Raw genomic sequence first — 140,346 nt, forward strand, 5'->3', positions numbered from 1 at the left:
TGCCAGACGGCCGCTAAGGCCTTTTCACACACACAGAGGAACCTAAAAAGGAATGATTCACTGGCATAATGCACATGCGTGCGGTTTTATTCACTCACAATCATTGAAATCACTGTCTGGTAAATACCGAAAATGCTGCTTTTTTGCGATATGCTTAAGAAATAAACAGAAATGGCTTCAACTGATTGGTTAAAACAATTCTGTGGACAACAAAGCTCCTCCTCTGTGCTGTATTTAGTTCATATTCATCATTTAGTGGAACGTAAAACTATAAAAACACGGTTCATCGGGGTACGGCCTGACATCTGGTTTTGCCCTCACATGTATGTCATATATATGTTCGTAATGTTTTTTTAGTTCTCTTTTAAGAGTCATTTCAAGATCTGAAAAGTCCCCTGTTCCAACAAAAACCCCACTGATCAACCTTGCACATTTCCAGTCTGAGACAGTGACCAAAAGATGTCAGACGATGTGGTCAAATGCTTAGCTAAACATTGTTGTTACATTCTGTAATAAAGAGAGGAAACCTACCAAACCCAAGGTCCTCTGAGAGAAAGTTATTAATATCCTGTCAGCAGTAAATTAGCCTTACGTGTCCGTGTCCCTTTACCCTGCCTTTGTTTTGTCTAGCAGTGGTCCTTCCACCCCCACCGCTGGATGACTTTGTGTCCCCTGTAGCGGTGAGACCAAGACAGCGTGGTGATAAAACTGCTGACAGAACTGGAGAACAAATTGAGCCCATACATAGTACATGTGTACATGTGCTCGTCTCATGGACAGATGATATATAGACACTGCACTGCTCCTAAATGTGAGAGGAATAAAGCGAGAACGCCTTGGAGACAGAGATACTCAGAAGCCATGGTTGACGGGAGGAACAGTCGGAGGATGGAGAGAGAAACAAACACCGAGAGGCAGAAACGCTGACTGTCTGTGCCAATGAAAATATCAGAGCAGGAGGGGAAAAAGTGAATGAACTGAAGGTGCCAGTCAAAACAGTGTATACCTACTGTATGTAGTGATGCCACACACAGTGAAAGGATCCCCTTGACAACCCTGGTGAGGTCTCCCCGATGACAGGGGCGTTTGTCTGTCTGTAGCAGTACAAAGTAATTAGAGACAGTCTCCAGTAGGTCACAGTTTAGTCTGTAGTGGCCTTAAAAGAGACAGAGTGGGAGTGAGTGCACAAAGAAGAAGATGGGGAGGAAACTGGGACACAAAGGAAATGAAGACGCTTTATTTTTGAGCAGCATTGTGTTCTGTGGTGGAGGAAGCGTTCAAGACCTTCACAGAGGTTCAGACCACAGGGCATAAAATTCATCACCCAGTGATTATTGCAGTGAGACTGTACAGTCACCCTGAACTCCAAACGGCAACATTAACTTTGACTTTACCTTTACTTTTCTAGAAGCACTGGGCAGATAATGTTAAAAATGATCTGGTACAAACAAATAATAAAACACTGTCAGTCATCCAAGTTAAGCCAGCTTGACCCCTTTGTTGCCTTGATGCATTGAAAATAAGATGAACTTGGTCAAAATCCTTAATGTTGTTCTGAGGGTCTTTGACAATTCTTTTTCATAGTTATACTTTTGTTATCATAAAAAAGAAAAAACATGTCTTCCTAAAACCCAAACAGTTACAAAGGCTTTCAACTTCAAAGACAATTTTGACTTTCAAGCAATGCATCCTGGGGGGTCCTGGTGCTTTTGTTTCTTCAAATATATAATTTAATGATGATAATCATGATTTACTGAGATGAAAATGAAACTGAAGCCTAATATGTCATAATATATCAGGTTTGTTTTACAGCTGCGTCTAGTGCCCTCTAGTGGACACAAATCAAATGGGCGACTTCAGGTAAAACAAAATACTGTAACGTAAAAGATAATGAAATAAAGGGTAAAATAGTTTGGATAAATTTTAGTGATTTCTTATGTATTGTGACTTATTGTAAGAATGGTAATGTGTGATTTATATCTTAAGTCTCTATAAACTATGTTTATACTAGTGTGTAGGATAATGTGCTATACACTGCTATAAATGTATATGTGTTAGAATCTTGGATGTATAATTCTGATTAAACTTAAGTATGAATAGGTTCCTGGAAAATATGCTCAAGCAGAACACTTTAATAAATATATGTGGTCACTTTCCCTGTCTGAGACCACCATAATTTTCTGATACTTGACATTTGATAAGCTGTTAAAGCTATTTATATAATATAAAGAAGCAGAGAATAAACTTGAACAATTACAGTATAACACAGGCATACGCACAACAATACGGCATTTACACATATTTTCCTTTGAAAGGGACCAGACTACAACTTGCACTCGCTGTCCAAACTGATGGAAAACTGGGAAGCACTGAAAGCCATAGGACTGAGGAAGTTTTCTCTGCATGAGTGCCATCCCTCAGTGCTGATGTAGGCTCCTGCTGAAGTCTGCATATCCTGCTCGCCGCCTTGTTAACCCAGAATACCCTAATGACTTCCCCTCTTTCACTGCACAGCCACAGCGTGAAGTCATCCATGTTTCCATGTTGTCTGAGGAAAGGAAACGAAAGGAAAGGAAAGGAAAGTAGACAAGGTAATGGATAAGCGCTACCACTAATGAGTATCACCACATGCATTAGACTCATAACCACATTTAGGATCATATCTCACCCCACTCATCTGTAATGTTTCCCCATTATCAGCCCTAAGCTTTACTAGTTTTACAGGCTCCATTTTAGTTGTGGAAAAATAAACAATTATCCCATGTGATTCATTTACTGCTGAATTAACATGTTGACATGAATTAACCACGTTCACTCTCATAATTATTGAAACGTGTTTTTGTTTTCTGCACTTTGAGCATGTAGGTACTGAGTCCTGCAGTTTAAAGGGAACAACTTAAAGCTGTATTTTGTGATTTATTTTACACGAACAAATACCTTCAGTTTGTGTAGTTTGTGTACTCTGCCGCTCTCAGCGCCTGACTCCTCTTGTACTGTGCGCAGGCGGACTCCATGCGCTGGGCTTTGGCGCCCCCTGGCGGTTCGACCTGCTTCGGACGTCTCTATTGTCATTGGTTCAAAACGCCACCGCGGTTTTCTTGACCAATCACAGTGGCTTGACACACTTCTCTCGGAGCCTATTTGGCGCCTCCCTCTTTCGTTGCACACGCCCCTCTACGCCCCCCCTCACACACCCCAGCGCTCACCCCCTGTGATGCCAGCGGCTCCATGGCTGGACCAGACCGTGTCCGTCGAGGCGGCGTTATCTAAAAACCACGCTCGGGTGTTTATTATGGAGCAGCCGAAGTGTTGACTGTGGAAACGGGCTGAGCACAAGTCTGCACATTCGTTGGCTGCTGCTGATTATAATCTTGACCGTCATTATAATAATTCGCCTGCAGTCTCTCTAATCTAATTTGTCTCGCGCTACGTCTCGCGCGCCGTCGTCGTCGGTTTCCCACGGTGTTCGCGCTTCCCCGTGAAGACAGTCGTCTTCGGGATGAACTATGAACGGCGGTGAGCGCGCGCAGCGACGCGGAGACAATAAAGTGAGTGACCGTAATCCATCTGGGAATCGCGAGGGGAGATGAGGACCGTGATGGCTCCGACGAAAGCCGCGCTGCTCGTGTTTCTACACTGGGGTGAGTGCAGCCTCGTACCCATTCCGTCATTGTTTTCATCATTTGCACCGTGCTTATTTGTGAGGGTTTCTGCCTTTGCTGTGATAAATGCACGGGGCAGGCGCCAACATGTGCCCCGCTTCAGTTTATTGCTCATAATCCAGACGTAAATAATGTGACGATCAATAAACAGAAGCAGGTGTTTTCCAGCGTGTGGTTTGTGGGAAGCACCACTTCACACTGTTGATTTGTCATTTACATTATTGTAAACGCTGCCGTTCTGCAGTTGCCATAACAACCAGCTTCAACCATTAATTTATTTGTTATGGTTTATGTTTTCGACCACTCCTTGTTCTAAAACAGCCTTTGTTTTTTTTTGCTTGGCGTAAAATCACTAAAACAGATGTGCCCCAACTACTTATGAAATGACAATAACATATCATAAATATAAGTAAGTGTTATATTGGCTGCAGTGATCAGCTGTTTTGCTTTGGACTGAGAGGCCGCAGTAAATCATTGATTGACATGGTTAGCATGCTTTCCTAACTGTTAGCCCTCTGGGTGTTTATTTTACAGGTAATACACAATTAACTCAATAAATCCAGTGTGCTTAAAGGCAGTCAAGCTGTTTTGCGTACAGGGGCTAGTTGTGTTAGCATCGTGTGGTGGTCCAACAGGCTTTACTCCGTGGGATCCCCTCATCCTCCACCCCTCGTTGCACAGCATCTAATCCAGACAGTATTGAGCATTGTGACAAGCTTTGGTGTCCCCCAGTCCTATCAGCCCAAGCCCAATGTTAATTAGGACTTGATCCGCTTAAGCCTCCCACTAGTCGCCCATGTTATTATCCATGGGTGTGTTGTGTTATTAGGCTGTCTGACACACACACACACACACACACACACACACACACACACACACACACACACACACACACACACACACACACACACACACGGGTGGCAAGGGAAGTGCCGCACCTGTCTAGTCTTTCTAGTTAAGTTTGAGGTGAATATGGTCCTGATCTGGAACATATTCACTTTTTTTTGACTTGTCACCAGCTGCTCACTGTCAAATTGGAAGAAAGGCAAAACATACCTGCGTAGTTTTTGTACATCTGATCACAAGTCAAAACTCCTTTTCTGTAGAGGAAATAATTTACTTAACAATGTGTGTGAGCGGATGCGGAACCGAGGTTTACGATGCTAATGTTAAACTATTTCTGTAATGCTACTTGTTCGATCGTGGGCTCTTATCTTTGACTGGCAGCAAATATTTTTGCTCCTTATCGGGACAGAAAGTAGAAACTGGTAATAGCATGGGAAGTTTTAGCGTCTGTGTTTAAACAGTCAAAGTTGGTTTGAGCCTCTTTCTGACAGATTCTAAGGGGAAGTGGGGTTTGGGGCCAGACAATGAGACTGTAAAGCAGTGAGGAGCTCTTACTTTTCTATTATTTATATAACATCATACATAGACTATTCATGAGAGCAGACCATTAAAATGACTCCTAACGGAAAGCGTCTCCTTTAAATTTAAAGAATGAGGACGGAGGCCCGCTGAGACGAGCATGTCGTTAAACATGGCCGACCCGGCCCTGGCGCTTTCTATCCGCAGCTGTTTAATGTATTGATTCTCCGTCCGCTCAGGATATCGATCAGTCCGTGCACACGACCCGCAGAAGCGGCAGTCGCCGCCGTCTCGGCTCTTTCCTCGCCACCGTCGCTCACGCTCCCGCGTCCTCTCTGTGCTTTTCTGCCACAGCGCTGCAGCGCGCGGCCTGTCGCGACGTAGCCCTGCCCATCGGACCGCTCCACCGCGTCGCCGGCTTCTCCCTGTCGCTGCCCTGCTCCGTGTCGGGCTACGAGGGCCCGCGGACGCAGGAGTTCGAGTGGTTTCTCTACAGGGACGACAGCCGAGGGCGGCAGATGGGGGTCATCTCCACCAGGGACAAGGGATTCCCCTTCATGCCCTTCCAGGCTCGCGTCCGGAGCGGGGAGGTGAGAGTGGAGAGGGATTCCGGAGACAAGGTCCGGCTGGTGATTCAGAGGCTGCGGCCTGAAGACCAAGGGGTGTACGAGTGCTACACCCCAAGCACCGACAGCACCTACCAGGGCAACTACAGCGCCTCAGTGACAGTCAAAGGTCAGAGAGAAGAAATGAGTTGATTTGGGGACTGTTCTTGACCAACACATATGTACAAATATCTATAATGGCTGGATTTTTAACAGCTTTAGCTTAGTGGTCCAAGTGAAATGTATCAGCAGCAAACAGAAATCACATTTGTCCTGTATTTTCCTCCCACCAGGCTCCGGCAGCAGCTCGTTGTAACGCAATTGTCTGTCTCCGTGCGCACACAGTGATTCCCGACACGCTCCAGATCAGCTACTCGCGCTCGCTCACCGGCCAGCCCGTCCCGGAGGGGGCGGAGCTGGCGCTGACGTGCTCGGCCAGCATCCAGTCGGAGCAGCTCACCCACCTGTCCGTCACCTTCGGGAAGCGCGGCGGCGGCGGTGGCGGCGGCGGCCGCGAGGCCTCGCGGAGCCGAGCGGGAGCGGAGGTCAGCACCGTCAGGGAGATCATCTCCATCGACAACAGGCTGGCGGTGGTGCCCGGACACTCGTACAAGACGCGCTACGACGACGGAGACGTCACGCTGGAGAAGAGGAATGGCGACGGCGGCCAGGGGGTGTACGTGATGAAGATGAGGGCGCTGCAGCCGGACGACAGCGGCTCGTACTTCTGTGAAGCTTCACAGTGGATTCGGGATCCCGACCGATCGTGGCAGAAGATTGCACAGAGGACGCTGGATATTGGCAACCTGACTGTCCAGCAACTAGGTTAGTGTGACTCACTGTGCAAAGCCGTGCCAGGGTTTGGTGTTCCCTCCACTTTATACGTAGGATTTCTTCAGATTGAACTAGACCGAGTTGATGAGAAGATATCAAAAGATCACCTCCACTTGCAGGCTGCACTTTTCCCCCAGTTGCCTCAGAGTTTACGAACCGATACAAACTCAGCTGCTCTTTTCCTCCAGCCCATAAAAGTGACATATGTTCTTAAAAACACCGGACCTGACTCCAGATCCATGTCAGCCTCTAAGGCGCAGCATAAATATTATTTTCTCATAAAAAAAGGTTCCGTTACTGATTCATTTCACTTCTTTGACATCTAAGCTCTGATACTGTAAAATAAAAAAACATCTGAAGTTTGTCAGGTCAAATGTGTTGATCTTCCTGCTGCTGGAGCTGAAGAAGTGGCATCAGCCGGCCTGTTCAGTACACTGGACCGTTTCCAGGTTTCTGACTCATGTTGGGCGATTGTGGTACTTACCGTAATGTCTAGTTCGCTTGCAGGATGACTAAGCAGTTAAAGTCGGACCTGTGCATTAAATGTCAGCCTTGATGACAAACGCACCGTAGTATTATCCTATTATTATTGGTTGAGCTGCGTGTTATTCCCTGAACAAATTCATTATCCCTCAACAAAACTATAAAAATACCTATCTCTCTATATATATAATATTTTCCCATTAAGACATGCAAATGCTTACATTCGAAAAGGCGGACCCATCGAAGGATTGCCTTAAAATGAAGGCGAGAACAGAATTAGCTGCCGCCCCTGTCCCCCGCTCGGCCTCATGACTCTCTCGCTGATTATCCTGCTTTGATGCGATTGCAGGCTGGCGAGTGGAATAACGGCCGCCGCTTGGCTCCGTTTTAAATTCCACGTGCCCGCGTCAGCCTGAACGGATTGAGTCACCTTCTCTCCCACCGCGGCGGCGCGGAGTCAGCAGACGGGGCGGCTGCTGCCGGACCGACCCGTCCGGCGCTCGGACCGACCCGTCCGGCGCTCGGACCGACCCGTCTATTGCTCGGACCGACCCGTCTATTGCTCGGACCGACCCGTCTATTGCTCTGACCCACCTGTCCAGCGCTCGGACCGACCCGTCGTCTGGGAAGCTGGCTCACAGGCGGCTCATGATACTTCACGCTCGTGCACGATAATTAATGTCACTGCTTATTTTTGTAGGCAAAGGAACATGTGGGGAATGCAGCTGAAGTTATTTAGGTCACGTTTTCTCCCGCAGTAAAACACAGAAGTTGAAGCATCGTTGTCGTCATGAATGTGTGCATTGTTTTCTCCACCAGACGCAACAGTTCAGTATTTTTCTGTTGTTTGACTCACACAATGGTCTGACACTTCTCCTTTGTTTACACATGTGCCCTGGTTTCAGTGAGGTGGTAAAATAGGACATCACGCACACAAAGAAGCAGTTAAACACGATAGGGACCTGATTTTTACTTTAGCAGATGTTCAGTTTTACTTGTTCTTTTACTACTTTACTTCGTATCACCGCTGTAAACGTTGAACTTTTTCAAGCCCTCTGCTTCTGTCTCCGTCTCCCATCAGCCGAGTCTCTCAGTGTGGAATCCTCACCTAAAGGGGAGGTGACCCCGCAGATCGGCTCTCCTCTCACCCTGACCTGCCAAGTGATGGGGCTGCCTGCTGAGGTCAAGTTCGGCCTGCTGGTTCAGTGGATGAAGAGGGGCTCCGTGGGCAGCAGTGTGGCGGCTGGGGGAGTGGAGGTGCCGTCAGCTCCATCCTCCGACACTGTGACGTGGATGTTCAACTAAAGTGAAATCTGTGAAGCTAACTAATGCTGTGTTCAAAGGTGGAGGTGGCCCGGATGAGCCCGGATGGCGCTGTGAGCTGGGGCGACGACCTCAGCAGAGCCAGCGGCGGCTCTCTGGAGAAGGTAGCCGAGGGGAAGTACTCCTTGAAGCTGTTCTCCGCCCGGCCCTCGGACTCGGGCGTGTACCGCTGCATGGTCAGTGTGTTTGCTGGGAGATGCAACCCTGGCCCGTCCACTCCCGCCACACTCACCCAGAGGTCTGAGGGAATCACTGTCAACCTGAAGACGGAGCGTAAGCGGCTCGTTTTGATCACGTGAGCGGATCTTTCTCCGCGATGACTCATCTGCCGATGTGGATTCATCCACAGATGTGCTGGTCGCTGCTGTGGCTCAGCTGCCGCGCGGCCCCTTGTTGAAGAGAGGCAGCACCGTCACCCTCATCTGCAACGTCACGGTGACGAGCGCAGGCCCCGCCCACGCCCAGGTCAGCTGGCTGCGCTCGCCGGTCCCCGATCCGGTGGCGCCGAAGGACCGGAGCCCGGCGTCGGACCCGCCCGTTGCAGAGAAGCCCCGGCTGCTGGCCGCTCTCACGCACGACGGCGTGGCCAAGATCTACGCCAACGGCAGCGAGGTCAGCGTTGACCGGCTGTCGGCCGCCAGCTACAGGCTGAGGGTCCACGCAGCAGCGATGGACGATCAGGGCTTGTACGCGTGTCACGCCGAGGTGTGGCAACAGGACCCGCATGGAAGCTGGTACAACACGCGGGCCAAAGCCGAGTCCAGTACAGTGACCGTGTACCTGTACGCCAGAGGTCAGTGTGTTTATGCGCTGCATGAATAGTGTGGACGTATTGAAGTATTTATCTGAGACAGCTTTGTTCCCCTTTTTACACTTTTATCCCTGGCTCTCCCTCCTGGAAGCCTGCCCAGCCTGAATCAATCGAGGTTTATGGGGTGTCAGCACTTTAACCTTCCCCTACAACATTTATTCCACTTATTTGTGGGGTGAAAAGTTCAGTGCAGCAGCAGGTCAAAGTGAGAAACTTTGGTCCCACCCTGGAGGACAGCTGCTGTAATTATCACATGTAAAGTAGTTTTATTCCTAACTTTGGTTGGTGTCAAATGCTAGATTAGGTCCAATCATCGTGTCCTACATATTTCCCAGTCCTGGGATCACAAGGCGTGCTTCCTCCCATCATCGAAGTTGTCTTACTTTGTCAAACATTTGCTCGTGTGCCGTTTTGGTAAAGCGGGACGGCCACACGTGGTCGCGTAACTGTCTTTGTTTCCACAGCTGCCGACCTGCTGCTCATCCCGCTGGTGGTCGGCGTCTCCTCCGCCCTGTTCGTGGGCATTCTCATCGTGGCCACGGTGACCTGCTGCTTCATGAAGCGCCTGGCGAGGCAGCGCGCTCGCAAGTAGGCGGCGCGAGGAGCGAGCGGCGCCGCACGCGGGAGGCGGTGCAGGAAACAACCACCGATGCCAAAAAATTCACTTTATTTTACCCTGCACATCTATTTTTGTATCCAAACCTGACACAACGTATTTGCGCGGTTGCTGCAGATGTTCTGTGACACGGTCCGGAGTCCAAAGGGCGCTGCAGTAACTTTGCTGCTGCTTGTGCTTGTGCTTCATAGTTGCAGCGTGTTGTCGCCAGATGCTGCTCATCCTGTCAGATACCGGCATAGTTACACACTCGACCGTTCACGTTGCTGTTTGGGTTCCTTCCTCGAACGTGGTGTTTTTCTTTTCCGATACGTGATCCACGACGTGCACGTGTGCGTGCGTGCGTGCACGGCTCGGCCTCTGGCACCGCCCCCGACGGTCACGTGAATGCTGATGAGCCGATCCGCGAAGGGAAAGTCGGTGTGAGCGTGGACCTTTCACTGCCTGCAGCCCAGCGCCACTCTGCATGTTAACAAAGCTCCTGTGTGTTACTTAATAAGGAAGGCGCCGACTGAGGACTTTCTGAGGCCAAGACCAACTGAGTACACACTTTTAAACACGAGCTTTTCTCAGCTGATATTCTTTATGCTGGTGGCTTTTCTACACGAACCTGTAGAGGTTTGACAAAGAGAAATGGAAGAAATATCCATTGTGCACTGAGTATGTGAATACTTTATGGAGTTTTGGCTGTTTTATTTTCTTAATGTAAGTGAAAATCCTTTGTGTTTGAAATGTTACAGCGGTACCTTATGCTCCTTTAAAGCACTTGTATACAAATGGGACTGGGACCAAAGCCCCTTCATTTTCTTCTCTTACTTGATTTCTTCCAGCTGTGTGTGTGTGTGTGTGTGTGTGTGTGTGTGTGTGTGTGTGTGTGTGTGTGTGTGTGTGTGTGTGTGTGTGTGTGTGTGTGTGTGTGTGTGTGTGTGTGTGTGTGTGTGAGAGAATAATGCTTTTGTTGCTCTCGACAACTGGAACTGTAAAGAAGGCTTCCCTGTTTATGTCACTGAGGAAAGGAGGTTGTTGTGTTGTTCAGGTTGTGAAGGATTCATGCCTCCAGGGTGAGGCTTTCCGTAGAGACATGTATCCAAGCTCAGCCGTATCAATAGATAATTTAGCGCAGCCCTCGTCATAGTTATCATGCGGTAGAGGCCTCACATTTCTGCTCTCTCACACTCTCTGTCGGACAGATTTACAGTGTCTGAACAATTAAAAGGAGCAATTCTCTCCTCCTCTTCCTGTTAGACGTAGCAATTAGGCAAAGTTTTGGTCATGCATATGATAATTTAAGGTTCTTCATGGAAACGAGGAGGAAGGTGGAATTTGTTATTATGCAGTTTGTGGCTTTCCCCCTGAACATGTTTGGTTTTTTCCAGTTTTTCTGAAAGTCTGGCTTCATTGTCTCTATTGTCTGCGTCCCGTTGGGTCCCCTCCACGTCCTCCCCAACCTGTGCTCTAAACCCCGATTATAAATGTTGCTCACGAACATTAGGGAATAAAATCACAGCTCAGCCCGCTTCCTGAGCCACTTTGTTCCAGATCAAGCACTCAAAGCTGATTTGTTCCCCCGCGTTCGCCCGCCACACGATTACACCATTTCACACGTATCCACACGACGCACGTGCTCTCGGCGGCAGCGCGGGTACGGTGGCATTTCAGACGCCAGCGAGCGAGTATCTGCGTGTTCATCTCTAATCCCTGTTTATGGCGCTGCCCTTCCCCCCACCCCAGTGCGTTACAGTCACCGTGGCTCATCCATTCATGTCACTCTGGTATATGCAGCCAAAGCAAGGAAAGAATGAAAGCTGTGCTCTTTAGCTGATGTGAAGATGACTCAGAGCCTTTTGCGAAGGTGGTTGTTCACTCATGCATCTTGTTGCCACTGAAATATTAAAAGGCTGGTTATTGCTCAGTTTGTTCCTTATGGTGCTTTGGCAAAGCTGCCAGTTGAATAAACCACTCTGGATTTATAATGTCTCTTTTTTTTAATTCCTGTGTGTTCCACTGTTATGATAAAAGCCTGTTTTCAGCACAGACTGAATATTTTCATATCCACTGGAGACGCATGAGCTATTGCAGAGCGTTTGGCCGAGAGCGCAATAATCTGCCTGAAAAAGTGTCAAAGCGAGCATATTTTCCATCTTCACAGGATGAAAAACCAAACGTTTTCTGTGGCGGCTGCACTTTCAGAGTCAGAAGCAGCCAGGCGAGGGTTTGTCTTTCAGCCCAAGTGAACTCTGAGACCCTCAACAGCAGTAGGTGGTAACTAATAAGATCTGAGCTTGCTTGACAGTCTAAAGCCTTTGTGATGCTGATTGTCATTTAGTTCAAAAACACTTGCAAAGGTAAATTGGAGCTGCAACAATTAATATTTTAAAAAAGTCCACCAAATGAAAGAGCTTGCTCTTAGTGACGGCTGGTTAATTGTTTCCCTCTTTCTGCTCACTGGTTTTATCATCTCTTTTCTCTGCTCCCTATAACCTTGCAGACCAGTGTTTTAATTGTCTCCAGCTACAACAGACAAGGTTGGTGAGTGAATATAAGCCTCTTTGAAGCCTCGTATTCCTCTTAGAGTCCTTTATAATTATGGTTTCATTACATGGATTCCTCACTTGACAGCAAGCACCTTTTGTTTATGCTCCATCAATTCATTCAGCAAAGATGAAACGCTGAAATGAAGGCTCGCTCTGCGCTCTTGGTATTATGGTATATCAGTTTACAGAACATTACATCACTAATCCTCTTCTTCCTGTATGACTTCAGAGGGACATGGCAGCTAGACAAGCAGAAGCTTTGTGGCAAAATGATAAGACGCTCCACAGCGGTTGCTTTGCATACCTGCTCCCCAGCCAATCCCTGGCCTCCCACAAGCCGCCAAGGCTGGAACAAGCATGGGGCAGGCTGCAGGCCAGGCGTTCTGAGTGAAACGTTTGTACATCTCAAGTACAATAGAGTAAAGCATTTATATTAGGCATATTTAATAATTTTTATATTTTTATTACTTAATAAATATCTTTTTTAACAATGTGCTAAAAGGCAATTAGCTTAATTTAGCTTAGCAAAGACACTAAGCACATCCAGACTCACACAGTTAGCGTTTTTATAGTGATTTATATAGTGAATACACAAAAAAAAACATTTTCTCAAAACCTAATAAACAATATTTTACACTATCAGTATAAAAAGGGTTGATACATCAAACATACAGTATGAATCACACCTGAATAAGGATATACAAGACTGAAGGGTCTGAAGGCTTCATATATTCACATCTATCCAGTCGTCTACATTTAGTCCGTGCTGATTTTCTCCAAGGAGCAAGGCAGTTTTACCCCTTGTAACTGCAGGACCACGACCGAGGCGTCACCAGCTCCCAGAAACTATTCTGTTAACAGAGCGAAACAAGAGGGTTTTACATTGTCACGTTTCTCTTCATCCTTCTGGTAATTTCTATCTCTAATACTTAATATCTATATATTTCACATCCTCATATTATCATGTAATCCCATTTTACAGAATTGATATTTTTAGACAGCAGTTATCTGTGTTAAGCCTCTGTGAATGTGAACGACGCTGCAGCTGGAAGACGCCTTTGCTGGAGACAGAGATGCTGTGGCGACAGTTAAGTACATCTGTGGCCATCTGTCCTGAAAATCCTTCACATCTGTGACTTCATCAAACGTGCGTGGTTGGAAAGGAGGCTTTGCAAGTTGTTAAATACGTCATATATAAGTTGTTAAATACGTATATGTCAGGGTTTAAAAGTGTCTTACACAAAGACAGGTTGTGCACGTGTTTGCAGTTTTGTATATTTGTCGCCTGAGTGTTAACAAGAACGAGGTTACTCACATTCATCAGGTTCCTGACGTCTGTGTGACGTCAAACCAAAGGTTTAATCTACCAACTCCAATATTTAGTCTCACACTGACTAATAATGCGTTTAAGGTTTAAATCTAGTCTCAAAGAGACTTTGGCTCTGAGATTATTAACTTCCCAGCCTGCTCTCCTTCTTTAGAGATCAAGGTAATATTTTGATAATGATGTCATTCTCACAAATAGCTTCACCAGTCAGTTGCAGCCTTTAAGTCATTTCGTACACTATAAAATGTCTCTTAAGGAGAATGAACAGTTGGTTAAATGCATTCAACTAAATAAGGGTCACAAATCTGACTCAGATAAGTTTTATCGACTTTACTTCAGACATTATCCCTGTTTTGCCGCAGTTGTAGTGAAGAGAAGTAAACTTTAATGGAACCTGAGAACGCATTAAAAGCTTTTTAAAAGACGGCTGCTGTCGGACTCATAGCCCCCAGAAAAAAGAGAGAGAGTCCTCTGCAGTTACAGAGGTACCGTACCAGCAGGCGTGTACTTGTACACATACTGTACCTCTGTCCGTGGGCAGTGTATCTGCGCGTACCACTCCTGGCAGTACAGACACACCAGGACGCCCTGGCCCAGGAAGAGGCAGGTCCACATGATGATGTTGAACACGGGGCTCTGGCGCTTGTCGTTCATGGTGAAATTGAAGACCACTGAGGGGGGACGACACGGGGTCAGTGGGACACAGCAGGGGAGAAACGATGCTGTCAATGACTATGGCTTAATGAGTGAGAACAAAATGTGGAAAATAACGAGTCAGTCTCTGAAAACGCCTACCTCTGAATGTAGAGAGACACATTTACATCTTTTAACAGAAAAAGTCAACTCAAGAAGAGTCTTCGAACTTTGTTAGTTACATAATTTTCCACCAGGCACTAATGTTTCTGAATGAAGACGATCTGATTGTGGACAGTTCACTGGATAATAAGCTCGTCCCTCACCTCCGAAGACGGCGAAGAGGAAGAACATGACCGGGTAGAAGAAGCCAAAGCCGATGGCCAAGGCGTATTCATGGACGACGGCGGAGACGAGGAAAACGCAGAGCGTGGCAGCTGTCCGGAATCTCCTTTGCGACAGCTGCAGGGATCGGTCACAGAGAAGAGGAAGATCTGACTACGCTGCAGTGTGAGACGTCTGACTTGTTGACTGAACTGATGCTTTGCTCACCCAGAGGAAGTCTCTGTAGCCGTAATAATACAGCCAGTCATGAACCACCACATTCCAGGTACGATAATAGTTGGCGAAGGACGTAGAGTTCCACCAATCCTGCAGAAGCAGCACAAGATGGCAACACTGCGTTATTGAACAAGTTATCAATATCTAATGGATTTAGATGCTTTGCATTTGTCGTCAGGCTCCAGAAGAGGCCTTTGATTTTAATCAGCTGAATTTAGCGACAGGAAGGTTTCACTGTTCGGAGGGCATCAAACCCGCCTGCTGCAATTCCACTTGTTCTCACCGTCTGGTACAACAAGTGTTGTTCTGCCACAGAACGTCAAGTACACACCTTGTAGAACATTCTGTCAGCAAAACGCAGCAACTCCCCGAAGAGGTTGAGCCAGCAGTGCAGGAAGGCGAAGAAGGCCAGCAGCAGCAGCATAATACCTGAGACAGGGAGATAAGGCATCAGGAACTGTTGCATTCTGGGAATTGCTCCCAGCTGGCTCATAAGAAGATCAGGCTCTTATATCAGCACTTACTCAAAATCGATACGCTTAAAGACTCTTTCATTACCTGTGTGCGACGGCACAACAGCATATTTATTTTATCTTATCGCTGATTTGAATAGGTTGCGGTTGATGGGAAGCACCTGGTAGTATGGACTGAAACACGGCCAGAACCAGAGTCCGCTTGCTGAAAGGCTGTTTGTTCTCGGGCCTGAAGATGGGCATGCAAAGACGCACCAGGATGAAGTATCCGTAAAACAGGCAGCCCAGAATCTAGAAATACACAGATTTTATGTTACATGTATCAACACAAAAGGAAAACACAAATTACAGCTTTAAGATATTTGACTGAGAATATAAACGCCTCCTCCTCTGTGTCTTATAACCATGTTTTGATCTCAATGCCTATGTACAGAAGGTCTAAATGGAGATCAGAGCTTAATCTCACCATGCCAAGAGTGACACCAACATAATTCCATCTTATGCGGGAGTTTCTGTAACGAAAAGGTAGAAAAAAGAAGCACGACGTGACGCTTAATGTCCCCAGCTGTCACGAGGAACAGGGGGGGATTATTACAGTAGCTGGAAATATTGAATAAGCCATCAGGACCTACCGCGGGTACGATTCCCTGTAGATGAGAGTGGGACAGAAGAGGAAGTACAGGTAGCTGGAAAACGTCGGGAGCCTGTGACTTTCTCCTGAAACGCAAAGACAAATCAGAGTGAGACCGTTGAGCTTCCAACGTGTGTCACTGATTTATCTTCTGTTCCTGCGCTTCCTGATCTTTTCCTCATTGCGTGGCATTAAACCAGCCATTAACATTTCCACGCGTCGAAGCCAGAGCTTGTTTTATTGTAGTCCGCTAACTAATGACTGTCTTTAAAATCAAATGACATTGTGCTCCCAAGATCGTTACGCCATTAAGTCAAAGTGTCTGCGTTAAAGCCTGCAATTCCGTCCCCCAATTATTTGCTGTATTTCATTTTAGATGAGATCTTTTTTCTAATTTAAAACATTGCAGGAGGAAGGAATGTTCACCTGGAGCCATTTCACATTCATTCCTATTAATTTAATGGCCACACATGACGGGACACTTAACTTTATTTCCCACTAACAAACTCTAACAATGTGAGGCTGCTTAAACTTTGGGAGATTTATTCTAAGTGGCTTTATTCACTCTTCGTTTTAGACATAAATCTGTAGCTGGTGACCTGCTGAGCTTTGTTTTAGTCATTTATCTGTGGCTCGTGGTGCCAAGGTGAGTGATGAACCCCACACCGTACCTTCCTTTGGTGTATTCCGCATAATAACAGGAACTGTTTCTCTAATAAACGAGTAGCTCTTCATCAGGAAGCGAATCTGAGGAGAATAAAAGTGTCAGCTATTCATTTATCGTGATTGCAGCATTGACATAGTGCCTGAAATCAGAGGCCCTTGTTTTCCTTTAGGCACGTTAGGCAAATGTCAGATTTCATTTGACGTTGAGCAAAACTGCTTGGAATCACAGAAGAGCGAGAGGCGAGAGGTACAACAGGGAACCGCTTTCATCATTTCTACTGTATGTCAAAGTGGACTTTTACAGACCTTGAATTGATTGGATCCCAGACAAATGAGGATGCGAGCTAAGTTTCCCAAAAGCATCTGAGCAGAGGGATTATCTCACCCCATCAAACAGCTAAAATCATCTCAGCTCCAAGGCACTTTGGGGAAACTGCAGCTGGTGTAGCAGCGAGGATGAGGAGGTATTAAGAGTGGGGCTTTGAAGTGGGAGCACTGGGTCTTCTGTCTCTTTTGGTGCCTTTCCAGTTGGAAGGCTCCCGCCTCTGGCCAGCAGGCTTTTCTTATCGCTGTGCTGCCGATGATGGCAGTGAAGAGATGCCTTTCGAAAGCGAATCACCAAACACGATGCTACGTCTACAGTGGAGGCTGCTTCTAGCGCGGGATGGATTTGTATGGATTTCCTGGCTTTTCATGCTCAGATATTCACATATTTGAACACGTTCAGGTCGCTAAGACACATTCCGTGCGTCAGACGGTTCACACCCACCTGTTCCATGACCACAATGAACCGCGACGCCGGCGGCAGCTGGTGTTGTACGGCCACGTAGATCGGGAAGAGTCCCAGCACGCAGGCCTGCGCGGCCGACAGAGCCAGGCCCGTGCCCGCAGACAGCCCCAGCCTGGAGGGCACCGAGTGGTACAAGGAGCCCCACAGGAGCAGGGCGAGGTAGGGGACGAGCAGCGTGTAGCAGAACATCACGGTCCAGGCCCAGACCACCGTCCCCACCCTCCCAAAGGCGTAGAAGAGCAGGTCAAACTCCAGGACCAGCCTGGGATTCCACAGGAAGTCAGAAGGTTCAAATAACCAATCAGTCATTCAATTATTGTTTAACTTGTTAACTTGATGCCGCTTGCTTTAATAATGCATTTGCATATTGCATCATGTCATCAGATGCGCTGAAAGGAAAATGCATCCAGAATGCATTCAACTGAAATCAATGGTAACTGAGAGCAGATGTATTGAATATTTGATTTGGTGCTGAGCCGGCTGCTGGCGCTTGTTTCGACGCGAGGCGTGCGAATTAAACTCACAACCGTGTCTGCAAACAGCAAAGCGGATCATTACCGCGCGGCCCGAAGCAGCAGCGGCAGCAGCCGCCGCTCCGGGGGAATTGATCGTAGCGCGTCCTGCTGCAGCGCGGCCGCGAGAGAAGGGGGTTGTTAAAGGTCTCAGCGCACAGAAAGCAGGTTTCCAGTGTGGGAAGGATGGTTAGACACATACACACACACACACACACACACACACGCACACGCACACACACACACACACACTGACCTGCCCTGGTCGATGTAGTCCACAGCCAGCGTGCTCAGGAAGAAGATGAGCAGAACGGCTAAGAACATGTGGTAGATGGTCCGGATGTGGCTGATCTCAAACAGTTCGCTGAAAAACAATATAATATACAATATAATCACATTTGTATTTGTGTTCGTTTGAGTGCAAAGCAGACAGTAGTTTTAGCTACTGTGCCCTGGGTGAGAATGGAGGCACTGAAGTTACTGATGTCCGTTTTTTCATACTCACTCCAGCAGTGAAGCTCTGGCCACGAACACTTTGCCGTCATCCATCCTCTGAGCTCTGACACAAAGACGGGGTTACAGTCAGTGACTGCTGAGCGCCCTCCATCCACCCACAGGCACCACTCAGCGCGCGTCCTCCTCACCTGGAGGCCGGCTTGCCTGCGCTCCCTCCGTTCAGCCGAACGCCGGCGTACGACTGCATGGACTCCGCTACAGCCTCGTCAAACATGTCGCCCAGCTGATTCTGGACCTGCTCCATGAGTCTTAACTTCACCTTCTGGATGAAAACGCAAGCTTTTAGGCTACGGACGCTCACTAGACCAGTTTGACATCCCACTTTTTGCGCATACAGTACCTGCGTGTGTTTACGCCACTGCCTCAGCCTTTCCTCCTGCACGTCCTCATGGCCCCCGGCTGCAGAACGAGGAGCACAGTCTCAGCGTGACACTGAACTTATTTTACATCTTCCTTATATAAGATAATTACTGCAAATCTAAGAATGGGAGGTAATTTCATCCTAAAATATTTTGATGCGCAGAAAATTTGTGTTTGTAAAATAAGTCAAACTTGAATTCTGTGTGTAGCTGCTTCGTACCGTGACTGGAGACAGCATCAGTCTGAGGGGTCTTGACGTTTCGATGCCAAAGTGTGTTAGGTGGATCTGCGGTTGTCATGGTTACAAGGATTGGGACTCAGTCGGACGGTCCTGTTTGAATCACAGTTGCACCTTTCCTAAGAATAAATGACAGAAATGATGGAATCAAGGCTGTATTATCTCTCCTGAACTCCCAACTTGACTTAACTAAGAGAAAGTGGGATTAGTTGGTTGTGATCTTAGGTAAATACATACATCATCACTTTGTACAGAAATCCTTTGCTAGCCTGGTCTATGACACGACTGAATAACCATAAAAGCTTGTGTGATTAAATGGTCTGTGGGCAGTGCAGCAACAGGTCTGAGTGTGAAGTCGAGGATCTTCAGTGATAAATTGAGATTAAATCAGGTCACGGGCCGGTTGCTGGTACATTGCCTCATGCTAACAGGAATTAATATTCCCGGTGAGCTCCAGTGCAGAGAGGCTGGACTCACACCCGCCTGGTGTTCAACTGTGGTTGCCTCCGTGTGGATGAGGCTGAATGTAAACACATGCGGAAGCTGATGTGCCTGCAGCCACGGAGCCTCACAGGCCACTGAGAGGACGGATGGACGGACGGACGGACGGCGGTGGAGACGGTGCGCCGGTAAAGACACTGCTGTCCTAATCCAGCTGCTCGTGTGGAGAGATCACACTGATGCGATGCTAAAGCGAGCGTTTTTAAACAGAATTGGCAGAATTATGCCTGTGCCATGTTCCTTTAGTGTTTAAAGCATCATATACAATATTAGCAGCATAAATGAAGGAAGCAGTCAGTAAACATTTTTGCTTTTTGTTGAGTGGTTTATTATTTATCAGAGGAACTAAATCAATATTATATTAACATATCTTCAGCAAACTGTAGATGATTAAATCACTTTCCCTCACAAGACACATGGTGAGAGAGTTAGATTAAAGAAGACAAAAATTGTCTACATCTTATTAGAATTACTTATTATATTATTATTATTATAGATATTATTTCTGTTTTTGTTATTTCTGTTGCTCTATTGTTTTAAACCTGTATAGAATAGTTTGTAACAGAACCTACACAGCACGCGATGATGAAGCCAGGCAGGCGTTTGTACTCACTGTGTTCCAGCGCAGGGATCGGTCAGCGGTGCAGGACGGAGCGACGCTGGTTCACCTGCAGTCCTGTCGCTTAAGTGTGTGTGGCTGCGTCTGTGTCACAGTTCATGTGATCGCTGTCCTCTCCTTTTCTCAGCCGCTGTTTTGCACTTTGCCCCTTTGGCTCTGGGCCCTGAGGTCGTCCGCTGCGTGAGGTCATCCAGCGGAAGCGTGGAGTTTGTCCTGAAGCCTCGTTCATTTACGGAGTAGTTACTGTTATCACACAATGCAGTCATGCTTTTATTAAAGCGTTCATGTGCCTTCTACCTGCGTTGGTTAATGTGGGCCAAAGGTTGCAGCGTTTGACAAAGCAGGATGATGTAATGAAACATGGTTCACAAATGCAGGGAGGGAACATAGGTTTTGTCCAGTAATTCTAAAGTTAGAAATTATTCAACAGTACAATTTATGTATAGATTGTGAAAATAATTTATTATGTATTAAAAATCGTGTGTGAAAACCTCCTATTGGGACAGTTTTTGTTGAGACGCATCTGAAAAGCTCAGCTGAATGATTTCAGGCTGGCGACAGGCTGCAAATAGCAAAGTTCACATTTCAAGGTGAGTCGAAGTCAGACAGTGACACATTGTGTTTCATGGACACGTCCAAGTGATGCGGTCAATCAAAACTTCACTTGTTTTCAGTGAAAGGCTCCAAACGAACTGACTGCGTTGTGCAATCACATCCTTTCCTCTCCTGGTTTAGAGTGGACAACGGCTGTGAAGCTCAAACTGAAAATGTCTCGTCACAAACTGTCTAACAGTATGTTGATTATACATTAGTTCAGTGTAAGTCATGCTGATTCTCTGTTAACCTACATTATGGTAGCGTTCAGAGCACGGAGGCCTATGTGGCCTTGGTTTGTCCACCCATTGATTTGTTTTGGATGCATTCACTGCCTCGTTGTTGAGTAATGTTTTTTTCTTCTTTACACAATAATTTGAGCACTAATATGAACAAAGGGCAGAAACTACTTTGATCAGTCTGCGACTAATACGCTGTGTGGACTAATTGACCGTACTCACTTTCATAATGGTGTTAAAGCCAAACGACGATGAGCAATAATGATGAAATGAACTTTTCTTGCACTTCTTTATTGAAATGAATTGAATTGAAATGAACAGTACCGTTTCTCAGCAGCTACAGAAGAGAGTACTGCATGCACTACATCACACACTAGAAACAAATACACAATTGTACAAACAATTTTCCCCCATCTTTCTTTTTTAACCACAGAGTCATTTTTGCATATTTTGGCTATTTGACCTCCCAGAATAGTTTCAGGTACAATTACAAATTAGACAAATGGAACAATTAGACACATCATTTAGAAAATAACTCAGTCATTCAAACATTTACATCTCCGTATACAACCACAGTGCATGTCAGGAGAACATCTATTTACATGTCACAACAGAAAAGAGGTCTTTCACATTCAACACGTGGTTTCGACAGGTTATCAAAACACAGCTCCAGTGATAACGTGGAGGTCTCTGAAGTTCAGCGGCCTTTCTTTTACGGTTTAGAGACAGTCAAACTGAACAGCTGCTGCATTGGACACTTACACAATTGTTAAAAGAAACAATAACAAATGGATCATCAGTTTATAATAAGCTGCAACACAGTGACAAAACATGGTGGTGGTCATTTAGCAAATAACAAAATCTAAGCTACTGAATTAAAGCCTGCACCAGCTTTGCTGTGATAAAAACAAATGCAGATACAAAACAAAGTTATTTGGTGTTTAGTGAATTACTGGTAAAGAGGAATGTTTTAAGTCTGATGTTAAAATATTAGAAATGTTCCAACCTTGAGTAGTTAAAACAAATTCACATCTGGCATTTAATTTACTATAGGTTAATCACAAATTTGCATGGTCTTGCATATGCAGAGGAACATATACTGACCTGTGTACTATCTGTTACATCTGTCTGTCAGATACAGAACTGATTTGTTTAAATGAGATAATGCTCAATATAGAGTTTTACTTCTTCCCCTAAATCTACACGCTGTATTGAATGCCATACAAACATACCAAGCCTTGGTCCCTCCACTGTCACCCTTGACTCTTTCATCCTGACTGGCTGATCAGGAGGTCAACATGGAGAGGCGGCGTGGAGCGACTGACATCAATGTCCCGGACAGTCACTCAATCAACTTATCTGCTGAGATAACTCGGGCTGCACCCAACTTAAATCTGTAGCTCGGGGTCAAAGGACGGACGGCTCATTGGCTGACGAGGTGCTTCTGTATCTGCGTGCGCTAAGACGGAGCTGCATCAGGTCCTGATAACCTACAGTAAACCTGGGTTCACCAGGTTAAACTCCATCGAGTTTAGAGGCTACTATAGAGCAAGAACCGCTGCGTGAGTGCACGGTCAGAGCTTTGGCTTCAGTCGGGAGCTCGTTCATGAACACACTTCAGTTTTAAATGATTTCATTCAGTGACGGAATGAGCAACGAACACTGACATTCAGCAGCATAAGACACACATGACACATTTAACCATGGAAACATGCTTCACACTCAGCAGCTGCTACACAGTAAATAAATATCTAATGAAAACCCATCTTAACTACAGCAAAGGATGAGTAATATATATTTATTTAACTTGAATTTGCAGTATAAAAATAGTTGCTACACACTTCTTTTTTACTCTGCCATGCTCTTGGATGACAACAATGACGGCCCAGCTCACATATGATCGTCCTCTTAGGGATCATTTACAGGTTTAAAGTCTTTTACCAAAACGTAGTCAACATTCACAAGTTCGCCTCTAGTTTGTGTGCAGAAGAAGGTGCTTGTCAGACAACATGGTGCGACCCAAAAGGCAAGACATGCTGCTGCAGCTGCAGTTAACCACTGAATATTTGATCGTTCTATTTCAGACAGCGGTTCCCACTTCCTCATTGGGTAAATTCGGTTCAGCTTTGTCCTGTGCTTCATACCAGAACAAACCGAGGCATCGAGAACCATTCACCATTTACATTATATGCAGATGACATGGAAATATGGGATGTAGGTGTCTGAAATATACAACACCCTGCAAAGGTACCAAAGTACAAAACATTCCCATCATGTGCTCATTCAGGGTCTACATACTGTAAATGTATATGTGTAGTCACCTTTTCCACCTTTTTTGTTATCAGGAAATAGGTTGAGATGAGACAAATCCTAATCAGGGCTTGGCCAGTGTTTTGCATTTTAGTTGGTCTGTTCATTGTGAGTTGCTTTACCTGCCTACGTGGCAACAGTGGCCCGAATGTGAGCAATAATCAGCTGCACTGTTACCATGACTACATATGCCTTTCTAAAATTTCATACTGCAATTACAGGATGTGATGGACAGAAGTGATCCATTCATCTGCAGTGCGTTTCAAAGCTCACTTTAAAAGGTAAAGTGCAGGTTTCATGTTTGTGGGAACATTTGCATCTTCGGTAGAAACAGACTCGGTCATGGAAAGTGGAAGAACAGAGAGCCTGCGCATTGATCACTTCCCCAGTAGAGCAGTCCTTGATCATTTGGACTGAAATGGATTATCACTTCTCACAGCTCATCAACATACAGCACCAGCTGGAATTAAAGGCAGCTGGTGTGAGATCCTCACAGAACATGCATCCACTGTCTGTCTGATAATTGCATTCTGACGTCATATTCATATCCTCTATAATAAGAAACAGATGGAAGTATTGCTGTTTACATTTCCAGTTATACACTCTCAGCCTGTCACATAGCTTAGGTTAAAGATGGGAAATAAGTGGCCAGAAAAACAAACCAGAGGAAGAACAAAGAAGGGGAAGTAGAAACATGAAGCGATTCATCAAATGGTCAGTGATTCTGTCAGTGAGCCCAACAGCGCAAACTAGTGGTTACCTGCAGTACTGCACACATTCTTCAGCACCTCTCCATTTTTGGTCCCTTTTAGTGTTTCAGAGTGATGGGAAAGTGGCCGCAGCAGCAAATTAGAGGTAAGCTGCCGGACGAGGCGTCAGATCTACAGTGCTCGTCAAACTGACACCAACACGTCAGAGCAAGAGGACGGAGGGAGGACGGAAGAGGAGCAAGCAGGGGGAACAGAAGGACACGGGATGGGGGTCTGGTCACAGCAGGTGAGGGAGGAGGAGCGGGGGAGGTCTGGGGGGACGGTGCTCGACTGCATGCAGATTTACAGAGGAAGCCTCGGAAAGAGCGTCAGCCTGCGGAGAGGGAGACAGAAAACAACAGTCAGAGCGAGACATGAGAGAGCACTCAGCGACTCGTCCTCTTAGTTCTGGTGTCTTGGTTGACAGTTGTGTTTGGGAGCGGCGTGCAGCAACTCTGGGGCCAGATTTAGACTGCACCAGATGCAAGTTCACAGCTTGACAGATAAACCTCTCCTATTATGGGAAATTCTTACCCGCAATAGAACTCGATTCTGATTTTAATCAGTTCTTTTACCTATTTCTTGTGTAAATTTCAAAAACAAATGCATCCAACCAATTTCCCTCAACTCTCTCTTTCTCTCGCTCCGGTTTATCCCGAAGCAACATTTTGTTTTTATAAATTTGTATAACTAGGATTTATAGGGTAATTAACAAATGATGTGCGACAGATGCTGTTTGTGGTGCGAAGGGAGCACACAGGAGCCCCTGAAGGCATCACGCACCACGCTGCCTTAAGGCTGAGCGTCCGGTTCCATCACACCGTCCTCCAGGTCCACGGCCCTGTTTGTTTGTCTGCCATCTCTGCTCAGGCCCCATCGGTCGCGAGGCATGTTTTCAATTTGTGCTTCTCAGAGTGGCTCCCATGGCGAAATTAAAGCATGTTTGCCAAGACTCGTCACGTGTGTGGTGTCACTGGAAGCTACGGTGTTTCCAATAAACATGCATGAATATTAAACTTACGATGTAACTTTAATTGAGGAGCATCAGACTGTGTGACATGAATATTTTAAATCTGTGCTCTGGATCATAATATTTAATGCAACTCTTATTTATTATAAATAGAATGGCAATTATAAATGGATGAAGAGGAGCTGTTAATATATCTTTTTGGATCCGTTTCAACATTTGTATTTACGTACATGTGAACAGATCTTATTCCACAGTCTCTGGGTCGCTTCTCACCTGGTCAGGACTATTAGCTGGCTGATGCCTCTGCACGCAGGCAGTAGAGCTTCGCTGGGTCCTGATTGTCACAGACGTCAGTTCTGGACACAGAATTCACATTCAGACACACGCTAGCCAGCGCGGCGGCGGCGGCGGCAGTAGCGGTGACAGCAACAAGGGGGCAGCGATGCAGCAGGAAGAGACAGCAGCGAGGGAAAAAATCAGCCGCGTTCTAGTAATTGGGCTTCACACGCGAGGGGGGATCAGTGCGTGAATGGTGAATGCAGCGGGGGCCGTACAGCGCGCTCCGTGCCCAAAACACAGCAGAGCTATTAAGTTAATCACCTCTGGCTTCGGGAGTAATTCACAGCTAATCTATTCCAGGAGCTTTAATCACTCATCAGTTTAAAAAGCCACATCAACAACACACACAGCGGGTGCTCAGACACGGTGCTGCAGCCTTACCTGTTGTCATTGATATCGGTGGTGTTACCTGTGGGCAGAGAAAGGTGCATGAGGAGGCAGGCAGGTGCAGGTGTGAAGGGCGAGGCGGTGGAAGCGGTGGATTTGTCACGGACGCGGGTGTAAAGTAAAGCCGGCGGAGACGCAGAAGGAGCAGCGTCCTCGAGGCCTCGCCGGTGTGATACTGTACCTGGACAGGTGAGGCCACACAACCACTGGACTGTGTTACACATATACAGAAGGTCAGTGCAGATGCAGCGATGGTGAACTGGGTGTTTACTGCAAGTTGCAAAAGCTCAGGACACGGACATTCTCAGAGGCTCCACGGGCCCAGCTTTTCCTGCCTCCTGTGGTCACGTGTGCAAGCAGGTCTGTCCTTAAACCCCCCTAAAGAGGCTGATACGGCCCTGATTGATTCCTAATCTGGCGCCAGGATCGAGCTTAAGAAGCGTGATTGATCTGTAATCTATACAGGCTCGTCACGATGGAAAACGCTTTCATTTTTCTTTAACTCAGCTTTACATTGATGGGCTTCTGAACCAGTAGGTTTTTGATTATTTAAACAGACGACTATCAGTATATTCCTGCCCGAGGCGTGAGACGGTCCCAAACAGCGCCACAGGAAGCCGCCGGCTTTAATTGATACCTCTGGAGAGCTGGACAGTTGTGCTGTTGTGACGGGACGCTACAGCTGTCATCGCGGGCCGACGCGGCCACTCAGCCCGTCCGCTCCGCTGTTTGTCTGGCTGAGTAATGACGCCGCAGGTCTAATCTGTCTCCTCCAGAGGCCGTTGCTGAGAGGCACAGGCGCACGCTCACCGACACCATGCGAAAAATGAATAGGAGACCTTGTGGTGTGTTTGTGAAGAGAGTCGCCATATATTGTTTGAATACAGGCTGTCTGAAGCTCACTGGCTGTTGACTTGTATTAAATTCCTTCCCCTCATTCACCTGTGGCTCAGATTTACACGTAATGCAACTTTTCCATCAAACGCAGATGAAGGAATCACAGTCGTCACATCATCATATCGCTGCATAATGGAAATAAAACCTAATTCACTCCTGCTTTCTCAGAATCCCAACAGACTTCATCCCAGTGGCGCTCACCATTTTCTGAATCGAGCATCTCGTCTGTGGTGTCGGACCCTTGGTTTGTTGGTTCAGCCGAAAGCCTGCAAGCAGAACCAGACGATTATGTCAGCGAAGAGAAGAGAAATGACAGTAAAAGATGAAGCAAAACAGAAGAGGACCAAAAAATAATGGGCAGAGATGAATCTGTCAAAAAGAGTGAGAGACCAAGGTTTGACAGCTGGCGTTTCCTTTTGGAGTGAGAGAGTGGAGGAGCTGCAATATTCTCACATTATAATCAAGGACGTTGGATTTAGGGGAACGCATGTAAAAGGCTAACTCACATTAGCATAACTACTATTTCCACAGTCAGAGTGTGAAATCGTTGAGAAGATGAGTTACACGAGTTACAAAGCTGTGTGACGTGGAACTTCCTGTTTACTCACGTGTTGTTCTCTACGTCGGTGTCGTGTGCGCCGTTCTGGTTGGAGTCGGCCTCCGTCGGGATGCGCTTCCGGCTCCCGGGTTCTGCGGGCGCTGCGGGTTCTGCGGGTTCTGCGGGCGCTGCGGGTTCTGCGGGCGCTGCGGGCGCTGCGGGCGCCGCCCCCTGGCTGTTGCTGTTGTGGAAGGCGGCTTTGCAGAGGGCAGCCGCGTGCTCGCCGTAGCCGCGGATGAAGAGGGGGCTGGTGGGAGAGCAGGCCGGGTAGTGGCCCGGACGCACGGGCTTGGCTGGAGGAGACAACACACCACTCATCCACTGACGCCTCCATGCGTCCGCCAACGACACAAACGCGCTATTCGTTCTGCGCCAGAGAGGTCGCGCAGTCTGCGGTGGCACAGAATAATACAATTATACTGGGAATCCAAAACCTATTCATTATTCCACAAATGATTCCCAATTGATTTTTATAATCCTCACGAAGATTATCCTCTCAAATCAATAACTCATTTTGAATGTGAATTTAGAACGTAAACAGCTTCAGTAGAACCGGTGATGGAGCGAGCTGGTAATTAAAACGGATAACGCCGCTCGTCTAATCAATTGTAGGATCATTGTCTAATCCGCGTGCACACAATTAGTGTTTCATAACTCCACGCCTCACTTCACCCGAACCGGACTGCGTGACCGGTGCGCGTGCATGTGCGTGAAAGACACAACGGTTTGTAAAATGAGCGGAGGAAAACTCCGAATGACAGAGACTCGCACAGCGGAGGCACGAGACAGGTGGTCGCTTCGCTCCCGGAAGATTTACAGACGCGTTCATGTGCGCGTCCGTCACCGCCATCTTTAAATTCTCCACGTCGCCCCCCGTAAACCGCATCATTCCATCTCACGGATGGCTTCATTCATTGCACGGCTCCTATCATACGTGTGCTGAGATTTGAACGTCATGTACTTGGATGGTATTATTCAGATGACTGCAGAGATAATTAGACTGACAAAGGGGGGCGCGGAGTCGCATTTACATGCATTAGCATTAATACATTTGGGTGAAATTTGGAAGGAATATTAAGATGCTCCAGTTGATCAATTCTCAGTCATGGCTCATTGTTTCGCGAGATGCATAAATATGAGAAGTGCTTTTGTTGTCTCTTTGACTGCGGTGACGCGTGCAGCCGTGCGGTGCGGTGCGGTGCGGGGCGGGGCGGGGCTCAGGTCACCTATCTGAGCCGCGTGCGGCCGGCGGAACGGGTGGCGCGCCCTCATCACGTCTTTGATCCGCTCCACCTCCTGCTGGTAGCGGTGGCGGTCCTTCATGGCCCCCTCCTTGGCCTCCTTCAGCGCCCCCTCCAGCGCCTTGACCCGCTCGGCCGTGGAGCGCAGGCGCTTCTCCAGCTTCGGCAGCTCGCAGCGGAGGTCCGCGTTGTCGCGCACCAGCTGTGGCGCAGACAGCGGGGGAAAGGGTGTCAGCGTCACGTGAACGCATCCTCCTCGCAGTTCATTCAGCAGAAGAAACGTGCCGAGGTTTGGCTTCAAGCTAATTAGATACAGCAACACAAACACTGAACAGCTGTTGAAGCTTCAATCACAACCTTCAACGCTACAGTGTTTAATAGTGACTTATTTGATTGGAGATAATTGATTCGCTAATTTTAAACCGGGGCACACGGCACGTTGCCTGTGGGGGTAGAGCAAACATGAACAATCCAATGAGCGAGCACCTTAAACGCGGAGCTGCGACGTGATCACGCAAACTAATCCGGTCCCCGCAGAGACGGCGAGGACGGGACCCGTGGGTTTGTCTGGCAACATTATCACCCACAGAGGATTCACGAACACAGCGGATCCACCTGAGGCGCCGCGGGAGCTGCCACTTTATTGTTCGGTGGCGAGTTTATTTTCATAGATTAAGCTAAATGTTTTCCCGCAGGACGCCAGCGACGCTGCGAGAGAAATCGCACGTGGCGCGTGCAGCCGGACGCACGGGCGGACGGACGGACGGACGCGAGGACCGCGCGGACCCGGCGCTGCGTCCGCCGCCCGCCTCCCGAAGCCCCGTCAGTCTCCACGGGGAGCGTCCTGATTTATGAGCGCGACTTTCCTCCTCTATTCCCTCAGCATCAGCAGGTGGTGGATGGGAAGGAGTCTCCCAGCAGCCGCTTTAGGATTGGTTTTCTGCCTAAAGAAGTGCTGCAGTGCTGCAGCCTGCGCCGATCCGCCGCGCGGGCGCTCGCTGCACCGCGGATGCGCGCGGTCGAGGCCGCGTGATTTGCCGTCATTTAAACGCGTGCACAGCTCAATGCATCACCTGCTTGTGAACCTTGGTGAGCTGGTCCAGGTTGTTCTCCAGAAAGGAAATCTTCTGCTTCTGGGTGATGTATCCTCCGGTGTCGTCAGGCTCCATCTCCGCGCTCTGTCAACGAAAACAGCGGAGCTCGTGCATCAGCGGCGCGGCGCAGGTAGAGTCACGTGCACGCCGACTTACTTTTCTAACTCGAGTCGTGAGGTCCTGAACAAAGAGCTTCCGGAGGTTGTGCAGCGTGTGGAGCTCACGAGCCTGTGGCACAAAGACAAAACGCCGTTCAGTGGATCCGCGGCCTCTGAGGGAAACGGGTGAAGTGGCGGTCACTTACAACCGTCTCCTCCAGTCCCTTGAGGTCCTGCTTTGACTGCTCGTGCCGCTCGTGGAGAAAGCTGCACACACACACACACACACACACACACACACACACACACACACACACACACACACACACACACACACACCCACACACACACACACACACACACACACACACAGTGGAACATTTTGAATGAACTCCTCTTCGTGCACATTATCACCTGAGTCTCAGGATGACTCATGAATAAAGTACTGCGTGAAGGCTGCCCCACTCATGGACCGCTACCCATCTGCCATCTGATGCAACATGCTGCAAAGGTCAGCGCAGGAAGAGGCCTATTAACAGCCAGCCGCTATAGTGATAGGGCAGACACAGAGGAAAACAGTGCGTCCTGCTAATTCCAGCCACAACCTGTGGCTGACACACACGCTGCTGAGGATGAGGACAAGGAACAAACAAAAGGAAGACAAACAGGACGGCGTGAATCCAGAGGCAGCTCGCCCCACGCCCCCATATGGCCCAGTGTTTGAACGCGCGCCAGGCCCGTGCGGCCGCCACTCACGTCAGCTCCTCCAGCTGCCGGCTCCGGTGTCGCTCCTGAATCCTGAGACGCTGGTGTTGGTCACGCAGCTGCTCCAGCTCCAGATGCTGCTTCTGGTTACAGCTGCAAAGGTAGAAGAACCCGCTCACTCTGGGATCTGGACGTCTACTGCATGCAGTGACAACAAAGTCAACGGGCTCCAAGTCGTAAAGTGTGTTTGTGCTCCCGATCTGTGGGGTGGAGGTCTTCCATAGCAAGACTACAGTAGTATTATTAGTACTGATCGTTTACTCTGGTCTGTTGGTGTCATTGTTAAGTATTGGTTGTAATTCTTTCATATATAAATTTAGGATATCACCCCCCAGCTCTGAAAAAAACACCTATATGTGTGAATCATAATCAAACCACAACGTCTGCTAGAGTCACACACTAGACGTGTGAAGACCCCCCCCTCCTCTTCCAAGTCCTTTCTACCTCACTGACGCCCATCCATCCATCTGTTTTCAAGCTGCTTACTTAAATCAGGGACAAGCGGAGCAGCTGCCCAAACGTCTTTTGCTTCACAAATCCTCCACGGAGGCTCCCTGTGACCGGCTCCTCCCCGTCAGCCGGGAACTGCACCTCCTGGAGGATGTTTTCCCCTTCAGTCTCCTCCCTGACGGTCACGGCCGGAGCCGCGCGTCTTCAAACGAGACATCTGAAAGGGCCGTTCTCCCGCCTGCCTCCTGCTGAGGTTCAGCAGCAGCTCCACTCTTAAGTCCTCCCACAGTGCAGCTCCCGCACCCACAGATATTGATTTTAAGCAGCCCTTCTTGCGGCTAAAGCAGGGATTATTCTGCTCTGAGAACTCAAATACTGAGGCCATGTATTCCCAATTTTAGCATTTTCACACTGTGTCTGACTGTGGAGTAGAAGCCCAGGTTTTGGCTCAGGGGCAGACTGAGGTGTCTGCGTCTGTGTCTGCGTCTGTGTCTGCGTCTGCGTCTGCGTCTGCGTCTCTGCACACATGCTTGTCCTGCGTTAAACAATCCCTTCATTTATGATTGTTACACTGATGCACCCACATCTCTGATTTACCACCAAAGCTCCACTGAACGTGGGAACGTCCCACAGCTCCAAGAGCTGAAATGTATTGGAGAAAGCCAAGAATGATCACATTGCACTGACTCAGTTAAGTCGTCGATGATCCTCTGCTTCTCATTGATCTCGTCTCGGAGGCGGCCGAGCTGTTTGCTGTGCGCCTCACGGTGCCAGTCCATCTGCTGCTCCAGAGCCCTCTGAGGGATCAGACAAGGAGAGGGGACGGGACATATGCATGAATGTATGCACCGTAAGAGAGAGGGCGACGCACACACACACATGCACGCACGCACACGCACACACACACACACACAGTAACAACACACACACACACACACACACACACACACACATGCACGCACGCACACACACACACACACAGTAACAACACATGCACGCACGCACGCACGCACACACACACAGTAACAACACACACACATGCACGCACGCACGCACACACACACACACACACAGTAACAACACACACATGCACGCACGCACACAGGCACACACACACAGTAACAACACACACACACACGCACACACACACACACACACACACACACACACACACACACACACACACACACACAGTAACAACACACACAGGCACGCACGCACGAACACACACACACACACACACACATTAACAACACACACACACGCACGCACACACACACACACACACACACACACTGCTGCCAGTGAAAATGAAGTGAACTAACGAGCTAATGAAACTGGAGCAGATACAACAACAACACACACACACACACACACACACACACACACACACACACACACACACACACACACACATACACACACACACACACACACACACACACACACACACACAAATACGAGCAGATAATACCGAAACGCAACCAATGGTGCCGCTGCATCTGGAGGGTTTGTGTTTATTTTAAACGCTTCCCTGATCCAAACCGCTCTGACGAGCATAGTCACACCGTGTTGTGCAGCTACATCGGTACAGACGCTTCCATGCGAACGTTCGCTGGGTGTTGGCCATTAAAGGGACGGTGCTTCTGAAGTGCTGAACAGATGATTGTGTACTTTGGCACATCTGTTCCGACAGTGGCAGCGAAAGCGACTAAGCTGATTCATGGCAGCTAAACCTGGCACTTCCACTAGTAACAGGTTGTAATGGTACTGGTCTCATCTCCAGTTTCACTAAGACAACAGCTCGTCTCAAGATTATGTAAATAGATTTAACAGCTAGTGAAAATGAAACTTGTTCTCTGTTTGTTAGTTACAGTTTCCTCCCATGTTGCACCACAGACACAGATCTGTGGATGCATGTGCACCGTACTGTACATCCAGCCTGCAGTGTGATAAAGGTCATTATACTAATCAGCTCCCGCCGTCGTCATGGTTACCTTTATATTGCAGGAATCCTGGACGGAGGGGTGATTCTGCCTCCCGCTCACGTGTGACACGTTCTCTGAAACGCACAACAATGCATTTGGAGACACTGATAAACCACGATGAGACAAGACAAGACTGAGAGAGCGAAGCGATAAGAGGAAGACAGACAGGAAGTAAACGTGCGTGTATCAAAGCGGTGGCCTGACTCTCACAGCGCCACGGCAGCAGCGCCTGATGTTGACGACGAGGTCGGCCCGGGGCACAATAACATCTATTACTCCCAATAACAGCTCTAGTGTCGCACCGTTCTGATCCGCCATTGATCCGCCGCCGCCGCCGCTGCCGTCGTCTGATGATGTAATTACCGACATCTCCCTGTGTCATCAACACGACCTGCAGCACTTTGCAGTTATCTACTCCTGAAATGATTCAAGCGGCGCCCGGCTCGAGCGCGGAGAGAGGCCAGAATTGATTCACCTGCCCCTTGAATTCGCAGGCGTGCCCGGTTCTGTCAGGCTCCCTGAAAGAAGGAGCCACGTTGCCTGTGGCCTGATTTGTGAAGTGTGTCAGTGTCCTGGGCTCCGGAATCCAGACGAATTTAAAGCGTACCATTACTCTGCCTGGGTTTGGGAGCCAGAGCTGTTCATCAGCATTTGGCCTGTGTTTCTTGACAGAAGGGCTCCAGGCACAGGTTAAAAACGTCCACCGAGGTCAATAAAATACTTTTAACTGGAGCCTCCTTCCAGAATCAGGTTTATGAAGCTGATTTCATGTCTTTTTATGTTTCCGCTTTTACGGGCGCCGTCACAATGCGAACCCTAAGGTCAACGCCTCGTGGAAAGATTTACAAAGCAGAGCAGAAACGTTGGGCAAAGTGCTTGGTTACTGCTGGGCCGTGTTCACGTGGACGTGCTCCTGAGGCCTGATCCATCGACCACACTGTGCATTTGCTCCTGTTTCACCTCCAGTCTGACCCACAGTTGCTTCTGGCTCAGTATTTGAGTCACGGAGGTAAAATGCCTCGACCTCAGGCTGACTTTTATTACAAATACAGTGCTTGATGTTTTATATATACTGTGCCACACAGATCCTCGAACCTCAGGTTAGGATAGACTGAAACATTTTCACCAGCCAAAATATTACACTGTTACAGAACCTCTTGGTTTTGAATGCAAATCATAGTTTTTAGTGTTTTAGTTAATGAGGTTTGCATTTCTATCACCATGAGAATAGGCGTCACGCTACCTTGAGCCCGAAGCTTGGCCACCTCCTCGCTCAGAGAGTCGTAGCGCTCCTCCAGCTGCCGCTTCTTCAGCTCCACGTCCTGCGTGTAGCCCGTCAGCGAGCGGATCTTGGCCTCGTGCTGAAACGCGCAGACAGGAGCGATGAGCCGAGCGCCTCAGCCCGGGAGGCCGCTCAACACCACCGCCGAGCGGATGTAGCTCCCATTGAATATTCATGATGCGGAGTCATTTAAATACTAAGCATAGTAAATTCTACGCCACGAGGGCTTCAGGCGATCACATCACCGCACAGAATACAAAGCACGCGGTCCCATAAGAGTCAGGACAGCGTGCACACACAAAGCCTCCGATGCAGAAATCTCTTATTTCCCATGTAGTCGACGGCTTGAGCACACTTTACATTAATTAGGACGGCGCTTAGGCATTTAAGGTGATAATTAACGTTCACCACTGGCAGATTTCACCGTCTACAGTTTTTTTGTCTGTATCAAACTGAAAAGTCCCTCAGGAGTAGAAGGCTCCGTTCCTCATAGAAGGCGTGTGCAGACGCTACCGGCTGCCCCACATCTCGCATGCGCCGCTCTGCTGCCGTACCTGCGAAACGAGGAGCTGACAGGAGGACAGCTCCCGGCCCGTCTCCTCCATCTTGCGGTGACACTCCGTCTGGAGGCTCTCCAGGTGGCGGCAGCGCTTCACCATGCTCTTCACCTCCGACTTTATCTTGCTGATGTGGAGCCGCGCCACGGTGAACTCCTCCTCCACGGCCCCCGTCATCTCCGCGGGCTGGAGCAAAGCGAGGCGCAGACGACGTTATGGGACGTAAACGCGCATCCGTTAGGCTTACAGCGTCATTGACCAGATGCTGTGATTAAACGGCTTTGAAATGGACTGTGGAGGATGGAAAACGCGCGTCAAGAGCAATCTAAAGATTACAGATGACAGCGGGGATGCCTGAGATGTGGCGTGGGCTGTAATAAATACTCCACACGCAGACTATATTGTATCGTGTCCATCCCTCCACAGCCATTACTATAAACACAAACACTGCCATGTTGTAACCACTCATCGGGATTTATAGACGTCCACAGAAACACTGATAATCGTCCCCTCATGTCTCGAATTTTGAATATTCACCAGCTTGATGTCCTTGTTTCCAACGATGGTGCTGAACTCGCTCAGGTCCCTCATGAGCCCATTGAGGATGTCTGCAATGCGTTTCCTCTGGTGGCTGCTGACCTCCTGGATGCGGGACAGCTCGGCCTCCAGACCCAGGAGGTGAGCCTGGGAGAGGAGGGACGTGAGCAGGAGTTACAATGAGCAGAGGCGTGGGTCATTTAGGCTCAAAGAGCACAGAGACACTTTAACCCACGGCCTTGTTTTCCTTACAGCAGAACACGTCTTTAAGTACAGATCAATGAACTGCTGAGAGATGAGAGTCAATGACGCCAGCACTGGATGAAAGGATCTGAGGGACGGGACAGAATGATGGAGCTGTTCTTTGTCCTGCAGCCAGCTTCCAAATAAAGGTGTTAGTCCAATAGCTCGAACACAATGCAACCATTTAGGATCAATCGAAACTACACATCTGATGAAAGACAGCGAAAGAAGGAGCAGTTGCAGAGTTTCTACCTTGTGTGTGTGTGTTTCTACCTCTGCAAATCCTTTGACCTCGTACGATTGCGCCTGAATTTTTCAACATGATTGACATGAACAGCTGGTGAACGAGACTAAGGAGATGGGTGAGGTAGAATAAATCACACGCATCTGAGTGGAAACGTGGTCGTACTGGAAATACTGACAGAGCTGAGATAAGTGAGCTGCATAATATGGAGGCAGAAGAGAGAGATGAGGATGAGGAGGAGGAGGAGGAGGAAGAGGAGGAGGCAGAATAAACAGCCAGGGCATGAATCATGATGATGTGTGGCGTCATAGTATGTATTATTTATATATAATCATATAAGGGTGTCTGCAAAAGTCTGTGTGTATTTTTTCAATATAGTTTTAATACAAAATCAGCCTCAAAAAAACTTGTATAAGATTGTATTTTACCATAACATTTCACATCATTGCCACCTCTCTTTAAATCCAGCACCTTCTCCACCTCCTTTTTTACACTGAAGGCCCTCGATCACTTTCCAGGTCACTTGTCAAGTCAAAACATTAAGTGAATATAAATATCACTAAATAATTAATGATTTCGATCTGCTCATGAATAATTAAAAGAACAGCAGCAGGGAAACTTAATAAATAGTTAGTTTATTTAAATAGAGATTTATGAAGAGGGGCTGAATGGCTGCGTGATGAATGGAGTTAATCACACTGATGGAAGGAGGCTTAAGTGGACAAACGGATGAAGGAAGGCGTTTAAAGGAGCAGGTGAGCGGCCGTGACAGTGAGTGATGTCACGGCCTCGGGCAGAAAAAGACAGAGGGAAAATGAGTTCGGTGGAGACTGACGAAGTGACTCCGCTGCTTTATTTTTCTAGGTCAATGACTCCATAGTTCTATACGGGGAGGGGGGGGGGTGTTGAACTGCAACACAGCTGAAACGGCACAGGCACAAAGTGGAGAACAGGTCCTAAAGAGCCGCGAAAGGGGCCGACTCCGCTGTAAAACGGGCCCAGAGGTCCCGGCGCGGTTCTGCTGGGCTCCACCAGGCGGAGGCAGGTCCGTGCCGAGTGAGACGACGGAGGGGAGGACGTGGCTAAACGCTGGGCTCACACTCACCCTGTCGGCGCCTCGCGTCAATTCCTGCAAGCGGCTCCTGAGGGCGAGAGGCCGGGGAGGACGCGCGCCGCATGAAATATTGACGCGGTTTAAGGAGGTGAATAATGGTCCACTCAGTCCACTGAGCCAGTCACAATAACTTTATTAGGCCCCAACCTGCTCTCTGTTCTGTTCCACTCAGTCGTTCTTGTCTAAAAGTATTTCTCACCAACTGTTCTGTACGTAGTAACACGCTTCGCTAATAAACTCAACCCACATCTTCTGACCCTTGGAAATCTCCCAATCTTGATGTTTGATGTCCTACAAGAGTCGAAGGGAGACTCAGGGAGAGCAGACACCTGATTTCCCTCTGCTTAATTAGCCCTGTCTCCCACAGCCATTGGTTTCAGTCCAGTAATTAGCCTCGCTGATATACTGTACAGTATTTACCAGCTCGGCTCAGTCAGTTGTTGGATTGTCCACTATATGCTAAGCAGCTCTGCCCTGTGTCGTCCCTTTGTCCTGTGCTTTTCTTTGCTCTGCTGATGTTATCCATCACTTTTTTCCAGCCTTGAGTTATTTTCCTCTCTTTTAGTTTATTATAATACACCATTTCACGCTGCCTGCTTCCCTGCCTGTGGTGTCTGCTCTGGGCTCCATCCCTTGTTTCCATGGAAAACTGACAGCAGTCTTTCTAGAGTAGAACAGATTTAGTCCAGCACTAATTGAAAATGAAGCTCAGCACTTCTGAAAACGCACTAGGTCATAAACAGTCCTGTTAACGGCTGGACGGCTCCTCAAAACACTTGAACATGACTGGCTTTACATAAACTGTGCCATATTTAATCTATCAGCACCGCCGCCGTTCGCCATGAAAATGGGAGTTTGCCTCGAATCTTGACCTCAATCAAGAAACGTCTTTTGCGGCCGCACTCGTCATCATCTGCTCTGGTTCGCCTGCGGTCACGGTCACGTGTCGTCTGAACTATGAACTGGCCGGTTGAGGTTCGAGGAACTCAGTGAGCTGCTCACACCACCTCACATCGTTACTTTGCCTGTATTCGGCGCTTCGACAAACGGAGCGAATCAAAACATTTTTCCATCTTTTTTTATATTTACTACATACGATGTTTACTATATACCTTGCTTTTCCTTCCGTGCAGCTTTCTAATTTGACTCATTAGCATCATCTAAGTGCATTTAGTGGAGCATTTTCCATCAGTGGACTCATTAGCCTAAGATCAGGCTCTAGTCCAGTGCAGCACAAACACCCTGTCTCCACCTACTCCCCCTTTTCTCCATTTCTAGCCCTACTATGTATTCACATTTGTGGCATCAGACATTGAATAAGCGACGCACCATTTTCTTTGAGAGCTCCCCAGCCAGGAGCTTGTTCTGCACGCTCTTCTCCTCCACCTCCAGGCTCTTTTGGTCGTAGTTCACAGCCAGCTCCTCCAGGGCCTGGAGCACCTCCTTCACCTCCGCCTTGGCGGACTCGTTCTCCCTCTGCAGCCGGCCGAGCTCCGCCTGCACCTTCTCGCTGTCTCCTCTGGACGATGCTAGAAGCTGAAGGAGCAGAGATTCATTCAGATCGGGAACGCTGACTAAGAAGAATCTGGTTTATAATGAAGCAAGAAAGAGGATTGTGCAAAAGCAGCCTCTTCATTATTCACAATTCAGAGCTGGGTTTTAATAAACCATGGTCGTGAGGTTTATCCTGTTCTCTTGGTGGTGAGAGACGAGCTTGTTTACAAGCAGCGTTACAAAAGAAAGATGTTTTTTTAAGCAAAACAGACATTGAATATTCATCCTAGTGCCGGTGGCACTAAAAGCTAGCGCTACGTTGACATCACTGCAGTTGATGCATCTACGCCGCTGCCGTCCGGTCTGTCTCGTTTCGCTAAATGCACGTCATTAGGTGCAGATGCTGCTCATGTCGTGGCGCCAGCGCGTTCGCTGCTGTTTGGCCAAATGGATGGAGATCCGCGAAACTGCCCACGAGCCTTGGCCTAGTTACCATGGAGTCCGTTCAACCCGATACAACATTCATGCCGAAATTTCTTTCATCAATTACCATTTGTTCGCCGTCAACTCAGCTGACAACAGGTTTAAAGCGTGGAGCTGCACAGGATTTTCTTCTCCTTCGTCTGGAGGCCTGGATAAACGCAGCTCTCGCGGCTGACTTCTGTTCAAAGTCTGACTCTGATTGCCCCCGTTTGCGCCGCCTGCGTGCAGCACACTGTGGACCGTTTATCCCAACCCACGAAAAGATGAGAGACCCGCGGTCCTTTACCTCCTCCTGGTCGAGCATCTGCTTCTTCAGCTTCTCCACCATCTGGCTCTGGTGGTTGATCTCGTCATCCTTCCAATGGAGAGACACGTCAGAATATGCACTGCACGTCAACAATGTTCTATAGGTGGATATTTGCTGTGTGTTAAATCTATTTTAGTTGCTTGTTAACCGTGAGCGACTCCATAAATTAACCTGTATGCGGAATCTCACACCTGTACATCACACATGCACGTGTGAAAACTGTAGAAGCAACATGGTCTGTTTCCACAGTGAATAATACATGCGTTTCAGTACAGAATAATGCGAATGTGTGTCCCTGTGTCCCCCAGTGGCATCTATTCTTAAGAACTGCACCATTTCTCATTAGTACACTATGTGCCTGATCCTACACTCATTAACATGAATAATACATGTCTAATCCGCTCTTCATGGCATTAGAAAACTCTCCTCCGCTGTTTCAGATCAGTCCTATTCTCATACATGTAAATGGCAGCTTGCAGCATCGTTACTGCGCGTCACCTTGTCATCCAGCTGCTTGTAGAGCTTGCAGATCTCCTCCTCGTACTTCTGACGCTCCTCCTCCGAGATGCGTACGACGATGGAGGAGGCGACGGAGCAGGGGCTGCAGGGGCTGCACATGTCAAGGAGCGGCTCCTTGGCTTCTGGAGACGGCAAGGGGGCATCGTTCGGCCCCTGACTCTGCAGACCCGGCGCAGCAACACACTCACCTTGGTGTTAAAAAGGGAAGTGATAGATGTCAGATGGAACCGCACGTTTTGCTGTTATGCTACAGGTTCATTTATGAAAACAGGATTAGAGGGTTGATCCTCAGCATATTAAAGATTAATGCTTTCAAATGTCAGGACTGAGATGTTGAACAAGCACCACTTCCTATGTAGCAGCGGCAAAACACAGCATAGATATCTAAATACCAGCTGTTGCTTGCCTCTAGTGAGCGAAAACGAAGAGCGGCTCTTTGTTCGCATCCAGAATATTTAGCCAAACCAATATGCTAATTGGCGCCAGAACGAGCTCAATGGCATTAAGAGAACAGACAGGAAAAAGCTTAAGGCTGCAGCGTCCCTGGGCCGTAATGTGCTTGGAGCTTGACGCTCTTAGTCAGCCAGCGTGAAGAGGTTTAAGCTCTTCACGCAGCCATTTCCTATTTCTAGACATGTGTCAAGAAATAGGAAAAAGCAGGAAGCGACCTGAAACTAAATGTCAAGGGAAACACTGTCAATACAGCAGAACAGGGGGAAGTGTGCGCTACGTGTTTGGAGTGTATGACTTCTTCTGCCTTTGTATATTGTCTATATTCACTGTATGTTTTCTTCCCTTTGGGTCGTTGTGGAGCTATTTATGAAGCCTTTACTGAAGCTCGTGACTGGGTTGATTTGACTGGGAAAATGTACTGTTGGTGGGAGGAAGAGGATCAATTTGGTAACCGACTGCGTCGCCCCCGCAGGACAAGGTCAAAGTAATCTATATTTAAGTCATTACACCTAGCGCACGACTTTCAGAGATTAGATCTTCTGTCTGGCTGAACTCGTGCTAATCGATGAAATCAGATGCTGAGGCAATGTCGCCCATCACAAAAAAGCAACATTTCACCCTATGGGGGATATTTTTCTAGGCTGCCGTGAAAGGAGATTTGATAGGAAGTACTTCAAGACACAGCTCTCCTGCCTTTGCACCATCCTTGAATAAAGTGTTGGCTTCAGTGCTAAGATGGAGGTCGGCAGCATTCGTCTCAGGGATTTCCCAGCCTCAGGTGAGCAACAAACAGAGGGAAAAGGGGAGAGAGCGTCGTCGAAATGATCCATTAGGAAACGAAAAGCAGCGGATTGTGAAAGCGACGAGGAGAGAGAGCTTACGGAGGGATCGCGTGCATGTGTGAGAAGAGGAATGAGAGCAGCAACCGAGAAGGATGAAGCAACGGTAGGAATCTCTTTCAGTGATACTGTAGGTGTTCAATAAAGACGCGGTACAGCATTTTTCAAATTCAGCTCAAGCAGTGAGAGAAAAAACAAGAGAGCGGATTTATTACATGACTTGAATGTCAACTGATCGCCGCCATTGAAAGCACTGACATTTAATTTGACCCAAAGGCCGGTGGGTGTGGATGGACAGGGCCCGTGTAAGTTATGACTTTACAGTACTTTACAGTGATTAACCTTTGTTGCGGTGACGATGCACTAATACACAGGGGAGTCATTAAACATACGGCCTGCTCCATGTTTTCCCTGCAGCTCGTTGTGACGGCCCAATTATACAAAGTGTAAAAGTCTGAACAAGGTGAACTGGAACCAGCCAGAAGTGGACGTTTAAGTGTTTTGGGCATGAGGCCAGGACGTCGTTTTGGCTTCTTTCCACCATGTGTCACCATTGGCATGTATTCAGATGAAATCAGACCACGGGCACTGACTCCACAGAGAACGAAGGCCTGCAGTTATGGAGCTGGCAAAATTTCAATCATGTTATTGATTTTCTTTTCCCCATGCATGAAAGGACTCGAGCAAGGGCGAGACTTGTTCTAAAGGCGTCCATCGACTGCAGATGCGCCGTCTTTTAGTGCAAGCCTATTAGGTCTAATACAACTCTCCCATCTAATTGCAGCATCGCGTGCGGCTGATTCTTTCCATTAAACACAGAGCAGGGTCCTAGAATTAATCAAGCAAAGTGATGCAAGGACCAAAAGCACAAATATGTGACTACAGATGAAGCTGCTGGAGCACGTGGATGTTCTGAATCATCATTAAAATACAAAAGGAAAAAGCGGGTTTTATGAACTAAATGGTTTATAACCATAAACCAAAGTTCTGGCCCATGTGGTGGTTCCATATAACTAATGTTATATGGTACAGGTTGCTGAGATACTTAAAATAAAGCTTATCAAAGTAAACCTTATTGCAGTAATTCTGTAGCTGTACTGTAAACCATGGCGCTGCAACAAGGCTTTAATTAATAAAGTTTAAAAGTTTATCAACTTCCTCCACTTGGCAAATAAATAGCCTCCAACCCGCTGCTGTAAATCTAAACTTAATATTTTTACAATAAATAAAAAATCTAAAGCCAAAGGCGTGGGGCATTTTTTTTTACAGTGAGATACTGCAGGTCCAGATTAACATATTCAGTGATTTTGCTGCCAGTGCCTCATCAGAGCGAGTACCGTTCCTCCAGCGGTTCAGCTCAGCCTCCAGTTTCTGAATATTCTCTTTCATTGACCGGTTCTTCTCCTTCTCCTTCTCGTACTTCTTCTTCCACTGCTCCGCCGTGAGTTCCAGATTCACCGATACAGTATTTCTAATGGTCTTGGCACTAATTGGAGCGATGCAGACGCGCAGTCAGAGAGAGAGAGAGAGAGAGAGAGAGAGATGCAGGAAGGAAACAACATTAGAGTAGGTGGAACACACAGTGTTAGAGCATGTCAGCAAGAGCATTTCAGCCCTGGCTGCTCAATAAAAATGGGCTCGCATCTCATTAATTGCTATGCAAATTGGGCTTCTGCCAACTGTGCTGGAAGCTGCATGTGGGGAGATTCTTAATACACGCAACTTACAACGCGTTCATCTCAAGACACGGCAATCATGCGTTTCACGAGAGGTGGGAGTCGACATGTGTCCTTCAATTATTCTCCACTTGTGACACCAATAGGCAGCAGGAAACATTATTGGTGCTGTGGTTCCCTCTGTCAGCTCAGCTATCGCTTCATTTCACAGTCCAGTAAGAAAGTCCAGTTTCCAGATCTGTCTCAAGCTATTTTATCAGATCACACAAAAAACTGTGAACTAATATTACAATAATCAAGGCTGGTATTCTGCATTATTATTATCATTTCAATGCAGTCACTTGAAACAGTGATGATATAAAATCTTCCCATAGTTTGTGAACAGTGTTTAGTATCATGTCACAGTATTTTTGTGTCATATATATTTATGGGAGATATTAGTTGCCGTTCTCGACAGCTGCTGCAGCTGACGCGGGAAGATAAGACACCGAATTTTCTGTTCAATAAATTTCAAATATCCGCTGTGGATCCTGTCACCGCCCTCGCTCGGTCATACATTATTTATTTCCGCCGTCAGACTCGTGTCAGTCTCTATTCAAAGGTTTTATTGGCAGCGGAAAGAGGCCGAAGACGCGGCGCGAGGACGCTTTCCCCCCACGCGCGTCTTCCCATCTGTGACTTTCTTTGACTTGACAGTGAGCGAAAGCGGCGGCGCGCTAACGAGCGAACCGGATGTTCACTCACGAGCGCAGCGCGGCGCGCGCTTAAGATGAGAGGAAACGCCTCAAAAGCAACTTCCATCATGATCAGACGCTACATCGCAACTCAAACCGTGCCTCCAAAGCGGCGCGGGGCCTCAAGGGCCGACACGGAGGCAGCAGCGCGTGGACGACGTATGTGAGTCGAACACATTTGAGCATATTATGGCAAGCCAAGAGGGTCAAAAGAACGGCGTTTTTAAAACGCGTTTTGTCAGGTTGAGACGCGTCTCGTAACGCGTTTTGTCAGGTTGAGACGCGTCTCGTGACGCGTCACAACCTGACATGACGCGTCACAACCTGACAAAACGCGTTACGAGACGCGTCTCAACCTGACAAAACGCGTTTTAAAAACGCCGTTCTAGTGACCCTTGGGGCCCGCCATATGAGCAGAACAACGCCGAGAACGGACGCGCAGTTACCGCTGGCCGAACATCAAGGTGGACTTGGTCTCTGCGTCGTTGTAGCTGGAGGGGGAGCAGCATATGAACATGGTGGTGCGGCAGTTCCCGCCCAGAGAGTCCTGGAGGATGCGAGTCATTTTGCTGTCACGGTACGGCACGTGGGACTTCTACGAAGAGACGAGAAAAGGCGATCAGAGAGAGAGAGATCCTCAGAAAATAGCTGCAAAAAAGACCAAAAGAGCCTTGAACGACATTTCCAATAGGTAAAAATACGTGTTGTGAGCAATAGCAGAGGACAAAGACACAAGAGGTTTCCTGCGGCACCATTCACAATATTACGGTACTGTACTCTGTCAGCCCGTTCATGAAGGCTGCGTCCTTGATTACTGAATAAAAAAAGAAATAGCAGCGGGCCGATGACAGATCTGTGAGGAATTTAGTCCGTGAGCGTTTCCATCAGGTTTACGAGGACTTCCCTAAGCCTTCGTAGTTACATAATAAGACGCAGCGATTTGTCAAATTAGGATGATGGAGCCGGGGAGGACGGTGGCGTGGGCGTGAGTGGAGTGGATTTGAACGTGCGGGTGGAATTGTGGGGGAGCGGGGGACTGAGACGGCAGCTGCAGCGGGAGGGATTATGGGCGAGCGATCCCATCGCTGCTGCAGCAGGAGGCGCGGAATGCCAGCACGGAGCTGGAGCCCGTCCACGTGTTGCGGCTGGAGGCTCTGCCTCGACTTCCGGTTTCAGGCGCTGGAACCGCGGCTCGGACTGAACTCCGGGCGTTCGGATCAAACACGCACCGTTCCTTCGGCCAGCGCCGAGATGACGTTCCCCAGGGCCGACAGAGACTTGTTGATGTTCTTGGCCTCATCCAGCACCGCTCCCTCCGCACCCGTCTTACTGACCTGACACAAATACGCACACACACACATCCCAGGAATTAGTTCATTTCCGGCAGCAGAAGACGGAGGGAGGCCAACGAGTCCTGTCATGTAACACAGTTTAATGGAAATTAACTGATTTGTTTTAGTCTTAACAAAACGTGGATCTCATAGAGACCATTAAGTAAAAATAAACTAAATAACAAACACACCAGCAGCCTCTGAGAGGTCGGTCATCTTTATATAGAGCGTGCACCAGTTTCCCACTCAACCAGTATTACTTTGTATTAGACTCTATGGTGCTGTAGACCCTTTTCCCCTTCAACCCCAGGGATCATCCAGACGACTTAAAGATGCAATCGGCATTTATTAATTACAGTCTGCAGCCACCAGCATTAGTTTTACACTCACACCACTCTATGTAGTATTTTGTATCAATAATATCAACTGTAGGAGCCAAAGGTTATGCTCAGATGGCGTAAAGAAGCAAGATGAAGTCTTCAATGTGACTTTTGGAGCTTTTTTAACCAAAAGCAAACGTTTTATCGAGGGGATAATTTTTCTAAAAGGTTTTGTCTCGTTCATGGACAATCAGCAACTCCAAACCAAAAGCCCCTCGTTCGTCTGCTCCCGTGATGCTCGGACGGAGGCTGTTGTGCGCTATCATCGCTCCCGCACCTTCTCGCTGCCAGCGAGGTCGACCAGGTAGAGCTTCCCGCTCAGCTTCTGCTCCGTCTCCACGTTCTCCTGCTTGATGCTGATGAGGAAGATGCTGTGGCTGCGCGAGCTGTGCTCGTTCATGTCTGAAGGGACGATGCAGCGAGGGGAGAGGAGACACTAATTCAGCCTCCTCGCTCAAACTGCCATTCAATTCATTATCTCTTATGGACACAGCTGCTGAGCAACGTGTCCCCTTTGTGTCATTTGGGTCGACGCTGACTCACTGGTGACGGCGACGTGGCGGTTGGCCTTCCCTTCATCTATCACGTCCATCACCTCCTCGGGGCTCGTGACGAAGCGCTCGGTGCAGCCCTGAGTGAAGAAACACACGCCGCCATTCATTTATGCACCGAGGAGCACGCGAAGGAGGAAACATACTGTTCTGTTTAAAGCTATTCGCATTATGCAGGGATGATACACGGAGGGTGAGCTATGGCAATGAGTTAGTGCGTTTTTAAGACACCGGCTCTGCCAAACGGCGATAAAAAGCGGCCTGCGAGGACAGATTAAAGTAATAAAACACAACGTGGAGGTTGGTCGCTTGGGGGAAGGTAAGCGCCGCATAATGTCATGCACCTGTAGCGTCTGTGCTGTCACAGGTGACATGTCAGCTGTCTACACCTCCCGACATTTGAAACGGTTCTTTTATCGTTTTCCCCCCCGTAACACAAGCCTTCGATGCGGCTGTTGGGACTGCGTGATGGAAAGAAATGAGCATTTGATGCCAAAGTGAATCACATCAAACAGGTAGATGACTCACCTTCACATACGGAACTCTATATTTGTCCTCATGCACTGACAGGTTGGTTTTTGTCACTGGGGTGAGGGGAAACAGAGAGGTCATTTAGGATGCGTGTAAACATGCGCGTCCCTTGATATTTGTGATCGTATTCAGCTGTGTAAAAAAAAAGGTTCCAGCTCTTTCATGCTATTTTTCATGTTTTCTTTTTCTTTTTTTTTTTTTTACAAAGAGGTTATGCAAAAGCCGCATCTAATGTCAATTTAGAAAATATTTTTTCCTGCAAACCCACTTACTGGCCCAAATTCCTGCATTAGTCATTTCACATGTGAAAGCCCTTTCTTGTCGATTCTAATTAAATTTCAGCGGAGTGTGATGCGTTTTTTTTCTTGCAGATTACGTGTGCGCGCACACAGTACATGTGTTTGCATGTTGCATCACCCTGCAGTGACTTTCCTCTTTGCAGATGCCTCCGTGGGGTGTTGTTGTCTGTCGTGCCTCGATTCATCTCACTTGTTGTTGCCTCTTTTTTTTCTGTTAGTTGCTTAAATGTTCCTCGGCCGCCGAGGACTCGGCCGAATACAGATGGGAGCTTTCACCACTGTCTCGGGCTCCATTAAAGATGTAATCACAGGGACGCTGTCTACAGCGCTCTGTCCAGGCCTCTCCATCATTTTACTCTGGTTGTAAATCTCTGTGATAAGACTATGAACTGCCATAGGGCTTCATTGACTATAACAACAAAAACACTAAGCTTTACAGTCTAAAGGAAGGCATCAGGCTGTTTACTTCCTCAATCCAGTTTCATCCCAACTCCTCGAGTTTTCATGCTGTTCTCATAACTTATACTAACCAAGCGCACCTCCATGATTTACACTTCATATTTATTTCTACCTCACCTCAGCAGTAAATAAAAACACAGTACATTGTTGAATGCTATAAGATGCCCCATCTTAAGAAACCCCAACATCCTGCGTCACCGAAGCAGGTTTGTAGCCTAACATGCATAAAAACCAGACGAATGACTCGCTGCTCGTTAAGCCCATTGCCAAGGCTGCAAAGTAATAACTGAAGGTGACTCTTTTGAGCATATTCATATTTTCTACCGTCCCAAATCTCGTATTATGATTCTGGCAATGAGAAGCCATTCATCTGACGGGGAATAAAAGCAGTATTTCAACAAGTAGACATCCTGCCATCAGTAAGTCTCCAGTTCATTCGCCCAATGGGTGAAGCTCTGAGGGCTGGACTCCCACCGGTGCGGCGCTGACAGACAGAAGCACTCAGCAATGCACAAATTGCGTTTTCAGCTCGTGAACCTACCATCGAGCAGGTCCCGGATTTTATCCAAATAGATCTCAAAGTAGGATACCTGCAGCAGAACAAGACAATGTAAGGGCTGATGCTGGAAACAAAAGGGGGACAGACACTATACAGAGAAATAGCCTGCAGATGAACAAGAGATGCTGGATGCTGTACAAGCCAAATGATGCTGCAGTAATCTGTTCTCCTATAGGCCTGGCAAAGAATTATCCTCTATTATAAGACTGCGGCGTAAAAGGAAACAAGCACAACAAATATTGCAGGATTACCATGGTTTATATATCATGATTTATTGATGCTCGGCTGATTCCACTCAGCCCGTCCATGTGAGGATTACATCACAGGCTCAGGCTGAACGTGCATGTACTGTCCAGCCCCTGTACAGAAGCGCCTGTGAACGGAGACCAACCTTTATGTGGAATTCTAGGTTCTCGTCCATGGCAAATATGTGTTCGAATATGTCCTCGGCTATCCTGGGTATGATCCCCATTCCCTGGGGGTCGTGAAGGTTCCCCTGCATGGAGGAAAGAGACACGAGCAGGACATGAAAGCTAGAATAAAGGGAAGCGGAGGGGGCGTTGAGTTAAAATGAAAACGCCTGTTAGTTTCCACACAAGCCTGAAAACGAGGGAGCGAAAGTGATGACGGCGGCGGTTGTGGATACTGTACCATCAGCGAGAGCGGAGGAGAAGATGCGCCACGAAAACAAATACGGGGAAGAACGTGGGTGCATCCATGTGTGCCTCGTGAATTATTTAGCAGTACAGTACCTCCATGGTGTGTGTCTTTCCTGAGGACGTCTGCCCATAGGCAAAGATGGTCCCGTTGTATCCACCCAGCACATCTGAAACGCGGGGAAAAGCAAAGGAGTGTTAGAAACTCCCGACGTGTCCCACCTCTGCTCCGAGGACAGATCGTCCAAGCTTCATGAAGCTGCGTCCACACACAAGTGTGTGGTGGTTTAGCTTGATTTGGTGCCCAATGGTGCGCTGTGCAATAAACAACACTGGAGTCACACGCGCCAGGTGTTGATAGGTTACTCTGGTGGTGGTGGTGGTGGGGGGGGGTTCCACTGCAGCCACTACTAGAGGAGGTCATAAAGCAGCCCGCTGCTGCATGTCATATTGGCAGCACAGTCTAATAAACCCCCTGCGGTAAAAGTCAAACAGGGATAAAAGGAAAACATAACACCCTGAAAGTCCGGCTGCCGCGGGTCAGCTGACCACAGACTAATCACAAAGGCTCTCAGCCGAAGCCATGAGCACCCCCCCCCCCCCTCCCCATCATCTCCTGGGCTGCTTTCACTCTGGCAGCTCAGCGAGATGCCTTCCTGCTTCTACGCCGGTCACGCTGAGAGCAGAACAGGGAGGCGGACGTGTGCGAGAAAAAATGAATAAAGAATGTGTCTGGAATAAAAACAGCGTGAGATGAGATGCAGAGACAGAAACAGGAAGAGACAGCGGGAGAGACCGGGGCGGAGAGCAGGGTCTCCTCCCCGACCACCGCGCTGACACGTTTACAAATCCCACTTCTCCATTCACTCCCTCACTTTCCTGCAGCTCCAAAGCTTGGACTGCTCCAGCCACACAGGTCATGACTCATCTGGCCTGCTTTGTCTTCCTCTGCCTGCATACAGTAGTAATCTCACTCACACAAGTATCCTCTCCCACCATGTCAGTCTCTTTGTCTTGCTGAGAGTTTAATGGAGTTCCATTCTGCTTTGAAGATGGCGGAAAGTTGAGAAGTGAATGGAGCAAAATAAAAGGCAGGAGGCGCAAAGAAGAGAACATCTGACTCTCCCAAGGGGGACTGTCCTCCTGTGAAAAGTGTTTTTATACCGTAGGTCAACGGGAACAGCAGCCAGCGATATGTAAATTCAAGGTGAATTGGCATCCGGCTCATTTTTTCTCTTCCTGCCTCACACGAGCTGTTGTCTCCACTCACCTCTGACAATCTGCTTGGCGCAGGAGCTGTAGACCTGCTCCTGCGTGGCGTTGGTGGGGAACACCTGGTCAAACGCGTACGCCTTCCCCTGTGGAGACGAACACAGTCAGCGACGCGGCGAGCGGATCAGTGTGTGTGTGTGTGTGTGTTTTGCACATTATGTTTATTATTAAAACATCATGTTGAGCCACGCTGCAAAAAAAGAGCCACATCAATATTTCCTTAATGCACAACCAACATGCTTTATGGACACTGAGTCCATCTGGGTCTATTGAGCCTTAATAGCAGTGCACACTCTATATCATGTTAAGAGAGCCAGCTGTCTCCCTCAGAGTGCTACAGTATACATGCAGTATGTGTTCGGCGCTGAGAGCCAGGGGGTGTTTTGAATCAGTGCAGCTCAGCATGAAGTCTTGGGCCAAAAGGCTTTGCAACCCCAAGAGAGGCCACAACTGGGCTGAAGCCATTAAAGGCAGCGTTGAAGCACGTCAAGTGTGAAGCGATGGAGTAGGCAGAAGAAATGGAGTGCAGGAGTGAGACGGAGGGGAGAGACACCGGGGAGGGTGGGAGGAAGCAGACGAGCGACCGCCGGCAGCGGGAAGTCCGTCCAGCAGGCGGCTCCTCAGCCGGCGGGATATTAGAGCAACGCAGCCAGAGAGAGAGGTGCTGATTCAACACACTGGCCTTCCAGTGTAACAGCGAATTCATCAGCAGCATCACTCACACCCAGAGAGTCAATGAAGCATGCTGTCAGACATATTTAGTCCCACATCAGCCAAATTCTGATGACGATGAAGTGAGATCAGTCTCCTCCTTAGTAGAACATGTCCGACTGCTAATTGGACTAATTGTACAGGAGTTGTTTAGGAAATGTCACTAAATATTCAGTTTTAATTGGCATTGCCTTTGTTTCATCAGGTTCATATTTAAAAGGATCTGCATGTAAGCCAGAAGCAAAGAGAATGTTAAGGTAAAGGTAAAATCCACGGCCAGAAAACCACTGGAGGGCAAAACAACCAGTATCAAAGGTAGATAATAAATCCAACATCAGGAAAAGCACAAAAATCTAAAAGAAATTAAATAAAAGCAAAGTTAGAGAGAGATGAACGTCTACAAAGTTGGAGAATCAGCAGTCGTATAGAACTGCACCACATCAAGCTGCACCTCGTTCTTTCACCACAGGCCGATGGGCTCATGCTGCATGTTGCAGGCGTCCCTGTGACTGATACCAAAGTTAATGTAATTACCCAGCATGCTCGGCCCCGGGGTCGCGTCCACGCTGAGAGGAGGAGGCTCCCGACGCCTCCCACCCACTGCACGCGTGCACGTCCGGCCAGACGCTGATCGATGCGTTCGCTTCCCAGCGGTCATTCCAGCGTTCCCTCCACTACGCTGCCGCCATTAACATTATTCATGTCATTATTTACGTCCCCGCCGCTCTCGGCGCTACGGTACATCCTGACCCTGACAATTACTGCCCCATCTTTAGTTGTATTTCTTGTTCTCAATGAGTCATTTGTGGATTTTTCCACACATTTTCCTTCCATTCTGAAAAGAGAGCAGCTGTAACAAGGCAGAGCTATTTCCCACTGGGACTCATTTTTTAAATTGTAAATCATCGTCAAATACACAATTTCGGTTCAGGCCAAACTTATAAAAGGCAAAGAGGACCGAACACTGAGTCCTGACCCATGATTAAACATAAAAAAGTGACTCTGCGAGTCCTAAAATAAAACTCCAGTCACTTTTAGAAGGGAAGATATGTGCAGTGAACTATGTTTCATAAAAACATAAGGTTCTTAACATAAAGTGAAAGTGGCAGGTGTTGAAAAATATTATTTATACGGATTCCCACAAAAATATGTGATCTAACACATCCGCGCTCACTCGCAGTCTTCTATTGCTTATTCCTCACAAGGGTTGCAGACGTACGGGAGGTTGTCCCAGCTGTCAATCAGGAGGGAGGCGGGGCTTACACAGGACAGGAGTCCAGTCCATCACAAGGCCACACATGTACACACACACACACTCACACGCAATTAAGAGACTATATTCATCTTGCACATGTTTGGAAAACTCACCCAGACACAGTGAGAACACACAAACCCCCCACAGAAATACACCAGAACAGAGGGTCAAAGCAACTTGCAATGATTGACTGGTCCTGAGAACCAATCAATCGACATGCTTCTGCGTTTTACTCTTACATCGTCCACAATAAGGAAAAATCCATTTGAGTCAGTGTGTGTGTGTGTCTCTGCCGTTTGCTGTGATTAAGCTGCATCACCAGCCTCTGAACCTCTAAGTGTTACAGCGTATGCTTTCAAACCCTAAACGTGACAACAGACGCGACGGCGCGTCTCTCAGCGGCGTGGACGGCTCCTCCCCAGGCCTCCGTGAGTCGGTTTCTATCCATTAAGCTGCTTTTCAAGTCGCATTCAATTTTAACAATGTGCTTTTTGTCTGACAGCAGCACGAAACAAGTGCAGCTCGCTCTGTCGAGCTGCGGAGCAGAAACGCGAGTGCGGTTCCGCCGCATGTTGTTCCTTCAGCCGCCGCGTGCGTCGGAATAAATTAACAAGCACGTGTGAGCAAATAATCTATGGATTCAAATGCAGCTTCACCACAGTGGAGTCCGGTTCTGTAGCTGCTGCTGCTGCCGTGAACCCGTTATTAGGACCGGAGGCCGACGGTCGGTGTCTCAGCAGCTACACAGGCTCCAGTGATTCTATAACAACCATTTTACATTATAAATCTGTCAAATACCTGAGGCCTGATTCTGCTTTTACCGCTATTTTGACCAACTAAATGTGTTCGCTTGGGGAGTACCCATGTTTTATTGGACTTCTCAAACCACTTAACAAGTTATTACTTGGCTGACTTTATTTCTCTGTTGCTCGCGGCGGCGTTGCCATGGTTTATCATTCTGCCCGGCAGCTCTTGCGCTCAAAGGCCTCGGCGTATAGTTCATACAGAGTAGCAGTAAAATCGTCCGCATGGAGGAGAAGAAGCTTGAGAAAGTGCAGCTTCGTGATCTCTCCAGCCTGAGTCAACATTCCGAGGCTGGTGTGAGTACTGTAGATGTGCAGAGATGGGATGAGCCTCTGTTTCTCAGTCTGTCGAGGGATGCTCTTCGTTTGCCATTCAGCCCTCGTGTTGAGACCTGCTTTATAAATAAAATCCAATGGAGCTCAAGACAAACGCACACTGTGCCGCTCCCAGGAGCTGCAGCGTGAGACACAAGGGAACGTTTCCACACCCACCTCCCACCTTGCATAACGTAATTGCTTAATGACAGAACCCGGAGACGTTTCCCTTCGCTTCCCAAAGAGACTGAACCGTTTTGCTGTGGATTTGACCAAAAGCAGACAAGTTCTCAGCCACAACTGTTCAGGGGCGACTAAAAGCCCGGCGAAGTCGTGTGCTCTGTGTGATCGAATGCATTCATGTCGCATGAAGCAGCTCTTTGCCGATCATTAGTTCCGCTGCCTCCACCGGTACAGAACTCATCGGCTCCCGTGCTGCATGAATGTGATAATGGCATGAATGTAGCTTCCTGCCTGCGTGTCCATCTCTCTGACCTATCGGTGCAGCCACGTACAGAAACACCGGCTCCTTGTCTGTTTAACAGCTGCTTTCTCAATTACGTGCGTGTACAGTGTGTGTGTGTGTGTGTGTGTGTGTGTGTGTGTGTGTGTGTGTGTGTGTGTGTGTGTGTGTGTGTGTGTGTGTGTGCAAATAATACATCCAATTATATTTGTACATGTGGTCATTTTTCATAGCTTTGTGTGCAGTGTCAAACAACCCACGTGCTCCGTCCAGCCTACAATCTGGCACAGAGAGAGCGATCGTGCTCCGTCCAGCCTACAATCTGCACAGAGAGAGCGAAACAACCAGAGAGGGACAGGGGGAGTTAAAAACCGCAGCAATCAACAGAAACTGTGAGAATCCTCGTCGGTGGGCAGGAGCTGAAAATTCCCGAGCAGGGCCAAACAACACCAATACGGCAGAGAGGCAGCGCAGCAGAGGAGGAGAAGGGATGAGAGCGATGACTTGATGAAACAGAGGGCGAAGCACAATCAAGACGGGGGAAAACGTGAGACAAGAGGCGGAGAGCGCATAAGGAGAGGAAATCAAGTGCAGGCGGGGGAGGTGGTTAACAAGGAGAGAGAGAGAGCTGCTGGAGTGAGATGGGGGAGCCGGCCGTGGACAGGGGTCGCCGCGCCGGGCAGCGGACGGGCCCGGATCAGGGTTTGGGCCTCACGGACGCACAGCCTCCGCTCTGGTGTGAACGCACACACGCATCGCATGACGCAAGACAGACAACACAACAGGGCGTTTCTCACCGCTTGACCGATCAGAACATTCGGCCGGTGCCGGTTTCACACTCTCAACTCCATAATCCATGTTTATAGACTTTCACACACAAATAGCGTCACACACTTTGTTGGCCTATTCCCATCATCCACCTCGTGCCCTATAATTATCGCACGCTGCATCCACAGCTGCTTCGGACGTGCTGTGTGTGTATTATTCACGCGGCCCTAAAAGGTCACGTGTCGGAAAAATGCAAAGACGGCTTGTTTTTAAGTGTCGGAACAGATTACAAATGCCTTGGTCGTTTCGCTGAGGCCACGGGAAAACTGCAGTAACTGTGTCCACACAAACAGGCCACCACAGAACCACCACAGGCCTGACATGCTTCAAGTTAAACACACCTACTGCTCCTATTTAGGGACTGTTAAGACTTGTGACATCCTTCATCATCATCATCATCAGTCGAGCTTCAAACCAAATTCCTCCTACTGACCACCGGCAATACAGCAAAACATTTTAGAGGCAGAGCCGGATGAGAAGATGCGGAGATTAAGCGTGACTTCCCCACCTCCCACACACAATGCTGGCCTGACTCACTGTTTGGTGGCGGTGAGTTCAGCTGAGGGCACAGCGGGGAAACGAAGGTCTCTAAGTCTCCGCATCAGCGTAGCCAACAAACGGATCCACTCCCCTTCCTCCCCACACACAGATCCGTGCACGCTGAGTTAGTCCGGCTAAAGAGAGCCTGGCAATGTTTGCTGCATCCGTCAGGCTAATCAGGCTTTCAGCTGCAGATAACAGCATCGTTAGCGGCTATCTGGACACCAGAACGCCCCGCACGCCCGCAGCGGCTCCAGCCGACAATATCCCTAAACATTGCTGTATTTCCTAATTCACTCCGCTGACAAGTCTGAGTGGAGTCAACGAGCGCGGTGCCTGGAGGGCAAAGTGCCTCAAATGTACAGTAGTGAAGACTGGCTGTCAACATCCACTGGTGGTGGTTTGTTTCAACGTTCTCTTGCAGCTATTTTGTACTAATTACAGCAGTTTTTTGTAGCTCTTTTACTTAATCATTAGCTCAGGGAACCGAAGTTTGCCACATGACGTTACATTGTTAACACTTTTCCTAAAAATGTGTCTTGTTTTTCCTGGCTTGTTAAAGATCCGCACGTAGAAGTGGAGCAATTAGTCCCGCATCAAAGTGAAATACGCTGCATAATTTATCAGGGTGAGTGGGGGAAACAGGACCGAGGAGGGGAGAACAGAGGGAAGAGAAGGCCGGGTTTGAAGACCAGAAAACAGGAGCAGCATCAAAGATGAACAGACGCATCTGGATCCAGCTGATGACAGTGAACGGAGCGAAGAGAGAACAAGAAAGAGTGACGGACGCAAACATCACAGCATGAACTAGTTACGAAGACAGAAAAAGTTACAGGCTCAGACAGAAAGGAGGAAAGCCATTTTTATTTCCCCCTATCTGTGAGCTCCATCTTCCTAATTTATGTTTAGTTTGGATCCGGTAGTTCATGATTCAAGGTGCTGGTTGTTCCAAATTCGTTTTTGACCTTTGAAACAGCATTTAAATGGTGCAATTTTTACTTAAAAAAACCGGCATGAGCACAAGGAGCATAAATACATTAAATGACCCCCCTGAAGTTAGATAATAGGACTGGAAACACAGTGGTGCTGGTTAGCGCAGCACATCTGGAATCAGCCAGCTGTTCAAAGGTACCGCAGGTATCACATCTACCAGCGCCTCCAGTCTGACCCCGGCTTCAGCTTCATTCATCACGTCACCGCTTACATCCCTCCATGGCAAATGATACCGGCCACTGACTCATTAGAGTGGAGAGGAGTCAGAGTTCAGAGACAGACATAGGAAATGATTTCCAGTCTCAACAGAGTGGCAACACAGTCACTGCAGACAGAAGCAAGAGAGGAAAGTAGGTGTGAAGGAGCGAGAAGAGATGAAAACGCTTCACACTCTGTGATGGTGAAGACACATCATTATGTGACACTAGAACTGCCCCAGTGCTTTCCTGCAATGCCGCCGACCTACAGTGAAAGTGCCTTTCAGTCATTTACATTACTGATGTAAAGGTGATATTGAATTGAAGGAAGGTATTTGTTTAACGTAAACTAGGATCATCAACCTCGGTTTGAAGTTAAAAGCTTTGATCACGATCCGCGTCGGAGTCTGAAAGCCCAGCTATTAGCGCTCGCCTCTCAGGGAACATGGGATGTCAAAGGAAATATCGGAAGTCTGGCGGAGCTGCAGCCGTCGTCCTCACTGCGGTCGACAACCACCTGCTCTCAGCAGAACCCGTGTGTGCGTAAAGCCAGACGAAATTAATTCGCACGGGATAAAAGATTCGGCCTGACAGCAGCTTTGTCTCCGCCGGCTCCCGCACGGCGTACGGTCGGAAGAGACGTGAAGCGCTTCCCCCCGAAGAAGCCCTGTCATCAGACGGCAAACGCCGCAAAGCACCGCCTCAGCGCTACTGAACGGGAAGTAATCCAATCAACACTCAGGGAACAGGTATGCATTCAATTAGATGAAGTGTAATTTCATCTGAATGTGAACCTTTTCTGTTTTTTAAGAACCATTATGAGTCCAGAACCAGCACCATTTTGTTTCATGAGTGACGCCATGGTAACGGCTGCTCTGTACCAGTGGAGAAATCATCCAGTATTCAAACTGGACTGATTGACAGGAAGAACGATTGCTCTGATTCAAGATCACTAGACAATCAACAGAAGTGCAGCAAAAGCCTATTATTTAGCTTTTTGGTCCAAGTAGCAAATGTAGATCACAGATAAATAGATAGCAAAGCGAACACACTGTAAGTGTAGGGCCCCTGTGATCCAGCAAAGACCCTGCCAGGCATCTGAGGCCTGATGTTGGACCTGTTCCACAGTTCCCATCAAATCAGAACCCGGGAGCTCGACACTGTTGAGCTGCACCATTAGCATCAAGTGGCAGAGAATAAATAATAAATCACAGCACAGACAAGTAACACGGATGAACCTGGAGAAACATAGCAGCTAAGCTACACTATGCTATGCACTGGTGGCAATTTACAAACCCAATTAAGCTAAAAGACTAACTGGCTGGATTTAGTAGCAAGCAGCGTTTTTAATATGCAGCAAGAATCAACAATATGTTACGGAGATGCTCGGCGAGGTAATTTGGAAAATGAAAAGCCCTCGGCAATAAATGGCGAACGACGTAAGGTGCTGCATGCAATGGAATTAATTAAAAACCCGCGGATTTGGATGAGATGAAGTGAACGCAGTAAAAGTGGGCTGGTGGTGATTATCAGTGCGCCCGGTGAGAAGCACAAAGCGGCCGCTGCGGCGGGAGGAGAAGTCTGGGCCGCGGTGAGATTAAAATGAGCTGGAAATCGGTGTTCTCCAAGTCTCTTATGTAATGTTGTCCAAAAAAAAAACTTAAAAATGAAAAGGTAAAATAGATTAACCTCAGTAGGGCGCGCCAAAGGAAGAGCTGTTTGAAAACACGACTCCGCTGAGAAACGACAAAGGCGGTGACCCGCGGCGGACGCTCCGCCGGGTGAACCGTGATTAATTGATGGGAACGCAAGTCGCGGCGTCGCAGAGGGCAGCCACGCGCCGTCTCTCCCGGGGTGCTGGCGCGAGCGCGCGCGTGCGCGCGTGCGTGCGCGAGGCAGGTCGGCCCCGGCCAGCGTCGCGGCTAATGAGCGGAGGATGCTGTTTTAACACCGCCTGGAGCCGCGAGGCCCGGTCGTCACAGCCCGGTTCTGTCACCGGGGGGGGGGGGGGGCGCGTTGACGAACTGGCGCGAGCTTATCTAACCTTGTCACGCGTGCACGCGGCGTAAAAATAAACAGGAGCCGAAGAAGACGGCAGCTAATATCCTGCTTAGCACGGCTGCTGTCTGCATTGGTGTCAGTTTAACGGTAATATGTGACGGGCCTTATTGGTGTGAGTGCTGGGTAGACAGATTAGTTCCACTTGGGTTTAAAGCAGCCATATGCTCAAATCGGCACCGTGTGTTGATTTCTTTCTTAAAATAAAGTCCGTTCCACGTGCTTTACCTCCTCAACCTGTCGTCCTTTGTTGTGCGGAGTAAAACTCACTGAGTGGCTGGATTCAAGCTAGTGACTGACAGAGCTTTTCCCCCTTGACGCCATTAAAACTGGCTGGAAGCCTCCGCTGAACTTAATTAGACGGGAGAGGAGACTGAGCGTCCCCCCCCCAAAAAAAAGCAGCTGCTGAGTCAGGAGGCAATAAGTGGCAGAATCATTACCTCACGAAGTGCAGACGGCGAAAACTACCGCGAATAAGGGGGAGATTGGAGGAGTGGGGGGAAATGAGGGAGCGGCAGAGAGGACGAGGGGCCGGAATGGCAGCGGCTTGCGTCCGCTGGGGAACACGAGCGGATCCTAGCATCCGATCCCATCACGCTGCCTAATTGGACGGGACGCATGGAGTCAGAGCAGCGGCGCCTCCAGTTCTGACTCAGTTCAGGCCGTAGCAGAGCATTGTTGAGGACACGCAGGGCCAGGAAACTATAAATGCCTAAAGGTGCGAGACAGGCGGAGACTTCACGTCCACTTCAGCACCCGATACACAAATGGAGGGAGGTTGAGACGATGAGCGCTGGACCGCGTGACGGGAGGAGCTGCAGTCAAAAGCCAGACGGACGCGTCGGAAGCAAAGTAGTGCCGATTCCCGTCAAGTCACCGATTTCTGTTTCCTGCAGAATTCATTTACACGAATCTCTTTTGCGACTGTCGCCTTCTGAAGAGAGCGGAGCGCAAATAACAATGGAGAGGTTTAGTGCAACATTTAGTCCATTTGCCAAAGCTGCTCTAATCCTCTATTCTCCCTAAAATGTAGGCAAGGTATATTTCAAGCTTCCATCGCTCAGTTTGTGTGGAGGACTTGTAAACACGCAAGGGAGGAGGAGGATCCACGGTAAAAACCTGCGGCGGAAAATAGAAAATCAATAGTTCCTTAATGCACACATTTCATTTTGAGTTTATTAATGCGGGTGGAAGGACGCACTTGATCCTCCTCACCGCCTCTCGCCATCCACAGTAACAAAACACAACAAAACCTAATTGCTGCCCGTGACGACGACCGGGAGGTCAGTGCAGAGGTCACCCACGCGATATAATGAGCTCTTAAACTATAATCGACTCGCAGCCCGAGGACTGACTGTGACAGGGTAATAACGGACTGTTTGCATAACATGAAAAAAGGGACTTGCCTTTTTTGTTTTTGAATTCGGGTCCAAAGCTGCCTCATTAAAATGTACCTTCTAATCGTGGACGGACGCAACGGCCCGTGATGAAACAGAGCTGAAGAGACGGCGCAAAACAAATCCTCCGAGCAGATTTTCAGCTTTTGCCCGCTTAAAATAGTTTTGCACGGAAGCAGAGATGCATCTAATAATCTGCGTTAACAAGTTATGTCATGCTCCCTTACCCCCTTAAGTTAAACTCAGCTGGAGTGTGGCTAAAAATAATGGCACGCGTTCCAACCAACAGCACATGAATGAGCCCAGAAGACATTTGATTTTTGGACGAACGCGATGCTGAACCGCTGCAGGTTCAGAGAAATATTATGCAGACTCCACCTTTTAATCACATCCTGCCACTGCCATGATATCCATACAGTTCCATCCTCTGGAGAGAGCGTACGATTCCAGCAGATCATATCTATACGTCATCGCCTCAAGCAGCCCATGATGGGATTTGCTGCATGTGATGCAGTCGTGATTGTGTTTTTTTTATTCACAGAACCACATCCGAAGCCTGATTTATCGCGGCCGGTCCTCTGTCGCCGGGAGATTAGCAAGAGGACGCTGGAGAATATGTCGATCGGCTGTGGAGACAACACAGAGCGAGCTCTGGGGCCCGTGGGGCGGAGGGGGGGGCTATTACTGTGGGGCCCCGGGGGCTGGAGGAGCGCGCGCGGTGGAGGAAGCCGTCATAACAGCCACGTGGTTTCACGCAGGTCACAGGTGGAGACGGAGCCGCCGGCGTCAGAGCAACCGCACGGACTCGCGCCCACTCATTTCTGGATTTGCAACAACAACACGAATCAATGACTTTTGTGAGCGAACATTTCAGGGATGTCCTCCAGCATTCGCGACATTGATTTTTAACTGCTTGCTGCACTACTGTTTGGCTTCTGCTCCAGAACTGGCCCTGATTGATCAATACTGATGTCGAATAAATGAAGCACAGGAGGTCTAGCGAGTCCCCAAAGCTCAAGTTGATGCTTCCTCCGGTTTTTAGTGTGAAATGCTAAATCCAAGTTCAAGTGACAGTAGAATTCTGAACAGTTTGAGGCCAAGGCTGCACAGATTCATATTTTATATAAGACATCCACCATGCTGGGGTACGCTGTATCTCTGTTCTCCCCAGCATCATTTAGTGCATTGGTTTTATTGGTTCCTATCGCTCCTTCCAGCCACTTCAGGCGTCTTGTTGTAAGAAAACACCACAGAAAATTATCTGTTGGGTGACCACAAAGGAGGATTTTAGTGGCTAAAGACTCAGATATTTCCCTCAGGAGTCGGCGCAGAGCAAATCATATGAACGGTCATAAAGTCAACCTCCAGCGAGTGCAAGTGTCTGAGCACACGTTTCACTGGCAGCTTCACAAAGAGATTAAGCTGATGTGATGTGAATGTTGTGAGGACAAACATCAACTAGTGCTTATTTTGATTACGCTTCTTTCACGTTTAGATGAAGGACCAAACCTCACTGAAAAGTCAGAAGAGATGATGTGCAGAAAAGAAAAACCACACACATGCAGCCGGACTGCGTCTCAGCACACCAACACCAACACAAACACACCAACACACCAACACACAACCATCTTTAATCTCTCAAAGCCCCCCCTCGCGCCACCGCCATCACCACACAGCTCACATCACTGCCTCTGTCAGTCAACCACGTCTGGAAGGAGGCTTCCTGCGGCCGACGAATGTGGGCCCATCAGCGCGGCCCAGATGCCAATTGTTTTTATCAACTGGAATGTGAGTGCTTAGATGTCACTACGGCGACGCTGCAGCGTCCCTACATGCCTGCCAGACGGATGTTTTAAATCCTGATCCAATCTGACTGCTGCAGCATTTCAAATCACTGACTCCTCTGAGGGTTTTCCAGGCCTCCGACAGAAGGGGGAAAAAACCCACTCCTAAAAAAAAAACCACTCACTTCCTGCAGGCGTCCAAAGTAATTACACTGACAAAGCTAAAAAAGCGGCATGCTTCTGTTCATACACACAATCAGGTTCGAAGGCTCCTGCTGCCACATAGAAAGTGCTGGTAGTTTTTTTTCCGCAGTGACAGATAACAGTTCCCTTAATTGGGTAATTCACCCGCACACACGCTGCTCCCAACTGTCATCATCTGTGGGCTGATACGAACCATGCATCCCCGGCCTCTGATGCATCATAGCGAGCAGGCGCTGGCTTCGAATCAATAATTTAACAAAGTGATTCCAAATATTGTGTCAGACTTTTGCACGGCGACGGCGGGGCGTCGCGCGGACGGCGCCATCCAGAGGAGCGACGGCCGCCTCCAAAAGCGCCCGACGTGACAGATGCAGCAATGGACCCCGTCAAGCCGCTGTGATGTCGAGCTGCCCTCCTCAGACAGCAGGAGAATAACATGATAATGACCATTCAGGCTGCTGGTGCTAAATCATGTGGAAGACAAATGGGTGTGGGTTTATCTTGCTGCTGTGCTGGCCTCGGCCCAGATGCTTTACATTTGCACAATGGGACTATTTGCATTTAGAGGACTCCAATCTTGCTCCCGTGCACCATTAACTTTGCTAAATTGTATGTGCAAAGAAAGAAGAGAAAAGAAAAACTCAGGTTTGCCTTCATTCATCTCTATTCGGCGACAGTCGTCAGCCACAATCCCATTACGGAACAGAAACAAACCGGCACGGAATAATTATGACTGCCGTTAGATTTACAGCATCAGTCACACACATTAACGGCAACAGCATCAATCAATGCTGCATAATTTCTCTGACTGATAATCCAGCAAAAATCCATCAGCTCAATAGAGAACGAGCCCAGTGAGGGATCACAAAGGTGGGGTTCAAATCATGAGTTGTTAAGTTCTTTATTTTAATACAGCAAAGCTCGGGCTCAGGGCTTCATTGGTCTGATGCTGGCAAATCATTCAGAATGACACTGAATGCTTGTTCGTGTGGATCTTCTCTACAAAGCTGAGCCCACACAACAGCCCCGCTGCCTTTTAGCGGCGGCGGCACGCGCCTGACTGACGCAACATGCTGATCGGAATATTGATATTGGAGCCACTTGGCCGGTCCGTCAGAAGCCTTTAAGCCCCCGGTCGTGTCTGGCCGGTGTTTGGCGTGTGTGCGGGATGATAAGTGCGAGCCCACGGTGTTAGCGGTCTGCGTGGAAAGGTGAAGGGAGGAGGAAAGGAAAGGGATCGTCGGAAATAACTTACCCCGAGGATGACTGTGTCTTCTCCTTGAAATATTGGGATGAACTTATCTCCTCGGATGATTTCGGACTGGTTTAATGGACGGAATCGACACAACACCTTGATATTGCATTCCGCGTTCGCATCAGCCATTGTGGGGGGGGGGGGGGGAGAAAATTGGACGAAGACGTTGAAGAAGATGAATGTGAGTAAAATATTCCCCGTGCAACGTTTCCCAGTAAAACCAGCGCGGTAAAACCACCGGTTATGAGGACTTCACTGGCTGGAGAAACATTTGGACGAACGTACTACTACTACTTTGGGAGCGACTACGGCCAAATCAATCAAACAAATGCAAAACAAAAAAACAAAAGAAATCTCGTTTTGGAGCGACTCCTGTTTAAAATGTCCCCAAAGCGAACTCCGAGCTGAGCCGTGAGTTGTAGCCCGGGAGTAATCTCTAGTCCACACTGGTCCGGTCGGCGGCGTCTGGATAGGCTGCAGGCTCCTCGGAAGCACGCCTTGCATCGCTGTCATCCCCTGCTCTCTCACTGGAGGCGGGGCGTGGCGAAGGAGCGTCTCTCATCAGCACCACTGAGCAGAGGGACCGAGGAGCCAGTAGACGAGCTCCAACTCTGCCCTTTATTGCTGCAACCGTCGCACTGCTTTGGTTGCCTTTAATGAAAGTTCCAATAACTGGCGCAAAGGCTGAGGGGTGAGTCCATAGAGCGTCTGATGGGATGCTTCAGGTGAGCCGTGGGGTTTTTAGCAGAGCATCCATGTTTCATGCCTGCAGCAAACTGGTCGCCATGGTAATGCTGTTTTGCATGCCTGGGTAGTCAGGGGAAAACCAACGGACTCATATATTCTTTCACACATTCTCCCCCTTGACGCACGCTAACACTCGAGGTATATGTATACAAAAATCTCCAAAATAAATAACAGTCAACAATATCCTGATTTTAAGTAACATACGAGTCTATTGGTTGTTTGCATAACTAATCATTAAGCCCACAATCCAGGAAAGAAAAATAAATAAATTCAATAATAATGTTGAATCTTTTGCATGCATGTCTTTATCAGTCTTGGACTTTCAACATCTTCTCCAAGTTTGCAAAGAGGTGTTATGTTTACGCTTTCCTAACATTAAAGAGGTTCAAGAGAGAAATGTAGTACGTGCATGAACAAAACCACATTCTGGTATTGGTCAGACCTTGTAAATAAAAAAACAATGTTCATTTTAAAATGTGTCATAGCGATGGAAAATGTGTACAATAAAGATGTGATAACAGATGTTTGAATGTTTTTGCTGTTTTCTGTAGTTAATAAAAAACAGCACCATAACAATAGCTAAACTATGTATATATCTATTTTGTCCAGCATAAATTTAGAATTAACTAATTTCAAGTACAACGTTACATGGAATCTGGGGGAATACTGCAGTTTTTCTGATTCATACTGTACTTTAGCTCTGCCTTGATCTGCTGTAATACTTAAGTACTTTAGTTGTACTGGGCAGTTTCCTCCTCAGAGTGAATCATCATCTGAATCGACCATCTTTGCTCCATTAAGATTAAGATGTTATGGCTGTGTCTTTGGCGCCACTGTGTGGTGACTTTGAACTCAACCATGGACTGTTTACTTAATCACGTGCCGTCTGAAAATAAAAATACTAAACGCTTTAGTTGCTGAATCTGAATATTTATCAAATTTAGTATAATGCATTATTATTTGATGTAAACTCGAGCAAAGTGATGCTAAACGGTAAAACCGTGACTGTGACTGTTGAATTGTATCAGTCAAATTTAACGCATGCGTACCTTACGCGGAAACGTTTGTTTTGCTCACACTGATATCCCGTTAATTTGCTTCACGTGTATTTAGCCTATACAGCTCCGCCCACTTGTCTTGCCTTGCAGTAAATTCAACGTACACGCTGTCACGTCAAGCTAGTGACCACATCACTAGCCTGGAAGACTCCACCGGTTGAGACTCTGCTGGCTCATGTATCGCTAGCTTTTGTTTCCTATCGGTCTGTCGAGAGTTTGCGCATTTTAAGAACGTGTATATTTTGTTGCGAGTCGCTGCTCAAACACTTGTTTTTCCGCCGAGAATGGCTGATCCCAAATACGCAAACCTGCCCGGAATTGTAAGTAGCCAATGCTAGCAGACAGATTAGCTAGAGTGCTACCTCCAAGCTACGATAGCCAGGCTAGCTAACGGCTCTGTAGATGACCCAGCTGTTCTTTAATTTGCAATTCTTACACAGTCATAAATGTTTCTTTCTAGTTGTCAACTAATCCAGTACTGTGATGCGTTAAATCAACCAGAAAGCAATGATAACTAAATAATGCTACGTGTTGTTGAATGGACCGGGGCGTTGTCCAGGCTTAACGATAATAAACGGGATGTCTGATCCTATGTATTGTTTACTTCGCTGTTCCGACAGGCCTTTAATGAGCCGGACGTGTACGAGACCGGTGACCTCCCAGAAGATGACCAGGCTCAGTTTGAGTCGGTAAGTATTCGTTTTGCTTCCTCTGATCAGTTTGCAGACCGTTAGCCATCCTTACACTGAGCTAACCCAACAAGCTAACAAGCCAGTGTGACAGCTGATGCAGTAGGTAAAACACTGATCCAATCGATGAAAGCAGGGGAACATTACTCCAAACGTTTAATTACTAATTATACTATTGCATAGGTTGCTAGCACACATTATATGGTACTGTAAGCGCTGTAATCTAAGGTTCATTACGTGTCTGTTTGCATATGTGCTCCCTTTATACACGTTTTAGAAAAGAAATAAGAAGAAAGTGTTGTTCTTCAATATTTACCATGTCATGAGGACATGTACAACCAGCTCCTTGTTTGTTATGCATGATGAATAATTTACTATTATTACTATCAAAAAGAAACAGTAGAGGTTGCATTTCTTCATTCAGACTGCATATTTTGTTGCGTTCCAACAACAAACTGCTCCAGCATGTCCATGTGGTGCCTAGAAATGTCTGTTCTCAATGTCGTCTAACTTGAGCAGTAGTTGCTGCTGCTCTGAACGTGTCAGTGCTGACCATCTGAGTGAATCCTAATTAGAGTTTTCCCTCCGTATGTCCACATTTGTTCTTCCCATACCCTTGCCCCTGTCCTGACACTTCCCCACCCCTCCTGGGACCCTAGTTTGTACAAGTAAGATTGGCTTCATTCTAGTCTGAGAGCTTAATGCCATGCTTTTTATGCATGTTTTATTTATTTTCTCTTCCATTGTTCCTAGCTATACTGAGTGGGGTGAAATGAGAAATATGTCAGTGACCCTTTGTGTTCTTGCAAAGTTTTGATTGTTGTAAAGTGCAAGGAACTGATCATTTTCCTGCTAATTATGTTACCCATCTGCACATAGTAATATTCATGGACCTTCAGCAGCTCTTAAATTTGCTTTTTCACTGGATTGTGCTTTGACAAAGCAGTGAAGGTGTGGCTGTGTGGGAGTGTGATTCAGTTAGGGAAAAAAATAAGCTTTGTCCGTTTATTTTTCTTTAGACATTTAACATTTTGTCTTTTTTTCTAATAAATGCTTTCTTCTTAACATTCTTAACCTGATCCTTTTCAGAACCTTTTTAAACAAATATCTGACCGGTTATTTATTCTAAAAAAGTGTTTAAATGGTTGCGTTGCATATTCTGCATTACATTCCATGTAAGGATGCAACATTTTGGTATTTAACCATACTGGCTGCATTAAGTGGATCAGGTCAATTTGAAAATATCACATTACACAGATTGATTGGATTGTAGATGTTGGTCATACATGTAGCAGCATTTAGTCACAATTTGAAGTGTCAAAGACATTTTGTTTGCTTGGCACACTAGAAAACCTCACTGTGTACCAGGGTCATTTTGAGTAAAATGAATGTTATTACAAGAGTAAAGCTCTCTTTGTGAAACAGAATTAACTCTAGGGTTTTTAGTTTTGTTGTTGTTTCTTACTACCTTTTTAGTTAAAACCCCTTTTGCCCTCCGTTGTGAGACCCCAAATGCCATCCACAAGGGCATTTAGCTACCCTGCGTTATACAGGACTATATATTCTCAAAAGAGAAAGTAATGAGTTGGTGTTGACCATCTTACCGCCCTCAGCTGGGGAAGAAAGAAAAAAAACTGGAGACAAGCTCTGCTTTCTGAACAAAGTGTCTCCAGGGTTTTTGGCTGCAACTTTCACAAGACTGCTTTTCTTTCTTGTCTTTCCCCAACTCTGGCAGGCTGTTGTGTGCATGGCATGTGATAACCACATTAATATGTGTTGTCTCTCTTTCTCTCTCCCCCTACTTTTGTCTCTCCCTCTGCTTGTTCGTTACTTTCTCTAACTCTCTTTGGAAACCCAAGGAGCTGGTAAGAGCCTGACTAACTCTCCTCCTCCCTCCTCCTCCGCATCTTTGTATCTGTCTTGTGATCCGTGTTTTATTGGTCTACCTTTTTTTTCTGTGTGAGTCTTTACTCTTAGCAGTATTTTAGTTCTACCTGTATCCTATAGTTCATTGCTGTTGATCACAAGGAATTATTGATTAATAGTTTTGTGTTCTCCCCCAAATCATTAATCAAAGAACCATATTTAGAACCATAATTCTAGTGGCTTCCAGCTTTAGTTTTACCTTTTTTATTAGTGTAACATTGTAATGTGTATATTTTTTAAATAACTAGAACATTTTGATGTATTGTTGGGATCAATTAGGCTTTGACATAGCTGCACTATCTAATTTTGCTCATGTGTCTCTTGCCTGCTGGTACTCTAAATTATGTTGAAATTATCTGATTCTCCCCTAGACAGCCCTAAATAACGGCTGTTGGAGCTCCTGAAATGCCTTCTATGATTCTGGCTACAATGGATTGTTCACTTTTGACGACATCTGATCTGATAAATATTTACTTAAATACAATTTTCAGTATTTTTTTTTAATCCTTTTTCTGGGGCAGTGATCAACCAAAAGATTTCCTCTCCAATCTTAGCATCCATTCCTTTCACATCTTACCTTGTCAACATATTTCAAGTCTACCTTGGGCTTTGAGACTTTTACTCACTGTAAGACGAGGCTCATTTTAAGTCTTTGCTTTGTCTGTAGTACTAAGCTCTTGTGACGTTTGTGAGGTTCATTTGACTTGAATTTCTGGCGTTCTCAATGACAGGAGGAGCTCTGCAGTGACAGCGTGGAGAGGATTGTGGTCAACCCCAATGCCGCCTTTGACAAGTTCAAAGACAAGCACGTCAGCACCAAGGGACTCGGTCAGTTTGTAGTGTGTCATCCGCCACTCATAACTGATGTAACCTGTTAAGTCTGGTATTTTCTGTGTGTGTTATTATTAACAAATCCAATGAAACAATCAATTGAAGTGATCCTGTTAACACATTCTGTCACTATGTGGCAAAATAATCTTATCATATTGTTTCAGAAAGTGAAATTTACAGGAGAAAAATAATGACTTCAAAACAGAACATTATATTTTCTTGGAGAACTAACCTTTCCTTACATTACGGATTTCACTAAGCCTTTTTGTGAGTTGCAGTAAAAGCCAATGTTCTGGCTCTGTCTGAGTATTATTCAAGCTCCAGTGAGCTTTCTTGTGTGTGTTTCTTGATTTTCTCTTCCAACCCTTGTGTCTATTTCACAGACTTCTCAGACAGAATCAGTAAAACCAGAAGAGTGGGCTATGAGTCAGGAGAATTTGAAATTGTGAGTACTATTACAGTAGTATTCTGTTGAGCAAGGTAACATTTTTCTAGGATGGAGGATGGAAAAACCATTATGCCTTTTCGTTTTTTCTATTTCATTCACATTCACAGCCTACATAGGTGGTGGTCATCATTTGGTTTGGTGATTGTCTCCAGGAGGCTCTTTGTGCAATACTGTAGGCCCACTTTGTGATGGTGTAATGTTTCTGCTCTCCCACATTTGCTTAGCTTGGAGAGGGCTGTGGATCGAAGGAGACACCTCAGCAGAAGTACCAGCGCTTATTGAATGAGATCCAGGAGCTCACTCAGGAGGTGGACAACATCCAGGTGAAGGGACAACAACACATTGATGCACATTCAATGCAACATTCATCTCTCCTAATCACAAGACAACTTTCTATCCTCCTCCCTTCCACAACAACAGTCAACATTTATTAATAAAAGCATTCGTCAACATAATACTGGTGTCATAAGCAATGAACCACTATTGTTGTGTAGTTTCTTAAGCACCCCCCCCTTTTTTTTCCTCTTTCAGGCTGCTACAAAAGAAAGCAATGCAGAGGAGCGCTTGACTCCAGTGGTACTTGCCCAGCAGGCAGCCCAGCTCAAACAGCAGCTGGTTTCTGCTCATCTCGACTCACTGCTGGGACCACAGGCACACATCAACTTGGCTGATCCAGATGGTGCGCTGGCCAGGTGAGGTGAAAGCGAGATGCCAGAAAAGAATCTGGACCCAGTTTTCTGCTCACTAAGTTATCGAATGCAGACAAAGAGAGGACCAGAATAGAATCAGTGGGAGGTTGTCTGTAACTTGTTACACTTCTCTGTAACACATAATAATGTTTTCTTGTGCAGGCGTCTGCTCACCCAGTTGGAAGTGGCCAAGGGTAGTCGTGGCAGTTCTGCAGGAGATAGCAAGCCAGCAGCAGCAGCTAAGGTCCCAGATGGAGTCGTACTCTATGAACTACACAGCAGACCAGAGCAGGAAAAGTTCAATGAGTCTGCCAAGGTATAGTGGGAAGTGGAATTAAGTATCTGGTCTGAGTGCATTTAACAAATGAGCGACTGTTTTAACAATGTGCACAATCTCCACACCTGCAATGTTTAGCCAATGTGTTAATGTTTAAGATTAGAAATGTAGTGTATTTGTATTTGTGGCTTTGGTAAAATCAGATGTGTTTCATAGCTAATTTATGCAGTAAACCAGGAAACTGCAAACAGTGCAGCCGTCTGTGTGTGGGTATTAGTGATTCTTATGCTGTTATACTATCGGTGACAGTATCGCGCTGCCTTAATTTCTCCCTGTAGATGGCAGAATTGGAGAAGCGTCTAGCTGAGCTGGAAATAGCTGTTGGCGCGGGATCAGACAAGCAGGTACACCCAAACCTTTCCCCATGGATCCTCTAATGTTTTTGTCTCATTCACTCCTAATCTCCCATTCTTTCAGCATTGCCACGCTCTTATTGCTATGTATCCATCCACAAAGTGAAATATAAAACATTCTTATTTATGCAAATGAAGGATTGCTGGGACTTCTGAAAATGCATTTTTCTCTTTTTGTGCTCTTGTTGCAGGGACCTCTGAGTGCCGGTGTACAAGGAGCCAGTCTAATGGTAAGGACACAGTGGAAGAGCTTTGTCTTTATATTCATATCACTGTATGTGATGTGCAGCCAGAGAACTGGGTCATACTTCAAAGATGACATCCGTCGCTCCAAGTCTGTTTAGTGCTGCTTTTTAGTTTGTTCTTGTTACAACTCAAAGTGTGCTGTGCAAGCCTGTAAATATTGTGCGTCCTTGTTCCGACCAGGACACCATTGAGCTCCTACAGGCCAGGGTCAGCGCACTAGACTCTGCTACTTTGGATCAAGTGGAAGCAAGACTTCAGGTAACTAATTTAAATTATAAACATGTTTATCTGTGCTTGCCTTTTTCTTGTATATATCATTAGCTATCTTTAAAAAATACGGCATCTCAAAATGGGCATAATTATTTTTCCACTTTGCATTCAGAGTGTCCTTGGTAAGATGAATGAGATCGCTAAACACAAAGCGGCTATCGAGGATGCCGAGACACAAAACAAGGTTAGTAATCTGTGAACCTTCATTAGTCATGTTTGAAAGTGGGAAGTGCAGCAGCCTGTAGCATTTAGTTCCTATGTGACAACTGTTACACAACACTAGGTTCTAGGTGCTTTACCCACCAACATTGTGCTTTTAGATGGTGTTGCTTGAATTCGTGGTCATCACTTATTCCAGATGGAGCGGATGTTTGTGTTCTACTTGTCAGGTGTCGCAGCTTTATGACGTCGTGCAGAAGTGGGATGCCATGTCCACCTCTATACCTCAGGTGGTGCAGAGACTTGTCGCTGTCAAGGAGCTGCACGAGCAAGGTAACGCAGGAGTTGAAGCTGGTTTAGAGCTGCTGCCTTTCCTCAGAGCTTGTCTCCAAGTCATGAGCCTTTTTGAGAGCGGGCAAAGAAGCTTAGTGTCATATCATTTCACAACATCACGTAATAGGGATGTACTCGTGTTTGTAATTGGTTCATATCGTAAGTGCTCGAGGGGCAGACGTTGTGCCAGTAGCGACGGTAACGTGAAAACTTTTTTTTAATTTCATGTTATGGGAAAAGGACCTTGAAGTGACACCCATGAGAGTTCAAGGACGGGATATGTAGGTTAGTGGGGGTGGGATGTGGCAGGAAAGATTCAAAATATGTAGGATGTATCCACAGAACATACAGTAACATGGTGGGAAATAGATCATCTTTCTGGTGCCATCTGTGTTGGTAAGCAAGATGCGAAAGATATGCATCCACAATAAGAACGCTTGTGTGGTGGACACGTGTGAAACAAAGTGAAAAGGGATTCAGCCGGAGAATAAAATTAACCCAAACAATGCTGTTGTATTTTTACAAAAAACTTGAGGTGTTAATGGAATTAGACTAAACCTTGCAGTTTTGTTAAACACCCCCTTGGGGACATGCATGATATTCTATCATTTTATTATTCAAAGCATGAAAGCAAAACCCTGTCATTAATAGTTTATATCGATAATTTATTTCTGAGGTGAGCAAGGTTATTTATCATGCAGCCCTTTCTGCTCTAATCTGTCACAGTCTGCAGCTGGAGTGCTCTTTGCTCAGTAGGGTTTGGCTGCACTGATTTATTTTTCCTCCTTTCACTCCTGATCTTTTTCTAAACTCATTGAAATGTATAAAAAAATCGTTCAGCAGCTATTAGTCACTTTCAGATTAGATTTGCACAATGTCTCCGCCTGTTTGTTTTGATTTGGAGAATGTTTTTAAATCACATTTTCAAGATAAGAACCTTGTTTTGTTTTTTTACCCTTCCTACACTCCTGCCTTTCAACTTGATTCAAACCCTCCTTGCAGCCATGCAGTTTGGCCAGCTGCTTACCCACCTGGACACCACACAGCAGATGATCAACAACTCTCTGAAGGATAATAACAGCCTGCTAACACAGGTACAAAGTTCAAGCACTGTTGGACTGCTGGAGGAAAATAAATCATTCACTTCTAGATTGCTGAATTTAATGACTATAGGATCATTATTGAGGCCAGTGCAACTCACATTTGACTAATTGATGGGCAACAGGTTATTGGCATTTTGTGTAATGTGTTTTAATTTGGAGCTTTTATTATGTCCATCCTTGACAGATACATCTTGTTTTGGCTCCAAAATGTAAAAGCTTACATGTTGAAATGTTTTAATTTGTACTAGCAACCCTCCCAGATGTTCTTTTTATTTGCAGTAACCAAAATCAGAGAGACAGTGAATTCATTTAAATGCTACAACCCTTCCTCGCTTCCCACTCTTTCAACTGTTATCAACTCCCCAGGTCCAGCAGACGATGAAGGAAAACCTTGTTGCTATAGAAGAAAACTTTGCTGCACTAGATCAGAGGATGAAGAAGGTCTCAAAATAAACAGGCCGCGTTCCGACCAGTCCAGGAGAGTGGAACATGGACAAATAGGAGCTGGCTGGAGAGCACAAAGAGGGAATTGGGGTTCGCCTCAGTCCCACAGTTGAGCTCTATTTCTGACTTTGCCTTTTTCACAAAGTGGAAGGTTAGAAAGATGGAATAACAAAAGAGCAGATGTTCTTTCCTTGACCTTCCTCTTGCATCAAAATGATATCAACTGAAAACACATTTCTCCACTATATATGCCACTGATTTCAGACCCCTGTTAAGCTTATTGACTTTTAGACTGGATTGTTTTTATATTGGTATTAAATAGAAAAAAAATCTGTCATTCCTTTTGAACCTCACATTTACGGAATTTGTACTGTATATTTGGTCAAATTAAATGGATCACACTAAGGTTAATAAATGACACTTTAATGAGGTTGTTGACTATATAAAAAATGAAAATCAAGGTTTGTTGTCTTACATTGTTGTAGCAGGAGCACGTTAGTGCAAGTGTCAGGGCCAAATCACAGAACGGAAGCTTGTAAATATGCCTGTGTACCTCATCGTTTCTTCCTGCTCAGTCGCTTGTAACTATAAAATTATGACTGAGACCAGACATCACAGACAAACGTAATCTGCTTTGTCATTACCTACAAGTCAACTGTATTGTTCATCTGTGGTTATGGCAACTGATCAATAAAAGAAAGTCTTCAGCTCAGCTCTGTTTATTTCAGTAGTCATTTTATTGTGGACGTTTATTTTGATTTTTACTTTAGTTTAATTTTCTACTAATGAACCAAACGTTACTAAGCTTTACTTGAGCTATTCAAAGTAGATTAAAGTCTTGTATGTTGCTCTTGGTTGACCTCGTTAGTGCACCTTGCAGGGCTGATGCAAGGTTGCATATTTTTTTTCCATTACCTTATGTAAGTAGCATACAGGTTCCTGTCCGAGTCATCAGCTGTTAGTATTCCAACATATAACCTCGAGTATTCCAACATATAACCTCGATGCCACTACATGTAGACAAGCTGTTTTAGGTGCATGTGAATGTTACATTTGTCTTCTTGGTTACATTCTAATCAGATGCACGCAGATTTTTGAAATAAATAAATATTTAAAGAAATGTAGTGCTAATTTACAAACACTAGATGGCAGCATATGCAATAAAATGCCGAACTCGCACGCGTTCACCTTTTTAAAAATAACAAACATGTGTTTTCCTACTCGCCCAAAACGTAGAAATTCATTCCAGTTTGTTTGCATTTGTTTTCTCAAAGTAATGTAAACTTTATATTTGGACCAAGAGGATTTTAAATGGAGAGAAATTTTTAATATTATTCTTAATGATACAACCTACAATAAATAATCTTCCAAATATAATTATTTTGAAAACGTACCTTCTATCCGAATGAAAAGGTAACTTCCCAGTGAATGTTAATTTGTGAATCAGACACACAATTAAGGCAATTTGCCAAAATTGATAAATCAGTGATTACGGCTACTCGGACCCTCACGGAGTAAATTAACATGACGCATTTGGTGCATGGCTCTGAGGTCAACCTCAAATCCTCCGGCCATTAGTGGGTTTAATATGTGGTTTGAAACAAAGCTGGTTCAGGTTTGATGTCAGGTGACGAATCAGTGGCAAAGGCCACCAGATAAAGAACAGTAAAGTAGGGATCAAGTACTTGTGATGAGTCACTCACCCACAGCAATTCCTGTGGGTGAAGTAACTGCTGCTGCAAGTCACCACAAGCGAGAGCTGCCAAAATAAACCTGGCGACAGAAGGTTTTCATCGTACTTAATAAATCTCACCAGATGTCCTCTTTTGCCAGACACGAGCCCTGGGTGCGTCCACCTCTGGACAACTGAGCTCTGAATTAGGCAAAACACACGATAAGCCCATTCATCCTGCTTCGGCTGAATGCTGCAGCTACAGCCTGGTGCTTGTAGCACGTTTTTCTTTCACTTCGGAGAGGATTAAGTGGCGAGGACGGGCCCCAGCTTTTTTCCGGTATGCCCTACTTGTGGGGGAAGCAGGAGACCGGCCTGCTCGGGCGCAACATATCAAGTGCTACTTGCAGGGAATTAGATCTGGAGCTCCAGCTTAGACGGGGATGCCCCAGATGAGCACAGAGGCCTGCTGTGTACTGTATATCATGTTAAACGGCATCTGTCCTTCTATTTTTGGTGCATCACTGTCAGTCCAGTTAACATACATTTTCACATAATTACCAAACGAGGACTTCGGTTCAGCACTGACAGTCAATTAGAGCATTAAGTAGTTAAAAATTGTAATTTTGTCTCCGACTGCAACTCGTCTTGCGACACTGGTTATGAACTGGTTAGCACAGACAGAGGACGATGAGGACACAAAAATTAATTAGTTACATAAGTACCAGTTACTCTTCTTATCTTAACTATACTGTAAAAATATAGTACCTAATATTTGTCAGCACCGCCCACTAACCTTTACTCCAGTGGACAAGGTAAATATTTAAGTCCTGAACAGAGGCTGTAGTGAGCATCAATTGCTGTAAAATCGCTGTTTCTGGTGCTGATATGGGCAGACTGGGGGGAGAGGAAGAGCCGGATGGAGTAACAGCCTGGAGTGTGTGTGTGTTTTGCTGCCAATAGACCCACCTGTTCAGACAGGCGTTTAAACTTTAATGCCCTACAGTCTCAAGCTTGAACAGGTTTTATCTTTGACACACATTTTGGTGCCAGGAAATGAAGAAATCAAGGCACCGTAGTGGTTCTAGATGGCGATAATAATAGAGGCTTGTTCACAATGGCAGTAAACTAGACAGATTTAAATTGGAAAATAATTTCATTTACCACATTTTTCCTACCTCTGATTTAAATAAGCAATAACAGTTGAATTGAGAACAATACAGAAAAATAAATTGAAGCATGTAAAACTAGAACACAAAAACATCAGACATCAGATGTGTCTGCATTGTTTTCTCCGATTTTCCTGAATGGGTCTGGACAGGTGAGGAGCCTGTAGTGAAGCAGCGAGAGGGACAGAAGAAGTGGGTTGAGGTGAGCGCAGTAAAACAGGGTGGATACCGTTGTGGGGCAGAATCAAGCTGGTAGCGAATGAAAACACAGGAAGACTGATATTATAGGGTGAAGTTAGATGACGATCGGGGTAAACAGGGTTTAACGGACTAACAAGATTGACATTAAGGTCGTCCAAAAGCTCCAAACACAGAATTCTCAACAAGTGGATGTGACATTTAGCTGTTAAATCCTGCCGGGAAGACATCGCACACTGATAACATTCACGTCATTTCTAACTTTACGGGTGCTAAGAAGTTATTTGATGGCTTACTGGTTCAGGTGACGACAGATGGGGAAATAAAATGCTAATTAATTGATTAGACGACTGAAGCACTGGCTTCAGCTCAGACGGACACCGGCATAGGAGGTTTATGTAGTCACAACGTGGACCTGAAGCTTTAAGCTGAAGCAAATATCCCTCTTATACGCCTTCAAATATCTGGCTCATGTCTCAGAAGCACATTTTCAACTTACAATAGATTCATAGATCCATTTGTTTTTAGACCTATTAGGAAATTCTTTCCCAGTTATTAACAATTTCAGTTGGAATGACTTTGTGTGAAACAAAAAAATCCAAACGCACAATGTGAAAGAGCCAGCGAGGAAAAAAAACATTTACTGTATCACCGATAACAGCTGTATCAGTTGGTCTCAGTTTAGAGAGGGGAAGATTTCCGACAGCTGGTGTGTGTGTGTGTGTGTGTGTGTGGGGGGGGGGGGGGGGGGGGGGGGGGGGGGGGGGGGGATCTGGGTGTGGAGCCTTGACCAAGGGCACAGGACAAGAAAGATGGGAGAGCGGTAACTGGAAATTCCCAAAGACTGTTTGATTCTGTAAAACAAAAGAAAACAATAACCAGGATTTGATCACAAAATAACTAAACAAATCAAGATCAACAATCACACGGTTGATTTTTCTTTGTTCTTTTCATCATTGTTCTTGGTTAAATCTGAAAAGCAGCATTAGTTCTGTCTCGTGATGATGAGCCTAAATTAAAACATCTCAGATATTATCGATGTAAAATCTGATGCCTTCATCTGTTTTATGTTTACACTGCACACAGTCTGTATATAGATATAAAGCAGCCCCATTATTACAGTGTGATAAAGTTATGAGGGCAAAACTGGACTATTTGTTCTGTCTGTTGCTTGTTTAGAAACGCATGATGTAATACATGTGTACAGTTGTGTAGTGATTATGTAGGTCAGCTGAAATCAATACTATAAAACAGGAGAGAACAGCAGGAAAAAAGGGCATTTGAGGAGTAAAACATTACATCAGTGCAACTGATCAGTGATGTCTAAATCTCATCTAAGGGCTGGTTCCCACAGGCAGACGATTATCAGCTCGAAGCGCATGTTTACTCTCAGCCAGCGCAACTTGCTCGGAAGTGGAATAAATACAACTATACACAACACCGCGTAAAAGGCGACGAGGTCCGCACAGAATCGAATAAACCCTGCTGGTTTTATTTCTATCACCGAAATCAATTAGAAAAACACGGAGCGCGATAATCCCACTGTAGTGAAACCTCGAGCTGCGCTTGTAAACAGTGTTTTATAATGAATACAACACAGACGCCGGGACTGACAAAACAAACAGACGGCAGGGGTGGAGAGGGAAAGTATGCTGAACTACTCAGCAACAGCCACTCAAGTCGTGACGTGTTCGCGGTGCTTCCTGCAGCGCTTTAACCCGGGTCCTAGAGACAGTATTTGAGCTTTCTATTCGCTACTTGGCGCTGTTGCTATGGGGCTGCGCACGGCGCGCCGTGCGCGTTGCGCCGCGCATGGGAAACAGTTTGTGTGTGCTGAGTTTGGGATTAGGACAGAAAAGTGTCAGGCGCGGGGCGAGGAGCCCGCATCAGCGGCGGAACATGACGAAACGTGCGTTTCATTGTCTGCGCCGTTGTTTACATCCTTAATGGTAAAGATAGGACGCCGCGTCCCACGCGCTGCGCGCCGAACGGCTTCGTGCGTCTCTGACACGGTGACCCCGATGAACTCCGCGCCTCGTCTCGCTACACGTCGTCATTTAAGCTTTATTTGGAACATGTGTGTCGTGAAGATATAAATTTCACGAGAAGCCGCAGAGTGAATAACCTGCCAATATGATCTATACGACGATATTAATTGCAGACAACAAAAATGAAGTCCCTTAAAGCTTATTGTTCTGTTTTGATAACAACCCAAACCGTGTCTATAGGCTTTAATCAGAAGGTTTACAATCATAATACTGAAATAAATTAGGTACAGGTAGTTAATAGGTGCGCAACAAAGGTAACAATAGGAACAAAAGTTTTATAGCGGACTAATAAATTATTTAATGACATTTCATCATCAACAGCTGGAAATATAAACGGGCACGCAGGGGGCAGTCTGTGGCAGGATCACACCCAGCGCCGCAGACGCTCCGCCGGCCGGGCGTGTGTTTACGCGTCTCGCGGAGCCGCAACAGAGCGCGTGTTATGAAACGACGGCGCAGCAGGACGCCGCGCGCGCGTGTGTGCTTCAACACATGTGGCTCGGCGCAAACACATCTGTCTTCCATCACCGCTGTGAAAAGTACCGTTTCAAGGGGAAGACCGGTTCTCATTCCTTTCCCACGTGGATTCACGGAGTAGCGAGCGCGTAACGTCTGAGGCACCAAGTACCTTTAGAAAAGCACCTAGAATCGAAACGCCAATGAAGGATATGGTTGACTACACATTTACTAAAAGCAGCCCGAGCAAATAAGCGATAAATTGATTTATCAGACCGTTTTTTTACCGCAATAAAACAATTCACGAGATTCGGCTTTAGTGATCCGGAAACAAACAATTCTTCGACATTAGATATCCATGCATATATGTATATTTTTAGATTTTTGTTAGAGCCAACACTGTTTAATAAAACATGTTCTGATTCTGCTGGTGTTATCCCCAGCTAGAAATTGGTTGCCAAGCATTGCATCATTCCTTTCATGTGACTCCCATACGCCCCAAATTCGTCCTGGCCGTCTTATGACTGCATCACAATTGCTGCTCGTACAAACTATACAAGGCTAAAGTGAGAACAAGCAGCTGAGATAACCCCGCCTCGGTAACGATTTCCGGCCACGCCATTGGATGTCACCAAGGGAAAGATCTTAACTACGCTCTTCTGATTGGACGGCTGGAAAGTCAGACAGCCTTCGACTTCACGTTGCGATGACGCTACGTACCCATGCATAGTTCGGTTGGCCCCTCTCTCAATATAAACACCGCCGGGAGTTTCCGAAAAATCACATTCAGCCGTCAAGACTGAACAATGGTTAACATGAGCTATCACCAATTTTTACTAAAATATCCACATTCGATTTCAAGACAGTTGAGACGGCGAGCGAATAAAAGAAAAAGGGTAAGTGGAGAGCACGGCTCGTTGTTTTAGGCGGCGCTTCGCTGTTTGTCCAGTCTTGCGGGGAGCAATAGCTGCTCAACTTGAAGTGGCCTGGTGCGAGTTAGTGGAAAGGAAGCAGCGTGTGTGTTTTTGGCTGAAATCCTGGGGCCACTTTTAGATTTACAGTTGTCTTGATCAATCAAGCGGCACGTCGGTGTTTCTCCGCGGACTGTCGTCCCCTATTGACATGTCAGCCTCACGCGGACTTGGGGGAACTTTTACACATCGGAGGCGACAGTGGGCAACGTTTTAGTTTTTGTGTTTTTGCTGCGACTTTTAATATTTCTCAGGTGTTCAGACTTGTTGAGTTTGTAACTTAAACTTGTACAACGGATTTAGCCGTTTGTCTGGTTCTAATTGTTGACTCGAAACTGAACAGCTTTTATTTTTGACAGGCGTCACGTTTTCCTGACATTTTTACAACCGGCTTAAAGTAAATGTCTGTCATTGAATAAATATGTTTCTATTATTTCACCCCATGTTTTCCAACCCAGGTTTTCTTAGATGGAAGAAAAGGAAAACCCATGTTTTTCTTTTACAGTGCGCTCCCTTTTGTTTCGCCCATTCCTCCTGCTGGACTTATTTCCATGACGTAATTGTCTTGGCTTAGAGTGGACATGCATCCATTAAGAGAAAAAACTGCTATCAGTATAAAATAAAATTTAATTTTCCTTTACTTGATTTTAAACAGGAACGCAGGCATAGCTGCACTCACTTGGGAAGTTTACTATTTGATATCAAGTCTCAGAGGATGTTTTTTTTCCTTTGTCATTTATATATAACGTAGTAATTTACATTTCTGGCAATGATACACCTGTGTGAAAAAACAACCAGAGTAAGGTTAAAACACAAATTTATATGTAATTGTAATTGCAGGTACAGTCTACAGGAATTTTCATATAGATGCTGTCTTAAATTTATTTTCCTTAAGTAGAGGACAATAAAATAGAAATAATAAAAACAGGAGACGCGTCTGTCAGACTCAAAGATCAGTATTAGGATTGGACTTGTCGTTTTTAACCACTTGTTTATCGGCGCTGTTTTGTGAGCAGCAGAAAGCAGGGGGCGCAGTAGAGAACATTTTGGTCTTTGTTTACAAAAACTGAAGGCGGATTTTTATTGTTTACCCTAAGATTATAAATCATTGTACTTATTGACAACGTATTTTTTTCATGACCATTTACAGTTTGTAATATTTATTAAGGTTTAATTGAAGGCACCTTTTGATTCCAGACTAAGCCTGCTATGTATTTGTGCAAATCATCATTTTTATTTTGAAATCTCAGCAAATTTCAGCTGTCTGAACAAACATTTTTCACATTTAATACTAACTTGTAAATTTTTTTTTTCTTTCAGAATTGTTGGGACAAGCTATCTCCAACAAATTGGCAGACCTGATTAAGAGACTTGCTTTAGGTAAAATGGTGCTATTCTTTGAATTCTGCATGTTGAAGGGTTAATCACTTTAGTTTTTTATTGTTAATTTCGTCTAGCATTTAGGTTATTTAAATTTATATAGGTTATTGAATCTGCAAATTGCTCTTATTGATCATTTTACTGCAGTACTGTTATTTAATCACTTAGTGTCACTGTTATTCCATTTCACAAATAAGTGTTACACAGTGTAGTGTACTTTGATAGAACAAACTATTCCAAAGCAAACTTATGGTAATATTTTCACTAATGACACCTCATCCTTCAGCCCTACAAACCTACAAACTGTAATTTAACCTGACGCAGAATAGTGAGGATAGAAAACGAACAACGTCTCGGTGTAGTGTGCGTTCGCCCTTACTTAATTTTTCGTGTCTCGTTTCACCCCCAGGTCCAGTGTGAACAGTGTGGCCGAGTATCTGTGTGTTGCGACTGATTGGCGAGATGACTGCCGAGTGGCTACACCTGCCCCCGCCGTACCCCCCTGGCGTGGGGCCGCTGTGTGGTGCAGAGTTGGAGGCGTGGTATGAGGACTTGCAGGATATTCTTGGCTCCGACACGGGAGGGGCAAAAGTGGCACGTGCCCCTACATGCACCGAGGTCAGTGGCACAAAGAGTGCAATGGCTATCACACCTTTGATGAGTGTGAGTGCGTTTGTATGGGGGGAAACTTGATTCATTAACTGCGCAAAATTTACTTTTGTCGTTTTCACAAGCGTATTCGTTTCTGTTTTTTCTTACAGAAGGAGCCAGAGTTTCTGGATGTTCTGGAGAGCTGTTCTCTGACATGGCTGACAGACGGCAGCCAGATGTGGGGTGAAAGTGTTCAGAGGGCAACAGAGGAGGGCCACAGCATCCAACCTGTGCATCACACCTCATCGTCATCCTCTTCTTCCTCCTGCAGTCCAGCTGTTGCAGAGGAGTGGCAGGCAGAGGCTGAAAGTGGGAGAAGTGGAAGCAGCACAGCAGGAGGTGGAAGTGACCTGCTGCCTCCAGAGTTCTTTGAGTTGCTGAGTGAAGGAGGAGCAGGAATGGTGGATGCGAGTGGAGCTGTGATAAACGGTGGATATTACTATCACCACCATCAACACCACCAGCTTAATCATGACCAGCCTCCGTCTCCTTCAGCCAGCGAGGAAGAACTTCCCTGTGTCCCAGATTCTCCATCCTGCTCTTCCTCAGCCTCCCAGTCGCCATCTCAGAATTGTTCCTCTCCCTCTTCACCTGTTTCCTCCCCCTCTGTCTATCCAACTTCCCGCTTAGGGAAACGCAAGAGGACCACAAGTGAGAGGGCCAACGGTGCCTTGTCCTCCTTCGCCTCCTCCACACAGCGCACGTCCTCATCCTATTCGTCTGCCAAAAAGAGTCGGAAAGAAAGAGAGCAAGAGAACGAGAGGAAGGTACAGGAGCTGACGGAGCAGAATGAGCGTTTGAAAGCAGAAATTGACAGGCTGGGAGAGGAGGTAAAGAGGACGCGTAGAGCCCTGATAGAGAGACTAGTCAACACCAGGAAATGAGAGTAAAGGCAGGAATAAAGGTGACAGATTACTTAGAATTGGCTTAAGCTGAGGTGAGAAATGTATAATATGATGATCACGAAATGCCTCTTAGATAGAAATGAAGCAAATGAAAACCAAAGACATATTTTTAAGTAAAAAGGCTTTTTTTGGGGAAAGACAGAATGAAAGACAGTCAAAAGCAAAGCGATGGAAGTTAGGATGAGAAAAGAAAGGAAAGAGAAGGGGCCGCAACAGCACTGCGGCAAATGAAAAGACTCAGCATGTAGAAGCCAAGAACAGACAGCTCTAAGTGCAAATCATACTGTGGTTGTGTTGATTGTTATGTCATTGCAAAAGGATGAAGTGAAATAACATTAAGAACGTTTGATTTGTATGTAGGACAGAAGGAAGTTCAATCAATGAGTGCATTTCAGCATCATGTTATCACTTTGCAATAAATTGTAACTACTAATTTAAAGGGCTACAATCTGGCTTGCAGAGATTATTTGCCCCGATTTTGTGTTGAGTTTAGGAGCTCAGGTAAAGTTTGAAAGTGCCCAGTGTGAGTATGAGAGAATGATCCTGTTTTGGTAGATAAATCATTCCCTTTCCTACTTCTTTTTTTTTTAAATAACCTACGGCTTGTGTGTGTATGTGTATCACAATAAAACAAATAGAACGGCTATACTTAATAAGCTGACCTTTTTCTAACAATGCAGGAATTTGTGGTAGAATTATTACACATTCTGCCCAGCTTTACTATTTTTATATAATGCTGTAAAATATACAATTGTACTGTAATGGCTTGTACTGTAATTTGCCACCATATCAGCTTTTATTTTCTCCTTGTCGTCAAATTATTAATTGTGTAAAAAATATGCATGGCTTTTATTATTGATGGCATCAAATACATGTATTTTACCATAACATTTATTTTATCCTTCATTGTATTCCCAAATTTGCAATAAAAGAAAAATATGGAAATTTCTGCGTCATGTAATCTTTATTGGTTTGGATTTTTAATGACTTGTGTATAAATGATTGCATTTGTAGTAAACTGTAAATTAGAGGTTCTTGAGAAAGAAAGTTGTAACATTTTTAACACAACTCAAATTTCCTGATTGGGAAAAGGCCATTCGTAGCACGTAGAAAAATCTATTTTCCAGAGGAAAATATATTTTGGAAAAAAAAAAAAAAAACTTTCAGTGCTCAACACACCTTCTCATGCTAATATCGTATGCTGACTTCATCACAGGATGAGTATAAAATCAGTTTCTTTTGGTGTAGGGATTTGGAAAAATCCTTCCATTCTGTAGCTGTATTCATTTGACTCTCTCTTTGTGTGTTTTCATTTCCCCGTCGGCCTATCCAGCATTTCATTAGTCCTCGGTGCCAATACCACATTGTCTTAGATCCTGTCACGGCTTTGCCTTAAGCTAATACCCTCATCTCTCTTTTAGTGTGCATCTTGTTCCCATTCTTCACTACCATACCTCAAACCATGCTAGCTGTTCCTTCCTCTGACTAACCTCCAACATTTAGGCTTTCCCGTTTTCCTCCTCACTTCTTCTTGCCCTTCTGTGGTGCAGGCTCAGTGCCTTTCCCCTCAGCCAGAGCCAGCTGTTTCTTAAGGTCCAAGAGTTTGGCCACTTCTGCTGTGATCACCGCCTTTTCTGCCTTCTGAGCTTTGAGTGCTCGCACCTTCTCCCCCTGTAGTAGATAAAATGATGGGGTTGAGTTGATATTTAACTTCTGATTTTATTGGGTACTTAATACCACATAGTTTCATCGCTTTCCTGTCAAATAATGAAGAAAGAATGAATTATGGCGACGACTCACATGAATCCGTCTCAGTGTGAGAATTACACATCTGATTCCCAAATATTAACCGTTACATTTATAGAGAATTTACCTAATAAAAAATACTGAATAAATTATATTAGTATTCCATGACCAGTAATTTTTTCTTGCGTGCACAATTTGGATTTTGAAAAGGTTGTTCATTCATTCAAAATGTGGCATTTGTTTTGCTGAATGGTTGTAAGAACACAAAATAATAAGAAGCAATGCATCCAAAATACTAATTAACTTGTTGTATGAGTTCAAATGATTTGAAACCACACTGGTCGCAGTGGACACAGGAACGGCGTGTTGCCAAACAGTTGGCGGTCTCACCTGTTCGGCCACGGCCTGGGTGAGCTGCCCGGCTTTCTCTGGGTCCACTCCATTCACCGGCGCCGCCGCAGGAGCTGGCACGGCGGCCGGCTGAGTGCTGGCAGCTCTCTGAGCCGTTGTCTGAGGGCGGACACAGACACGCAAGATGTTGGAATCTGAGGCGTTTTGATGCTCATTATTTCCAGAGACTCCTTACTTCATTTCAGACAATAACACTTATCACTCAAATGTTGATGGGATTTTATGACTGAGCGAGCAATGAATCACACCGGACACATGCAGATGAGTGGAAATCCAAAATATGACGCTGTTAAATGAGCTGCTATTGTTAGTGATGTCGCGTGGTAATCTACATTGACACACCAGCAGCAGCGCGGACAGCTCAGTACCTTTTCCTTAGGTGGTTCATCTTCGGGCTTGAGGAGGTAGTTGAGGAAAAGGTTACGAGAGTGATTATTTTTATCTATATGATGGATGCTTGATACATAATTTAAACTTGTATAAATTGTTTGCTCTGTGTCAGGTTTTCAAAGGCAGACGCTCAAATCAACTAATTCTCGCTCATGGAACAGTTTGACAGATTCATGAACGGCTATGCATTATCAAGGCTTTCTTATTTCATTATTCATAAATAGTCAACATATATTACTACAAGACCTGCCTGAACTTTTGCGGACCATTAGGATTCATAAGCATCAAATACCTGCTGTCCACCAAATCTCTTCTTCAAAGCTTCAATCTGGTCAACCTCCAGTTTCTGGAACAATGGACTGACCTAGGAATAAAAAAGATTGACAGAGGGAAGATGATATAGAAAATTAAAAAAAATAAAATAAAATTTGCACAAATATTTAAAAGTTTGCAATTATGGATCCAGCCAAAGGCCGGCATTGCAGAAACTTTGAACCTGAAGGCTCTGCGTTCATCTTTCTATAAAACGAATTGTATATACACAAGTATATACAGTATATATGAGGAATGTGTGATGTTCATCATGACCATCATGCCAGAGTTACGCTAGTGATAAAGGAAGTGGTTGAGAGAGGTTATGTGCTGACATTATTCGTTACTCCATCATTATAGCCTCTGGTACTATACAGTGATAGCAAGCAGCTAACACATAGGTGACCACAATTAGACCTGAGGGGACAAGTGGCCCGGGAGAAATGTATTGTTCGAAGACTGAGGCATAGAAACGAAGTCTGGGCTATTAATCCTACGTGTGTGTGTGTGTGTGTGTGTGTGTGTGTGTGTGCTCACTACAATGTCCTCCAGAGCACTGAAACATTGACAGACTGTTGCATCCTCATTGTATCACCCGCCATCAGCATACCGAATGCTGCTCAGGTTTGTGCGTCTGCACATGTATGAACTGCGGTCGACGTACTTTTTCCTCATCGTACTCACAGTGCCGATGCGGTGGCCAGCTTTAAGGGCACTAACAAAGGCGCCGCTCGTCCCTTGTAACATGGTAATGACGCAAGACTGCGGCGCGTTGAGTTGATCCCTGATGGTTTGGCTGACTGTTGGCATGTATGGAAACAGCATCACTGACAACAAGCAGGCGATGTTCACAGACACACCAGTCACCGTGCCCGCACGCTGCCTGAGAACGACAAACCGAAAAAGCACCAGTCATTGATTCGGAATCACCATGACACTAAATCACTAAACTAAACTAAACTAAACTAGACGGACAGAAATCATCATTGCCACTCTTCCAATTCTCAGTATTTAAAAAAATCTAAACTCAGTAACCAGAAGTTAAATTTTTTTTTATTTAATTATGAATAAATTATTATTTTCTTACACAAAAGGGTACTTGCAGATTTATGTCAAAACCAGTAACTTACCTTTCGGTTTCGTCACCTTTAATTTTCTTCCAGGGCTCATTGACTTGAATGTACTGGTTGCCGTGGCGAGAGATGTTTAGGATGTGCTTTAGAGCGTCACGGATTCTGGTGGCATATTTAAGAATGGCATTAAGGTAAACTAAGGTTAATCTACATGTGATGCACAACCAATAATAAAAAAAACTGAGTTCAGTCTACATATGAATTTATCTACTAAAATATACATCAGGAAGAAGATACATCAAGATGATGCAATTACGAATAAACCTAGTTTCTAATGTACATATAGACATTTAAATTTAAATAATTGGAGAGAAATTCAAAGTATTTGAAACCCATTTTTTACATTTCTATCTAAATCCTAACATCGTCACACTGTGTTTGACAGGTATGTGACTTGACTTCTCTTACTTGACTTTGTCCATGAGCTGGATGTACTGCTGCAGCTCCCAGCCCACCAGTGCCAGCAGCTTCTTATCTTCCTGCTGTAGCTCCATCACAGGCACACAGCCGTCAAAAAACTTAGTGACAAACATGCCAGCTCTGGAACAGAAAGAGACAGACGAAGAATAAAAGGGGACAGAGAAAACGTGTGAGCAGAGAGAGCGGGGAAGATAGAATGGAAAGTGCAAAGTGAGGGAAAGGCAGGTTACTTGACTTGCTAATTGTTTATAAATTTTAAATTGTGTTGCCAGATGTAATACAATGTTCTTCTAGTGTAAACTAAAGCGACACTGAGCCTCTTCATTTCAGCTGTATCTGGAGCCAGTTATATAAATGAGATGCATGTGTACATCGGGGGGATGTTCGTACCGAGACAGATTTTTTTTTTGGTCATGTCTGATGCAACACACTATATTTTATACATCTCTCAGCTTCAGAGGAAAGATAGCCAGACCAAAATGCTGTGACATGACTGTCAAATCTACAATCAACTGTGGCTGTGGGCATAAACGTCATGTGACCTGCATTCTTATATTTATTTAAGCCTTTTAATTAATGTATAGTCTAGCCTTAGCAAACACATTTACTAATTGTTGACTAAAGCTCTAAATTACCCCAATGAACAAGTAAGATATGCTGCATAACATGTTACCATGTTAGGGATTCATACACTTTGGTTCAAATTGTTGATGTTTTAGCTAAAAAGCAATTATCCTTAAAGCCACTTCAACAGGACTGTTTATGACTTTCAGTAATTAAGCATAAGACGGACACGCTGTCACTAATGATGTAGTGATTTAGTAACTGAATCTAGGCAAGGACAGAGCGTCTTCTCTGAAGCATAATGCATTCTACCTCCATTACCTTAGGCTGGATGCAATCTACAAGATATTTTTGAACCAATTAGGCATCAGCGCTGCTGCCCGAGACCAATTTTGAAGATCAAGGTAATTTAATAAAAAAAAGTTGGTGGGAAAAAATCTTTGATGTGGGATTTAACCCTGATCTTTAAAAAATCATTTCAGGCGATGTAATTGGGGCTAAATTACGCCATCCCAAACAAATTTAGAAAACTAGGGTGAACCTCTTAACAGACCTTTTTTTCCCCCCCAATGAGTACAACAGTCCAAAAACTTCTGAGTTAATTGGATTGCATGATAGTTCCTGCATGTTTATCTTTTTGAACCTATGATGTACAAAATACTTCTATTCTTTCCATTTTACAAAATCAGAAAAACACGATCTAGTTCTCACTGGCAGATAAAAAATTGCTATATTACTAATAATACTACTTGAATGAGAAACGTAAAAATTGATTAAAATAAATATGATGATACCCACCTGTTGATAAAGTTGCCCAAGTTGTTGAGCAGCTCCGAGTTGTTCTTCAACGCCATGTCAGCCCAGGAGAAGGCTGAATCCTGTCCTTCTGGCCGCACATACAGCAGGTAGAACCGCCACACATCAGATGGGATGCCCGTGTCCTTGGCCATGTCTCCAAACACACCCACACCACGGCTCTTGGAGAACTTGGTGTCCTCATAATTCAGATATTCTGTGAAGTTGCAGCATAAGTTACTGGCAAAAGTCTGGAAACCGTCATTTCCTGTGTGACTGTGGTCACTCAAGACGTCTGTGGAGCTATCTGAATTATTAAGTATGTATAAATAAAAAATAATATTTCAACTGAAATATTTGCTCACCAGTGGCAACAAGGTGGCTGACCAGAGTGTAGTTGTCCTGGGCTCCCAGTAGAGAGCAGGGGAACACAACACTGTGGAAGGGCACATTGTCTTTGGCCATGAAGTTGTACAGCTCCACCTGGTGGCAGAGACACAGCAATGCACAGTGAGAATGACATCATATTAGATCATCATGAGATCATCCAGTTCAAAGAGGACTTATCAGTTTTCCCCAACCCCCCAACCCCCACCCCCCTTTCACTCTGCAAATACAGGCCATCGCATGCACATAACAGGAGCTCAATCCCAGGGTTTTATATACGGAGATATGAGACGAGTCAGTGAGTGAAGGAGATGCGTTAGATATCTTTATCTTCAAAGATTTTTTTTTATCATTTTAATTAAGTGGTAGTTTAATTTAATTTAGGGAAGTGAAATAAATAAGCACGTTTCCTGCTTTCTTAGGGTGTTCAGTGAAATGCTTAAAACACGTGGCTCTAACAAAATGGCAAACAGTCTCTTTTCCCTAGTAAACCTGGTGACATCATCACAAATGATGAAACAAGACGTATTTTTGGTCTCATGCTGACACTGTACTCAGTACAACTACAGTATTGGGCACAGTGTGTTGCCTGTGATACAATCCATGTGTCTACAACCAATATACATTTTATTCATTATCAAAAAGCTCATGTCTTCCTTTGACTCACATTAGGATTATATGGGGCTAGAAATTACATGGAGTGCAAAACACCAGATGGGGCAATAAAAAGAGCAATCAGACCCAATCTGTGTTCCACACAGGACAAAATCTGTCAAGCTTGTGCATCACTTCTCTGCACGGCTCATGAATTCTGAATGTGATTACTGGGCTGGGGTCAGATGGTACCTGCTGAGGATTCTTCCACCACTTCTCCCATTTATCCGTATAGTTTGCAGTAATAGACAGGTAACCAATAGGGGCATCGAACCACACGTAGAACACCTGCAAAGGCAGAAGGAGAGTATTGATTGACAATTTCGATATTTTTTGTATTGCTGCATATAAAAATAAATAGATGATCTAGATTATATAAATCTTAAAAGGACACAAAGATAAAACCTTGAACATTTTTAACAGGCATATAAATAAAGTGAAAATTATACTGTGCAGGTGTACTTAATAAAATGGCCAAAGTTTTCATGGCATAACTAAAGCAAAAGTACTAAATATTATCAAACAGCAAACAGCTTCACTACAGAGGAACAAGCCAATAGCAGACCTTTTCTTTAAAATCGGGATGAGGTACAGGCGTTCCCCACTGCAGGTCTCTTGTGATGCAGCGAGGTTTGAGCCCATCTCGCAGCCATGAGCGAGTGATCTGCTTGGCGTTTGCTGTCCAGTCCCCTGTGCTGGTCGACTTCTCCAGCCACTGCTCTAACTGAGATTCAAGCTGCATGAGATGAAGATGGGGAGTAAAACTGCTGCTTTAATGCCAAATCACAGATACAGTACAGTAAATATATTAAAAGCATAATTTCTTTTAGAAGCTGCCAGAAGTCATACCTTAGGCAGGTCCAGAAACAGATGCTTGGAGGAGCGGATGACCGGAGTCTTTCTGCAGACTTTACACTGAGGTTCCTGGAGGGATGATCATTAGTCATTCATTTGCTCGTGAGAGAAGTGCACGTATTTAATGTAAGCACAGACATTTTCCAGGAGATGCTCCTCAGTGATGTTTTACTAGATTTTGATGGCAGGGAAATATAAAAATGATCTTTTCCCACCACAATGATTTTCTAAGTGGTGCTCGGTGCCTCTTCCTACCCTACAGCCACTTCAGGTTTACAACCTGCTCCTGGAAACCCACCCTGAGCTCCACAGCGTTGATGAGCCGCCCACACTTGTCACACTGATCACCACGAGCTTCAGGATAGCTGCAGTGAGGACAGGTGCCTTCTACGAAGCGGTCAGCCAGGAAGCGCTGACACTTCTCACAACGCAGCTGTTCCACCGTGTCTTCTACTAGGAACTCATTCTTGTGGAGTCTCCAGAAAATATCCTGGGCTATCCTAGAAAAAAAATAGTATGGATGAAAGATTCTTTAGGAAGTCTCTTTGTTAAAAACCTAATCAATCAATAACACAGACACTGCTTCCCTATGAGGCATATACTTTCTGACAATTTGAGAAAATCTTAGAAAATTATTTGGTAAACCTTTGAAAAGTAAGTGATAACCTACACTCCATAATTGAGCTCAATAATCTGAGATTAAATGAAGCAGACATCAACAAGATTATAGTAATCCCATGTTATGTAATTATTAAGTCTATGGCAGTTGTATGGGAAGCTGCAGTAAAACTACACCCAAGCCTAGTAAGGAGTGCTGTGGTGAGCTCTTCATTGTTTACTTTCAATTCTTGAAAAAGGAAAAAGTTTTTTCACTTAATAGTAACTTACTAATAGTAAAGTTTTGCACACTTTTAGCCAAAGGACTTACTCTGTCTGTTTCTCTGTGGTGGTTCTGCCAAAAAAGTCGAAGTCAACCTGGAACCATTTGTAGATGCTGGAGTGAATGGCGTGGTACTTGTCGCAGATCTGCTGCGGCGTCAGACCCTCCTCTCTGGCCTTGTTCTCAGTGGCTGTGCCGTACTCGTCAGTCCCACACACAAAGAGCAAGTTCCAGCCTCGCAAACGTCCGTACCTTGAAGAAGATAATGATGGAGTGAGTAGACGATTACAAAGTTAAAAGCACTGAAAATGTTAAAAAGGTAAAACATTAAAAACTTAATAAAAATGTAAATTCTTACCTGGAGAAGACGTCAGCACTCAGGACACAACCAATGATGTTACCCAGGTGCGGAACATTGTTGACGTAAGGCAAGGCACTGGTCAGCAGGATGTTTCGCTTGCCGTCCTGTGGCAAACTTGTAAAAAAATTAAACAAATAAGTAAAATTCACACTTTATGGTCAAACTAGCTGTTGTTTTAACTGAAGTTAATGAATTATTGAGTGCTTTTGTTTTAGACTGGTAGATAAGCGAGTAACTACATGTAGTTTGACTGTTGACTAAGTCGTACATATGTCTGCTTCATGGTCCTGAATTGGGGAAATGGCAGTTTTAATACTTACATGGGGTGTTTTCTGCCTGCAGCCAGTGGGCCAGGATTCAAACCTTTATTCCAAGTCTGAACAGCTGCCTCCATCTCCTCTTCTGAAACCATTCGCTCCCCCTCATCACACTTAATATAAAAGACAGACATGAAGAATATACATAAACTAACTGGAAATACAACATCTTCCACTTCCCCAAGTGCAGACATTTTATTTGTACTTTCGCAGTATAAGCAGTTTGAGATGTGTAAGATTATCACTATTGATGAAGGCACGAGGTGCTGACAGAGATCTATAACTTCCACTACACGGTTTTGACACGTTTAAATCCACTCAAGAGCATGAGAGGATAAAGACATAGTGATGTAAGCGCAACATCCTGCATGTTCTATATGTCAATATAGGTGTTATCGTAGCTTTTCTAGAGCCTGGTTAAGCCTAACCTGAATACTACAGTTGCTCTGAAATGGAGCCCTGTTTAGTTTGAGTGAGGGGATTTCAACTTATGGAACCCTTTCCATTGACTTTGAACTCTACTCCAAAGAGAGAGTTAAGGAAGGGGATATGTTGGTTGGAATATCAGTTATTTGAGGACAACTAAAAAACAGTCAATAAATCTTATTGGTAAACTGAGGTTCAAACACATGAACAAACACTTTAATATTCAGGAGAAATGCTTTAGGCCTAACCGCTTTCTAGATAAAGTGGTAGATACCTCAGCAGGGCTGCTGTTGCATGGCTGCGTTTCCCTGCACTGGCTGCTGTGAGGGGCAGGCTGCCTTTGCATGTAGCTCTTCATGCCTTGCAGGCCTTTGCCTTGCAGCACTTTTCGAGCAGCAGACTGGCAACTGTGCATAGCAGCTACGCGGTCAAACCAGGCCTTCACAGACCTCCCCTCACCTGTTTTAAAAAAAAGGGGGGGCAGGAAAATGCTAATGAATAAAAATGTATAAGCGCATCTAAAGTGGAAAGTTTCACTTTTTCACAAGGGACTATTTAACCATAGAATAACTTTTTTAACATAATCAATAGTAGAAAATAGAGAACAGCTAGTAAAACAATGCAGAGCTAAAATGGATCATTTAATAGCTTTTTTTACAACTTACCCAGTGCTAATGACGACTCAGACAAAACTGGATACAGCGCCGTGCACAGAACAATATCAGCAACTGAAACAGCTTCCTAAGAAGAGCAGGCTTTATTAAAGCATTACTTCAATCAATAAAATGCATTATTTCTGTACCATCACTCCACCGACATGCTGCTTGTTGTTGTTGTGCAGACTCTTGTTAAACCTTACAACTATAAAGGAGACTTAATTGAGCGCGGTTGTTTTGTCTGTTTGCATTTCACTCAATGTGTTCTGCTGTAACGCTCTCTCTTTGTGAGCTCACCACAGTTTTGTTGGGTGTTTACACTCCAGGTCATGCCAATCACCAAGAGGCTTAACCAAACTTATTTCTGCACACATAAAATACATGACAGATGCAGAGGAGTCGTCGCCACAGGATGAATACCTCAGAGAGCTGATCGACCCACAGGCACACACATTCAGACACATCTGCTACACAAGAGACCTACATCCCACATGAATTGTTTTCACTTAAAATGCATCATAAGTTGAAAAGGGGAAAATAAAGAAATAAATAAAAGAAATGTTGCCGGAGGAGCAAAATGTGGCAGAGGAGATGCTCAATTAAGCTCAGCTGAGCTTCCAAAGAGGCTTCATGGACTTTCTACTTGATCATTAATTATATACACTGAAATGCCTCATTTGAGTCTGTTTGTCTTGTCTTCTAAAAATAGAGAGCGGCAGAATAGGAGATTAGGATACTGTACCCCTGTTAAATATGGTGTATTTCCTTTGCTCAAGCTTTGGTCCAAGACGTTCAGGGGGCCCTGAAGGACCTTTGACACCTCTGATCCTTTTCCTTGCACCACTGCCATGTGAAGAGCCTGTAGCAGAGCAGGCTGCAACATGTATAAGAGACAAGTGCATTAGAATACAGCTGAATTACAATAAGTATTGTGCTTCTTTAAACCCTGTACAAAGCTACACACACATTTCTGGACATTTCCTCTTAAAATTATTTTACCGATATAGTGCAATAAGAAGGTATGAGGTGTACGTTTAATTTGCATGTGACGGGATTTATTGTACAACTTACCTGAAGATCTGTGGCTTCCCATTCAAGCCACTGATTGCACAGTTCACTGGATTCTTGTCCATTTAGTTCAAACATGTATCTGAAATGTTACAGTAACAGTATGAGCTCACTTCTTTTCAATATTTCAATATGACACAACACTTTAGAACAGACACATGCTTAGCCTTGAGGTGTTACTGATGCTGTGCCTCTATGTGAATAACTAAAATTCAATAGAAATAGCGGACCTCATGAACTGCGTTTATATATACAGTATGTGTAAAGACCTATACAGGCAGTGATTAACAGCCTCCACATTTACACTGCAACTCACAGGAACAACCAAATTATCTATTGTTGACTGACCGGCAGATGGCATTGGAACTAAACAGGTACAGTCCACTGGGCAGGAGCAGGGCAGGTAAAGTTGGACGGTTAAGGAAGGGCACTATTCTCTCTGAAAAGAAAAGAAAAAAACATGTTTCTTAGAATGATCCACTGAAACAGCACATGATGGTCCCATGGAGATGACATACATATTTATATCTATATGTAGAGGACTTTCCCAACAAATACTCAGTCAAGTAGATTTATTCTGAGACTGTTATTAGAATAAACAAGAACAAGAACCAGTTAATGTCAATAGTTTAATATAAATATAGTTCATTATTGACATTATGTACTATTCTTTGCAGATACGTCATAATCAATTTTATTAAAACATCACATTACAAAGCATTTGAAACAACGAGACAGACTGGGCCAGTATAATGAGTCAGTATAACTTTACAGTGTGCACAAACCCAAAGCAACCCAGACTGTTCCAGGCATGCAGGGAACCTGCAGCTCTGTCTGTACTGAACAGCTGGAGGCTCGACACCTGTGGTTACTGTGTGCAGTGACAGACAAAGGCGACATGAAGCCACACAATCTCTGCTCGCTCACAAACCGGCCAATAAAAAAAGGGACTTTTCCCGTTGCTTCTCAAACGCAGATACAGATGAACCGCTCACGTCATTCATCATTACATTCATTAGTGACGTGGTTAGCGAGCACACTACTACATGCTAACAACAGCTGCTTGTCTGTTGCTGTTGCGGCTGGAATTCAGCTCGACCTTGACAAACGTAATGTTACACATCACCATCATGACCAGCCGCTTTTACAATGGACATCTCTTATTCCCCGTAACTACCCGGAGCTAGACTCATACAGCTAACCATGCTTTCCTACCTTCATGGTTGACAAACTGAACGTCACACTGAGCTCCAGTCACTTCTAGCGCACATAACACCTTCAGGCAGTGCGGGTTGCCTTCGCTTACAAACAGCTTCATCTAGTCGATGGTACTTAAACCGCTACGTTGGCTAAAAACTAAAAATATTCACTTTCAAACAACACAACTAAGCAACTATTAGTGGCAAGTTTGCCGGTGAGTAACGTCCACGCACGCTGATGCAAGCGCTGTCTACTCTAATACAAATGTCGGAGGTGTAGTTCTGAAACGAGTACTGAGTCGTTTTCACCAGCAGGAGCTGTGTGCTTAAAAGACTACAGCTCCCACAAACCCGTTTCCGGTTTGAAATTTAGCGGCGTAAAGGCTTGTTTGTTTTATTCAAACTGCAGTCACGCTGGGCGGGTTTCATAGCTCATGTACGTGCAATTCATCACCGGGCGGCGCGCTCCTGATAAATGGGCACGCCACATAAGCACCTGCTCTGATTGGCTGCGTGTAGAGTCATGTTCCGCGATTTCAACCAATCCCGAAACACCAAACCCATTCAGCACAAGCTATATTTTATCCGCTTAAAGAACCAGGAGGCTGTAACATCATGGGCTGCACCGGACAACTTAGTGCTCATGTATGACTGTTAATCTTCAAAAGTGCACGGCGGGGTTCTTCTCCATGCTTTTTACCACGTAAATTGTACCAATTTATCAGTTTTTGCTCTTTTCTAAGAGAAAGCGCCATAAAAAACCAGGACGCAACTCTGGTCTCTGCAGAAAAGCAACAACCGAACTGTCATCACGTCGGTACGAGGTGAGTGATGTTGTGTCACACATGCAAAGACGAAGCTTCTGCATCTCTGCTGGTTGAGAAATACAACAAATACTACTGCCGAAAACATTTTGTGACTATCGCAATACATCTGTGATTCTTCCCATTAATATTTTATTATATATTGTTGTAAAATCAGTGTATACTTAGAATGAAATACGGCGCAAAAAGTAGTACCAACCTAATTAATATTCATTAATTTACTCATTTAACCTCTGATTCACAGCAGCAACTCAAATCAGTATAAATATGACTATTTATGCTCTAATGAGTAATAAGTATATCTGAACATTTATGGATATAAACACGTTATTTGTATTCAATTTTAAAGATGATTTGAACCTAAGATAAATACACTTGTAAAACAGAAGCATCTCCAACTTCTGTAAAGTTTGTGTGAACAAGTTTTAGGCCAATGATGCAACTCTACAGTCACATGAATCTACTAGTATGTTAGTAGTAATACATAGTGCATAGTAAGCTTTTTCCAAAACAGCTAATCTTAGTTTTTTCCATTGTCAGTTTCAGCCCACTCAAGTCACTCAAATAAATCTGCTAGAGTCGCAACAAAGGCCAACATGCACTTAAAACAGTTTAAACTTCAACCATTTCCTGAGGAAGAACGCTTTCCACGTTTTAGTGCTTCCTGTTCAAGCCTTTCATAGATACATATGTGTTTTGACTTACTTGACTGTAGTACTGTACAGCACGTTCCATTGTTTTATCACCACAGCACAGTTTCCTTCTACCTCATTAACTGTCATCTTTTTGTGCAATTGATAAGAAATACTAATCTCAACATTTCACATTTGACGGGGTTTTTTTTTTTTTTCAAATTTGCATGCTTCTGCAAGCGAGTTCGCCGTGAGTCTGCATGGACAGGTTAACCACACGGTGTGATGGAAAGAGTCTGACTGACGCATTGCATTTTTTGCTTTTCATAATCTTTTTTTAAGTCGATGCAGAGCAGGAGATTTGCTCCCTCCGTCACCAGCCTGTGACGACACGGGCTCGAAAGATTATTCTCCATTTGCAAGTTTGCTGATTAAAAATGCCCCGTACCATGTGGGGTATTAGCGGAAGGGTTACAAGTTCACTATAATTACAAGGGTGCCCCACTCGCAGTGGCAGAGTGAGAGACTGATGTTCGCGTCACGCTGGGTTTGTAGTCAAATCATTTTGCTGCTCTGGGATATTTGAACAAGTCTGTGGTCTAGGGTTTTTCTCAGAGAATGAGATGTTTTTCTACTTGCATGTGGGCTGTTAGTTGTAGAGCAAAACAAAGACCATAACAACACCTCAGTTCACTTTTCTTTTGGTACATCACAGATCCAAGTGAAACTCTTTTGGACCTTTTTTAAACCAAAATAAGACTTAGTATTAATTACTGTATTTTTTTACAATGACAGTTTTCTAACAATGATATTACTATGGGTTTGATGAACTCAGGATTGGGATCAGTAACTGCCACTTACTTACTTACTTACTTGTGTTTTTGTCTTTCAAACCTTGGGCCATTTGGCTGCTGTAGTTTAAGGTCTTTGATGCGAATGAGGTTAGAGTGTAGCTCTTCCTTCCCAGACATGCAGTAAGGACTTTTCAAAGTGAGCATCTTATCAGCTGAATCGTATATAATATCAGTCATCACTGTCATGGTCACATTTGGGTTTTGTGTCAGTGTTTACCACCGAAGACGCTTTAGCCTTCACTAGAACAAATGCAGAGTTCACCTGCTGGAGTTGCTCGAATGGGGCTTTTGGCCTGAATAGTCCTCAATAGACACTGTTGGACAAATGAGCACCTTTTGCGTGTTTTTTTTTTTTAATTTAGTAAATTCTCTGAATTCTCCTCTTCATTGTAGGTTGAATACACTGAACAGGCAAAGTGACGAGTTCATTACTTAAACAAATAACTGGCAGAGCAAGTGGAGCAAATGGACAATGAATGGAGACTTGAAACCCAAGTGTGCAAACAAATCTTTGGGGAATGTGTGACCCAAAACCTTGTTGGTATATGTGTAATGTTCCTTTATTATACAAAGAAGCCCTTTAAACCTCTGAAGACATCAAAGCTGTGTGCATGTGTTTTAGTCTCAGCCTTGGGAGGCTGAGCCGCTGTTGTGCCCCTGCAGTATCGTTCTCACTTCAGCTGCGCCGAGCTGCAAGTGGGTTTTTGACTTGGCTGATAGCTTTTGACAGCTCACTCTCATCCCCAGTGGATCAATGGAGCTCAGCACTCTTCATTAGAAACATCAATGTACTGCACATTCCCATAGGCTCAGCAACAACCCACCAGCTCAGTCAGACTGAAAGGACTTTTTTTCTACTCCATGAGATCATTCTTGACTTCTGTGTGACATTTCGTTTTGTTCCCTCAGGGACAGTGGTCGAAATGTGGTGAAGGAGGAACACCAGCCTGTTTGCTGGCACAAAATGTCTGGACACTGTTGGTCAAATGCAGTTACTGTTTATTTCAGCTCATGACAAATGAGAAACTTGTCTCATTTTGCTTCACTGACCCATATATGTGCACAACTTTGTAAATTCAGTATTATAGAAAGTATTTAAATATATTTGTTTTTGTTTCAGCTGTTTTCAGAATAACTTAAAGGCAAACATGTAAACATTTAACCACGTTATTAGACAGAAAAGTCCCTTTGGTTCTTCTTCAATTTTAATCCTTCATATTTTCTAATTTCCAGATCAATAGGAATAACTTAACTACAGCCCATATTTTATATTGTAACTCTTGGAAAGCAAAACATGTGCATGTCATCTACAGTTCAATTTGAAAGTGAAATCATGAGACAAGATTGATATTTTATTCCTTTTCTCTTGTGCATGAGAAAACAGTTTGTTCACGTAAGAAGCTTTTCTTCTCAAGCTTGTTTCTCTTACTAAAATGAGCTTATTGTTGTGTCAGTAGAAGTATTTTAGCAGAATTTTACTTTTAGTTCTTTCTATAAAATGCATAAGCTAATTAAAAAATGTGATGCTTGAATTAATTCTTTCAAGAGTTTAAAATGGCCCTCGGGCAGTTCTGTACGACTTTGCCTCACTGAAAAAAATCGGTCTGTGTGGTTGTTGTTTGAATTGGAACGGGGGGGATGAGAACTTAATATTATACAACTGAGCTTTTCTGAAGCTGTGTGCCGCGCGTTGACGCAGGCTGCGGGGCTCATTGTAAATCCAAGCGTTGCGTCAGGGAAAGTTCGGAATGATGGCATCACACGTACAAAATATTATGTACAACAAGGAACAAAAAAAAAAAAAAAGAAGAAAACACATAGTGGAGACGCTGGAGATGCTCGTCGGCCTCAGAGGTTGTTGTCATGAGGACGGTGGCGCCGCTGAGCCAATGGCTGCTCCGCCGTCATGATCCGCTTCTCCATTGGCTCGCCGACAATTTGCACAGCTAATCAGGGCGAGCATCCAGCCCACCTGTTTAGTCGCCGCGCCGCCCGCCCGCCGCCACACTGGGAAGCAGCAGCAGTGTGTGTTTCAGTGTCTCTCTCTGGTCTAGTCATCAATAATGCATGGCTTTGGGAGGATGAAAGGCTGTTTTGGCTTGAGGCGCGTGTCTCGTATGGAGAGGGAGCGCTGGTAGTTATAACTGTACATCCACAGACAAAGTGAGTGCTCCTTCACGTGGCTCCTCCTGTGGACAGTGGACTGATTTCAGGCAAAATATTGGGACTAGGTAATGAATGAATACGTCGTCTTCGATGATCTGAGGATGGAGGTGGCCACGTTCTACGTGATGCGGAGCCCTGGGAGACAAAGGTGTTGTTTTGAGGCAGACAGGGAAATCTGACGCCAGCTTTTCACGCTGCCTCATTCTGTTTGTAGCCGCTGGTAAATATTCAGGGTTTGAGATTTCACAGAGGGACTTTAGGTGTGGGTAAAAGTCTGGGAACACGTTGTTTGGTTCCTATTGATTTTGAGGAACATTCCAAGGCAGCGCTCCCCTCGCTGCTGATACAACTCCTTTCAGCCATAATGCATGACTGCGTGGCGTGATGCAAGCCTTCCCCTCGCACCGCCTTGCCTCACTCCATGCGGGGATTCAAATCACCAGCCGAGCCGATAAACTGGGCCGCCCGCGTTTGCATATGGGGCACAGGTGGCGCCGCGGCGAGCGCGCGCGCGCGCCTGCGTGCGTGAGCGGCGCCTCGCCCGTCGTCCCCTTCGGTTGTTCGGTGGCGAACGCCGGATTCGCCGTCTCTCCCGCCGACGCGTTGCACGCCGACGCCCGTGAATGGCGTGCGCGTACGTGTGTTTGCGACACATATACGGATGTTGGAGCGCAAGCAGAAGCCTTTGAAGTTCCCCGTTCATGCTATGCTCCCCTTCCCCACGTCTCGTATCTCTTTGAAGACCATGTAGCGATGATTATTAAAGCCGCCCTCCTTTGACTTCAAACGTATGGAATGAATATAGATACGAGGCGACAGCGGCCTTCCCACCAACAGCCTCTGCTCTTGTCTCGCCGTGTGGTGCAGCTCAACGGGCCCCGTTCTCTGCGGGAGCCGGTCCTTCTGTGGCTCGACTCAGCTCTGCTGCATCCTCATTCAGCGCGTTGGACGCCTTCCTCATCCTCATCCTCATCCTCCTACAGGAACCGTGGAATTCTATAATTCATCATTTGCATTCATGCTCTTTCTCAGCCATCCTTCCTCTTCAGAGCAGTTAAAGCATGTTAGCAGCCAGAGTGGCGCAAACCACACATCTATATTGCTTTTTCACATTTTTATATATTGTTGAACAAACGTCCCACCATCACGTGATGGCACACGTTCATTTGGGGGGTCATTTAAAACCGTGTCTTGCATTTGTGCGCGATCATCTAGTCATGAGGTGATGATGAAATTTGAACTCCGAGCGCACAAACTGACTTTGCAGTGAGGCGCCGTGCAAAGTTTTTGAAAAATAAAAACATTTCTGGAGGGGATCTTTAAGCTTTTAACCGACTAAATGTTTACTGTGATAGATTATCATCTCCAGCAGACTTCAAATGGACTTTCATAGCCCTGCGCCAGAAGCTGGAAACCACCAGTGCATGGAAGTTAAGCGAGTAAATCTAAAATATGTATGTAGGTATACTTCCGCCTTCTGTGGGGTGTCTGATACTATATCAGCTAAAAACCTTTCCAGGCATCCGTATTTATAGCCCACACAAACCCTGAAGTGATTTACATTGATGGAAACACCGCTCCACTGCTCACACACTCGGGCTACATGGGCCGAGTGCATATCTGTGGCTCCCTGCTGTGCTGCTGCGCTGGCAGAACGCGGGCCGAATGGGGGAAGGTAGCTCCAGCAAGGGGCTCAGGGAGCAAGTGGCAGGAACATTTGGCTGCGTAGGATTAACTGCATTTATGTGTGTGTTGTGCTGGAGGCTGGCGTAAATACTAGTTTTTCCATTTCCTGCTGATGGGGGGCGGGGTTTAAGGTGCGTTGCACGGCTGCATGCACGGCTCCGACGCAGAGCGCGTCGCACTTCGGGGCCGCGGTGAACTGCTCTTCGGCATCGCATGCCTGCACTAATTGCCTCCTCTCCGTTCCTTCGGCTCCGTCCGGCTCGGGGTGAACGCGCTCATGCGAGGGCAGACGGGCTCGTCACGCGCTCGTCACGCTCCGATTCTCCAGCCCGCGTGGGTGAAGGTCTCCCCTCACCTTTTGCGTGGCCTTCTTCTTCTTCTTCTGTGGCTGATAACGTGCTGCACACGCCCTCACGTGGGGCCTCTGTGTGACTCTGACACCATATGGGCCTCTCTGTGTGTTTGGGTGTGACGCCAGTGCCCTCTCCACCGCCATCTGACCTGCAGATACAAAACACAGTCCTCGGCCGCATCGTTTATCATCATCAGTATTCTTCTATTTTCAGTTGGGAAGCAGCAGTTTTCCCTGCAGTTTAACCCTGCTCTAACTCCAGTCTGCACATGACACAGCGGAGCTTCCTGGTCTGGTGAGTCACTTGATGGGAGCCAGTTTCTGTACCAGTTTCTGTGGAACTGTTTGTTAACACCGCCTCAGTCTAACTGTAACCGGCTGCGTCGACGTGAAGAGAAACAGGAAAAGGCGAACAGGTGTGCAGCCGTTTGAGGAGCGCTTCCTGTGAAGCGATGCAGCCAAAAGCAAGCGCGACCCTGAAGCCGTGCCGCTCACAGGAAGGACGTCCCCTCATCAGTTAGTGAGTTTTAAGCATCGGTGCATGCAGCAAAATGGACCGTGCTCGCTGGCACTGAAGGCGTCTCGCAGATGAGCGGCAGAAAGGATATGACCCGAGCTGTGGTCGGGCCTTCACACATCTGTGTGCTTCCTGTTTCCCTGCGCTCCTTGTACCTCTGACTGTCGCCTCTGCCCCTCTCCGCTGTAACAGCAGATCTGTTCTGTGTTCTGCAATAAATTGCAAGCATGCATTGTTCTCTGTTCTCTCTGTCTCCGATTAGCTCACGTTCCAGTTAATTACCAAGAAAAGTAGACGAAGACATCAAGTTAAGGCAGACGTTCACAGCTCCTGTGTGTGTGATTGCAGCGAGTCCCACGTGAGGCGTCGGACCGAACTCGCAGCACGTCTCTGAGGGGGTCACAGATTCGTTGCCATGTTTGAATGATCAAAGTGTAGGTGTCTCCGCGTGGCTCACATCCACGCTGATGACATGCATGCGCTGTTTATTCCTGACTGCGATGGGCTGGGCCTGTCTAAGGCTGAAGCTCAGTTGCTAGGTGCCTGGGGACGTTCCCCTTCCAGTGTGTGTGTGTGTGTGCGTGTGCGTGTGTGTGTGTGTGTGTGTGCGTGTGCGTGTGCGTGTGCGTGTGTGTGTGCGTGTGTGTGTGTGTGTGTGTGTGTGTGTGTGTGTGTGTGTGTGTGTGTGTGTGTGTGTGGGAGGGCTGAGTACCGTGTGAAGCCTCGTTGCTCTGTGTCTGGCAGAAAGTTCGATGTTCTCTTATGTAAGCGGGTCTTGGCTGGGTAGAGCAGGGGTTTAGCCTGGGGATACTGGCTCAGGTGGGGAGATGGAGACAGATGCTATTTTGGGTATTCTGCCTTTCTTACATCCTCCAAAAGGCACGAGTTACTCACTCAGTCGTGTCTCTTAGTTCTGCCAGGATGAAAGTGCAACGGGAAAAAACCTAATGCAGCAGCGTATAATGTAGATATCATCCGTGACAGTTCATCCAACAGAATCTTTTAAATTTATGATGATTAGAAGAAGAAATGTTGATTTTAATTATTCATGTATTTATGTCAACACGCGTTCTTGTATTAATTGATTAATTAATCATGTCGGGCTCTGCATCTGCGGAGCTTCTCCCGTTTCGTTATCGGTATTTTGATTTCGCTCTTCTCTTTTCATTTCTCCTCGCTGCCCGTTTCAGAGCATGGCCCAGGCCCGGCTGAAGTCCCGCCCGGCCCGTTCCAGCCCGCCCAGCGTCGCCGCCGCTCCCCGCCCGCTCGCTCCCAGCGCAGCTCGCTGAGCGCCGCCGCCGCGTGGACCGACATGCTGTCCGGTACGTGGCGCCGCTCCGTGGGCCCCCAGCAGCCGGCGGCGCCGCCCATGGGGAGCGCCGGGGGGCTGACGGTGTGCGGGGTCCCCAGCGGCACGGTGGTGCTGGAGGCCCAGTACGACTACAACTACCGCGGCGCCGACGGGCGCCAGGTCTGCATACGGGAGGGCGAGCGCTTCGTCCTCCTGAAGAAGACCAACGTCGACTGGTGGCAGGTGAGGAAGCAGCTCAGCCGCTGTTGCATAAAGAGACTGACATACAGTATCAAACATCCCGTTGTCTACAAGAAACACACGTCAGTGATATTTGGAATGTAAATATAAGAAAGTAAGTTGTTGTTTTTTTTAAAAGAGAACTTGTGGGTTTTTGTATTGCGTCAGTTTCCTTCCCAGGAACTCTAGCGTCGCCCGTTTCCGCGCTGGCCTCAGTCCTCCGCCGTTGCCGCTCGGCTGAGCTAAATGGATTCGTAGCGAAAGCGCTGCTAAATCCGCTTGTTTTCTGGCAGGTGCGGAGAATCGGGGCAGCCAGTAAAGCCAAGCCGCTGTACGTGCCTGCCACGTACGTGACGGAGGTGCCCATCGCGCCCATGCCCTCGCCGCAGCGCCTGGTGCTGTCGGCCTCGCTCAACTCCAACCTCAGGACACTGCCCAGGGTGGCGCTCACGCCCAGTCCCACCAAGAGCGCCTGCGGCCACCAGCACCCAGGTGAGAACGCCACGGGCTCTGAGCTGTTCATGCAGTAGGTCTGTGCAGAGTGAGACTTTCTTCATCCTTCTGCTCAAGTGAACAGACCCGTGTACCACTCCATGGAAAACCTCAACTACAGAAGTGCCTTCCAGGACAGCACCAGCACCAGCACCAGCTCCAGCTCCAGCGGAGGCCGCTTCACCACCCTGCCCTTTTCTAGAGTCACCTTCACCGCCAGCTCTCCCACCTCCCCGTCGGGGCACCTGATGGCCCCGGGGCCCCCCGCGGGCCCGGCGCCGCCCGCCAACCTCAGGGTGGTGCCCACCATCACGCGGAGCCAGAGCTCCAGCAACCTGCCTGAAAACCCGACGGAGAACCTGTACGACGAGGTGGGCGGCGGCCACGGCATCCACAGGGTCCCCAGAAAGTCCTGCAGCCAGTGGGATGTGGTTGGGACCTCTGGCAAAAAGCACCACCTGGAGGTAGGAGAGCGGCACAGCTGCACTTATATACATATACATTGGGAGTAAAGTCAAGTGCAGGCGCTGGCCAGAATAAAAAGGAAACAGATGACTGATGTGTTAACCACAGGAGGCCGTCATCACAGCGGCTGTGGTCCAAACTGTGGTCAGGTTAACCGTCTCCTGGTTCCTTTTGGTCCCGTTCACCCAATCGGGATGCAAACAGATATTTTGTGCAAAAGTGATAGAAACAGCCACAGGATGATGAGCTGGGCCCTCATCGTGCAGCAGTGGCCGCCTTCAGTTCGCATCTGGACTCCACCTTAATAATCCTTCCAGAGCAGCAATCAGTCCCACGCTGTGGCGACGTCAGCCGCCCACATTACATCAGGAGGGAATTACACGAGGCGACGTCAGCGAGGAGCGCTCGGGGTTCTCCATCTGTCAGGGAGGGAAACTCCACTGTCCAGCAGCCACGCGGCTCACAGCAGCGAGCACCAGTCCGGCCTCAGGGAGAGGTGGTCTAAGCGGAAGTGACACTGCTCTTGTTCTGTCGCTTTAATTCTCCTGTCCTCTCTCTCTGACTCTCTCTATTTCGGTCTCTCTCTTCTGGGACCTTTCTTCATCCCAGCCTTAAACACCAGTAAGCAGGATTATTGCAGCCACATTAGGTCATAACTCGCTGTTTTTAATCTGGAAAACGCCGTCGGAGGCCATACATTTTGTGAACAGGCCCGTGACCTGGAGAGCTGCCACAGCACTAATGAATTGTCTTTGATGGTATACCTCAAGGGGGCGAGATTAGTGAGAGAGAGATTAGTTTTTAATGTTCACATAAATAATCCGTGTTCAAAATGTGTATTTTTTTTATGCTGTCGTGGATAAAAGCATAAAATGAAATTCTCGCATCCATCTGTAACACACATTTAGACTTGCGACAACTGTCTCTCGCCAGTCTCACACTTTTCATCCATTTGGACCAAATTTAGTTAAGTGAGTTTTCATTCCTCACTACACAGAGGTGTGAAAAAGGAAGTCTAAAAATGAATAATGTCCATAACCAAACAATTCAGTGGAAAAAAGAGATTAAAGCGTCTGCTGACACTCATCACATGATGACACTGTCATCGGCGCTTCTGCAACTCGTGCCAGTGTAAATACTCAGACGAGCAGCTGGGCTGGAATCAACCAGACGAAAGGAAATCGATAGGTCGTCTGGTAACTGCGTGCTGCCCCCTGGAGTAAGCACCGCTGGCAACACACACACACACACACACACACACACACACACACACACACACACACACACACACTGACTGTGTTGTGTAACAGAACTCATCCAGTCAATAATTAAATCATCCACCATATTTTGCATTAAAGTGAGCCTGAATGCAAAACTTTATGATTTGCAATTAACTGTAAAGTTTTTTTCTCTGTACACACATAAGCACCTGCTGCAGATTGTGTGACAGCTAACACTAGCACTAATAATGCTAAGTTATGCTTATAACTAATGTTTTGCTATCTTAAACAATGCTACTATGTCAGTTCGTGACTGTAAAAGCCCAGTTCCTGTTTAACCCTCACCTCCGCTGCTCCGCTCTCTCTCTGCGTCTGCCAGGTCCCGGCGGAGTCCTACCTGTCACAGCTGTCCTGGCAGAACTCACCTGTTTACACTGAAATGCAGCCGGGGAAACGTCTCTCCCAGGCAGACAAGCGTCTGTCACAGTCGGAGCCACCCTGCCCGGGCCCGGGTCAGCAGCCGGTCCAGGTCACGGGCCTGTGGGAGCGGTACTCCGATCCGGCCACGGGCAGAAGCTACTACGTCCACACCGTCAGCAGGGAGAGGTCCTGGAAACCTCCTCGCCGGGCTCGCGGACCCACCACCAGCGAGGTGCACCCACGCTTCACGCTTTGCTACTATGCATGTATTTGTTTTTAACTCAAATTGCTTTGACATTTAAAAATGGAGGCAGGGTGTCACACATGACTGTCAGGTGTAAAGAAGAGAGTAGCTTCCCTGCCTATACACGTCAATGGCGCTCTCCTCGTTTTCAGTTGCACCTTTACCACAGCCAGCGGACGTGTTTGACAGCCCGCCGGGCTAATTCTCAGGAGGGAGTGGCTGAAAACGGATAAAATGATGCACATGCAGCTGCGAGAGCAATGAGTCGAAGCCGCGCGACGCTAGCGCGTTGCAGTGTAGCGTCTAGTCCGAGAATTCGCTGTCTGTGAGGGGTTGCGGGTTCCACGCCACAGTACTGGAGGCTCTCTTTCCCCGGCAGGCCGGTCCAGCGCAGCCTCACGCGTCGCCCGGGGAAACCAGTCACATGTCGCTGCCGCTCGCTGGAGCTGGAAACGGATCGCACAAGGTAAGCACCCCTTTCAGCCTGGCCTCCATCAGGTCGTCATGGAGATGTAACGAGTATTAACGAAGCGACCCCTAATTAGCCGCATCGACGGTTGGAACAGGACATGTCATCAGCAGCCGCGCTCGCGCCAGCGAACTCATCGACTGTTCCATTATGACTCATGACATGATTGGAAAAAAATCCTGCTCTACTCGAACCGTCGTCATCTCTGACCAGTTTTACTGCTCACACGTCCCCTTCAGCCGTTGCGCTGTAGAAATATGTTGAGTCACCATTTTTTATGAGTGAGAGGGATACATACATGCATATACAGTATATCCATATACTGTAGATGGACTAGAGTAGGATTCAACAAGAGATGATGTAGATTCTAACTCAAAGGTTACAGCATTTGTAACTGCATGAACAAATATTTACAGTAAGTAGCTAAAATTACTGGTTTATTTACTGCCCTCTAGCCTCAAATGGCATCTGTGGCGTCATTTCAGCTTTTTGCCTCTGTGTGCAAAGTTAAGAAATGCCCCAGTTTCACATTCGGAGGTTTTCGCTCTTCATGCAATGCAACGGCTCAGGGTGACGATCGCTGACCTGTTCGCTAACTCGGTGACGACACCGGGCCGTGCTGCGTGATCCACGACGCTAACGAAGAGCATTTTGCATCAGCGTTGCGTCATTGTTTCAAATTTAATGTTACCTGGTGAAATACGAACACAAACGATCAAAGCCGTGGTTCCCTCATCAAGCCAGCTTGAGATGCATTCTGGTGCCCTACATGTGTCACTTTTCATTCCGTGGTACATGAACACCAAACAGGAACTCAACTAGTGCTGTACGAGTCTATAATAATGATGTTTGCTGCAGTTCATAACACAGGTGTTAAAACCCCAAATGACCCATAGTGCTGTTTAGCAAATTCCCTTCTTCCTGTTTTGGTGAGGTCATCCGCGCACATCTGTCATACTGTGTTTGCTCAACAGGTGCACTCAGGTCACTATTTCTGCACAAATGTGACCTAATATGAGATTTCTGGTTTTATTAAAAGGTTTGGATCTAGATAAAAAACTCAAGGCAGTTTTAAACAGTCTTGAGTGAAAGTATTCATTAATTTAAAGTCAATAGGCTGAGAGGTGTACGTGTGTGAGGCTCCAGTTAAACGCTGTTACACAGTGTGTAATGGTTCTGCGTGTATTGGTACAGTGTGTGATGTGTGGTTAACTACAGGCATGTGTTGATTTGCAGAAGCAGAAGTTCAACCACTGACCCGTGTTGATAGCGTGGTCTCATCAGGTCACGTTATCGCAGCTGCTGGTCTTTTTTGCACTAAAAATCAATGCCCGGTTGATTTGGGGAAAAAAACGTATAAAAATGAAGCTTTAACAGTGAAGGCTTCACATACTGTAGTGGTGAACTTCTAGCAATGCAACGCGCCTCCTCCTTTGTTTTTGTCCTGCAAACCGAAGCCATGTGACCGTGGTTAGCGTGTCGGTGTTGCACACTTTGAGTGATTACCCGGCGGAGCACACACCTTCCTACTTCAGCTCTCGCAGCACTGATACTGGCTGACAAAGCGCCGCTTCCCGCTACAGTGGGGAAGTACAGTGCCCAGAGCAGCGACTGGAGGCAGAGATGAGTGACTTTCACGCTCCCACGTAACAGCAGTGTGATGAGGCGAGCGGCGGCTGAGGGTTTAATCTGGACAGAGCGGCGCCGTGGACCGGAACGCGTGACGGGGCGATCGCTGAGATGAGCACCTCTGCCGTGAGTTCCTTCCAGCGTCCTGTGGCGTTCGGTCTGGCTGTCGCGCTGAACTGGTTTTTCTCACAGAGGCTTTTCGTTGCCAGAGGCGAGGAGTGGGTGCGCTCGTGTGGATGGAGGTGCGCGGCAGATATAAATCAACCTGTTTGAGTCAAACGGCCGCCGCGTTTCGTTTTTACTGAGCGTCACTGGCTGCAGTTGAATCTGTGAGTCCGTTGACGTGTGAGAGGCGGTTTCGAGCTGGCAGGATGTGAAGGAGCAGGGGAGAAGTTTCGGTGCCGGGCTTCGCTTCTGATCTCGAGCAAACAAATTCGTCAGCATCCTGTGTTTCGCGCGGGCGTGAAAGTCCACTCTGCTCGCGTGAGCGACCGAAGCCCGTCGCCTGTCGCCGGACGGCGGCGCGAGAGCCTCCCGCCAGTAACGGCTGTGTTCTTTCTGCCTAGCTGTCACCTGATTTCCTGTTCGGGAGCCACCAGAGGAACGCTGACGGCGGCTGGCAGATGAAAGAGGTGAAACCTTCTGTGTGCGCTGCTCTCCGTCGTTACCGGGGGTCATGGGACGGCTTTCACTTTGACTCTCACCTTGCAAAAAGCACCAGTCAAGTTTCAATTGCTTCCTAGCATTTTACAGTATGTACAGTATTCTTGCTAAACAGACACCAGGACTGATGAGTTCTTATGAGCCCATTGGCAGATTATGTTGACCTCCTGTTGTTCCTTCCTCAACTTTAAAATTTCAACCACCTCCGCGTCATTCCTGTTCACATTCCCGACTGTGCAGGTAACCGTAAGTGGTTGGCCCGCTTTTAAAAGCCTTTTGATGGAGGGTATTTTCCCCATGAAAAACCAATGAGCCTGAGTCACTAGATTTGCTGCAGCTGCATCGGCACTGTGTTACTGTAGAATACATTAAAGCAGTGCCAGCTATGATCTCCAGATTCCCAGAGATCAGCATTTATGCATATTAAGGTGGTGAAATAGCAACTTCATGGTGTGAAAAGAAAGGCAGTTACCCAAGCAGTTCTTACTGCAACATGTTGCATCACAGTGGGGTGTGTGTGCGCTTGGTTTAAAGCCCTTTTAAAGGCCTCCTCTTAGCAAAGGAGCAGATTTGGCTCTTAGTTCTAATCCGCCTTGCATGAAGAGACGGGAAACATTAGGAGGGATGTTTAGGCTGATTGTTGAAACTGGGTTACTGGGGTTGGGAAATGTGCTTAATTATGGCTGTAGCTGCATGGAAAAAAAAAAAAGAGTGTTGAGAATCCACGCATCCGTGCGCGTTCGTGCACGTGTCCTCCGCTGTTTGTGGCAGTTCTGTCTGCGCAGTGAGGGCGAGGCTGAGGAAGCTGCCGCGCGCCTCCATCTGCCTGGTTTCCCAGAATAGACGGCGTTGTTCACACTCGCCGACAGAGATGGGCCGATTAGCAACGAGCCCGTGGTGCAGCAGCGCGCGGCCCTCCGTCCCTCAAAAGGGGAAGGTTGGACGCTCCTCCGCGCTGAATCAGACGCGATCTGATTGGGGTTTTTTGTGACGGCTGCCTCTGTGTAAGCGCCACTGAGGGAAGCGCAAACAAGAAAGCTTGAACTGCTGTTGACTGACGTGAGGAAGGTGACATTTGAGCAAAGAGTGTGAATGATTAGCAAGAAGATAAGCGTTTTTCAGCTCACTGGGCCATTTTAGACCTTTCCTGGAGTTTCATGACTAATGCATTGAAAAACGGTGTGAAAACAATGTGCTGCTTTTCCCGTTTGCTCACATTGAACCCTCACTCTCTTAAGAGCATGCAGCATGAGGCCTCCTCCGACGCCTTCAGCGTGACGCCGTACGGCGGCCTGCAGCTCAGCCACTCGCAATCCATGATCCTGCCCGAGAACGGCAAGGTACCGTCTGCGCCGGCACACGCACCCCAAACAAAGGCGCGAGCAGCGGCGCATTCACACCCGCTGCCTCTCCTCCAGCTGTTCCAGCCGTGCAGCGACTACTCCCGCGGCGTGGCCGACATCGTTGTGGAGCCGCCGTCGCCCCAGAGCTCTCCGGACAGCGACGGCTGCACGCCGGTGAGGCCTCGCAGTCCTTCTCTGAGCTAACACGCATGCACAGAGTTAAAAGCTCACATAGCTCATGACGTGCCCAGTGAAAAGTTTGGGAACCCGCATCCTCTTAGTGCGTCCAAACTTTTGACTTCTGGTTCTGTTCAGTAAGATAACGTAAATGGACCAAAATGGAGCTGCTGCCTTCGGCCAGTGAGTGGACGTCCCTGTAGGATCCATAAACACAGGCTGTTTGATCAGTAGCGCTCATCCTAATAATCTGCGTGCTCTGTGTTGTATAAAACTCTGTATGTGTCTTTGTGGTTTAATCCTTCTGTGTCACGTTGTATATATTTGAAGTGTGACCCACCAGGGGACCGCAGCGGAAAGTTTGCTTTAAACTCTGATACAGCACATCAAATGGTAACAACTATGATTAATATATAACACGATGGTTTCTGGTCTGGTTCTTCAGTAAATTGAGTATAAGCGTCCTTCTAAATCAGTCCATTTATCCTCCTTTGGCTCTACACCAGTCTTTGACCTTAAAGCTCTGGCTGTTGCGTTTTCTACTGAACTTCCCCCGACATCAGTTCCCTAAACAAAAAGAAAAAATCTGTCATAAAAATGTGCTTTTTCTAGAAGTGTCGCAGGCGCTTGTGGAAGAAGGAAGGGCAAGTTCAGCGCGATAAAACAACATCAGCCCTTTCATTGGATTTGCCTAAAGTTACTAGGACACCGTAGGCAAATCCAATGAGCCACACAGGTCTACAAGCAGCACTGTGATACCTTTATTTGTTTACTAACGGTGTATTTCGGATCATCTGAGCAAATGAATCTGGCAAAATTAATTACATTTGGTTTCTTCAATAAACTCCAATAGTTCTTTCCACGCTTTCTACAGTTTTATTTTCATCCCTGCTTGTCTTCAGTCTTTTTTGTACTGTACTCAGGCCTTCTTGTACTTCATAGTGTATATTAATTACGTTATCGTGCACCTTAAATGGGGCCACACCGCAGTGGGGGATTTTACAGCAGCTCCCCTCCTGCTATTTTCTTGAATGATGCAACGCTGAAGTGAAATGGGTTTGCTCAGGATGTAGGCTATTACACAGACGGAAAGCTGTCTCTGTACTTTATTTGGAAGATTGATCCTGTCCTCGCTCGCTCTTACTCTGTTAAGGCCTACTGTAACGTAACATTAGGTGAAGTTTGAACACTGACGGTTTAATGATCCTCGTTGTTCCCAGGAGCTGGAAAAAGCGGGGCTGCTCAACAAGACGAAGATTGCAGAAGGAGGCCGGAAACTGAGGTGAGGCATCGTGAAGCTGCTCTCATCCCATGTTTTCTGTGAGTGTGGTATTCATACACATGAAAATAAAAATGTGCATTTGTTTTGGACTACAGGAAAAACTGGAGTCTGTCCTGGGTGGTGTTGGTCGGAAACAGTCTAGTTTTCTTCAAAGATCCTAAGTCTCAGACTCCTTCCAACTGGGTGAGAGCTCCCACAATCGGTCTGTCACAGGTTTTATTGTAGGTGATTCAGCAGAAACCTTTTTTCTCCTCATGGGCCTTGCAGCAAAATAACATGTTGGACGAAATATATATGAATTAGTCCATAGTGTCAGAAAAATATTAGCAAAACGCTTTCACACTAAATCTTTGTCGATTGTTGGTGAGAAAATTATTTTGTTGTTGTTGAATTTTTTAAAACCAGAAACCAGGAAACAGTCGACCCGAGAGCAGCGTGGACTTGAGAGGAGCGCAGCTGCACTGGGCCAACGAGCTGTCGAGCAAGAAGAACGTCTTCAAGGTGAGCGAGACGAGCGCGAGCCTGAAAGAAAAGAGGAAGGTCAAAGTGATGGAGGCGCTCCGACGTTTGTCTCAGCGGAGGGTCCTCGTCAATGGGGAAGTGAGAGTGGGGCGCTTTCTTTCAGCCGGCGACACTAGGTGACCTGCAGCGGGGAAGAGGAAGCGGTCAAATGTGTCAGATTAGAACGAAGGAGCCTGAGACAAATTGGCTGGTGTCAGATGAGGATGTTGAGGAAGTTTTAGGGACTTTCACGCATTGATACGGCTTGTAAATGTTTGTGTTTCAGCTGAGGACGGTGACAGGCAACGAGTTCCTGCTGCAGTCGGAGACAGACTCCCTGATCAAAGAGTGGTACAAAACCATCCAGCACGTCATTGAAAAGCTGGTGAGCCGCACACACACACGCACGCACAGACCAGCTCTCTGATTAAAAACCCGCGGCCTGTAGTTTGACTCCCGCTGCCGTGCGCTCCAGGACCGTGAGAACCCCCTGGACAACGTCCTGCTGTACTCGCTGAGGAGAGCGGGCAGCGTGGAGATGCTGGACCACAGCGGCGACGAGGACGAGAGGAGGAAGTCCCGTGAGTCTCGGCCCGGCGCCGCCCCCCGCCGCCCCCCGGCCTCCGCTCCGGCGCGCCCGCGGCCCCGCGCCCCGCCCCCCGCGCGCCTCCTCTCCCCCCTCCGGCCCGCCTACGCCCTCGCCCGCCCGCCGCTCCGGGCCGCGCTCCTCGCTCGCCTCCGCCGCCACGCGGCGCTGCCGCTCTTCATCCTCGCCACCGTCCCCTCGCACCTGCTCTGCGGTCCCGCGGCCGAACGCCCCGCGCTGACCCGCTCCTCCTCTCCCTCTCTGTGCTCCCCCCTCTCCCCCTCCCGCTCCCCCTCCTCCTCCCCCTCTCCTCGTTCCGCAGTCCCCCGCTCGTCCTCCAACCTGGAGAACACGGAGAGGAAGAGGGTGAAGACGCGGCTGAAGAAGCTGATCCTGAAGAGGCCGCCGCTGCAGGCGCTGCAGGAGAAAGGCCTCATTAAAGGTGAGGCTCCTTTTTGTGCTTTTCAATTGTTTGACTAAATGATGATCCTTTAATCGCAGAGATGAGTGCAGCCTCTTTGTTAACAGTTCCGTGTTTGTTTTGCAAGTCAGAGGAGCGAATCTCATTATTATATCATCATCAGCCTAATGATTTTCTGCACGTCAACTCGCTGGCTATTTATGCTCATACAGCAATAATCCTGGAGTCGTACTATTAAGTAAACACCCTCCAGAGTGTACAGTCGTGTATATGGGTTGCATTGCATCATCAAGAGTGTGCTCACATCTCTGCAGGGAACAGAGGGAAGCTGCGAGGGGTTTCTCCTATAGTGAAAAGAAAATTTGTCATTGGATTAACTTCAGCTTGTGGCTCTTACATCATGTGTGTTATCTGAGAGAAGAAACTTCTGAACGGACGTAAAAAGTGTGTTTACGCGTGTGTGTGTGTGTGTGTGTGCGTGCGTGCGTGCGTGCGCGTGTGTCTGCCTTCAGATCAGGTTTTCGGCTGTCGTCTGGAGATGCTGTGCGAGCGAGAGAGGAGCACCGTCCCCCGCTTCGTCAGGCTGTGCACCGAGGCCGTGGAGCGCAGAGGTACGATGCAGACGGGGGAAAACGCCTTTGATTGACAGGAGGAGATTCAAACACACAAATTAAGAGAAGGACTCGTGACAGCTTCCAGCCAGACAGAGATCCAAATGAGAGAAAATGGATTTGTTTGAAAACAATGCCGCAGATAAATATTTAACTCGCCAAAATATGTGTTTTGACCACAGGGGCTTTAAAAACTTGGTTTTGATGAATTAAATATTTGTAGGTAGCAGCTGCATCTTCAGACAGTGGAAAACGTTCACGACACCAGTAAAGAAACGTTAACCAGCTTGTGACGGCTTCTGAGTTGGGAGAGAAGCCGGTGAAGAAGGCTTTGATTTCCCTCTAGACATTAAACATTAAATCTTCCCAATGGGATTAACAGAAATGCTGCTGGGATTAAAACGTTATGTTACATCCTTATTGGGACATTTTCTAATTTAAAGCATAGAAGTGGGAAGTAATAGTTACAAACCCTGACGTGTTCTACAAGTTGTGACACTGAAACCAGTTTGGTAAAAAACAGAAACTCAATGTTAACAACTCATGCTGAAGAGGAAGTTTGAAGGTATTCATAGCGTCATGTGACCGTCCGCCGTGTAACCTGCTAAAAGTGGACGCACGCTGCTCTGACTTCACTTTAGTCACACGCTTCTGGGCCCCGGAACATGAAAACAAACTTCCTAAGTGCAGTGAATTATTGATGTGCAGAATGGTTGGCTGCGCGCGCGCCACACACACACACACACACACACACACACACACACACACACACACACCGCATACACGCACACACACGCACACACACCGCATACACACGCACACATGCACACACACACACACACACCGCATACACACACACACACACCGCATACACACACACGCACACACACCGCATACACACGCACACATGCACACACACACACACTCACGCACACACAGGAGCGGCTGGTCTAACCAGCTCTGTGTGTGTGTGGCATGTTGCAGGACTGGACACCGACGGCATCTACAGAGTGTCGGGAAACCTGGCGGTGATCCAGAAACTGCGCTTCCTGGTGAATCACGGTGAGGATGGAAGGGGGGGTTGGGGTCAAAAATGGTGCCTCCGGTATAAAACGAGAGGCGGGAGCAACGTGGCTGCAAGTGCAAGTTCGACTTTCATCTATTAATTTATTTATTTTCACGCACCTCGTGTTAAAAAAGGCACCTGGTGATGTTTCGCTCAGGCCAGTGGCTGATGACGTCACACACACACACACACACACGAAGCGCATTCTTCTGCACGCACTCACCGTGCACCTGCGCCAAAACCCGTTGTCCCGCTCCGGCTGCGCGCTCTCGCGTGCACGTCACGCGCCCACTGAGTTCACTGTTGGTTCTTGCAGAGCGAGCTGTGACCACCGACGGCCGCTACATGTTCCCGGCGGAGCTGGTGCAAGGTAGACGCGCACAAAGACGCCGGCTCGCCTTTTCTGCACGCGCCGCGCGGCCCGTTCGTCCGTCGCCCGCCTCAGTCACAAGCAGCCACCCACAGACTGACGCTGCGCTGCGCGGGGCCGTTCGCCGCTCGCGCTGCCATTTGCTTAATGTATGTGCGTCCCTCGGGCTTTTTGGGCTTTAAGTTTTCTGATGTAATAACGCGCAGCAGGTTGTACAGCGAGGCCGCGCACGGTCCGCGGCTGCCACCAAGCGGCCGAACCGGGGAATGGCGCCCCGGCGACATCCACTGATCCACGCTCCTCATCATGTGGTGCTTAAAGCTTACAGTAAATAGATGTTTCTAACAAATTAATTGCGCCACTGTTTTTCACATTGTTGCTAAAAACCCATGTGAGGAGCCGTCGCCAGGCCTGTGTGTAAAAGCTGAAGTGTGTGCGTGTGTGTGATTCGCGTGCTTGTGTGTCTGCGTCTGCGTCTGCGTCTGCGTCTGCGTCTCCCGGCTGCAGGTGCTCTCTCTTCAGCACCAGCTTCAATCCTGCTTCTGGATAAATGACTGCTGCACGTTCAGCCTCGCGCCCATGCGTTTTGTTTTTGTTGTTGTTGTTGTTGTTGTTGTTGTTCACTCTCTGCATTCACTCTCTCGCCGGCTCCCAGAGGAGAAGCTGAACTTGGACAGCAGCGAGTGGGAGGACATTCACGTCATCACGGGAGCTTTGAAACTCTTCTTTCGTGAGCTGCCCGAGCCTCTGGTGCCCTACGGCTTCTTCACAGACATCGTGGAGACAGTCAGTGAGTGTCCAGCTTCAGTCCAAACACAAGTTATAGTCCTCACACGTTTGTACAGTACGTGTTTATTTCTGTAGGAAGAAGGTAAAATAATTGTAAACTGTCACTAAAGGAATTGAACCAGCAGAAAATAAAGGATTAAAAGAAATCCATCTGCAAACTTATTGACTCATTGTATTGATAAGTTCATCTTAAGTTCATCATCAGCTGATCGCTCACATTATTGTGGAAGCTAATGGAGCCTGCGTGTTCGGATGCCAGCCGACCTCCCGCTCACGTCCCGCTCTGTGTTGCAGAGATGTCCGACCACATGGACAAAGTGGACCGTCTGAAGTGTCTGGTGCTCGGCATGCCGCCCCCGAACCACGACACGCTGCAGTTCATGTGCCAGCATCTCAAACGGTGAGAACAGATAGAATAGAAAGTGAAATGAAACGAAATGGGGGGGGGGGCAGGTTTTGTAGGGAAATTAAACCTCCTTCCTCGTGGCTTTCAAAGCGCGGCCACTAGATGGGGCTGTTCCCCTCCTGTTCTCAGTCTGGATCCAGCTCCCGGTGCCAGCGCGGTACCAGGATCGCACTGTTGTTAACTTTGGGTCCCTCGGAAGATGAAAAGGCTGGAGGAAGATGAATGGCGCTCGCTGCTCCGCGAGCCAGTTCCTTTTACAGTACATAAAGCGCGTGTTTTCTGCCGCCTATGGTTTTTCCTTCCACTGCAGGGGTGAGCGTTCGTGTTCGGAGGCCCGTGTTGGTGCCAGGGTGTGGTGGGCCCCATGAATTTGTCAACTCTGTGTCTTTCTCCCATTTTCTCCCCGCTGTCATTCCTCTCCCTCTGCTCTGTTTCTCATTTAGCATCTCCCTCCGCTCTCTCTCTCTCTCTCTCTCTCTCTCTCTCTCTCTCTCTCTCTCTCTCTCTCTCTCTCTCTCTCTCTCTTACTTCCCCTTCCTCCCCCTTCTTCTCTCCTTCCTCTTCCTCCCTCCTTCCTCCTCTTTCCATTCTCTCCATCCCCCCTCCTCTTTGCCTTGAAGGTCCCATGGGAGCCTTGTGGTTCGTCTGCTGGAAGGCATACCAACACCGCCGCCGCCACCACTGGAACCTCTCTCTTTTCTCTCTCTTCGCCCTCCGCCTCGCTCGCTCACTCGCTCCTCTCTTCTTCTTCTTCTTTTTTTTTTCCTCTTCCCTCTCCCTCTTTTTTCCTTCCCTCTTTTTAATGTGGAAGTTTTGAGCAATTGCTGGCTGCTCCTGTGGCTTGGTGGGAATGGCATTTTTAGAAGAATGCCTCATGCTGCGGCTTTAACCCATTCCTGAGTCGCCCCCAATCACACACACGAGCTCGAAGACACCAACAAAGGTGCATACCAGCAGCGGATCTGGACGCCCGTGCGCATAAATCTGGGGCGTAAAGTGCAGACGCATCGGTCGGGACGTGCACGTTTAGAGACGGCGACGGTGGGTTGGGACATTCCTTCAGTTGTTGTTCCGACTTTGTCGCACGCCGACCGCAGGAACAAAGCTGCATGGCTGGAAAGCAGCCGTGGCGCTGACGGGACCCAGCGCCTGCATCCGTGTTCTGGGAGGAACCCTCAGCAGAACACTGCTGTCAACATGCGAGGTTCTACAGCGTTCACCACCTTAATTTCGTGTCTTAACATTTTATTGCTATCACAATAAAGCTGTGAGGCCATAAATCCAAGCATTTCACTCAAAACATCTGTCTGTCTCGCAGCGGCCGTGGAATCATTAAGATTCATCATCATCAAGACCGCTCGTGCAGATTTTCATGGAAATCCATTTAGTAGTTGCTGAGATATTTCAGTCTGCACCAAAGTGTAGTCCCCGACATTAGTTCCCTCCAGCCTCCGCCTCACGGGACTAAAATGTCATTCTTTTTTTCTAATATTTTGGGGAAATCTTTAAACCCGCGTCTCCATGTTTCTGATCTCCTTTCAGGGTGTTGCAACATAAAGACGCCAACCGAATGAGCACACAGAACATTGGCATCGTGTTCGGGCCGACCCTGATGCGCCCGGAGAAGGAAAACGGCAACATTGCAGTGAACATGGTTTACCAGAACCAGGCGGTGGAGCTCATACTCAGCGAATACGACCACATCTTCGGGACCAGAGGCACCTCCTGACTCGTCCGTCGGATCGCGGGGCGGCACGGGTCAGAGCGCACCTCAGAGTCAGACAAAAGCCCAAGTAGTGCAGCGCTTGTCCCCGTTGACTCATGTGGTGTAAAATAGATTTCACATCAAAAGATAATTATAGTGTAAAAGAGAACCCGGACAGAAAGCTGCTAATCAAGACATCTGGCCTCCATATAAAGCCATGTTAAAACAATAATAATAAAACAAGCCAATTTTAGCTGCAATACTTGTGCCTTTGGCTGCAGATGTGGAGCCCGGCCCCGGTGTTCTCCACAGATGTCAGAGTCAGACTTGATCGGGATGAAGCCATAAAGAACCATAAATGGTCCCCAGTCCAACCAGCCGAGTATTTATCACCTATTTATTGAGGAACGTGAGGAAGGACCTGTCTTAAACTAGCACTGATGCGAAGCTCTGCAGAACCATCCCACTGTGAAAGCAGAACCCGGCTGCAGCGTCGGCGTGGATGCACTGGACATGATGCAAAGGAGCGAGAGGCCGCGTGAATGTGTCTCCACCGGAGTCGGGCCGAGGGTTCGGGTGCTTATTTAGGCGAGCGCCTCAGAACGCCATGAATGTGCCGACCGCGCAGCAGATGTTCCCTTGTTCCCGACTGTAGCGTCGCGTGTGAACCTGTCGTCTGCAACTAAGTTAATGTCCACCTGTAAATATGTGAAATACTGCCTTTATCAGCTAGTAGCACTTTGCATACAGTCTGCAACGTACCCATTACACACGAACCCAATTCAAACTGATACTTTTCCTGCATATGAGCAGCGTGTTGTTAAAATACTTCCTTGGACCTGATTGTTGACCCTCCTGCAATAAAAAAAGGTGAACAAACCAGCTGATTCCATCCGTTGTTTGTTTGTTTGTTGACGCATTGTGTGATGCGTCAGGTTGTTTTTAGCGCGCGCTGGGTTGCGTGACAGACAGAAGTGTGGAGATGTGTGGGCCTCTGAGAGGACGCGGGCGCAGGCGTCCCCCAGTGATTGGTGCAAATGCTGCTTTTAATAACAGAACAAAAGAGGAACTGGAAATGCATATGTTTAAAAAATGTGGATTTTCCCTCAAACACTCTCACTCTCTGTGGCTTTGGTAATTTTATATTGACTGTGGCTTTGGCAGGAGACAAAAAAGAGCAGAGAAGAGACACGGGGCGGAGGGAGCTCGTAGACTCGGCAAAGTTTTATTAGACGTATTTATTCATTTTTATGTTCTTATTCTTTCAAGTCATGACTGTGTGAGCGGAGGATGAAGTGACGCGAGGCTGATCGATGGAGCGACGTCTCAGCTTTTGAGCGTTTTCAACCAGACCTGTTAGTTTGAACCAAACTTGAACTCATCCCTGTTACTTAGCTGACACTTTTATCACTTTAACAGATTTCCTCTGGTGTTTTCAGAGCCTTCTTATGTTAGACGAGCTTTCCTTTAATTGCTATTAATATTCTTACATTAGTTTCACTGTAGGTCACGTCCTTTACTTAGCTTAGATGTGCCGCCTCTTGAGCGGCTCTTTTTTTGTGACTGCACTGATCAAATGTGATTTAATGATCGTTTGAACAAAATATAGTTGTAAGATGAGAAAATGTCAAATCAATGAGCAGCTTTATTTTAAATATGGACACAAACCAGAAGAGGTTTTGACACATTTTTGTTACGTGGACTGATTAAACAGCATCAGTTCAAAGCTATTTAGCATCTGTAGGCAGTTATTGTGTTTGCTACAACAAAATGTTTTTCATTATGTGTGAGCATTAATTAAGATATAATGAAATAATGTGCTTTTAATCAAACTAACTCCCATTGCAAACTTCTGAATGAATGAAATATGAATTGTCCTTTTTGAGAATTTGCTTTATTGCTTTGTTGTCGTGTGAAAGGAGATAGAGTTGGTTGTTTAATGCTTGTTTGTGGCCACTCTGTGGAGATGTCTTACTCAAATCAATTTTAGTAAATCTCCTGAATAATTGATTTATTTCCCCAGGCTCAGGTTTCATTTATTGATGCTCTGGTGCCCTGTTATTCATCCAGGTGTTTTCATGATGTGCTGTACCTGCCCTCGCGTTGCCCAATGCTAATGCTAACAAAGAACACACTCTGTGTACGCAATATGCTGAGCTGAGGAGGCCAGAGGACGTAAAACAAAAGGTGAGTGAGGGATGGATGCATAATGTTAAGCAGGTCCAGTGCGCCTGTTGTTTGGCCTACTTGCTCTTTGACACTGCTGTTACAGGGAATCGAAACCTAACAGCGCTCGTCGCTCATGGATGTGACCCGCAGCATGTTGCAAGCGATGCTGATACTGATGCTGCTGTGGTCTCCCTTAAATGTCACATCACTCAAAGACAGAGACGTACAGTAGCGTCACCTTAGCTTGGTGCGTGTTACGGTTAGCTGACCTGCCGTTATGCATCAGCAGCGCCGCGGAGCCCCTGCCCCTCGCGCCGCTTCGCAGGCACAGAGCAGCCGCCTCCGATGAATCATCATGCAAATGGCAGCCACAGCGAGTCAGCGTAACAATGCAGTTTGCAGATCATGCGCGGTGATGGGAAGTGTTCACAGCGATGGGAAACTTGGGGGCCTCGGCCACAGCCTCAGATCTGTCATATGCCAGCAGTGGTGTGTGTTTACACACTGTAGAAAATAGCATTCTGATCTATTTCACCCATGGATTTACTCCATAGGAGTCTGATTTGCTCTAAAATCATGTGTTTCCAAAGTAGCTTGCAAATATTAGGGTTCCAATTCAGCCCGTGAAGCTGTGGTTTAAGTCCAACCTTTAAGTTCAGTCGCACAAACCCTTGAAAAGTATTAGTCACCGAGAAAATCAACGAACGGCAAAATTCTGGTCACAAACTATTTACAATTTTATTACAAATATCCACAAACATGCAGGAAAAAAAGAACATCCATATAAAAAAGTAATACAAAAAGTTGCACGGACAGACACGTAATATGGAGGAAAGTGTGCAAGAGTGGCAGGTGAGGAACTGCGTGAGGCCGCGGCGGTGGTTGACGTGTCACATGTGCATATCTGCGGCGATAAACGCACTCACACATACACACACACACCCACACACACCCACACACGCGCCCACGCCGCGAACAAGAAGTGCCTGTGGCGCAGGGTATGCATGAGCGCCACAGGCCCAGTCACACCTCGTGCACCGCCGTCTTATCTCGCGCGCCAAGGCTCCGCCGCGCGAGGCGCCGCCTCTCAGGCCCTTTTCACGTCCACTGCGTCGCAGCCAGAAAGAGGAAGTCGCGAGCTGAGGCGCGCGTCCTGAGCCTCGACCCTTTTATTTGCTCCCCGTTGAGGGAAAAACAGAGGCCTACTGGCTCCTTTAAAGCTCCCAAACAGGGATGACTGTCCTTTAGCAAGGCCTACGAAGGAAAAGGTGCAGTCCGCGGTCTCATAATAAAAAGCGGGTCCTCTCTTTAACACTAGGAGTTGTGGGTCAGAGGTCAAGCACCATCGTCTGCCTGAAGAAGAGCTGGTTGCACCTTGTGATTTCACAGCATGAATACGTCCTAAGCTCTCGAGCGCTTCCTGGCTCCAGGACGACATAATAGCTGCATGTGTTGTATCAGTTATTGCTAAATATTAATAATATAATATAATAGAGGTAAAACCTTGTTGCGCCACAGGATGTTTTACACACACACACGCTGTGCGCTTATTAAGAGGAATAAATAAAGGAAGCGTGGTTCTGTGAAGGCGGGTGCGTCTCTGCCCGAGGCCCTGACGGCGCGTTGCATCCACGCGTGATGCGTCATCATCCACTCAGCTCTGTGCGTGTGCACGTCTGCACGTGAACACATTCAGAGAAATCATCTGGACGCTGGATGGAAAAAAACCCAAAAGCCTCCGCTTTTATGGTTTGTGCAAAGACATAAGGCTTTGCAGGTGCATGTGTGACAACTGCTAACTTTCTATGGCAAGATACCACCCTATGGGTGCATCGAGACAGTTGTGCATGATAAATTCTTGATGATAAAACGTATTGGTAAATGAAAGTCACATATGTTTTTGTTGGTATGGCTTCATCCACTTTAAGGCTTTTGTGTGCATTTAAAACAAGTAAAAAAATTCGGGCTGTTTGTGTGTGTGTGTGTGTGTGTGTGTGTGTGTGTGTGTGTGTGTGTGTGTGTGTGTGTGTGTGTGTGTGTGTGTGTGTGTTGAATGGAAGTCCTAATATTTACAATCTCCGCCCTGTGATTTGCTCTAAGTTTTAATTCTGGGTAGGTCTGTTATGTCCAGGCTTGGTTCACATTTGTTCGACTCTCCACTCTGCTCGTCGGCGTCCCACGTGCGACTCTCTGCGCCGCCAGCGTGGCTCCTCCCGTCGCTACCGTTCCTCTCGTGCTGGTATCTGTGCTCCGGCGGTTCCTGGACCTCCTCACCGCGCGCCCGACCGTCCTCGTCCTCCTCCTTGAGGGCGTCTGCAGCTCCGTCCAGACTGGAGTCGCTGAGGAAGGAGTGCGGCGTCTGCGTCTCGTCCGTGGACAGACGGGTCTCGTCGGAGATGCGGCGCCCGAGGCTGCTGCCGGGTCTGGGGGCGAAGGGCATGTCGTCGTGGTCCTGGTCGGGGTCCTGGTCCTTGCTGCAGTACGCGTAGCGGTGGTTCATGTGCTGCGAGTAGGAGCCGGAGTGAGAGAAGCGCTTGCCGCATTTGTCACATTGGTAGGGTTTCTCTCCAGAGTGCAGCCGGCTGTGCTCGATCAGATGATGCTTGTGCTTGAAGGCTTTGTTGCAGATTTTGCACTCGTGCGGACGTTTACCTGCGAGAAAAGACTGAGAAATTATTTCTCTAAAAATACGGTTTAATTGCGGTTTATAAGACTAAACAAAGCACAGCATTGTCTGAGTGTGTTGCTTCATATTTATTGTACCTACGCGGTCCTGTTCACAGGTTTTGATGAACAACATGTGGTCATTCATGAGATACAGGAAGTGGCACGTATCGAAGGTGTTGTTGCGGAGGTGCTACAGACCTGTGTGCTCGTATTTATGCCGGAGCAGAGAGCTGCTCTTCTGGAAGGTTTTTTCACAGATATCACACGCGTACAGCCCCTCGTCTGTCTTCTTCAGCCTCTTCCTGCCCGGCCCTCCGTCCCCCTCCAGCCCCTCATCCATCAGACAGAGGTAGTCCAGGGCTCCTCGGCTGAACACTTCACCCTGGGAACGGAGACGCGGCGTTACGGCGTGTTTTAATTGCATTCACTGTCAGAATAAATGAGTTTACGCTGCAAACGCTACAAAGGGAAGCCGCGCTCACCATGAGCGCCTGTCTGTCCTGGTGCAGCTTTTTCAGTGCGGCCTCTGCATCCGCCTCCATCATGTAAGCGATGGGAGGCAGAAACCCAGGGCCGTTGCCCGGCTGGCTGAAAGAAACCGGTGCGACGCCGTCATGCCCTGGAAGTCCTAAACCCGGCTGAGTGAAGAAAGGGAAGCCGTTGTATAAGGAGCCTGGAAACACCGGAGCCTTGGCCCTGCTGTAGACTGGGTGCTGGTGAAGGGCCAGGTTGGAAGTTGGACTCTGTCTCCTCAGCTGCTGAGTTCCAAACTCCCTCCTCTCGCCTTTGCTCGAACCGCCGTTGAGGGTCTGGTTCCTCCCCTCTTGGTCCGAGAGGCGCTTCGGCAGGGAGAGGTCCAGAGGTTCGTCCTGGGCCGACCAGAGGCCGTCGGCCTGGTTCTGAGGCGAGCCCAGTTCAGGGGGACAGCCGGCGAGGTCGGGGCGCGCGGGAGAGCCGAGCGCCGAGGCGTAAACTCGCTTCCTGGCTCGAGGCGACGCCAGGTCCGAGGAGGGTTTGAGGTTCTGGCCCGGGCTCCCCTTCTCCTGGCCGGACCAGCGCGCCGGCGCGGCCCGCGCCTCGTGGCGGGCGCGTGGCGGGGAGTTCACGGCGACCAGGAGCTGCTGCGGCAGCGCGTGCCAGCTGGGCTTCTGCAGCGGCGACCGGTTCCCCGAGGAGCCGTTGCTCAGTCCGGCCGCTTTACTGTTGTCCTGAAAGGCCGAGGCGGGAAGGAATCTGGGCGGCGAGAGGCGGCTCTTGCTGTGAAGCGCGTCGGGCAACTCCGCCGCCTCGCGGTTCATCTTGCAGTGGTAGCGCTCGTGCTGCAGAAGCACCGCGACGCTGGGGAAGAGCTGGCAGCACCAGCGACACGGCGCCCCCCGCTCCTCCTCCACCGACCCCGTGCCCGGCGACGTCCTGATGTCACCTTCCCCTCCGTTTTGGATCCCCCTCTTCCCCTCGGCTCCAGCGCCGCCCTCCTCGTCCCTCTTCGCCTCCCTGTGGAGCATCTGATGGAGCATGTGCTCCAGCATGGACCCGGCGTAGGGGTAAGGCAGCACGGTGCTGGACTTTGGGATACTTGCTCTGAGTGAGAGCTCTGTGAGTGGGTCCCACAGCTGGGCCACATCAGAGGCTTTAGGGAACGCTGGGGGGTTCTGGCTGGGGTCCTGCTGATCTTCTGGTGCCAGGCCCAGAGACCTGGCATTGTCCTGGTTCTGCGGGGTGACGGGGGAACGCTTGTCGCCACCGCCTCTCCCTCCGCCTGCGGAGGGAGACGTCACCAGCGAGTGGTGGTAGGAGCTGTGGCTGTGGCCGTTGAAGGGACCCGCCGCGTTCGCGCCTCCACCTCCTCCACCACTGAGGCACTTTTTGCTGCTCAAATGGGAGCTGTAGGAGCCAGAATGCGAGAATCGCTTCTTGCAGTTGGAGCACTCATAAGGTTTCTCACCTACAGCATGAAACACACGAAGGAGACATTAGTCAAACGATGCCACGAGTAGGTTGAAAATACCCTCTGTGTGGGTGTGATCTTTTCTCATTCTTCATAATTCTATTGTCTTGTCATGAATTATTTGAACTCGGTTTCCGTCAACACAGCAGAGCGGGTATAATTTCATACCACGTAGCTGACATGATGAGTGAGGGCTGGTGACGGAGTGGAAACAATAGCAAATTGATGGGTGACTTCAAGCGTTTGATGTTATTTTGCCTCACCGCTGTGGATGCGGAGATGCTCTTTGAGGTGGTGTTTGTATTTGAAGGCTTTCCCACACTGCAGGCACTTGAACTTCCTGTTCTCCAGGCCTTGATCCAACATGATGGAGCTCTAGGGAGGCAGAAGCCGGTCACTGCTTTTCATACTGGCGCTGTGAACCTTGGCTGTACACACCGGCGCGGCGCTCACCTTGTCCTGCAGCTGGCTGTGCACGGCCAGGTGCCGCTCCATCTGCGCCCTATGGGTGGCAGTGTAGCCACAGTGGGGACACACCATGTGGCCCCCCTCCCTCTCCTGACAGTACTTGATGTGGTCCCGCAACGAGGCTCCCCGCTGGTACATCCTGTGGCAGAACGGGCACGCCTGCGGAGGCCGACCTGCAGTGGGAGTTCAGCGAGAGGCGGCGTTTTACACATTTATTTATGCAGATATTAGCTGAGCTAATCTATCGTCTAAAAGCTATGATACGATCATTTACGGTAAGACTATTAGCATTTGCTGGTTAAGTGTTTCTGTGAATCTGATGACCTTTGCGCTGAATATTTAATGGTTGCTACGTGATAAACCTGTGTTCCTTTTAAAAAGAATGACGTTAGCACGTTGGACCTGACTCCAGCACCGCTGCTGTGACGGGTCGGTGCCGCCGTGACCCACCTGCCCCCTCAGGCGAGTGGTGCTGAGCTCCAGGAGACCAGACGGCGGGGGGCAGCTCGTCGTGCCGGCCGCCCTGGTAGTAGGCGGCTGCCATCCCATTATGGTTCCTCAGCTGGGCCAGAAACTCATACTGGGCCAGGTCATGCAAGGCATTCTGGGAGTCCGAGTTTTTATCTTAGGAACAGAGACAAAGATGTAGAGGAACTGAGATGAAGAGAAATAAAAGCCTGCTATATTCCACCAGTGGTTAAGCAGCAGATGATGCATCCTCAGCTGTTTTTACAGCACTGAGTAAAATGTCAACAGCCTTTTAGGTGCATAGAAGCACCTTTCATTATGACTAAATAGGCTGCACAAAACAAAATCAAAAAGGTTTGAGTGACACAGTCAAAGTGAAGCCAATAGGACTAGATCGGCTAAAACATGAGACTAAAGGAACCAGAAATGAAAGTAGTTTTTTAAAGCTTCTTTTGAGCCGGCGCATTTTCGTGTCGTGACAGAGCGCGAGGACTAAACTGCTTGACGAGTGGCCGCCTCCTTTCTGGGCCCAGCGAGCCCTGCTCTCAGCGGCGCGGAGGAAGATTTTTCAAATGTTTGCAGATGTTGGCATATTTTAAACTGTGTTTTTATGTGGTGGAGGGAAGAGCCTGTGCGGTTGAGCGTTGTAAAAGCTCCGCTTTGCCTTCATCGGGCCCGGCCCGAATCACACGGGGCGAGAGAGCTAAGTGATTGTTGGTAGGCGAGCCGCGCGAGCCTTTGATCTCCCCTAAATAAAAGGGAAAGCCTCGCGTCGCGCAGCGCTGATTTCAGTACCGTAACGTCACCTCTTTGATGCATGGAAATATTGTGACATTGTGTGGGATGAGTTCTTTTGTCATGCTTTCAGAAGACTGCCTTTTCAAAGAGAAGGGGGGGGGGGCAGAGCGGCTTGCAGGGAAGGCCTGGTTTCGCAAGGAGCTGATATGAAGGTGTATCTAGAGGGCTTTGAGAGGCATCGAGAGGCTGGAGGTGCGTTGCATCAGAAAAAACACTGTAAACTTGTTTACACGCAGCACCCATGCAGCGTACAGTACATTCTGCTGCTTCCCCGACCTGCCCCACATTCTACAGAAATGAAAAGGCGTTTAGAGAAACAGCAAAAGGTTTCCAGTTTTTTGTTTGTTTTTTTTTACTTACAGGACATTGTCAGTGGTTCCTGCTCTCCTTCCCTGTTGGCGGTGGAAAGGCTGGCGGCGGCGTCGCCCGCCTCGCCGTCCGGCTCCACCTGCGCCCAGTAGCTCCTGGCGCCGGGGCTGAGGCAGTGCGGCCGCGTGGGTCCGGCGGGGCTGCCGGGCTCCTCCGTGCCCTCGCTGGGAGTCAGGCTCCTCTTGTCCAGGCTCTCCTGGCAGTCCTGTGGCTCCAGGCACCACAGGCCCACCTCATCCTCTCCGTCAGATCCCAGTGACGTCACTTGCTCAGAATCCACTGCGAGCGAGAGGAGAAGCAGAACAGTTTGAGGTGGACCAGACGCACTGGAGAGTCATATTAAAATGCTGTGAATCAAACTTACAGTACTCTCATTAGGAAAATCTGATTTTGCAACACTACATAGAATTTTTACAAAAAAAGCACAAACACATGCTTTTAATTTACAATAAATGAAATGCCAATTATTATGCTGTGGCCTCCAAATATTTATTTATTTTTCAAACATGACATACAAACATGTGTTTCTTATCACTTCAGATGGCATCCAATCATTTGCACTGTAGATTAGAAGTAGAAACCGGAGACAATGCTACATTATTTCAAATAATACGCCAGGAACTGAAACCAATCAGGGAAAACCAAAACCAGAAATTCTACAATGATTCGTAGATTCTGGGTCCCATCCTACAATCTAAAACATGTAAAACACTGATGCCATTTGTTGTTTCTTCTGTAGTTGTTCAGCGTGTTTGTTATCGGTACAGTGAATTATTAATTATTATCATTACAAACAGACGTGATCGCTACTCAAAGTACAAACTTTCAAACAAAGGTTTCAGCTGCAGGACATTTTTTAGCAATGTGTCAAAATTATGAAGTTTGATAGTGTTTATTATTTATTTATTATTTTTAGTTTTATGTTAGGAGAACAGGGAATGAGTTTTGTTAAACACAACCGTGTTTAACAAAAGATAGGTATTAAAACAGATTTATATATAAAATGTATAAATATAAAACAATGTATTTAATTAAGATCATGACTAAAATATAAAATCCAGTCTCCAAAAGGTTTAACTGATCAAGCGCCAGTGCAATAAAATTCAGTTTGTTTGTTCTTATAAAGCAGTTTTAAAAGAAAACTTAATCACTTTTCCATTATTATTTTAATTGCATGTGCGTTTTTTTTAATTGAAAAAAGCTTTCGTCCATTTATTGCTTTTATTTGTACGGTACGCGACAAAATGACAGGGATGCAGAGAAAAAGCCTCGGTGCCCGACTGCAGCACGACTGCAGAGATGCTTTGCTTTTTCCCATGGCAAACACAATCCATGACAATCACAAACACATGCCTGGGATCTGGCCCTGGGCTTTTGTTTCCAAGCCCTTTTCTTGAGGACGCTCTGTGTTGGGCTCACTGATTGGTAATATCTAATCACAACCAAGTAATGAACATTTAAGGACGCAAACGGACTCCGTGCCAGTGTCTTTGAATTCTATCGTCGGAGAAAGCGAAGCCGTTATCCATGCGAGCGCGAGGGCCCGTTTTAAAACACAGAAGGTCAATTTTTCTTTTTGGGTTTTTTGAAAAAATAACTGTACGGATGCGTATTTGATGTGGATCGCAATATAACACGGCCATGCTTCTTATTAGGTGGAAATAAACGTTCCTCCCTGGCCCTGATGTGTGTCTCTTTGTCAGATCAGAGTAAAAGTAAAGTTTCACAGCTCATTACATGTCACAAAATACAAACACTGTTTATTCATTTAACTGTCAAAACAGCACTAAGTCATTCATGAAAGCGTTTCATTTCTGTTGACGCCGCTCCAGCTACACCCTCTGTGCCTGTTGGACACAATAATTGATGAGCATTTCGGCTCATCTGCCAGTTCCGCCCGCAGCTCAGCGGCAAAAGCCTGCGATTGTAAACTGGCAGAGACACTTTAGGAAATGTACCTCGTCAACTTTACATCTAAGGGACGCGAGCACACAACACACTCAATCTGTTACTGAAAGAACAAAAAGGGGCCCAGTGATGCAGAGGGGGTGGCCCGCTATCACAAACACACATCTAAAACAGTTGTGCGTACAATTTACACATTCCTCTAATGACTATTATTCACTTATCTCAAAGCCTAACACCTACACGTGTATCTGTTTGTATCATCAAGCTGTGTATCCTGCCCCGGCTCCTTTACACCCTTGTAAAAAAAAACGCATGCAGAAATTGTGATTCACCCGAGGCCATGGTGCTTCATGGAGCGCCGCTCTGCTAACATGAGGAGGAAACGCTTGCTCACGTCGCGGGGGGTGAAGCATGTCATGAAATGACAGCAGGTAGCGGCGAAGGTCTAGCTGCTGTGGACCTGTTAGCTCTGCAGGAGCGTCCCGGCCCGATGGGGCGCCCCGCCGGGCCTGCAACCAGGCGCGTCTGGTGCAGATTAGCTTCAAATTGGCTCTAATTTTCTCTCCCATGACCGCGTGCTGTCAGGTGGCACGGCGCCAGGACGCCTTTTATTACTGGACCCGTTGATTTATGTGTTTGGACGGCCACCGCATCCTTCGACTTGGAGTTTGAGTTTACACTTTGGACCGGGCCGGCGAGGCCTTTGAGCGCCGGAACCCTGGGCGGCGTTTTTCGCTTGTCAAGGTGCGGAGTCGCGTCGCAGCGACGCGTCGTGCACAAAATGTTTTGGAAGCCAGACGAGAAATAACACACGGCACCGCACAGTAGACTGCTGATGTGCATGCACTGTGGAGTGCGAGGGAAGAATGTGACTCATATCCAAAGTGCTAACCGAACTGTGCTGCATCACGCTCGACAGCGTCTTTCACGCTTGTCTTCTGGGGATCGTTGCTGATGGTTTGACAACAACAGTGTGTTCAGATCAAACGCCGCAGCTCTATTTTAATCTGCCTCGTCTCTCCCGCTCCCCGACACCGAACATCTGAAACTCTGACAGCCCGCGTGCCAGAGAGACGTGCGCTCGGTTTAGCCGAGGACACGAGTGAGGAGCGCACAAGTCGCATCGCTGTATTTCTGGAAGCTCCATCCGTCTAGAAACTGAACATATGAAATGATGACCTACGGTTGTTCTGGTTTCATTCACAGAGCTCTGGTACTTGTCCTGTGACAGACAGATCATGGAAAACACCTGGGTGAATTCATAATCATGCACTTTTGTGACATATCATGGTTTTTTTTGCAAAACGACATTAAAAATCAAACCACATTTTTAGCCCTGTTTCACAGCAACACAGAGACAGTTCCAGTGCTGCTTGGTTCAGACTATTTACATCACAGAGGCCACGCACTGTACAGCAACATGCTGAGCATCACTTGCGTAGACATTATCTTGTTTGTTCCTTTTGGTTTCAAACAATAATAAGCGAAGTCAGGCCCAGTTTACTGCAGAGTCACTGTTACTCTTCAGCTGAATGTTCACGAATGTTTCATGAAAACATAACAGGGATGTAACAATAATATAATACAACAATACACACACAATACAACAATAACATACAACAATAACATACAACAAGATAATAAATAGGTTTTGGTGCAACACACTTGTCTTCATTGTTTGTACACAGTAAATAAAAGCCAATAATGAAAATAGGAACTAAAACCAAATCTCAGTATTTACTTTTAACCAGAGACTTTAAACCCTTTGGTTTTAAGTTGCATTAAGTTAAGTGAAATATGACATGAGCATGTGGGGCACATGTCACATTACAGCAACATCTGGTGCATTTCACCCTGTGCAGAATGTAGGTGGTAAAACTGTCAGGAACACGTAAAGCTCCAGCTCAACTCAGCGCTCTGACGCATAATTAAAAAGCTGCCGATCCATCTCTTTTATACCGAAACTCGCTTTATCTGTTTATCTCTTATTTTGAAATCATCTGCTCGTCAGGTTTAATTGTATGCAATCGTGTTTTCATCACACGGCGCTGGTGAACCTGTAATAGCTTTACACATGTCACTAAAGCCTAAACACAATAAATAAATACCCCATGAGGGATGCGCGCACACTAAACACAAACCAGACACAGGAAGATGTGTGTATTCTGATTTTACAGTACCTATGAGAGCAGTTCAGAGACGAAGTAGATCCATTTTCATCTGCAGAGCAACCATGGCGACAACTATCACCCCTTCTTTAAATTTCTTGCCAAAATCAAACATGTAATTTAAAAAAATCTCACAGAGAGCTCTCCTATTCATACCTGCTGCATGACATTCGTACAATGACTCAGGGGAGGACCGCAACCAAGAACAAACACCTCCCACCTGATCTCCTTCATCTTAGCAGCAACTCAGCCTCTCTCTCTTTCAGGGTTTTTTTTTTTGACTTTGGCACCTTGGCCTGCTCTTGTTTGAATTGTTCTGCCCCAACAGCTCTGAGAGGTAAGAAGGAAAAAAAAGCACGCTGGTGTCACATACTAGCTGTGTTTGATCTACTTGCGGTACTGCACATGCAATAAATACGAAACATAATGAGAAGTAAAAGACACATCCAGCCCACAGGAAGCATCTTGGCAGCGAGAACTGAGGGGAGTTTGATTTACTTTACAGACAACTAATTTTCCTGGGAGTGCACTTTTATTTTAAATGTACTCCAACGCCGTACACATTATATCGTGAACGCTGACAGCAAATTGAGGATTAAATACCCTAAATTGAATGTTAACCAATAGGAATGGTGGTAATGTGATGTTTTGCTGCACTTTTATTGCATTCTTGCGGCCGGAGAAGAGGAAGCGCAAACATTCTTGCCTAATGATGGTGAAAATAACCACAAACACATTGATATGAGTCACACAGCGAAGTTTTAGTTCAATTACAATTACAGAGGCTTCATGGCAGTTGGCAGTGAGCCCAAAACCCTGCAAACGCTGCTGGTGAGAGTAAATGAGAATGAAACTGTGACAGTGTGATGGGGACGGTAAAGGTCATATTATTGCGGAGGTAGAGGAAGATGCTGAAATATGATGTGTGGTGCAGTTTGTGATTTTGCGTTGTTGCAGCGCGTTGGCTGTTCAGCGCTGTGGCGTGTTTGTTAGAGACAGGGGACAAGAATGAAACCCGAGTGCAGAGATAAGAATACAGCACCCAACGTAAACTGCACGGAGAGCAGAGCAGACAGACAGACAGACAGACAGACAGACAGGAAAAGTGAGGGCGAAGGAAGCCGGTAGGAGAGAGGAGGGAGTGAGGGATTAGTAGAAAGAGACAGAAAGACAGAGAGCAACAGTGTGAAACAGTCCATCACGCAAATCCTCCGACTAATGTCGCAGTGTGAAAACATGCTACAGGCGGAAATTCCCTAAAAACACAAGCTCTCTCTCACACACACACACACACACACACACACACACACACACACACACACACACACACACACACACACACACACACACACACACACACACACACACACACACACACACACACACACACAAAACCAGCGTGTTCTGGGCAAAATAATCGTTCTGATGAGAGCTGTAGCGTCATGAAATGTAGCACGACAACTGTGTGTGTGTGTGTGGGTGTGTGTGTGTGTGTGTGTGAGTGTGTGTGGGTCTGAAATGCAGATTAAAAAGTTCAAGTTCACGCCGCTGCGTCTTCAGATGCCCCGCTTATTAGGAGACGCCACCCTGTCAGAGTATTTGAACCACCGCCGCCGCAGAATTGGCAGCGACATCTGCTCTGAGAGGCTCCAGGACACACACAGCAATCAGCCCCAGAAATAAACAGCACGATCATTTCCCCGTATTGATTAAGGCACAGACAGCCGGACTAAAGAGTGATCTTTACACAGACAGCACACGCTGCAGTGAAACTACTCCGCCTTTGTACACTGCGGTCTCTGAAGCGTCGGTTCAATTAGGACCCTCGTGACCCGACGACAGAATCCCCTTCGGCTGTTCATTAGCTTCAGAGCCACTGAGCCGTTCACTAATGCCGCTCACACAGTTGATTTGTCAACTCGTTGCACTCTGAGTATAACTTTGCTCCAGCGTTAGTTTCATTATTCACATATGAGACATGTCCGGGTGAATCACAGCGTGGTCCCAATACTTTATTACTGACTGTAACGGTGTTGCGCTCGTCGGCTCTGGCGGCTCCGAATAGAAAATCGATTAGCATCTGCGTATCTGTTAGTCTGTATCAACATGTCACATCACTGCACCATGCAGTGAACCACATGTGCTTAGTGGAAACCTAGTCTCATGAAAAGAAAAAAACACACACACACACACACACACACACAAACAAAACCAAGAGAGTAAACCAGCGGCTACGAAGCCCAAGCAAATACAGCAAACAGCTTTAAGGGGTAACTTACTGTACAGTGTGTACGGAGCTGGTCAAGCTGATCTACGTCATGATAGACGCCAGAGGGTAACAACGGTGTCTGCTACAGTCCTTATCTCATCAGTACAGACAAAGTCTTTTTTTTACATCTGATATGTCTCCTCCTACCCTTATTTGCACTTCACTTTTGCGACCTGCAAATATTTGCAGTTCTCTGAACACAATGTAGCCCGTGAACATTCACTTGATAAAAATGATTACAGCACAATGTATTTATTAATTGCGTCTTCCATCAAATGCCTTTGTTCAGCACGCTTTCGCTACCACATGATATGATAATAGAAAGATGAGTAATGGGAACCAACGCGACAAGAAAAAAAAAAAAAAAAAACGTCCCGAATACTTCAGGGCCTCTGCTGGTAAGCGTAATGCAAAGGTGCTGGTGCAGTGGTAATAGAACCGTGACTCATTTAAAAGTACAGTACGAGAAGAAGTGTGAGGCAGAAACACACTCAGAGGGTACGTGTGTATTTCAGTCCCACTTCCCACCAAACTTGTGTATTCTTAGATAATGGTGAGTCAAACTTAGATATAAGAGAAATTTGTGTTGCGTACAGTACATAGCAGTACATGATGTTAACTTCATATGTCAGTGTGTTGTAATAAAGTCTACATTTACATACTGAGTTACCAAAGAGTTTATGTTTAAAAACACACCCAAAATTAGTTATTTTGTTTTACCTATTACTTAACTGGAGCTTATGCTGCTCTGTGTTGTCATTGTTTCAATTAAAAGGGACATTTCACACCTGAAAACCACAGAAACAATGAGGCAACTCCCTTGTCTGGTTCGAACTGTGACTCTTGGCTGTTTACTGAACATATTCATTAATTTGTCTGCAAAAAAAACAAAAAAAAACACAGCAATCAGTTTTACTCTTTGCAGAAACGAGGCAAGGTGTGAGTGAAGAGGTGTGCAGAGAGCCTTTGTGGTTGTGTGCTCTTCCTTTGGAGGTTTCCTGTGTGCTGCTGCCTGCATGTTTGCCACCATGTTTACCTGTCCTGTCGACCACCACAGCGACATTTTTCACAAAGAAGTTCACCTTGTTAGACACAAGCCTTTACCTTCAAAGCAAAGACATGTGGCCTGATACTGGTTTTTGGATTAACTTTGTTTACCTGAAAGAGAAACAGCACACCCTAAATGAACTACATACCAGTGAGACTTTCTAAAGAAGAGATAAATATGTTACTGTTCAGACATTTACAAAAATGATTAAATATATCTTCTGTAACATTCACACATTTGATTAAAGACAGATGATTTGTAGGCTCTGACCTGCAACACTAAGCAAAATTCTATTTGCACTGACCCACAGGACAAAGTTAAATAAGACACACTGACTGCATCACTCTGGATTTCCCTCCTGTGACATGTTCAGTTGTGCTATTTGAGTCATTTACCATGAGTCACCCAACAGTAACAAAGTGACTTAACTGCTGTGCAGACCCAGGGACCGGCACAAGATATGTTATTAGTTTTTTTTTGTTGTTGTTGTTTTGTTTTGTTGTTTTACTTCTGGTACTTTCTGTTCTGTTTGGTCACGATTTCCTTGCCTTTAGGAGACAGAGATGGTCCAGAGGAGCAAAAACAAAACAGATCTGCCGTAAAGTCAGCTGTCTGTCGTAAAGTTAACGCTCGTCTCCACAGGTGAGTCTGTTTAAGTTGTGAAAGGGTTTAAAAGTTAATGGGTTGATAAAAAATTTCCGTATGTGCTCCCGCCAAACATCGCGCCGCATCTCTGGGTACGTTGTATTAAGCTAGCTGTCAAATGGAGCAACCTTAGCAAGCTAGCTGGCTAACGCACAGCCAGCTACAAACGAACATTAGCGCGAGAGTCTGTCAAAACACGTATACGTAGAAAGTACATCTGCTAACAAAACCAGCAGTAACTCTGACATTTATTAACTGTTAAAAGAAGTAGATATAAGAGTTTAAAAAAAACATGGTAAAAAAAAACCTTTTGAACTTTATTCAATTATTCTGTGATAATAATTTAGTTTTAAGGTGAGGCACAGCCAAAAGGCTCCAGGTCAGAATGATCTGCTATCAGTGGGGTAAATATGATGATGTGGAAAAATGCTATTCTTGAAGGTACGTTGTGGGAATTATGCAGAATTATACTAAAATGGTTTCCTTAAAATATGTCCTGTAATTTGACAGATGTTGACCCAGAAGATGATGATGAACAATCTTCCCATTGCGGGAAACATGTACAGGGAGGAAAAAGGGTCAATCATGAATGCCACTTGTCGCTGCAGGACATTGAAACTGACATGTTTGGCAAAGATGACGATCAACGATGACGATGTCGTTTCAGAAGAGGGCCAAGTGAGTGTGGCAGTCGCGAGACAGCGGAGGGGAGGGTGAAGCGGTACAAGCAGAGGGACAGTGGTGAGTAGAGATTGTAATCTGTAGTTTGTATTGCTTGTTCTGTGCGATATGATCTAGCTATGAAATACTATAGCTAACATCACCCCAGGGGTGTAGGAGTCAATGGATCAATATTATCTATTTATATTTATCTAATTATAGTCATATCCAATATGTTTCCACATCAGTCAGTGACTTTTAGGTGCTTTCTAGGAAACCCTTTAGCTTTTGCTTGTGTTTAAAATACATAAATGAATTATTCCTGTTTGTTTCTGACAGTCCTCATACCTGTACACCCTAATGCAGTGCAGTACAGCATAGCTTTTGCGCATCAACTTCGTGCGGGTACATGTTCGAGCTGAGTGTCAGTGCCATCGTGCCCCGTGTGCATCTGCAGCGCTGGAAGCAGCACTGATGTTGGTGAGAAAGGTTAGCTCGGTTAGAGGAACACGCTATTTCGAGTTGGTCCTCCTCCTCCTGTGGCCCGTGCTGGTTTCCGTGTAGCGAGGGATCGGTGCTGGAATGCAGTAACGGTCACAGAGGGACCCACGCACTCACCGCACTGTGAATCAAAAGCCAAACTTCACTTCATTAGCCTCCTGTCATTGCAAAGACTCTCACACCACTCTATAAATACTCCTGTCTCCCCCTCCAAATTTGTTTTCCCTCTTTTTTTCTTTACACATGAAAATGCTCAAGGACTGTTCCAGCTTTCTGATGTGGCTCTTTATTTTGTACGCTGGCGCAAGAAACCGCACAATAGTGGCTCCTTTTGAATATTAAAACATTCTCTGACGGAGCACAAAGGTCTTGAAGTTGTTTAATAGGGGTGCATGCTAAATAAAACTTCTCTTTGTGTTTAACAGCTATACAATGTGGGATTTGGTTAGTCCAACTTGAGCTGCAACTTTGAGTTACTCACTAAAAGAGATTTGCTTTGAGGGTGAAGCAAATATGCCTGGTATCCCACTGACTTTGTCTACTTCAAACATCTGTACATAGGATCTGGTAGAGGTGTTTTCTGGTGTTCTCAAAAAAAAGGGAGAAACAATTAACTGCATTAAAGGCAAATGTCTTCTAATCTAACCACTCCAAACAAATTTAAAACACAAGATAGGCAACTCCTGTAGAAGCCACATATAAAAGATCAGAGTAAACCCTGTGGAGGTATTCACTACACTTAAAGTTGTGTCAATTTAAAGCCTTACAGCTACTGCAAATGCCAAATTAAAAACCTGCGCTGTTTTCAACCACGAGTAAAAAAACAACTGACGAGCAAGGCTGTCAAGTTGGCAATAAGGAACAACTAACGAGAGAGCATCATCCACTGCTGCTGGGTTCACTTAGTACAGTGGAAAACTACAAGATGTATCTTTATTAATATTATAAATTATTAGTCTCAGTGATGAATGTTGGTTCTGAAAGACTTGGCCTGCTGAAGCGCCAGTGACTCTCCGCTTGGTTAACATAAAGGCAGGGCGCCATCATCTGGCCTGTATGCACAGTACAAGCTGAGAGATGATGACACACCATAACATGTGGAGAGACCACAAGCTTTGAAACACTGAAAAGATGACCTTCCTATGTATCATTGAGTTTATTTTTCTCCTTCGTGTCTTTCTCCCTGTCTTTCCCCACATGCATTAAGTAACTCTTATTTCTTTCATCACAGTTTCTGCCTGTTTAGCGCTCGCACGCTGTTAAACTAGTTGTCTTCAGTTATGCCGTTCTGATTAGGGAAGATGTATGAGTCATGTTGCATATGAATTTACACACATCTGTTTGTTAGTTTCAGCTTGATTTACTTTGTGTGTGTGTGTGTGTGCGCGCGCGCTGTGCATGTGAAGCCAAACCAACGCCTTGAAAAGGAAACTAATTAAAGTTACGGAGAACAATGCAAAGGCAGCAGAACCACACAAGAGACTGTTTGCATGTCATTGCTGACCTGGCCCATGTTAGAGAAGAAAGGCGGAGAGAGGGAGAGTCAACCTCAACCAGCGAAATAATATGTATATATAAAAAAACACTCGACAAAGAGAAAGGTTTAAAATGCAAACTCTGGGATTTTAAGAGGATCTTTGATGTGTATCAGAAGAGGAAAGCAGCCTCGCGACTGGGACGACAGTAATTTTAAGTCGAAGCAGAAGGCTGGCGGACTGGCGGACTGGCTGCCTTGCTGGCTGGCTGGCTGACTGCCTGGCTGACTGGCTGTGGGCTTTGATGGCGCTGGCTTTTTGAAGTGGTTTTTCGGGGGATGGGAACAGCGTGTGGTGTCAGTGGGACAGGGGAGGCACTCGAGGAGGTTAGACAGTGTAGGGGGGGTACATGATGAAGTCCGTACAGGACTGGAGGAGCCTGGGCTGGGAGGAGCAGAGGATGGATAGATAAAAGGAGGAGGGGGAACGAACAGAAGGAAAAAATGAAATGGAAAACGAGTGAAAGGGACGAGAGGTGCTAGAGTACGGTCAGAGGAGAGAAGAGATAAGTCTATGTAGATGAATGATCAAAGTCATAAGAATCATAGGAGATACAGGAAAAGATGTGACAGTACATTAAAACTGAGTTTAACATGTCGAGCGTGAGGAGGTCTGCACACCTATTCCTTCTATCAATTATATGACGTTATCCTCCCTCTGATAATCTGCCAGGCTGCCTTTTGACTTACTTCCCCTGTGCAATGCTGCAAATATGCACAATATAGACTAATAGCAGCACTGATCCTCGGACGGACCAAACGCAACCACGCAGACGAAAGGAGAAGCACAAAAAGAACATTACCAGATATTTACTATTTTAAACCTTCTCTGGTTTTGTAGTTTTGCAATACTGACAGAAACACGACAACCTGTCAGACACCATGAGAAGTTCTTTAAAAAGATGAGATACGACTATCTCGCAGATTGTTACGCAGATTCATACTGATGCTGCTTCCTTTCTTGCACAAAATACTTCCGATATATATATATTTTTTTTATACCTGAGTTGATAATGAATTTGCAAGATCCAATGTTGCGCTGCGCTAGCAAAAACATTGTTGTCTTGACAAGACCTATAATATCATACAATATCTATAGTCATATAACAAAACTTTTTTCATTACTTTCCAAAAACCAGTATTATTAGGAGGAACCTGTTAGTAACTATAGTAATTTTCACTGTGCGCTGAATGGATGAGTGTTAATCACTGTAGTAATTTACTACCACTGAAAACATTCCTAACATCTGCAGAGGCAATGCAGCGTGTCTGGAACAAAGTGAAAATGTGCTAAAATACAAAAACTCCCTGCAAAATACAGAGTTTGGAGTGTGTAATGGGGAGTGAGATAAGTGTGGGACGCGTGTAGAATTTAAGAGCTAAAGCCTTGACCGCTGCAGGTGGACCTAGAGGCAGTTGAGCGTATGGAATGTGTTCACTCCTTCGCAGGTAACTTTGTGCTTGTATATCATGCTTGTGTGTGGACAGATCAGACGGAGGTGGTACCAGGTGATCACAGGTACAGGCAGCAGAGGAGCTGGCTGACTAACCTCTCTGATGCTTTCCTTAATACCTCTCCAAGTTTCACTTTTCTCTCAACTGGATTTGTTTGTTCTCAAATAGAGTTGACAGCAGAAGTGCAGATCAGGTCATTTTCATAGTCCTGGTGATTTGATGATTTATACAGTGAGATTATATACAATAGAGTGTTGACACGATGCCACTACGTCTTGGTGCTATCCCTTTTATTATTAGCATTTGGCCATTAGGCCAATGTGGGGAGTGGTGAACAGCAAACCAAAGAAATGTGTCCCCTTTGTGGCAATGTTGCATTGTACCTTTGTTGTCATGTGTTTTGGATGCTACATTGCCCCAAAACAGATGTTACCATCTGGTTCAGAACTGAAATCATTAGCAAAATGCCAAACATTCCTACTTCTCCAGAGTGAGAATCTTGTTTCTTTTACTGTATTTCACTGTAAACAGAGTAACTTTGGATTCTGGACCAAACATTACTAAGGATCATTTTATATCTGTTAAAGGTATTTTACCAGCAACTGACTTTCCAGAAATTACTATAATTTAGCCAGGGCAGAGAGTCTGGCTTGAATACATCACAAATAATAGGAAATTTGACTTGATCTAAGTGAAGATGGAACCACCAGGAGGATGAAAAGCAATTTAGGTGAAACTAAACGTGTCAAACTGAAACCACAAACGCTGCTGCTCTCGGCCTGGCAGGTGTGAGGCTTTCAAGCCCTATAGGTGATCAAGATGGATCCTAAACAAAGGCCACTTCCCTCCTATCTGCTGCTAGCATGCGCCATGTGTCAAAACGCTCCGCTTTCAAATTGGTGACCTGTGATATCGACACTTCCGGGCAGCTAAGTGAGGACGCCAAGCTGTCTCTGCAAGCTCGCTCGCTCGCTCTCGTCCTGCCACCCATCTGGGCCTTGTAATACATGACAGCTGAAGCAGGCTTTCCAAATTTAATTTGAGGTGTGATAAAACGGCACATATCTGTAAACTGTGTGCAAGGGACTCGCATATCTGGATAGCTTTAACCTCTTCTGTCAAACATGTGCGGCCCATCAGAGTCAGAGGACTCAAGCTGTCCGCACAAAGGGAGAATCCACAAAGAGCCTTCATGGTGACAAAGCAATGACAATATGAACGGAATCAAAATGCAGCAAAATGTATAAAATGCAACTTCAGTGTAGTAGTACGGTACGCAAACCTTTATTTAGAATTAGATAAAACGCCTTTGACGTAAAAATAAAAACGCATATAGTCAAGTGAGAAGCCACAAAAATACAGTTAGTGTTAAGTGTGTGAAAAGTACAGTACAGGCACCTAGATACATGCATGCACACATGTTCACACACCTCAAACACTGTGGCTATTAGTGTTATTGTATAGTGTGATCGTCAAACATGCACTGGGCTCTAAAGTTCTGTTGAAGTCATGTGATCGCGTTCTTCTTGTTTCTTGGAACAATTCAGCCCCTGATAAAAAATAATTGACGAACCCATCATACGAACACGCAAAGGACTAGAGACCAGAGAAACGGCTGAATCGTCGTTTACTGGAGCTAGCGTGGCTCAAACCCCGCGTGCGCGAATGAATCCACCGAGAGCCCCCGCGAAGCTTTCCCAGTGATTCCTCCCCCAGTGGCTCAACTGTGTGGCAGCCACACAGCGGGAACGTACAGTGAGACACGAAACTGCCTCGGCGGCATCAGAGACATCGCAGCGCATGAATAATTGAATAAACATGTGAAAAATACCAGAGGGACTCAATCAAGGGATTCCCCATTACTGCCGTGGAGATCTGGCGTTAAACACACACACAGCTAGTGTGGGAGCGATCTGCGACACTTGGAACTATGGGAACGTTGGAAAACAAATGAGGAAACACTTAGATTATCCCGCAATCTGTCGCCCGTCCCGTCTCCTCTATCTCCACCCCCCCCCTCCTCCATCTCGTGTTTTTTGCCGTCTCCAGCCCTGTCAACCCCATCAGTTCCCCACCTCCGTCGCCCTCCTC

General features: G+C 46.6%; 8 protein-coding genes and 1 long non-coding RNA gene across 20 annotated transcripts in view; 5 read left to right on the top strand and 4 right to left on the bottom strand.

The window, feature by feature from the left end:
* The first annotated feature begins 3,217 nt into the window (after positions 1 to 3,217).
* igsf8 (immunoglobulin superfamily, member 8) lies at positions 3,218 to 11,672 on the top strand. The gene is made up of 7 exons (XM_029149665.3): positions 3,218 to 3,641; positions 5,382 to 5,762; positions 5,978 to 6,457; positions 8,031 to 8,206; positions 8,293 to 8,545; positions 8,622 to 9,065; positions 9,548 to 11,672. Exons 1-7 carry the CDS (start codon positions 3,587 to 3,589, stop codon positions 9,673 to 9,675), a joined length of 1,917 nt encoding a protein of 638 aa, XP_029005498.1. The 5' UTR covers positions 3,218 to 3,586; the 3' UTR covers positions 9,676 to 11,672.
* Positions 11,673 to 12,204: 532 nt separating this feature from the next.
* soat2 (sterol O-acyltransferase 2) lies at positions 12,205 to 21,020 on the bottom strand. The gene is made up of 16 exons (XM_029149667.3): positions 20,055 to 21,020; positions 18,923 to 19,059; positions 18,683 to 18,741; positions 18,471 to 18,604; positions 18,332 to 18,385; positions 18,083 to 18,190; positions 17,294 to 17,576; positions 16,530 to 16,605; positions 15,860 to 15,944; positions 15,694 to 15,739; positions 15,389 to 15,518; positions 15,086 to 15,183; positions 14,746 to 14,844; positions 14,520 to 14,655; positions 14,086 to 14,231; positions 12,205 to 13,084 (listed from the first exon to the last, which is right to left on the bottom strand). Exons 2-16 carry the CDS (start codon positions 18,999 to 19,001, stop codon positions 13,028 to 13,030), a joined length of 1,590 nt encoding a protein of 529 aa, XP_029005500.1. The 5' UTR covers positions 19,002 to 19,059; positions 20,055 to 21,020; the 3' UTR covers positions 12,205 to 13,027.
* A 143-nt stretch (positions 21,021 to 21,163) lies between these two features.
* Positions 21,164 to 62,850, bottom strand: kif5ab (kinesin family member 5A, b). Of its 3 annotated transcripts, none has more exons than XM_055508686.1 (29): positions 62,103 to 62,850; positions 49,298 to 49,385; positions 48,124 to 48,197; positions 47,763 to 47,867; positions 47,354 to 47,402; positions 46,052 to 46,107; positions 45,516 to 45,603; positions 45,250 to 45,374; positions 44,491 to 44,595; positions 43,708 to 43,856; positions 42,189 to 42,337; positions 39,539 to 39,747; positions 39,020 to 39,088; positions 38,086 to 38,292; positions 35,156 to 35,302; positions 34,616 to 34,804; positions 34,023 to 34,140; positions 32,789 to 32,853; positions 31,479 to 31,588; positions 30,333 to 30,434; positions 29,783 to 29,843; positions 29,635 to 29,706; positions 29,458 to 29,562; positions 28,370 to 28,586; positions 27,154 to 27,436; positions 26,747 to 26,811; positions 25,643 to 25,829; positions 25,196 to 25,278; positions 21,164 to 24,286 (listed from the first exon to the last, which is right to left on the bottom strand). In XM_055508686.1, exons 1-28 carry the CDS (start codon positions 62,229 to 62,231, stop codon positions 25,209 to 25,211), a joined length of 3,393 nt encoding a protein of 1,130 aa, XP_055364661.1. In that variant the 5' UTR covers positions 62,232 to 62,850; the 3' UTR covers positions 21,164 to 24,286; positions 25,196 to 25,208. The 3 variants fall into 3 exon arrangements, with proteins under 3 accessions (XP_055364661.1, XP_029005496.1, XP_055364662.1); XM_029149663.3 differs by having other exon boundaries at positions 25,643 to 25,670; positions 62,103 to 62,849; XM_055508687.1 differs by lacking the exon at positions 62,103 to 62,850 and having other exon boundaries at positions 47,763 to 47,904; positions 48,023 to 48,197; positions 49,298 to 49,372.
* Positions 62,851 to 63,993: 1,143 nt separating this feature from the next.
* dctn2 (dynactin 2 (p50)) lies at positions 63,994 to 72,447 on the top strand. The gene is made up of 14 exons (XM_029149670.3): positions 63,994 to 64,227; positions 64,528 to 64,596; positions 67,254 to 67,350; positions 67,737 to 67,798; positions 68,026 to 68,124; positions 68,333 to 68,493; positions 68,653 to 68,806; positions 69,106 to 69,171; positions 69,372 to 69,410; positions 69,607 to 69,684; positions 69,809 to 69,880; positions 70,086 to 70,188; positions 71,191 to 71,282; positions 71,658 to 72,447. Exons 1-14 carry the CDS (start codon positions 64,192 to 64,194, stop codon positions 71,742 to 71,744), a joined length of 1,215 nt encoding a protein of 404 aa, XP_029005503.1. The 5' UTR covers positions 63,994 to 64,191; the 3' UTR covers positions 71,745 to 72,447.
* Positions 72,448 to 78,014: 5,567 nt separating this feature from the next.
* On the top strand, positions 78,015 to 82,130 carry ddit3 (DNA-damage-inducible transcript 3). Its single transcript, XM_029151091.3, has 4 exons — positions 78,015 to 78,174; positions 79,570 to 79,629; positions 80,039 to 80,247; positions 80,391 to 82,130. The coding sequence occupies exons 3-4, from the start codon at positions 80,092 to 80,094 to the stop codon at positions 81,162 to 81,164; spliced, it is 930 nt and encodes a 309-aa protein (XP_029006924.1). The 5' UTR covers positions 78,015 to 78,174; positions 79,570 to 79,629; positions 80,039 to 80,091; the 3' UTR covers positions 81,165 to 82,130.
* Positions 81,703 to 94,032, bottom strand: mars1 (methionyl-tRNA synthetase 1). Of its 2 annotated transcripts, XM_029151089.3 has the most exons (22): positions 93,776 to 94,032; positions 92,909 to 92,999; positions 92,564 to 92,642; positions 92,235 to 92,366; positions 91,502 to 91,577; positions 91,111 to 91,295; positions 90,414 to 90,523; positions 90,091 to 90,207; positions 89,781 to 89,984; positions 89,151 to 89,352; positions 88,847 to 88,921; positions 88,563 to 88,733; positions 88,190 to 88,285; positions 87,322 to 87,439; positions 86,960 to 87,173; positions 85,586 to 85,717; positions 85,175 to 85,279; positions 84,729 to 84,927; positions 84,025 to 84,096; positions 83,711 to 83,737; positions 83,322 to 83,441; positions 81,703 to 82,856 (listed from the first exon to the last, which is right to left on the bottom strand). In XM_029151089.3, exons 1-22 carry the CDS (start codon positions 93,876 to 93,878, stop codon positions 82,707 to 82,709), a joined length of 2,778 nt encoding a protein of 925 aa, XP_029006922.1. In that variant the 5' UTR covers positions 93,879 to 94,032; the 3' UTR covers positions 81,703 to 82,706. The 2 variants fall into 2 exon arrangements, with proteins under 2 accessions (XP_029006922.1, XP_029006923.1); XM_029151090.3 differs by lacking the exon at positions 83,711 to 83,737.
* Positions 94,033 to 94,346: 314 nt separating this feature from the next.
* Positions 94,347 to 118,060, top strand: arhgap9 (Rho GTPase activating protein 9). Of its 7 annotated transcripts, XM_055509061.1 has the most exons (23): positions 94,347 to 94,583; positions 100,488 to 100,568; positions 101,981 to 102,324; positions 102,615 to 102,813; positions 102,892 to 103,277; positions 104,878 to 105,150; positions 105,542 to 105,628; positions 107,827 to 107,892; positions 109,162 to 109,263; positions 109,342 to 109,440; positions 109,774 to 109,836; positions 110,664 to 110,725; positions 110,821 to 110,908; positions 111,131 to 111,226; positions 111,513 to 111,611; positions 111,702 to 111,807; positions 112,135 to 112,254; positions 112,746 to 112,844; positions 113,829 to 113,906; positions 114,227 to 114,280; positions 114,936 to 115,070; positions 115,364 to 115,469; positions 117,018 to 118,060. In XM_055509061.1, the coding sequence occupies exons 3-23, from the start codon at positions 102,103 to 102,105 to the stop codon at positions 117,202 to 117,204; spliced, it is 2,727 nt and encodes a 908-aa protein (XP_055365036.1). In that variant the 5' UTR covers positions 94,347 to 94,583; positions 100,488 to 100,568; positions 101,981 to 102,102; the 3' UTR covers positions 117,205 to 118,060. The 7 variants fall into 7 exon arrangements, with proteins under 7 accessions (XP_055365036.1, XP_055365035.1, XP_055365038.1 ...); XM_055509060.1 differs by lacking the exon at positions 100,488 to 100,568; XM_055509062.1 differs by lacking the exons at positions 94,347 to 94,583; positions 100,488 to 100,568 and adding an exon at positions 100,634 to 101,224.
* Positions 118,061 to 120,062: 2,002 nt separating this feature from the next.
* Positions 120,063 to 140,346, bottom strand: part of LOC114855649 (zinc finger E-box-binding homeobox 2-like) — a 24,110-nt gene continuing 3,826 nt past the window's right edge. Inside the window, exons 2-8 of the mRNA XM_029150981.3 lie at positions 126,059 to 126,346; positions 124,883 to 125,056; positions 124,418 to 124,605; positions 124,228 to 124,339; positions 122,499 to 123,961; positions 122,215 to 122,398; positions 120,063 to 122,001 (exon numbers count right to left, since the gene is read on the bottom strand). Coding sequence (XP_029006814.1) covers positions 121,445 to 122,001; positions 122,215 to 122,398; positions 122,499 to 123,961; positions 124,228 to 124,339; positions 124,418 to 124,605; positions 124,883 to 125,056; positions 126,059 to 126,346 — 2,966 coding nt within the window. The 3' untranslated portion in view covers positions 120,063 to 121,444. The remainder of the gene's footprint in view (positions 122,002 to 122,214; positions 122,399 to 122,498; positions 123,962 to 124,227; positions 124,340 to 124,417; positions 124,606 to 124,882; positions 125,057 to 126,058; positions 126,347 to 140,346) is intronic.
* Positions 133,964 to 140,346, top strand: part of LOC114855651 (uncharacterized) — a 34,256-nt gene continuing 27,873 nt past the window's right edge. Inside the window, exons 1-2 of one of the 3 annotated variants that reach the window (XR_008694765.1) lie at positions 133,964 to 134,102; positions 134,714 to 134,846. This is a non-coding gene — a long non-coding RNA (uncharacterized LOC114855651). The other 2 variants (XR_003785955.3, XR_003785956.3) reach the window with 2 other exon arrangements.

Source organism: Betta splendens, chromosome 5, assembly GCF_900634795.4.
Source record: "Betta splendens chromosome 5, fBetSpl5.4, whole genome shotgun sequence".
Taxonomy (NCBI): Eukaryota; Metazoa; Chordata; class Actinopteri; order Anabantiformes; family Osphronemidae; genus Betta; species Betta splendens.

Bases quoted from the DNA above. Each gene is read 5' to 3' on its own strand.
- igsf8 (XM_029149665.3), top strand. From the start codon at position 3,587: ATGAGGACCGTGATGGCTCCGACGAAAGCCGCGCTGCTCGTGTTTCTA. The intron at 5,763-5,977 runs GTCAGAGAGAAG...GTGCGCACACAG, and splicing joins CGCCTCAGTGACAGTCAAAG to TGATTCCCGACACGCTCCAG. The intron at 8,546-8,621 runs GTAAGCGGCTCG...ATTCATCCACAG, and splicing joins TGTCAACCTGAAGACGGAGC to ATGTGCTGGTCGCTGCTGTG.
- soat2 (XM_029149667.3), bottom strand. From the start codon at position 19,001: ATGACAACCGCAGATCCACCTAACACACTTTGGCATCGAAACGTCAAG. The intron at 18,386-18,470 runs GTGAGGAGGACG...TCTTTGTGTCAG, and splicing joins GCAGGCAAGCCGGCCTCCAG to AGCTCAGAGGATGGATGACG. The intron at 15,945-16,529 runs GTACGGTGTGGG...TTTGCGTTTCAG, and splicing joins GCGGAATACACCAAAGGAAG to GAGAAAGTCACAGGCTCCCG.
- kif5ab (XM_055508686.1), bottom strand. From the start codon at position 62,231: ATGGCTGATGCGAACGCGGAATGCAATATCAAGGTGTTGTGTCGATTC. The intron at 47,868-48,123 runs GTACTGTACTGC...TCCTCCATGCAG, and splicing joins GAAAGACACACACCATGGAG to GGGAACCTTCACGACCCCCA. The intron at 35,303-38,085 runs GTGCGTCGCTTA...CTCCTCTCCCAG, and splicing joins GGGAGCTCTCAAAGAAAATG to GCTCACCTCCTGGGTCTGGA.
- dctn2 (XM_029149670.3), top strand. From the start codon at position 64,192: ATGGCTGATCCCAAATACGCAAACCTGCCCGGAATT. The intron at 64,228-64,527 runs GTAAGTAGCCAA...CTGTTCCGACAG, and splicing joins ACGCAAACCTGCCCGGAATT to GCCTTTAATGAGCCGGACGT. The intron at 68,125-68,332 runs GTGAAGGGACAA...TTCCTCTTTCAG, and splicing joins AGGAGGTGGACAACATCCAG to GCTGCTACAAAAGAAAGCAA.
- ddit3 (XM_029151091.3), top strand. From the start codon at position 80,092: ATGACTGCCGAGTGGCTACACCTGCCCCCGCCGTACCCCCCTGGCGTG. The intron at 80,248-80,390 runs GTCAGTGGCACA...TTTTTCTTACAG, and splicing joins GTGCCCCTACATGCACCGAG to AAGGAGCCAGAGTTTCTGGA.
- mars1 (XM_029151089.3), bottom strand. From the start codon at position 93,878: ATGAAGCTGTTTGTAAGCGAAGGCAACCCGCACTGCCTGAAGGTGTTA. The intron at 90,524-91,110 runs GTATCTACCACT...TTTTATATTAAG, and splicing joins GCAACAGCAGCCCTGCTGAG to TGTGATGAGGGGGAGCGAAT. The intron at 85,280-85,585 runs GTAAGAGAAGTC...ATATGCCACCAG, and splicing joins CAGCTCATGGACAAAGTCAA to AATCCGTGACGCTCTAAAGC.
- arhgap9 (XM_055509061.1), top strand. From the start codon at position 102,103: ATGCTGTCCGGTACGTGGCGCCGCTCCGTGGGCCCCCAGCAGCCGGCG. The intron at 114,281-114,935 runs GTAGACGCGCAC...GCCGGCTCCCAG, and splicing joins CCCGGCGGAGCTGGTGCAAG to AGGAGAAGCTGAACTTGGAC. The intron at 115,071-115,363 runs GTGAGTGTCCAG...TCTGTGTTGCAG, and splicing joins AGACATCGTGGAGACAGTCA to AGATGTCCGACCACATGGAC.